The 103,188-nt window shown below is 50.4% G+C and overlaps 1 pseudogene; it reads right to left on the minus strand.

The window, feature by feature from the left end:
* Positions 1–27,968: 27,968 nt before the first annotated feature.
* Positions 27,969–90,377, minus strand: LOC139255146 (uncharacterized; annotated as a pseudogene).
* Between the last annotated feature and the right edge of the window lie 12,811 nt (positions 90,378–103,188).

The raw sequence follows: 103,188 nt of genomic DNA on the forward strand, positions 1-103,188 counted from the left end.
CCTCCATCTTTCCTCCATCCCTATCCCTCCCCATCGCTCCTTCTCTTTTCCCCATTCCCTCCCTCTTTTCCTCCTTCCCTCCCACTCTTCCCCCCTTCCCTCCATCCCTTGCCCCCTCCCCTCCCTCTCTCCCACCCTCGCCTCCATCTCCCCCTTCCTCACTTCCCTCCCTGCTTTTCCCTTTCCCTCCCTCCCCTCTTTCCTCAATCCCCCACTTCCCACCCTCCCACATTTCCTCCATTCCCCTTTTCCCTCCCTCTCTCCCCCTCTCCTCCCTCTCTCCTCCTCCGCTCTGTCTCTCCCCCTTCGGTACCTCCCTTTCCCCCTTCCCTCCCTCTAATGCCACCTTCCCTCCCTCACTTTCCTCCCTTCCCTCCCTCTTTCCCCAGGCTTCCTCTCTCTCCCCCCACATTTCCTCCTCTCTTCTCCCTTCCCTCCCTATCTTCCCCCATTTCCATCTTTCTCTTTCCCAGCCCCACTTCCCTCCTTCACTTTCACCCCTTTCCTTACCTCTCTTTCCCTTCCCTCCCTCTCTTTTCCCCTTTCCTTCCTCTTTTCCCTTTCCCTGCCTCTCTTTCCCGCACTTCTCTCCCGGTCTTCCCCCTTATCTCCCTCCCTTCCCCCTTCCCGCCCACATTTCCCCTTCCTCCCTGAACCTCTTTCCCTCCTTCCCACCTTCCCTCCATTCCCCCTTCCCTCCCTTCCCCATTTCCCTCCCTCTCTCCCCCCCTTTCCCTCCCTCCCACATTTCCATCCCTCTCCCCCTTCCCTCCCTCACTCCCCCGCTTACCTCCCTCGCTCTACCCTTCCATCCATCCCTCTCCCACCCCTTCCCTCTCTGCCCCTTCCCTCCCTCTCTCTCCCCGCTTCCTACCTCTCTCTCTCCCCCTCCCTTCCCTCCCTCTCCTGCCCTTCACTCCCTCACTTACCCCCTTCCCACCCTCTCTTCCCCCTCCCTCCCTCTCTTTCTCCCCTTCTCATCCTCTCTTCCTCTACTTCCCACCCTCTCTCCCCCTTCCCTCCCTCCTTCCTCCCTTACTTCCCTTCCTCTACCTTTACCTTGCTCCCTCTCTCAACTCCTTCCCACTCTCCCCACTTCCCTTCACTCCCTCTATTCCCCCCCACATTCCCTCCCTCTCTCCCCACAACTTCTGCGCCTCTCCCCCCAAAATTCTTCCCTCTCTTCCCCCCCTTCTGCCCTCTCGTTCTCCCTTTCCCTCCCTCTCTTTTTCCCTTCCCTCCCTCTCTTCCCCCCTTCCCTCCAGCTCTTCCCCTTCCCTCCCTCCCTTGCCACCTCCCTTCCCAATCTCCCCCTTACCTCCCTCTCTCCCCCATCTTCCCTCCCTCTCAAACCGCACCTTCGCTCACTCTCCCCAGTTCCTCCCTTCCCCTTCCCTCCGTCCCTCCCTCTCTCACTACCTTTTCTCTCTCCACACCGTTCCCTCCCCATTCCTCATTTCCTTCCTTGCTCCCCCTTCCCCTCCCTCTTTTCCCCCCTCTTCCCTCCCTCTCTTCCCCCCCTCCTCTCTCTTCCCCCTTCCTGCCTTTATGTTACTCCCCTTCCCTCCCTCTCTTTCCCCATTCTCTCTTGTCCCCTTCCCACCATCTCTTCCCCCCTTCCCTCCCTCTCTCCCCACACCTCCCCTCCCTCCCTCACCTTCCCTCACTTTCCCTCCCCCTTCTCTGCCTCCCTCTCTCACCCTTTTTTCTCTCTCCCTGCCCTTCCCTCCCTCTCTCCCCCCAACTTCCCTGCCTCTCTCCCCAGAATCCCTCCCTCTCTTCCCCCCCTTTCATCCCTCTCTTCTCCACTTCCCTCCCGCTCTTCCCCCTTCCCTCCCTCCCTTGCCTCCTCCCCTCCCTCTCTTCCCCCTCTCCTCCATCTCTCCCCTTCCCTCCTTTCCTTTCCCCACTTCTTCAATCTCACTCCCCATTCCTTCACTCTCTCACCTCCTCTCTCCCCCTTCCCTCCCTCCCTCCCCCCCTTCTCTCCGTCTCTCTCTCAGACCTTTTCTCTCTCCCTGCCCTTCCCTCTCTCTATTCCTCATTTCCTTCCTTGCTCCCCCTTCCCACCATCTCTTCACCCTTCCCTCAATCTCTCCCCCACCTTCCCTCCCTCTCTCCCCCCACCTCCCTCCTTCCCTCACCTTCCCTCACTCTCCCTCCCTTTCTTACCCCTTTTTCTCTTTCCCCCCTTCCCTCCTCTCTCTCCCCCGTTTCCTCCCTCTCTCTCCCACCCTCTCTTCCCTCCCTCTCTCTCCCACCCATCGCTCCCTCTCTTCCCCCCTCCCTCCCTCTCTTCCCCCTTCACTCCCTCTCTTCCCCTACGTCCAACCCTCTCTCTCCCCTTCCCTCCCTCTCTCCCCCCAAAATCCCTCCCGCTCTTCCCCCTTCCATCCCTCTCTTTCTCACTTTCCCTCCCTCTCTTTTCCTCTTCCCTCCCTCTCTCCCCTTCCCTTCTGCCCTTCCCCCCTTCCTTCCCTCCCTTGCCCCCTCCCATCCCTCGCTCTCCCTCCCCTCCATCTCTCCCCTTCCCTACCTCACTTTCCTCCTTCCCTACCTCCTTTTCCCCACTTCCCTCGCTCTCACTCCCCCTTCCCACACTCTCTTCCCACCCAGTTCCCTCCCTCTCTCACCACCTTTTCTCTCTCACCACCCTTCCCTCCCTCTATTCCTCATTTCCTTCCTCGCTCCTCCTTCCGTCCCTCTCTTTCCACCTCTTCCCTTCCCTTTCTTTCCCCCTCCTTCTCTCTCTTCCCCCTTCCCGCCCTCACGTTACCCCAATTCCCTCCCTCTCTTCCACATGCTCTCTTCCCCCCTTCCCACAATCTCTTCCCCCTTCCCTCAATCTCTCCCCCACATTCCCTCCACTCCCCCCTCACTTTCCCTCCCTCCCCCACATTCTCTCCCTCCCTCCCTCCCCCCTTCCTCTCTTCCTCTCTCACCACCTTTTCTCTCTGCCTCCCTTCCCTCCCTCTCTCTCCCCCCTTCCCTCCCTCCCTCCCCCCTCCTTTCCCTCCATCTCTTTACCCCTCCCCTCCCTCTCTCCCCCCTTAGCTCACTCATTCCCCCTTACCTCCCTCCCTCCCCCTTCCCTTCCTCCCCCTCTCGCACCCTTCCCTGTCTCCCCTTCCTTTCACTCCCTCTATCCACCACATTCCCTCCCTCTCCCCCCACAACTTCCCTGCCTCACCCCCCAAATCTCTCTTCTTCCCCCCATTCCAGCCCTCTCTTTCTCCGTTTCCCTCCCTCTCTTTTCCCCTCCCTCCCCTCCCTCTTTTCACCCTCTGTCCCCCTCTTCACCCCTTTCCTCCCTCCCTTTCCCCCTCCCCTCCATCTCTCTCCCTCCCCTCCATCTCTCCCCAATCCCTACCTCCCTTTCCCTCTTTCCTCCCTCCCTTTCCTCCCTCCCTCCATTTCCCCCTTCCCTCCCTCCCCTCTTCTATCAATCCTCCCCTTCCCATCCTCCAACGTTCCCTCCCTCCCGCATTTTCCTCCAGCTCTCCCCCCTCCCCTCCCTCTCTCCCCCTCCCCTCCGTCTCCCCCCTTCTGTACCTCCCTTACCCCCCTTCCCTCCCGCTCTTCCCTTCCCTCCCTCCCCCCACCCTGCATCTCTCCCCCTTCCCACCCTCTCTCACCCCACCTTCCTCCCTCTCTTGCCCTTCCCTCCCTCCATTGCCCCATCCCCTCCCCCTCTCCCCTTGCCTCCACTCTTCCCCTTCCCTCTCTCTCTCCCCCCATCTTCCCTCCCTCTCTCCCCCCACTTCCCTCCCTCCCCAGGTTCCCTCCCTCCCTCCCTTCCTCTCTCACCACCTTTTCTCTCTGCCCCCCTTCCATCCCTCTCTCTCCCCCTTCTCTGCCTCTCTCTCCCCCTCCCTTCCCTCCATCTCTCTCCCCCCTTCCCTCCGACACTTCCCCCTTCCCACCCTCTCATCCCCACCCTTCTCACAATCTCTTCCCCCTTCCCTCCATCTCTTTCCCCTTCCCTCCCTCTCTTCCCCCTTCCTCTCACTCTCTTACCCCTCCCCTCCCTCTCTCCCCCCTTACCTCTCTTCCTCCCCCCGTCCCTTCCTCCCTCTCTCACATTCTTCCTCTCTCCCCTTCCGTTCTCGCCCTCTATCCCCCACATTCCCTCCCTCTCTCCCCCCAACTTCCCTGCCTCACCCCTCAAAATCCCTTCCTCTCTTTTCCCCTTTGATCCCTCTTTTCCCCCTTCCCTCCAACTCTTCCCCCTTCCATCCCTCCCTTGCCCCCTCCCCTCCCTCTCACCCCCTCCCCTCCATCTCAATCCCTTCCCTACCTCCCTTTCCCCCTTCCTTCCATCCCTTTCCCCCTTCCCTACATCCCTTTCCTCCCTCACTCCCTTTCCCACTTCCCTCCCTCCCCTCTTCCCTCAATCCCACCCTTTCCACCCTCCAATGTTCCCTCCCTCCCCATTTCCCTCCCTCTCCCCCTCCCTCTCTCCCCCTCCCATCCATCTCTTCCCCTTTCATACCTCCCTTTCCCCCTTTCCTCCCTCCATTTCCCCCTTCCCTCCCTCCCTTTCCTCCCTTCCCTCCCTCCCCCTCTTCCATCCCTCTCTCCCCCCTCCTTCTGTCCCTCTCTTCTCCCGTCCCCTCCCTCTCCCCCCCCCACCCATCCCTCTCTCCACCACTTCCCTCCCTCCCTTTCCCCCTTCCCACCCTCCCCCCATTTCCCTTCCTCTCTCACCCCGTCCCTCCCTCCTTCCCCCCGTCCCTCCCTCCTTCCCCCTTCCTCCCTCCCTCTCTCATCCCTTCCCTCTCTCCACCATTCCCTTCAGTCCCTCTATCCCCCCCACGCTCCCTCCCTCTTTCCCCCCTTCCCTCCCTCTCTTTCTCCCACTTCCCTCCCTCTCTTCCCCTCCCTCCCTCCATCCCTTTCCCCCCTTTCTGCCCTCATTGGCCCCTTCCCTCCCTTTACCTCTTTCCCTCCCTCCCACCTTCCCTCCATCCCCCCTTCACTTCCTCCCCGATTTCCCTCCCTCTCTCCCCCTTTCCCTCCCTTCCATCTTTCCATCCCTCTGCCCCATTCCCTCTCTCACTCCCCCCTTACCTCCCTCCCGCCCCTTCCCTCCATCTCTCTCTCACCCCCTTCCCTCTCTGCCCCCTTCCCTCCCTCTCTCTCCCCCTTCCCTCTCTCTCTCTCCCCCTCCCTTCTCTCCCTCTCTCTCCTGCCCTTCCCTCCCTCTCTCCCCGTTCCCTCCATCGCTCACCATTCCCTACCTCCCTTTCCCCCTTTTCTCCCTCCTTTCCCCCTTCCTTCCCTCACTTTCCTCCCTCCCTTCCCCCTTCCCTCCCTCTCATCTTCCCTCAATCCCACCCTCCCACTTTCCCTCTCTCCCCCATTTCCCTCACTTTCTCACCCCCTCTCCTCCCTCTCTCCCCACTCTCCCCCATCTCTGCACCTTCCTTACCTCCCTTTCCTCCCTTCCCTCTTCCCTCCCTCTCTCCCCCCCACATTCCCTCCCTCTCTCCCCCCACATTCCATCCCTCCTCCACCTTCCTTCCCTCCTTTCCCTCCCCCCTTCCCTCCCTCTCTCATCCCCTTTTCTCTCTCTGCGCCTTTCCCTCTCTCTCTTCCATCCTTCCCTCCCTCGCTTGCCCCCTTCCCTCCCTCTCTTTCCTCCATCCTTTCCTCCCTTCCCCCTTCCTCCCCATCTCTTCTCCCACTTCCCTCCCTCTCTCTCCCCCACCTTCCCTCATTCTCTCTCCCCCCTGTTATGTATGTAACTATGTAATACTTGCCACCAGAGGGTGTGACTGTTGGATTCCTAATGGTCACCTGCACACATGTGCAGGCCCAGTATAAAAGGTTGGCTGCCATGTTGTTTAGGCACTCTGGAGTTGTAATAAAGAAGACTAAGGTTACACTAAGTTTAGCTCACAGTACTCAACCTCGTGGAGTTCTTCTATATGTAACAATTGGCGACGAGTAACAGAATACGAACCTTCACGCAACCATGGCTGCCGTTGGAATATTAGAGAGATTCATAGAGGGTGATGATTGAGAAGCCTTCATTGAGCATCTCGACCAGTACTTCATGGCCAATGAACTGGAAGGAGACACTAAAGCGGCCCAGCGCAGGGCAGTTCTCCTCAACGTCTGTGGGCCTAAAATATACGGCTTCATCAAGAATCTGCTCGCACCGACAAAACCAACGGAGAAGGAATATACAGAGTTGTGCACGCTGGTTCGGGACCACCTCAAGCCGAAGGAGAGTATTGTCATGGCCAGATATCATTTTTACACGCTCCATCGCTCCGGGGGCCAAGGCGTGGCTGATTATGTCGCCGACCTGAGACACTTCGTGGGACCTTACGATTTTGGAGCTGCATTGGGGCAGATGCTGCGAGACTTTTTCGTGCTGGGCATCAGCCATGAGATCATTCTTCGAAAGCTGCTGGCTGCCGAAACCCTAGACCTGAGCAGGGCCATCACGATCGCCCAGGCATGCATGGCCACGGATGATAACACCAAACAGATATCTTCTCAACATCAAAGCTCACCAGCAAGTACTGTGCATAAAATAATGTCGCTTGCAGGCCAAACTGCATATGGCAGGGCCTATACGTCTGCAGTTGCAAGACCTGTGATGACTCAGAGACCGCCATCGGGGATGAGTGTGAATCCATTAGCATTGTGTTGGCACTGCGGGGGTAATCAATGGGCCCATTAATATCGATTCAAGCTCTATATGTGCAAAGGCTGTGCAACGATGGGGCACCTCCAGCGAATGTGCAAACGTGCTGCGACATACCACATGGAAGAGGATGATCGAGCCGGTGTGGAACATGCAGCACAGGCAACTCAACCCAAGGAAGAAGTGTATGGAGTACATACCTTCACCACCAAGAGCCCTCCTATAATGCTGAAAGTCAAATTAAATGGAGTTCCAGTATCCATGGAGTTGGACACGGGTGTGAGTCAGTCAATAATGAGCCAGAAGGCTTTCGAGAAACTGTGGGGCAATAAAGCACAAAGGCCCAAACTGAGCCCGATTAATGCAAAGCTGCGTACCTACACTAAAGAGTTCATAACAGTCATTGGAAGTGCGGTAGTAAAGGTATCGTATGATGGAGCTGTGCATGACTATCGTTGTGGATTGTTCCAGGCAATGACCCAACACTGTTCGGCAGAAGCCGGCTAGAAAAGATTAGATGGAATTGGAACGACACCAAAGCACTATCTTCAGTGGATGACGCCTCGTGTGCTCAAGTGCTGAGCAAGTTTCCCTAGCTATCCGAACCAGGCATCGGCAACTTCACAGGCGCCAAGGTACAGATCCATCTAGGCCCCGATGCACGGTCCTCCATCACAAGGCTCGGGCGGTTCCGTACATGATGAAGGAGAAAGTCGAGATCGAACTGGACAGACTCCAATGCGAAGGAATCATATCGCCGGTCGAGTTCAACGAGTGGGCCAGTCCAATTATTCCGGTGAAAAGCGATGGCACGGTCAGAATCTGTGGAGACTACAGGTTAACGATTAACCGAGTATCACTGCAGGACCAGTACCCACTGCCCAAGGCGAATGACCTGTTTGCAACGTTAGCCGAGGGGAAGTCGTTCACCAAGTTGGACCTAACCTCCGCCTACATGACACAGGAGCTGGCTGAATCTTCGAAAAGACTGACGTGCATCAACACACACAAAGGGCTGTTTATATACCACAGGTGCCCTTTCGGGATTCGCTCGGCTGCAGCCATTTTCCAGAGAAACATGGAGAGTTTTCTGAAATCTGTTCTGCACACCTGTTTCAAGATGACATCCTGATCACTGGTCGTGACACCATCGAACATCTACACAACATCGAAGAGGTTCTAAGTTGCCTAGACAGAGTGGGACTCAGGCTGAAATGCTCTAAGTATGTTTTCCTGGTGCCAGAAGTCGAATTTTTGGGAAGAAAGATTGCAGCAAACATCATCAGGCCCACAGACTCAAAGACAGAGGCCATCAAGAATGCAACCAGACCACAGAATGTGACGGAGCTGCATTCGTTCCTGGGACTCAACTATTTCGGTAACTTTCTACCTGGGTTGAGCACGTTGTTAGAGCCTTTACACATGTTGCTACATAAGGGTGACGACTGAGTTTGGAGCAAATCTCAAGACACAGCCTTTGAGAAGGCCAGGAATCTGCTATGTTCAAATAAGTTACTTGTACACTATGACCCATGTAAATGTTTAGTGCTAGCTTGTGACGCCTCATCATATGGGGTCGGCTGTGTGTTACCAATGTATCGGGCAACCTCCAACCGGTTGCATAAGCATCTAGAAGTCTGTCTAAGATTGAGAGAGCCTGTAGTATGGTCGAGAAAGAGGCGTTAGCATGTGTATATGGGGTGAAGAAAATGCACCAATACCTATTTGGACTTCGGTTTGAGCTTGAAACTGACCTCAAGCCGCTCATTCCGCTGTCTTCAGAGAGCAAAGGTATAAATACCAATGCTTTGTCCTGCATCCAAAGATGGGCACTAACATTATCCACTTATAACTATGTTATCTGCCACAAACCAGGCACTGAAAACTGTGCCGATGCTCTGAGCCAACTACCATTACCCACCACTGGGGTTGAAATGGTGCAGCCCGCAGACTTGCTACCAGTCATGGATGCTTTTGAGAGCGAGGGGTCACCCGTCACGGCTCGCCAGATCAGGACCTGGACCATTCAGGATCCTGTGCTATCATTAGTAAAAAGTTGCGTCCTAAATGGGAACTGGTCGGTAATTCTCAGGGAACTGCAAGATTAAATTAAGCCGTTTCACTGAAGCAAAGATGAAATGTCCATCCAGTCAGATTGTCTCTTATGGGGTAATCACGTGGTTTTGCCAAAAGAAGGCAGTACCCACCCAGGCATTGTCATCATGAAAGCAATTGCCAGGTCGCATGTTTGGTGGCCCGGCATTGACTCGGACTTGAAGTCATGAGTGCATCAGTGCATCACTTGCTCGCAACTGAGAATTGAACCAAGTGAGGCTCCACTGAGTCTGTGGTCATGGCCCTCCAAACCATGGTCCAGGATCCACATAGATTTTGCCAGCCTCTTTCTAGCAAAGATGTTTTTAGTAGTTGTGGACGCTTACTCCAAATGGATTGAATGCATAATCATGTCATCCAGCACATCCACAGCCATCATTGAAAGCCTCCGGGCTATGATCGCCATCCATGGCTTGCCCGACGTCCTTGTCAGCGACAATGGACCGTGTTTCACCAACTTGGAATTCAACGAGTTTATGACCCGCAATGGTATCAAGCATATCAGGTCTGCTCCGTTTAAGCCCGTGTCTAATGTTCAAGTGGAGCGGAGAGTCCAAACAATCAAGCAGAGCTTGAAACGTGTGACGGACGGCTTCCTGCAGACCTGCTTGTCTCGCATTTTGCTCAGGTACCGGACGCAACCCCAGTCGCTCACCGGGGTTCCCCCGGCAGAATTGTTAATGAAGAGAGCCCTCAAAACCAGGCTCTCCCTAGTCCACCCGGATCTTAATGATCACGTGGAAACCCGGCAACACCAGAACATGCACCACGATCACGCAGCTATTTCACGTGACATTAATGTTAACGACCCTGTGTTTGTCCTGAATTACGGTCATGATCCCAAGTTTATTGCTGGCACTGTTTTGGCCAAGGAAGGGAATAGGATGTTTATAATCAAACTGTTAAATGGCCAAACGTGCAAAAAGCATTTAGATCAGACCAAATTGCGATTTACTGACAACCAGGAACAACTTGAAGAGGACATCACCATCGACGATCCACCAACACACACCCAACTAGCAATCGACCTCGCTGTCAATCATGAGGATGAACCCACCGTTCCTGACAGTCCGGTCAGACCAGCCGCGGTGCAGTGCAGCAAAGGTCTGGTAAACTCACACACACCAGGGTTTGAACTTAGAAGATCAACCAGGGAGCGAAGGGCTCCGGATCTCCTCAATTTGTAAATAACTTGTACCGAAGACTTTGGGGGGGAGTGATGTTATGTATGTAACTATGTAATACTTGCCACCAGAAGGCGTGACTGTTGGAGTCCTAAGGGTCACCTGCACACACGTGCATGGCCAATAGAAAAGGTTGGCTGCCATGTTGCTTAGGCACTCTGGAGTTGTAATAAAGAAGACGAAGGTCACAATAAGTTTAGCTCACAGGACTCAGCCTTGTGGAGTTCTTCTGTACATAATACTACCCTTCGCTCCCTCTCTATGTCCTTCCCTCCCTCTCTCCCTGCTTCCCTCCCTCTCTCCCCCCACCTTCCCTCCCTCTCTCCCCCCCACCTTCCCTCCCTCCCCCACATTCCCTCCCTCCGTGCCCCCTTCCCTCTCTCCTTCTCTCACCACCTTTTCTCTCTCCCTGCCCTTCTCTCCCTCTATTCCCCCTTCCCTCCCTCACTCCCCCTTCCCTCCCTCTCTTTCCCCCTCTTCCCACCCTCTCTTCCCCCCTCCTTCTCTCTCTTCCCCCTTCCCACCCTCACATTTCCCCCGTCCCTCCCTCTCTCCACCCTATCCTTCCCTCCCTTTCCCCTTCCCACCCTCTCCCATTTCCCTTCCTCTCACCCCGTTCCTCCCTCCTTCCCCCTTACCGCCCTCCCTCCACCCTTCCCTCTCTCCGTCTCTCACCCTCTTCCCTCTCTCCACCCTTCCCTTCACCCGCTCTCTCCTCCCCTTTTCATCCCTCTTTTTCCCCCTTCCCTCCCTCTCTGTCCCCCCTTTCCCTCCTTCTCTTTCCCCTCTTACCCCCTCCCTTTCCCATTCCCTCCCTCCCTTCCCCCCTCCGCTCCCTCTTTTTCCCCTCTCCTACCTCTCTTCCCCTTTCCCTCCCTCTCTTCCACTACTTCCCACCCTCTCTTCCCACCCCTCCTCCCACTATCTCTTCCCCTTCCCTCCATCTCTTCCCCCTTCCCTCCCTCTCTTCTCCCCTTCCTCTCACTCTCCACTCACCTCCACCCCCCTGCCCCCCTTCCCTCCCTCCTTCCCCCTTCCTTCTTCCTTCTATCCTCCCACATTCCCTCCCTCTCTCCCCCCAACTTCCCTCCCTCTCTTCCCTCCCTTCCATCCCTCTCTTTCCCCCGCTTCCCTTTTGCCCGCTTCCCTCCTGCTCTTACCCCCTTCCCTGTCTCCCTTGTCCCCTCCCATCCCACTCTTCCCCCGTCTGCTTCCCTCCGTCTCTCCCCTTCCCTAACTCTCTTTCCCCCTTCCCTCCCTTTCCTCTCTTCCTTTCCCCCTTCCCTCCCTCCCCTTCCCTCAATTCCCCCTTTACACCCTCCCCGTTCCCTTCCAACCCCATTTCCCTCCCTCCCTCACCTATTTCCCTCCCTCTCTGCCCCTCCCCTCCCTCTCTCCCCCTCCCCTCTGTCTCTCCCCCCTTCTCTACCTCCCTTCCCCCCTTCCCTCCCTCCCTTTCCCCTTCCCTCCCTCCCTCTATTCCCCCCTTCCATCCCTCTCTTTCCCCCTTTAGAAACATAGAAACATAGAAACATAGAAACATAGAAACATAGAAAAAAGGTGCAGGAGTAGGCCATTCGCCCTCTCGAGCCTGCACCGCAATTCAATAAGATCATGGCTGATCATTCAACCTCAGTACCCCTTTCCTGCTTTCTCTCCATACCCCTTGATCCCTTTGGCTGTAAGGGCCATATCTAACTCCCTCTTGAATATATCCAATGAACTGGCCTCAACAACTTTCCCTCATGCTCTTTCCCCCTGCCCTCCCTCTCGTCCCCCCCTTCCTTCCCTCCCTTCCCTCCCCCTTCCCTCAATATGCCCCTTCCCACCCTCTCCTGTTCCCTCCATCCACATTTCCCTCCCTCCACTCCTCCTCTCCTCCCTTCCCTCCCTCTCTTCCATTCTTCCCTTCCTCCTGCCCCCTCTTCTCTCCCTCTCTTTCCACCCCTTCAACCCCTCTATTTCCCCCTTCCCTTTCCCTCCTCTTCCCCCCCTCTCTTCCCCCTTCCTTCTCTCCTGTCCCCCTCTCCTCCCTCTCTTCCCTCCTCTGCTCCCTTTCTCCCCCTCCCCTCCATCTCTCACCCAGCCCTCCATCCCTTTCCCCAATCCTTCCCTCCCTTTCCTTCCATCCCCCACTTCTCTCCCTCTCTCCGCTTTCCCCCCTCCTTTCCTTCCCTCCCTCTCACCCCCCTTTCCCACTCTCCCTACCTCCCACCATTCCTTCCCTCTCCTTCCACTCCCTCCCTCTCTCCCCCCTTACCTCCGTCCCTCTTTCTCCCCACCTTCCCTCCCTCTCTCACCCCACTTCCCTCCCCCAACTTCCCTCCCTCTCTCCCTCCACATTCCCTCCCTCTCTCTCCGACCTCCCCGCCCTCCCCCACATTCCCTCCGTCCCCACCTTCCCTCCCTGTCTCAACTCCTTCCCTCTCTCCCTGCTCTTCCCTCCCTCTCTTCCTCGCTTCCCTTCCCTCCCTCTCTTTCCCCCCCTTCCTTCACTCCACCATTTCCTCGTCTCTCCCCCTTCCCTTCCTCCCCCATTTTCCTTCCTTTCTCCCCCTTCCCTCCTTCCTTCCCCCCTTCCCTCCCTCTTCCACCCTTACCTCTTACCTCTTAACTCGCTCTCTTCCCTCTCCCCTCCCCTCCCCTCCATCTCTCTACCCCTTCCCTCTCTCTCCAGCCCTTCCCTATCTCTCCCACCCCACACTTCCTCCCCCTCTCCCCATACCTTCCCTCCCTTTCTCCATCCCTTCCCTCCTTCTCCCCTTCCCTCTGTTCCCCCCTCCCTCCCTCTCTCCCCCCATCTTCCCTCCCTCTCTCCTCCAACATTCCCTCCCTCTCTCCACCCACCTTCCCTACCTCTCTCATCAGCACCTTCCCTCCCTCTCTCACCAGCACCTTCCCTCCCCCTTCCCTCCCTCTCTCACCCCTTTCCCACTCTCACCGCCCTCTCGCCTTCTCTGACCGCTCTACCCTCCCTCTCCCCCCTCCTTTCTTCTCTTCTCCCCTTCCCACAGTCTCTTTCCCCCTTCCCTTCCTTTATTCCCCCTTCCCTCCCTCTCTTCCCCCAGCCTACCATCTCTTCCCCTCTTCCCTCCATCTCTTCCCCCCTTCTCCCACTCTTTACCCCCTTCCACTCACTCTCTTCCCCCCTCACCTCCCTCAACCCTCCCTATCTCCCCCTCCCTCCCTGTCATCCCCTTCCCTTCTTCCCCACCTCCCCCATTTCCCTCCTGTTATATGAGTGGACTTGTATTTACTCTGTACAGCCACCAGAGGGCTCATTCCCTGGAGTCTCAAGGGATCCCATAATCCCTTAGGAGCACAGATATTGAAGAAGGCTTCACAGGTTGGAGAGGCACTCTGGAGACCTGCAATAAAAGACTACGGTCACACTTTACTTTGAGCTCACAGTGTTCAGTCTGACTCTTTCTCGATACACGACAACTGGAGATGAGAGACAGATAGCCAACCCAAAGATGCAGAGAACAGTGGGCATCCTGGAGAAATTCTCGGAGGGAGATGATTGGGAAACTTTTGTGGATCGACGCGACCAATACTTCGTGGCCAACGAGCTAGATGGGGAAGAGAGCGCTGCAAAACGAAGGGCAATCCTCCTCACCGTCTGTGGGGCACCAACGTATGGCCTCATGAAGAATCTGCTCACTCCAGCAAAATCCACGGAGAAATCGTACGACGATTTGTGCATACTGGTCCAAGAGCATTTGAACCCGAAGAAAAGCATTCTGATGGCGAGGTACCGGTTCTACACCTACAAAAGATCTGAAGGCCAGGAAGTGGCGAGTTATGTCGCCGAGCTAAGATGTCTTGCAGGACATTGCGAATTTGAAGGACATTTGGAGCACATGATCAGAGACTTTTTCATACTTAGCATTGGCCACGAAACCATATTTCGCAAACTTTTGACTGTAGAGACCCCAATTTTGAGTAAGGCCACAGCGATAGCCCAGGCGTTCATTGCCACCAGTGACAATACTAAGCAAATCTCTCAGCACACAAGTGCTGCTACAAGTACTGTGAACAAAGTGAGGTTGTTTTCGAATTGTAACGTACAGGGCAGGTCACACATACCTGCAGCTACGCGTTCGCAGATGTCTCAGAGTCCACCATCAAGGGTGGTGAATGCAAGGCCATTAACACCTTGTTGGCGCTGCGGGGGTGATCATTGTTTCCATTCATGCCGATTCAAAGGATACGTTTGCAAGGGCTGTGGAACAATGGGACACCTCAAACAGGCTTAGCAGGCGAGCTGCTAAGCCTGTTAAACCTGCAAACCACCAGGTTGCAGAGGAGGACCACGACGAAACAGAGCCTCAGATAGAGGAGGCAGAAGTACATGGGGTACACACATTCACCACGAACTGTCCCCCGATAAAGCTGAATGTTGAACTAAATGGACTCCCGGTGTCAATGGAGCTGGACACGGGCGCAAGCCAGTCCATCATGGGCAAAAATACTTTTGAAAGGTTGTGGTGCAACAAGGCCTCAAGGCCAGTCTTAACTCCAGTTCACACGAAACTAAGAACTTACACGAAAGAACTGATTCCTGTAATCGGCAGGAAAGGTCTCCTACGATGGAGTGGTGCACAAGCTACCACTCTGGGTGGTACCGGGCGATGGTCCCACGCTGCTCAACAGGAGCTGGCTGGGAAAGATACGCTGGAACTGGGACGACATCCAAGCGCTATCACCCGCTGATGACTCTTCTTGTGCCCAGGTCTTAAAGAAATTTCCTTCGCTGTTCGAACCAAGCATCGGGAAATTCCAAGGAGCAAAAGTGCAGATCCACCTAATTCCGGGGGCGCGACCCATCCATCACAAGGCGAGAGCAGTACCGTACATGATGAGAGAAAGGATAGAGATCGAGCTGCACCGGCTACAAAGAGAGGGCATCATGTCACCGATCGAGTTCAACGAGTGGGCCAGTCCTATTGTCCCAGTACTCAAGGGAGACGGCACCGTCAGAATCTGTGGCGATTACAAAGTAACTATCAATTGTTTCTCCCTGCAGGACCAATACCCACTACGAAAAGCCGACGACCTCTTCGCAACGCTGGCGGGAGAAAAGACGTTCACGAAGCTGGATCTGACTTCAGTCTACATGATGCAGGAACTGGAGGAATCATCGAAGGGCCTCACCTGCATCAACACGCACAAAGGTCTTTTTGTTTATAACAGATGTCCTTTTGGAATCCGATCAGTGGCGGCGATATTCCAGAGAAACATGAAAAATTTACTGAAGTCGGTCCCACACCACCATGGTCACAGGTCGGAACACAGTCGAGAAACTGCAGAACCGGGAGGAGATTCTTAGTCAACTCAACCGCGTGGGACTCAGGTTAAAACGCTCGAAGTGCATTTTCCTGGTGCCTGAACTGGAGTTCCTGGGAAGGAGGATAGCGGTGGACGGCATCAGGCCCACCAACGTGAAGATGGAGGCAATCGAGAATGCACCGAGGCCAGAGTGACAGAGTGCGGTCGTTTCTGGGACTCTTGAACTACTTTAGTAACTTCTTACCGGGTCTCAGCACACTGTTAGAACCACTACATGTCTTACTATGAAAAGGGGGCGAATGGGTTTGGGGCAAAAGCCAAAAAAATGCCTTTGTAAAAGCGAGAAAATTGTTATGCTCAAACAAATTGCTTGTGTTCTATGATCCATGTAAGCGTTTGGTACTAGCATGTGATGCATCGTCATATGGCGTCGGGTGTGTATTGCAACAAGCTAATGATTTCGGGAAACTGCAACCGGTTGCTTATGCATCCAGGAGTCAGTCTAAGGCCGAGAGAGCCGAAAGCATGATTGAAAAAGAAACGTTAGCGTGTGTCTAAGGGGCAAAGAAAATACATCAATACCTGTTTGGGCTAAAATTCGAATTGGAAACTGACCATAAGCCACTTATCTCCCTGTTTTCCGAGAGTAAAGGGATAAATACCAACGCATCAGCCCGCATCCAGAGATGGGCGCTCACGTTGTCCACATACAACTACACCATCCGCCACAGGCCAGGCACAGAAAACTATGCCGATGCTCTCAGTAGGCTGCCATTGCCCACCACGGGGATGGATATGGCACAGCCCGCAGATCTAGCCATGGTTATGGAAGCATTTGAAAGTGAGCAATCACACGTCACTGCCCGGCAGATCATAGAAACATACAAACATAGAAACATATAAACATAGAATATAGATGCAGGAGTAGGCCATTCGGCCCTTCGAGCCTGAACCACCATTCAATAAGATCATGGCTGATCATTCCCTCAGTACCCCATTCCCGCTTTCTCTCCATACTCCTTGATCCCTTTCGCCATAAGGGCCATATCGAACACTGCTCTTGAATATATCCAATGAACTGGCATCAACAACTCTCTGCGGTAAGGAATTCCACAGGTTAACAACTCTCTGAGTGAAGAAGTTTCTCCTCATCTCAGTCCTAAATTGCCTAACCTTTATCCTAAAACTGTGTCCCCTGATTCTGGACTTCCCCAACATCGGGAACATTCTTCCCACATCTAACCTGTCCAGTCTTATAAATTTCTATGAGATCCCCTCTCATCATTCTAAACTCCAGTGTATAAAGGCCCAGTTGATCCAGTCTCTCCTCATATATCATTCCCGCCATTCCGGGAATCAGTCTGGAGAACCTTCGCTGCACTCCCTCAATAGCAAGAACGTCCTTCCTCAGATTAGACCAAAACTGAACACAATATTCAAGGTGAGGTCTCACCAAGGCCCTGTACAACTGCAGTAAGACCTCCCTGCTCCTGTACTCAAATCCCCTAGCTATGAAGGCCAACATACCATTTGCCTTCTTCACCGCCTGCTATACCTGCATGCCAACTTTCAATGACTGATGAACCATGACACCCAGGTCTCGTTGCTCCTCCCGCTTTCCTAATCTGCCGCCAATCAGATAATATTCTGCCTTCGTGTTTTTGCCAGCAAAGTGGATAACCTCACATTTATCAACATTATACTGCATCTGCCATGCATTAGCCCACTCACCTAACCTGTCCAAGTCACCCTGCAGCCTTTTAACGTCCTCCTCACAACTCACACCGCCATCCAGGTTAGTGTCAACTGCAAACTTGGAGATATTACATTCAATTCCTTCATCTAAATCATTAATGCATATTGTAAATAGCTGGGGTCCCAGCACTGAGCCCACTAGTCACTGCCCGCGATTCTAAAAAGGACCCGTTTATCCCGACTCTCTACTTCCTGTCTGCCAACCAGTTCTCTATCCACGTCAGTACATTACCCCAATACCATGTGCTTTGATTTTGCACACCAATCTCTTGTGTGGGACCTTGTCAAAAGCCTTTTGAAAGTCCAAATACACCACATCCACTGGTTCTCCCTTGTCCACGCTACTAGTTACATCCTCAAAAAATTCCAGAAGATTTGTCAAGCATGATTTCCTTTTCATAAATCCATGCTGACTTGGACCGATCCTGTCACTGCTTTCCAAATGCGCTGCTATTTCATCTTTAATAATTGATTCCAACATTTTCCCCACTACTGATGTCAGGCTAACCGGCCTATAATTACCCGTTTTCTCTCTCCCTCCTTTTTTAAACTGTGGTGTTACATTTGCTACTCTCCAGTCCATAGGAACTGATCCAGAGTCGATAGACTGTTGAAAAATGATCACCAATGCATCCACTATTTCTATGGCCACTTCCTTAAATACTCTAGGATGCAGACTATCAGGTCCCAGGGATTTATTGGGCTTCAATCCCGTCAATTTCCCTAACACAATTTCCCGCTTCATTCGGATATCCTTCAGTTCCTCCTTCTCACTCGACCCTCGGTCCGCTAATATTTCCGCAAGGTTATTTGTGTCTTCCTTCATGAAAACAGAACCAAAGTAGTTGTTTAACTCGTCTGCCATTTCTTTGTTCCCATTATAAATTCACCTGAATCTAACTGCAAGGGACCTACATTTGTTTTCACTAATCTTTTTCTCTTCACATATCTATCGAAGCTTTTGAGGTCATTTTTTATGTTCCCAGCAAGCTTCCCCTCATAATCTATTTTCCCCCTCATAATTAAACCCTTTGTCCTCCTCTGCTGTATTACAAATTCTCCCAGTCCTCAGGCTTGCTGCTTTTTCTGGCCAATTTATATGCCTCTTCCTTGGATTTAACACTATCCTTATTTTCCCTTGTTAGCCACGGTTGAGCCACCTTCCCCATTTTATTTTTACTCCAGACAGGGATGTACAATTGTTGAAGTTCATCCATGTGATCTTTAAATGTTTGCCATTGCCCATCCACCGTCAACCCTTTAAGTGTCACTCGCCAGTCTATTCTAGCCAATTCACGTCTCATACCATCGAAGTTACCTTTCCCCAAGTTCTGAAACCTAGTCTCTGAATTAACTGTGTCACTCTATTTCTTAATAAAGAATTTTACCATATTACGGTCACTCTTCCCCAAGGGGCCTCGCACAACAAGATTATTAATTGGTTCTTTCTCATTACACATCACCCAGTCTAGGATGGCCAGCCCGCTAGTTGGTTCCTCGACATATTGGTCAGTAAACCATCCCTCATACACTCCAGGAAATCCTCCTCCACCACATTGCTACCAGTTTGATTAGCCCAGTCAATATGTAGATTGAAGTCGCCCATGATAACTGCTGTACCTTGATTGCACGCATCCCTAATTTCTTGTTTGATGCTGTCCCCAACCTCACTACTACTGTTTGGTGGTCTGTACACAACTCCCACTGGACAAGCCAGGACCCCTTATTATCACTAGTCAAAAGCTGTGTGCTTCACAGGAGCTGGTCCAGTGTGCCAGTGGAAATGCAGGAAAAGATAAAGCCGTTCCAGCGGTGCAAAGATCAAATGTCTATACAGGCAGACTGCCTGGGGCAATCGAGTAGTGGTCCACAAGAAGGACAGAGATACCTTCATCAATGACTTCCACAGTACCCACCCAGGCATCGTAATGATGAAAGCGATAGCCAGATCCCACGTGTGGTGGCCCGGTATCGATGCAGACTTCGAGTCCTGCGTTCACAGATGTAATGCATGCTCACAGTTAAGCAATGTACCCAGGGAGGCGCCGCTAAGTTTATGGTCTTGGCCCTCCAAACCATGGTCTAGGGTACACGTCAACTATGCAGGCCCGTTCTTGGGTAAAATGTTCCTTGTGGTTGTAGACGCATACTCCAAGTGGATTGAATGTGAGATAATGTCGGCTAGCACGTCTGCTGCCACTACTGAAAGCCTGCGGGCCATGTTTGCCACTCACGGCTTACCCGATGTTCTGGTGAGCGACAATGGGCCTTGTTTTATCAGTGCTGAGTTCAAAGAATTTATTGTGTTCCTACACACAGGGAGGTTAAAGTAACAGTGACCTCAGCCTTTATTAAGACACTCCAGAGTGAGGAACAGGCCTTTGGGGCCTGCTAATATACAGTGCTCCCAAGGGATGCTGGGATCCCTTGGGAGTTCAGGGGATGCGCTCCCTGGTGGTGGAACATGGGAGTGCATGCTTTACAGATACACAACATCACTCCCCCGCAAAGTCAAAGTGAAAACTATTTACAAGGTGAGGCGGTCGGAAGCCTTTCTTTCCCTGGTGGACCGCCTCGGTACAAATGTCTGTTCTAGTGTGTTGGCTGTGCCCTTGCTGGGCTGACATGTTGTTGGCTCTGCAGGGCTGCTGGGTGAGCCTGGCCTTGCTGGGCTGTTGGACGTGATGGGTACGATTTCCTGGTCCGGGGTGGTGTCGTTGATCTTTTGGGTGTGTGTTGTGGGCTCGAAAAAGGTGGTGTCTGCTGTGAGTTGTTCAGGGCAGTCTGTGAACCGCAGTCTCATTTGGTCCAGGTGCTTTCTGCAAATTTGTCCATTGTCTAGTTTGACTACAAATACCCTACTCCCTTCTTTAGCTATCACCGTGCCCGCGATCCACTTGGGACTGTGTCCATAGTTTAGCACATACACAGGGTCATTCAGATCAATTTCCCGTGACACAGTGGCGCGACCATCGTTTACATTTTGTTGCGGCCGCTTGCTCTCTACCTGATCATGCAGGTTGGGGTGAACCAGCGAGAGTTTGGTTTTTAAGTGTCCTTTTCATGAGTAGCTCAGCCGGGGGCACTCCTGTGAGTGAGTGGGGTCTCGTGCGGTAGCTGAGCAGTACTCGGGACAGGCAGATTTGGAGTGAGCCTTCTGTGACTCGATTAAGGCTCTGTTTGATTGTTTGTACTGCCCGCTCTGCCTGCCCATCAGAGGCTGGTTTAAACGGGGCCAAGGTGACATCTTTGATCCCATTACGGGTCATGAATTCTTTAAATTCGGCACTGGTGAAACATGGTCCGTTGTCACTGACCAGTATGTCAGGCAGGCCGTGGGTGGCAAACATGGGCCTCAGGCTTTCAATGGTGGCAGTGGCGGTGCTTCCCGACATCATTTCACATTCAATCCATTTTGAAAAAGCATCCACCACCACCAGGAACATTTTACCGAGAAACGGGCCCGCACAGTCGACATGGATCCTCAACCAAGGTCTGGAGGGCCAGGACCACAAACTTAGTGGTGCCTCTCTGGGTATGTTGCTCAACTGAGCACACACGCTGCATTGCCATACACAGTCAGAGTAGATGCCGGGCCACCACACGTGGGACCTGGCTATCGCTTTCACCATTACTATACCCGGGTGTGTGCTGTGGAGATCTGAGATGAACGTCTCCCTGCCCTTTTTGGGTAGCACTACGCGGTTGCCCCACAATAGGCAGTCTGCCTGATTAGACAGCTCGTCCTTTCGCCGCTGGAACGTGCATTTCAACGGGGATGCTGACCCAGCTCCCATGTTGTACACAGTTTTTTACTAGGGACAGCAGAGGATCTTGGCTGGTCCAAGTCCTAATCTGGCAGGCCGTGACAGGTGATTTATCATTTTCAAACTCTTCCATGACCATCAACAAGTCTGTGGGCTGTGCCACCATCAACAGGTTTGCAGCCTCGCCATTTCCAACCCCGTGGTGGGCAATGGTAGCCGACTGAGAGCATCCGCACAGTTCTCGGTGCCTGGCCTGTGGAGTATGGTATAGTTATACGCTGATAGCGCGAGTGCCCACCTTTGTTTGCGGGCTGAGGCATTAGTATTTATCCCCTTGGTTTCAGCGAACAGGGATATGATGGGCTTGTGATTGGTTTCCAGCTCAAATTTGAGACCAAACAGGTACTGATACATTTTCTTTACCCCGAACACACACACTAATGCCTCTTTCCCAATCATGCTGTAGGCCCTCTCGGCCTTAAACAAGCTCCTGGAGGCATAGGCGACAGGTTGCAACTTCCCCGCAACGTTAGCTTGTTGTAATACACACCCGACTCACGTACGACGACGCATCACATGCTAGCACAAGTCTTTTACATGGGTTATACAATACAAACAGCTTGTTGGAGCATAAAATGTTTCTGGCTTTCTCAAAACCAATTACTTGGTTTTTTCCCCATACCCAGTTCTCACCTTTACGCAATAACACATGTCGGGACTCTAAGAGGGTGCTTAACCCCGGTAGGAAGTTACCAAAATGGTTGAGGAGTCCCAGGAACGACCGCAGCTCCGTGACGTTCTGTGGCCTGGGCGCATTCCTGACAGCCTCTGTCTTGGCATCTGTGGGCCGAATGCCGTCTCCCCAAAAACTCCACTTCTGTTGCCATGAAGACGCATTTCGACCTCTTCAGCCGCAGCTCTACGCGATTCGTCGCTGGAGGACCTCCTCCATGTTTTGTAGGTGCTCGGCGGTGTCCCGAACCATGCCCAATATGTTGTCCTGAAAAACCACCGTGCGTCGTGCCGACTTGAGTAGGCTCTCCATGTTTCTCTGGAAGATCACTGCAGCCGACCGAATTCCAAACCGGCATCTGTTGTAGATGAACAGTCCCTTGTGCGTGTTGATGCAGGTGAGGCCCTTCGAAGGCTCCTCCAGCTCCTGCGTCATGTAGGCTGAAGTCAGGTTGAGCTTGGTGAACGTCTTGCCTCCTGCCAGCGACGCAAATAGGTCTATGCCTTAGGTCGCGGGTATTGGTCCTGTAGCGAGAAACGATTAATAGTTACTTTATAATTGCCGCAAATCCTGACCGTGCCATCACTTTTGAGTACTGGAACAATTGGTCTGGCCCACTCGCTGAATTCCACTGGGGAGATGATGCCCTTGCATTGCAGCCTGTCCAGCTCGATTTCCATTCTCTCCCTCATCATGTGAGGTACCGCTCGCGCCTTGTGGTGAATGGGTCGCACCTCTGGGACCAAGTGGATCCGCACCTTTGCCCCAGAAAAGTTTCCAATGCCTGGCTCAAAAAGGGAAGGAAATTTGTTGAAAACCTGGGTACATGAGGCCTCATCGACATGTGATAGTGCATGGATGTCATCCGAGTTCCAGCGAATTTTGCCAAGCCAGCTCCTTCCAAGCAGTGTGGGGCCATCGCTCAGGACAATCCAGAGTGGCAGTTCGTGCACCGTGCCCTTGTAGGTGACCTTGACCATGGCGCTGCCCAGGACAGTGATGAGCTCTTTGGTGTACGTTCTCAGTTTCGTTTGGATAGGGCTCAGGGCTGGTCTGAGTGCCTTGTTGCACCACAGTCTCTCAAATATCTTTTTACTCATGATGGATTGGCTAGCGCCAGTGTCCAGTTCCATGGCTACGGGTAAGCCATTCAATTTTACGTTTAGCATTATAGGTGGACATTTTGTCGAATATGTGTGCATCCCGTGTACTTCAGCATCTGCCTCCTCTCTCTGAGGCTCGAAATTGCTTTGATCCACCATGGACCAATCTTCCTCTGCCATGTGCTGGTTAGCAGGTTTTGCAGAGCTTGCAGCTCGTCTGCAAGCTCGTTGGAGGTGCCCCAATGTTCCACAGCTCTTGCAAACATACCCTTTGAAACAGCATGAATAGGCTGAATGGAAGCCTCCACAACGCCAACAATGTTTGAATTGCCTTGTATTCATCCTTTGTTGCAGACTCTCAGTCATCTGGGTCACCTGAGGCCTGCTGGCAGTTGCAGACTCGTGGGTTCTGCCCTGTACATTTCAGCTCGTAAACACAGTTCCAGTTAATTTATGAACATTGCTAGCACTTGTGTGCTGAGAGTTTTGTTTGGTGTTATCACTGGTAGACATAAACGCCTTTGCAATCGCAATGGCCTAACTGAGGGTCGGTGACTCAACAGTCAAAAGTTTTCGTAGGATGGTCTCGTGGCCAATGCCCAGTACAAAAAAGTCTCTGAGCATCTGCTTCAGGTAGTCATCAAACTCACATTGTCCTGCAAGTCGCCTTAGCTCGGCGATGTAGCTCGCCACATCCTGACCTTCAGATCGCTGGCATGTCTAGAACCGATGCCTCGCCATCAGCACGTTCTCCCTCAGGTTAAGATGCTCCCGAACCAGTGTACACAACTCCTCATACGACTTATCTGTGGGTTTCACTGGAGCCAGAAGATTTTTCATGAGTCTTTAGGTCGGTGCCCCGCAGACCGTGAGGAGGACCGCTCTCCTTTTTGCAGCGCTTCCTTCTCCGTCCAGCTCGTTGGCTACAAAGTACTGGTCTAGCCATTCGACATAGGCTTCCCAGTCCTCACCCTCCGAGAACTTCTCCAGGATGCCCACAGTTTGCTGCATCTTTGCGTTGGATTCGTATACTCGTCGCCAGTTATTGTGTTCCTAACACAGATGAGACTGCACACAGGGAGGTTAAAGTAACAGAACTGGCTTAATTTCATCTTGCATTTCCCTGGGAACGGCCGACCAGTTCCCATTTAGGACACACCTCTTTACTAATGATAGCACAGGATCCTGGCTGGTCCAGGTCCTGATCTGGCAAGCCAGAATCCTGGCTCGCCAGATCAGGAGCATCCATGACCAGTAGCAGGTTTGCGGGCTGCGCCATTTCAAACCCAGTGGTGGGTAATGGTAGCCGGTTGAGAGCATTGGCACAGTTTTCAGTGCCTGGTCTGTGGCGGATAACATAGCCATCAGCGGATAATGTTAGTGTCCATCTTTGGATGTGGGACAAAGCATTGGTATTTTACCTTTGCTCTCTGAAAACAGCAAAATGAGCGACTTGTGGTCAGTTTCAAGCTCAAACCGAAGTCCAAATAGGTATCGGTGCATTTTATTAACCCCATATACACATGCTAACGCCTCTTTCTCGACCATACTATAGGCTCTCTCAGCCTTAGACAGACTTCTAGACACGTATGCAACCAGTTGGAGGTTGCTCAATACATTGGTTTGCTGTAACACACAGCCGACCCCGTGCGATGAGGCATCACAAGCTAGCTCTAAACGTTTACATGGGTCATAGTGTACAAGTAACTTATTTGAACATAGTAGATTCCTGACCTTTTCAAAGGCTGTTTCTTGAGATTTGCCCCAAACCCAGTCGTCACCCTTACGTAGCAACATGTGCAAAGGCTCTAACAACGTGCTCAATCCAGGTAGAAAGTTACTGAAATAGTTGAGGAGTTCCAGGAACAAACGCAGCTCCGTCACATCCTGTGGTCTGGGTGCATTCTTGATGTCCTCTGTCTCTGAGTCTGTGGGCCTGATGCCGTCTGCTGCAATCTTTCTCCCCAAAAATTCGACTTCTGTAGCCAGGAAAACACACTTGGAGCATTTCAACCTGAGTCCCACTCTGTCTAGGCGACTTAGAACCTCTTACAGGTTGTGTAAGTGTTCAATGGTGTCGCGACCGGTGATCAAGATGTTGAAACACAACAGTGCGTGGAACAGATTTCAGCAAACTCTCCATGTTTCTCTGGAAAATGGCTGCAACCGAGCGAATCCCGAAAGGGCACCTGTGGTATATAAACAGCCCTTTGTATGTGTTGATGCACGTCAGTCTTTTCGAAGATTCAACAAGCTCCTGTGTCATGTAGGTAAAGGTTAGGACCAACTTGGTGAACGACTTCTCCCCCACTAACGTTGCGAACAGGTCATCCACCTTGGGCAATGGGTACTGGTCCTGTAGTGAGACTCGGTCAATCATTACCTTGTAGTCTCCGCAGATTCTGACCGTGCCATCGATTTTCAACTGGACTGGTCCACTTGTTGAACTCGACTGGCGATATGATTCCTTCGCATTGGAGTCTGTCCAATCTCGACTTTCTCCCTCATAATGTACGGAACTGCCCGAGCCTTCTGATGGACGGGCTATGCATCGGGGCCTAGATGGATCTGTACCTTGGCGGCTGTGAAGTTGCGATGTCTGGCTCGAATAGCGAGGGAAACTTGCTCAGCACTTGAGCACACGAGGCATTATCCACTGAAGATAGTGCTTTGATATCATTCCTGTTATGTATGTAAACACTTCAACTGTGTAAGATTTGCCACCAGAGGGTTCAACTGTTGGTGGCCCAAGCATCACCTGCACACCTCATGCAAGGGAGTATAAAATGTTGTCTGCCATGCTGCTTAGGCATCCTGGAGTTGTATTAAAAAGACTAAGGTCACATCAGGTTTAGCTCACAGTACTCAGTCTTGTGGAGTTCTTACATACTTAACAATTGGCGACGAGTAATAGATTACGAACTTTCACACTGTCATGGCTGCCGTTGGTATTTTAGAGAGATTTGTAGAGGGTGATGATTGGGAAGCCTTCGTTGAGCGTCTCGACCAGTACTTCATGGCCAATGAAGGCTGGATGGGGACGATAAAGCGATCAAGCGCAGGGTGATTCTCCTCAGCGTGTGGGTCCACAAAATACAGCCTCATCAAGAATCTGCTAGCACCAGAGAAACCAGTGGAAAAGACATATACAGAGTTGTGTACATTGGTTCGGAACCACCTCAAGCCGAAGGAGAGCGTCATAATGGCCAGGTATCGCTTCTACATGCACCACCGCTCCGAGGGCCAGGACATGGCGAGTTATGAGGTGCCTTGCGGGAACTTGCAAATTTGCTGGATTTTTGAGGGAAATGCTGACGGACTTTTTTGAGCTTAGCATCGGCCACGCGGTCATTCCTCGCAAGCTGATACATATTCCTACATACCTTCACCACCAAAGCCCTCTGATAATGTTCAAAGTTAAATTTAACGGCACCCCAGTCTCCATGGAATGGGACATGGGGGCGAGTCAATCAATTATGAACCAGAAGGCATTTGAGAGGCTGTGGGGCACAACGACTCATCTGATCCCAATTCAGGCAAAGCTGCGCACCTACACCAAGGAACTGATACCAGTTATTGGTAGTGCGGACATAAGAGTACCCCATGAGGGAGCAGTGCACGATTTACCACTGTGGATTGTGTTGTGTCCATAGATGCTGTAACAATGATTCCACGAGGCAGTGGTGTATTTGAACTGCAGTGACCTTAGTCCTTTATTAGTTAACTCCAGAGTGAGGATCACACCTGGTGACCTGCCTTTTATACTAGGCCAGGAACACATGTACAGGTAACCTACGAGTCTCCCGCTGCTGTGCCCTCTGGTGGCACACCTTGATACAGTACTAACAGTGGCCATGTAAGAAACATGACATCACTCCCCCCTGAACCCTCAGTGCAAATCGCCTCTGCATTAACTATGCTCTGGGCTTAGCTCTATATGGGTTCTGTCTGATAGACCTCAAGTGGGCCGGCTCAACCTTGGGAAGGTTGTTGGTGCCGTAGCGAGCTGGTGGTTGCTGTTTGTGTGTGTGTGTTTCTGACCACTCCATTCTCCGCCCTTCCCACAGTGGTGTGGTGGAGGCTCCTGGCATTCATGTACATTCAAGTTCAGGTAAGTGGGTTTTGCATTTCTTTTTTTTTGTGTGGTTCCGTGGTGCGACAAGAGCGTTAGATGCCTTGTCGATGCGGTGACCGGTGCATAAGGACAGCTAGTTCCAGAGCTGCTGGGTGGTGTCCCTGCATTCTGGTGGTAGTTCAGTGCCCGGTGCTGGCAGTGGAAGCCGGTTGGCTCACATAGCCTACTCTCGGGACTTTTGCCATGGTCCCTAGCGGCAGGCAGGTTCACGGATGTCTGTGACCATGCCCCCCCCCCGTCATTTCTTTACGCCATGGGTCCCAGCTGCTACCTGAGGAGCTGCACAGAGAACTGCTGACTCATTGGCCTGAGCGTCACTTGGTTCGTAATCCTGGCTGGTGCTTGTTTCCTCTGGGGAAATATTGGCTCCTTCAGGCTCGTGGCTCTTGGTGCCATCGGTTGCCTGAGACCTGGAGCCGACCCAGGGCATGGTATCACTACCGGTGCCTTTGCCCTGCTGAGGTCACTTGCCTCGCAGCTCGTGTGTGTTGGCTGCTTGTGGCCACACTTCGTGGTGCCTGACTTTGGTCCCTGGGACGCAGGCTACAGCATTGGTAGCCTGCTGGACCTGTGTGCACCTGATGGGTATCTGCCCGCTGCATTGGCTGCATGCAGTGGAAATCCTGCATCGCACAGCTTTTCCTTGTTTATGATGGACACTTTAGGGGTCCGAACATGATCGCGCGACTTTTCCTCGCTGGTTACATATGCACAGTTCAAATCATCAATTACACACTGTACATAATCGCGCGACTTTTCCTCGCTGGTTACATGTATACAATTCCGATTATCAGTGACACATTTTTCATGGTCAGTTACACACTTTACATAATCTGTTGCACCTTTAGTCTCTAACTTACAATTCTTGTTACATTGCTTAATTGTGTGGCACTGTCCCTTTAATTGAAGTGGGTTGCAGGCCTCCTTTAAGAGAGCCTTGTTTGCTTTACCTCAATCCGCTTCTCCGTTTGTTGCTCCATCAGCGCTGCACCTCGTGGTCTGGTCGCGGCCATCTTTGTCTGCAGCGCATTGCCTCGTGGTTCAGGCGCCATCTTTTCTTCGTCCACGATGTCGACTGCAGTGATCCTCTTCTCCCCGGGTTCTGCCTCCGCAGTTGGGAAGTTGCTGCTGGATCCGTTTTTATCCCTCCTGAGTCCTGCCTGGAAGTTGCGTTCGGGTCGTCTCAGCTGGATCATCTCCACGCAGTCGTGCTGAGCGGTTTGTGTCTAGGGTGCTGTGCTGGTCATCTCATCGGTGCCAGGTCCACCCTCAGATGAGGGCTTGCTTTGTCTCTGAGTGCAGAGGACTTCGATCGCTGGAGGGATGAAATTTTCCCACTTCCACTGGATCTTCTCCATCCACCTTCTGCCAAGCAGCATTGGCCCATCACCTGCAACAATCCACAGAGGTAACTTGTGCACTGCGCCATCATGGATTACCTTTATGTTCATACTACCAATGACTGGGATGATTTAATTGGTATAGGTGCGCAGTTTTGCCTGAACCAGGGCCAACTCTGGTCGTTCAGCCGGATTGCCCCATAGCCTCTCAAAGGCATCTTGATTCATCACTGACTGGCTCGCCCCTGTGTCCATTCCATGAAGACTGGACGTCCCTCTATCACGACTTCCATCTTCAGCGAGGAGCACTTGGTGGTGCAGGTAAACATGCCATGTACCCCCCCCCACCCCCCATCCCTGTGGGACTGGGCTGCCTCTCTGACTAACGATTCGTAATCCACGCTGGATTCATGGCCATCTGCAGATTTCTCATCGACACAGTGAGTCCTATTTCTCTTACACATTTGCTGGAGGTGGACCTTTGTGCCGCAGCCTTTGCAATCATAGTCTTTAAAATGGCACTGGTGAGCCCTGTGATTCCCTCCGCAACGCCAGCATGGTGCTACTCGATTAGCCCCCCTCGGCGGACTCTGAGTTAAGGGACTCAGGGACCTGTTCTCTCTCCCCTGAGAGGATGCGTGCTCGATAGTCCAGCTCCTGGATGGCGCCACTCTGTGCACAGTACTGCTGGGTTTGAGTCCTGAGGGTGAGCCGCAGGTCGAGGTCATGAATGCCTGGCTCACGGAGATGGCCTTCTGTAGTGTGACTGTGGTATCCGCCGTGAAGAAGGCCCTCATGGCCAATTCCAATGACAAAAATGTCCTGCAGCGCTTCGTTGAGGTGGGTACCAAACTTACACGATGCCACCAGACTCCTGAGGTCTGCGGCTTACTTCGCAACTTCCTGGCCTTCGGGCCGTCGGTGGGTAGAGAACCGGTTTCTGGCTGTAAGGATGCTCTCCTTGGGCTTGAGTTGCTCCTGGATCAGGGTTACGAGCTCCTTGTACAACTTGGTCATTGTCTTCGCTGGTGCCAGCAAGTCCCTGACGAGGCCATATACATTGGGCCCGCAACTGGTCAGTAGGATAACTTATCAGCCAGCGCGGCCAGGTCGTCTCCTGCCAGGTCGTTTACTGTAAAAAAGTGTTCTGGCCTCTCCACAAAGGCGCCCCAATCATCACCATCGGCGAATTGCTGTAACGTATCAAGGGTAGCCATTTTCGCATGAAAGTTCATATTCTCGTCGCCAGTTGTTGTGTCCTTAGATGCTCTAACAATGACTCCACGAGGCAGTGTGTTGTACTTGAACTGTAGTGATCTTAGTCCTTTATTAGTTAACTCCAGACTGAGGATCACACCTGGTGGCCTGCCTTTTATACTAGGCCAGGCACACCTGTACAGGTAACCTACGAGTTTTCCATTGCTGTGCCCTCTGGTGGCACACCTTGAGATAGTACCAACAGTGGCCATGTAAGATACATGACAGATTGTTTCAGGTGATGGGCCAATGCTGCTTGGTAGAAGGTGGATGGGGAAGATTCGGTGGAACTGGGAAGACCTCTGTGTACCTTCTGTTTTGGATCGATAATAATAGACCCAGGTTCGGGATCTGGATGAATGTTAAATAAGAGACAAGACAAATAAAGTAAAGAATAAAACACTGTTTACTGAGAGAAAAGAAACATAATAATACAGTTTACGAAGAAAAGAGAAGTATGATAAGATGCAACAAAGCTCACGGCCTTCAGCCCATCGGGAACTCCACAACAACGGCTGGTCTGGAGCCTTGGGGGTCCCGGCACCACTCGCAAATCACGGTCCAAGGTGAAGTTCAAAGAACTACGGGACAGTGCCACTCCTTTATACTTAAACAAACATACTATTGAACAAAACATGGGTGCATGTGGCTTGTGGCCAACTCCTAATCTGTAAGTCCCCCAAGCATGAGATCTTGAGGCGCCGGCCATCTCATAACAAGCTGGTGTGCATCCCAAGGTGGCTTCCCTCTCTCTCTATCGCAACAACATTCTTCGGGGAATGGGACAGAGACACACTGTAAATGTCTAAATATCATAATTAACAGTATGTGATTAACCCCATACAATACAATCCACTCTTGATATTTAGACATTCTAAGTAATATAATCAAGTTAAAGGCATAATGCATCAGTTGAGTATGTGCAAGCGACACCCGCAATCTACACCTAAGAATACATTCAAGCAGTAATAACGCGATGAGTAAAACAGCAATAGGATGTATTAACAGCTTCAAAGCGGCTGATGTTTTTGGGGACCATCCGTAAAAGATGTCCCACCAATACAATCCACCCTTGATTGTCTTGCGTACGATCAGTGTTAGCTAACCACCATCCTGTATGGCCATCCCATGCTGAGTTTGAGGATGGAAGTAGCACAGTCACAGATAACGAGACACAGAGACTTGCCAGCACGAGTTGGTAAGTCGCCATTTTGGCATAATTCCTGTGGGAGGAAGCATAAGTATATTAATTTCAGCCTCGTTTAGTCAATTTACCCTTGTCAACACAGAGAGGAATATCTTGACCAGTCAGGAGCACCCAATAAGTGTTTACTTTTCCTTTCACTAAGATTTCCCCTGCTTGTAAGGGTTTCTGGGGGTACTGCACCCACACTTTTTCTCCTTTACAAACTGTGTCCTGAGTCTGATTTTCTTTTTCAATAGTAGGGACACTAACTTTGCCTAACATGTGGCTTATAGGAGTTCCCCCCCACAATGGTCGGTGATTCAGATTGCGCACTGCTTGTGGTAAGACCTTTAACCACCCTTGTTAGTGTTAGTGGGAGTTAATATTTTAATCTGTTGCTTAAGTAGTCCATTCATGCGTTCTATTAACCCTGCAGCTTGCGGATAGTAAGGTATGTGAAACATCCAATAGATCCCGTTGTCTACCGCCCACTGTTGCACTGTTTGACCTGTGAAGTGCGACCCATTATCCGACTGTACTTCTGCTGGTTCACCGTAGTATGTGATTAAATTCTCCAGTCCTTTAATTGTACTTTGTTGATTCGCTTTAGTCACTGGATAAGCTATCAAAAGTCCAGAATAGGTATCAACAGCAGTGAGCAAATATTGGAACTGTTGTTGCAATGGTAAAGGTCCTACATAATCAACTTGCCATATTTGTGCTGGTTGAGTCCCTCTCTTAATATGGGCACCGGGTTGTCGTTGTAGGGGAAAATGCTTCACCTTTTGACAAATTTCACAGGTGCTTATGATCTGTTTAACACCGTCCAATGTAACCCCCTATTTCGTGCCCATTGTATCGTACCCTGAATGCCCAAATGTCCAGATTTGTGGTGGGCCCACTTGCCTATGCCATATTCTTCATCTTCCGCATCTTTGACAGCCCATACCCGGGCTATATTATCAATGGTGTTATTATATTCAGAGATCTTTGAAGTGTTTTTCATGTGAGCATCCACATGATATACAGTTATTTTCATCTTCTGGGCTTTGGATCATATTTGTTCCCATAGGTGCTTTCCCCACAAGTCTTTCCCAGTTATTTGTTAGTTATGTTCATGCCAGTTTCACATCCAGCTCGCTATGCCATTGGCTACTGCCCATGAGTCAGTATATATGTGTACTTGTTGCTGTTCCTCTTCTAACGCAAGGACTACAGCTGCTAGTTCTACTAGCTGGCTGGAGCCTCCCACGCCCTCATCATGCACAATTGTCTGGGTTTTTGGATTGAAGGCAGCAGCTCGCCATTGCCGAAGGCCGTTTCGCCAGACCACTGAGCCATCTGTGAACCAGGCATGGCTACGTTCTTCAGCTGTTAACTGTTCAAAAGACACGCCCCAGGAGATCGGTGACTCTTGGGTTAAACTGACAGACGACTGCGTAAGTTCACTCTCAGCTGTTTGTGGGTATTCAGCCACATGTTCATGTAGTCAGGTGATTCCTTCTTTTCCTTTACTTGCTCTGTCTGCGATACCATTTCCAGTGCAATATGGAGCTTTGCTGCGCTCGCCCGACCTTGTGAGTCTCATTTTCTGAGAGAAACCAGGATAATATGGGTAGGTCTGGTCTTAAACTGACTTTGTCGTCCCCTGACTGTTCTTTTGTTTCTGTTAGGGCCCAATAACATGCTAATAATTGTTTCTCAACTGGAGTGTAACGAGTAGCAACATCTGTCAATTTTCTTGACCAGAACCCTAACGGTATACGAGTGCCATGTTGAACCTGCCACAAACTCCATACTGCAGTATCATTGGTAATGGATACCTGTAGCTCAAAAGGCTGTCCAGGCACTCGCAGGGCTAGGGGTAAAGCTTGAGCTACGGCTTCTTTGGCTGCATCAAAAGCCACCTGCTGGTCCTTTCCCCACTCGAAGTGGGCCTTTTTTCGTGTTACGGCATACAGCGGTTTTAATAACATCGTGAGGTGAGGTATGTGTCTCCTCCAGTAACCCAATAGTCCCACAAACCGTTGTGTCTCAGTTTTATTCGTGGGGGTGGCCATTTCTTGCATTCTATTCTTCACAGGCTCGGGTATGATGCACTCACCCCGAGACCATTGGATCCCCAGAAACTGGACAGTCTGGCTAGGGCCCTGCACCTTCTTCGGCTTTATCTCCCAGCCCCTGTCTCGCATGTGTTGGACTATAGTAGCTAGGGCTTCTGACACCACTGCCTCGGTGGGACCCCTTATTAGTACATCATCGATGTAGTGTGCCAGTGAGACGTTAGGAGCTAACGTGCACATGTCCAGGTCCCGGGCCACCAATCCGTGGCATAGGGTAGGGCTATGTAGGTAACCTTGAGGGAGGCGTTTAAACGTGTATTGCCTCCCTTCCCAAGTGAATGCAAACTGGTCCTGGGATTCTTCCGCTATTGGAATGGAGAAAAAGGCATTGGCCAGGACGATTACCGTATACCACTCCGCACCTTCTTCAGACAGCCGCTCTGTTATAGTTACTACATCTGGGACAGCGGTTGCCAGGGGAGGGGCAAATTTGTTCAGTTGTCGGTAGTCCACAGTCATCCTCCAACTTTTGTCGGATTTCTGCATAGGCCAAACAGGGCTATTATAGGTGGACACTGCATGTCTAATGATACCCGCCTCCAAGAGCCCTTGTATGGTTTTCCCTATTTCTTTGTGTCCCCCAGGTATTCGGTACTGTTTCATAGTAACTATATGCGATGGCCGTGGTATTACCACTGGTTCCCACTTTGTTTCCCCTGCAATCTCTGATCGCCCATATCCCAAATGAAAATCGCCCGAACGAGGTGTTGTGTGTGGTTCCCTTTAAAAGGTCCATCCCAATAATATGTTCCTTTACTGCCGATATTCAGACCGTTACCCAGTGCGGAGGCCCATTTCCCAACGCCATTCTGATAGTTATTCGGACAGCGGGCGTTTCTGCCCCTCCGAACCCATTAATCATCATACGGGTCCCTGTGTGTTTCCTAGGATTTCCATGGATAATAGTAACTTCTGCCCCTGTGTCTAGTAAAGCAACATCTCTTTGTATGTTCCCCCACCCCGCCAATGTGTATCGTAATCAGAATGTGTGGCCTCAGATCCCCGGGAGCTTGGGTTGATGTGGTTCTAATGGGGGGTACTCCTGGATCCCAGCCACACCCCTAGTCGAGGGGATTACTAGCCTTCCACAGCTCTTCTACGTTGGAGTATAGGCTAGCGGCAGGTGGTTTCTCCGCATCCGCAGACTTATCGCTATCCGACTTAGTCTCCCTTACCTCCCTCCTTTCACCCTTCCCTGTTCCCGGGACGCAGTGTTTCTTCCACATAAAATACATCGCTTCTGTTGGGATTCCATCAATTTTTCTCTTGGGGACCCCTGCCTTCAGTAAAGTCGCGAACATGTCCCTCTGCGTAATTCTTTTTTTTGTCTTTCCTGACCCTGTACCTTTCCCAAGGTCGAACCTTGTCGCTGGTCCGATCCCCCTCTACGTTAGCCATTCTCGACTCTCGCACACTATCTTCTACATCCTCTAACTGTCCTAACAATAGGCAAGCGTGCCCCACCCGGTGCCCTTGGGCTGATCCCAATAATGCGAGTAGCGCACCCCTCATCATAGGAGGGCCACTCTTCATCAGCCTGCTTCGCATTCCTGCCGTAAAGAGCTCCTGATTTGGCCCCCCATATGGTTGGTGATATAATCCTTCCTGTGTTGCCATGTTGCGCAACTGTATCGCACCCTCCGCCATAGTATTCCAAGGTTTTACCTCCCCTTCCCAATCAACGGCAGAGGGATATTTTTGCCGGACCCCTATAGTAACCATGTCCCATAGCGAACTTGTGCCCTGGACATTCCATAGCACTGCTGTGATATGGTGGTCCGTAGTCATAGTCCTCATTTTTGTTAACTCTTCGGGGTTAAGTATTACGCCTGATGCTCCCTGGTCCCAAATCGAGGTTAGCCATTCTGACAATGATTCCCCGGGTTTTTGTCGAAATCGAGACCCTATTTCTTGTAACTCACTAGTGGTGAAGTCACGCACCCCTCTAGTGGTTACCGGCTGTTCCCCATCTTGCTGTTTCGTCTTATTTGTCATAAGGGGTCTAGCTTCCGTGCTCGGAGCGTATGGGGGAGCGTCTTTAGTTTCCTCCCGTTCCCCCCTCGCTCTCCATCTGTCCACTCATATTCTGAGTCAGAGGAGTACCAGATATTTTTCCCAACTTGTATACATTCCCCACATGATTTTGCATTGGCTTTTAAACACTCACTGAGATCTGATTGAGCATGTACAAACCACATGCAGCAGCAAATCAGTGCAGTACAAATGATATATTTCAAATCCATCTGTAATTTCCGTGGTCTGGCTTTCTTTTTATTTCGTACTGTCGCCAGACAGCATATTAAAGTTTCTGATTGTTCATTGACCTTGTCCGCCCGCTCTTGTGCAGTCAGGGTCGAGTTTTAACTTTCCAAAACCTTAACAGCTGATTTTAATTGTAGGTTTTCTGCCTCACTTTCCTTAAGTTATTTACACATCGCCCTTAAGGCTATCAACAAAATCCATCCCATTTGTGGGGGACTATTTTTCTCCAGGAGAGACAGTATCGCGTGGGGTACGGTTCTATCTTTGCTCTGTTCCAATAACTGCGTATCCCAATGTTGCAGGGGTCCAAACCGGGCTAGCACATTGGTAAGAGAGCCAAAACCCTCATCCCTCGTGCCCCACCCTGGTATTCTATACTTCTCTCCCGCAGGAGGAGACTGTTTCTTGTCTTTTCTCTTCAACATTTTACCAGATCCTGTTCATGACACCAAAATATTTTGGATCGATAATAATAGACCCAGGTTCGGGATCTGGATGAATGTTAAATAAGAGACAAGACAAATGAAGTAAAGAATAAAACACCATTTACTGAGAGAAAAGAAACATAATAATACAGTTTACGAAGAAAAGAGAAGTATGATAAGATGCAACAAAGCTCACAGCCTTCAGCCCGTCGGGAACTCCACAACTACGGCTGGTCTGGAGCCTTGGGGGTCCTGGCCCCGCTCGCGAATCGCGGTCCAAGGTGAAGTTCAAAGAATTACGGGACAGTGCCGCTCCTTTATACTATTAAACAAACATACTATTGAACAAACATGGGTGCATATGGCTTATGACCAACTCCTAATCTGTAAGGCCCCAGCTGCTTGCCCACCAAGCATGAGATCTTGAGGCGCCGACCGTCTCATAACAAGCTGGTGTGCATCCCAAGGTGGCTTCCCTTTCTCTCAATCGCAACAACATTCTACGGGGCATGGGACAGAGACACTCTGTAAATGTCTAAATAGCATAATTAACAGTATGTGATTAACCCCATACAATACACCTTCTCCGGCGAACAACGTCTCCCTTGCTCAAAGGCTGAGCAAGTCCCCATCTTCAGCTGAACCAGGCAATGAAGTGCAGGTCTATTTGCAGATCCCTGAGGCACAGGCCGCTCATCACAACCACGAGGAGGTAAAGTTCAACCAAGCAGCGGTACAGGCGCGGTACCCACCATCCAAAGCCGATGACTTCTTCGCAACAATGGAAGAGGCTCCCGGTTGACCAAGCAGAGTGGGACTCCGGCCGAAATGAATGCGTCTTCCCGACGCCAGAGGCAAAATCCCTGGGGAGGAAGATCGCGGCAGTCGGCATCATGGACACGGATGAGCGTGCATCCAGGCCACGGAATGAAAGTGCATCTAGACCACGGGACGAAAGTACGTCCAGACCACGGGACGAGAGTACGTCCAGACCACGGGACGAAAGTGCGTCCAGACCACGGGACGAGAGTGCGTCCAGACCACGGGACGAAAATACGTCCAGACCACGGGACGAGAGTACGTCCAGACCACGGGACGAAAGTGCATCCAGACCACGGGACGAAAGTGCGTCCAGACCACGGGACGAGAGTGCGTCCAGACCACGGGATGTCACCGCAACGAAACAGAGTCATGTGTTGCCCAGCAAGGAAGACGACTGGGCTTGGGGCAAAGTTAAAGGGGCGGCCGCTGAGAAGGCCAGGAACCCACTAAGTTCCAATAAGTTGTTTGCACTATGTAACCCATGTGAGCGCCCATTCGTGGCAAATGATGTATTATCATATGGGGTCAGGGGTACCTTACAACCACCCAAAGTAGCGGGTGAACGCCAACCAGCCGTATATGTATCTAACAAAGTACTTGCAGCAAGTGATGTGTTATCACACGAAGTCGGGTGTGTTGTACAGCAAAGCAAAGTAGCGGGCGAGCCCCAACAGATTGTGCATGCATCCAATAAGTTACCCAAGGCTGTAGCCTGCGTTCACGTTACGAAAGAGATGTACCAGAGAGTGTTCACATTACGAAAGAGATGTACCAGAGAGTGTCCCAATATTTGCTCAAGTCAAACAAGCTGCCAATCTCACAGTTTTTGGAGAGCAGAGGCACTATTATTAATGCTTTGTCTCGAATAGGTCTAACACCGTCTGTGCACTGTAACATGATCCGCCACGGGCCAGGCACTGAGAACAGCGCTGATGCCCTCAGTTGGTTACCGTTGCTCACCACAGGGGTGGAAACGACACAGCCCACAGACCTGCTCGTTGTTATAATGGGGAACAAAGAAATGACAAACCAATTGAACAAATACTTTGGTTCTGTCTTCACGAAGGAAGACACAAATAACCATCGGGAAATATTAGGGGACCGAGAGTCCAGTGAGAAGGAGGAACTGAAAGAAATCCTTATTAGTCAAGAAATTGTGTTAGGGAAATTGATGGGATTGAAGGCCAATAAATCCCTAGGGCCTGATAGTCTGCATCCCAGAGTACTTAAGGAATTGGCCCTAGAAATAGTGGATGTATTGGTGGTCATTTTCCAACCGTCTATGGACTCTGGATCAGTTCCTATGGACTGGAGGGTAGCTAATGTAACACCACTTTTTAAAAAAGGAGAGAGAGAGAAAACAAAGAATTATAGACTGGTTAGCCTGACATCGGTGGTGGGGAAAATGTTGGAATCAATTATTAAAGATGAAATATGAGCGCATTTGGAAAGCAGTGACAGGATCGGTCCAAGTCAGCATGGATTTATGAAAAGGAAATCATGCTTGACAAATCTTCTAGAATTTTTTGATGTAACTAGTAGAGTGGACAAGGGAGAATCAGTGGATGTGATGTATTTGGACTTTCAAAAGGCTTTTGACAAGGTCGCACACAAGAGATTGGTTTGCAAAATTAAAGCACATGGTATTGGGGATAATGTACTGATGTGGATAGAGAACTGGTTGGCAGACAGAGGGTCGGGATAAACGGGTCCTTTTCAGAATGGCACGCAGTGACTTGTGGGGTGCCGCAGGGCTCAGTGCTGGAACCCCAGCTATTTACAATACACATTAATGATTTTGATGAAGGAATTGAGTGTAATATCTCCAAGTTTGCAGATGACACTTAAGCTGGGTGGCGGTGTGAGCTATGAGGAGGATGCTAAAAGGCTGCAGGGTGACTTGGACAGATTAGGTGAGTGGGCAAATGCGTGGCAGATGCAGTATAATGTGGATAAATGTGAGGTTATCCACTTTGATGGCAAAAACACGAAGGCAGCATATTACCTGAATGGTGGCAGATTAGGAAAAGTGGAGGTACAACAAGACCTGGGTGTCATGGTACATCAGGCATTGAAGGTTGGCATGCAGGTACAGCAGGCGGTGAAGAAGGCAAATGGCATGTTAGCCTTCATAACAAGGGGATTTGAGTATCGAAGCAGGGAGGTATTGCTGCAGCTGTACAGGGCCTTGGTGAGGCCTCACCTGGAATATTGTGTTCAATTTTGGTCTCCTAATCTGAGGAAGGATGTTCTTGCTATTGAGGGAGTGCAGCGAAGGTTCACCAGGTTGATTCCCAGGATGGCAGGATGAGGAGAGATTAGATCGACTGGTCCTGTATTCACTGGAGTTTAGAAGAATGAGAGGGGATCTCATAGAAACATATAAAATTCTGATGGGACTGGACAGGTTAGATGCAGGAAGAATGTTCCCAATGTTGTGGGAGTCCAGAACCAGGGGTCGCAGTCTAAGGATAAGGGGTAAGCCATTTAGGACCGAGATGAGGAGAAACTTCTTCACTCAGAGAGTTGTTAACCTGTGGAATTCCCTACCGCAGAGAGTTGTTGATGCCAGTTCATTGGATATATTCAAGAGGGAGTTGGATATGACCCTTATGGCTAAAGGGATCAAGGTGTATGGAGAGAAAGCAGGAAAGGGGTACTGAGGTGAATGATCAGCCACGATCTTATTGAATGATGGTGCAGGCTCAAAGGGCCGAATGGCCTACTCCTGCAGCTAATTTTCTATGTTTCTATGTTTCTATGGAAGTGCTAGAAAGCGAGGAGCCAACTGTAACGGCTCCCCAGACTAGGACCTGGACCAGCCAGCATCCCACGTTATCGCCTGCCAACAGCGAACCGCTGACGGGATGTTGCAGCTTATCCATCGCAAAGACCAAATGCTCATCCCATCAGATTGGCCCCTATGGGGCAACCCTGCAATGTTGCAAAGAAAGGTAGGGAGGCTACACACAGTTGGTGGTCCTGGGCCCCCATACCATGGCCCAGGATCCACGGGGATCACACGGCCTCCCGCCACTACTGAAAGTCTCAAGGCCATAACTGTCATCCTTGGCTTGCCAGACCTTAGGGTCAGCGATAATAGTCTGGAGCGGGCAGCCCAAATCATAAAGCTGAGCACCACACGTGTCACGGTAGACTCCCCACAGACCCGACTATCCGGGGTGCTACACAGTCACTGGGCTGAATCACTCAGAACCGGGCCTTCCGTAAGCTATCAGCAGAGAATGTACCATGATCACTCGGCTCCTCCACGTGACATCAGAATAAATGATGTAGACCATGTTCATAGCCCCAGATGGGCTGCTAGCACTGTATTAGCCAAAGAGGGGAATGGAGTGTTTGTGAGGAAAATTGAGTTTTTGTTGTGAAACCATGTAATGGGCAAATGCAGAAAGCATTTGGACCAGACCAAACTGTGAACTACAGATAACCAGGAACTACTGGAAAGGACCTGACCCCCAGTGACCCACTAACAGAATCGACCTCGCTGTCAACCACGAGGATGAACCCACCATACCCGACAGTCCGATCAGACCAGCCACACTGCAGTGCAGCAATGATCCGACCAACTCACCCATGCCAGGACTTCAACTCAGGCGATCAACCCGGGAACGCAGAGCCCCGGATCGCCTCAACCTGTAAATAACTTGTAGTTAAGACTTTGTGGGTGGAATGATGTTATGTATGTAATCACTACCAATGTTTAAGACTTGCCATCAGGGTGCGCACCTCTGGGAGACCCAAGTGTCACCTGCACAATCTGCGCAAGCAGGTATAAAAGGTAGACTACCATGCTCCCTCCTCACTCTGGAGTTACAATAAAGAGACCAAGGTCACAACAGTTTGAGCTTAAGATGTACAGTCTTGTGGAGTTATTCTAAATGTAACAGATTGAATGCGTAATCATGTCATCCAGCACATCCACTGCCACGATTGAAAGCCTCCGGGCTATGTTCACCACCCATGGCTTGACCGACGTCCTTGTCAGTGACAATGGACCGTGTTTCACCAGCTCGGAATTCAACAAGTTTATGACCCGCAATGGCATCAAGCATGTCAGGTCTGCCCCGGTTAAGGCGGCATCCAACGGTCAAGCAGAACGGGCAGTCCAAACTATCAAGCAGAGCTTGAAACGCGTGACGGAAGACTCCTTGCAGACCCACTTATCTCGGGTTCTGCTCAGCTATCTGATGCAACCCCACTCGCTCACCGGGGCTCCCCCTGCAGAATTGTTGATGAAGAGAGCACTCAAAACCAGGCTTTCCCTAGTCCACCCGAATCTAAATGACCATGTGGAAACCCGGCGTCACCAGCAAAACATGTACCACGATCGCGTGGCTGGATCGCGTGACATTGATGTTAACAACCCTTTATTTGTCCTGAATTACGGTCATGGTCCTAAATGGGTTGCTGGTACTGTCTTGGCCAAGGAGGGGAATAGAGTGTTTCTAGTCAAACTATTAAATGGACAAACGTGCAGAAAGCATTTGGATCAGACCAAACTGCGATTCACTGACAACCAGGAACAACCTGAAGAGGACATCACCATCATCGATCCACCAACACACACCCAACCAGCAATCGACATCGCTGTCAATCAAGAGGATGAACCCACCATTCCCAACAGTCCTGTTAGACCAGCCGCGTCACAGTGCAGCAATGGTCCGACCAACTCACCCATACCAGAGTTTGAACTCAGACGATCAACCAGAGAGCGTGGGGCCCCGATCGTCTCAACTTCTAAATAATTTGTATCAAAGATTTTGAGGGGAGTGATGTTATGTATGTGAACATTATAACTGTATAAGATTTGCCACCAGAGGGCAAAGGGAGTATAAAAGGTTGTCTGCCATGCTGCTTAGGCATTCTGGAGTTGTATTAAAAAAGAGACTAAGGCAACATCAGTTTTAGCTCACAGTACTCAGTCTTGTGGAGTTTTTCCATATTTAACAGTTCCAATCCATCTAATCTTTTTGAGCCAGCTTCTGCCAAACAGCATTGGTCCATTGCCTGGAACAATCCACAATGATAGGTCATGCACAGCTCCATCATACAATACCTTCACTGCTGCACTTCCAATGACTGGTATGAGCTCTTTGGTGAAGGTACACAGCTTTGAATTAATGGGGCTCAGTTTGGGCCTTTGTGCCTTATTGCCCCACAGTTTCTCAAAAGCCTTCTGGCTCATATTGACTGACTCGCACCCGTGTCCAACTCCATGGATACTGGAACTCCATTTAATTTGACTTTCAGCATTATAGGTGGGCTCTTGGTGGTGAAGGTATATACCCCATACACTTCTTCCTCAAGTTGAGTTGCCTGTGCTGTGTGATCCACGCTGGATCGATCATCTTCTGCCACGTGGTATGTCGCAGCACGTTTGCACATTCGCTGGAGGTGCCCCATTGTTGCGCAGCCTTTGCACATGTAGTGCTTGAATCGACATTGATGGGCCCGATGATTACCCCCGCAGCGTCAAGGTGCTAATGGATTCACATTCACCCCCGATGGCAGACTCTGAGTCATCACAGGTCTTGCAGCCGCAGACATATAGGCCCTGCCATATGCAGTTTGGCCTGCAAGCGACATTATTTTATGTACAGTACTTGCTGGTGAGCTTCGATGTTGAGAAGATATCTGTTTGGTGTTATCGTCCATGGCCATGCATGCCTGGGCGATCGCGATGGCACTGCTCAGGTCTAGGGTTTCGGTAGCCAGCAGCTTTCAAAGAATGACCTCGTGAATGATGCCAAGCACGAAAAGTCCCGCAGCATTTCCCCCAATGCAGCTTCAAAATCGTAAGGTCCCGTGAGGTGTCTCAGGTCAGTGACATAATCCACCACGGCCTGGCCCCCGAAGCGATGGTGCGTGTAAAATTGATACCTGGCCATGAGGATACTCTCCTTTGGCTTGAGGTGGTCCCGAACCAGCGTGCACAACTCTGTATATTCCTTGTCCATTGGTTTTGTCGGTGCGAACAGATTCTTGATGAGGCTGTATATTTTAGGCCCAAAGACGGTGAGGAGAACCGCCCTGTGCTTGACTGCATTGGTGTCTCCTTCCAGCTCGTTGGCCACGAAGTACTGGTCGAGACGCTCGACGAAGACTTCCCAATCATCACCCTCTACGAATCTCCCTAATATTCCAACGGCAGCCATTGTTGCGTGAAGGTTTGTATTCTGTTACTCGGCGCCAATTATTATGTATACAAGAACTCCACGAGGCTGAGTACTGTGAGCTAAACTTAGTATGACATTAGTCTTCTCTATTACATCTGCAGAGTGCCTAAACAACATGGCAGTCAACCTTTTATACTGGCCCTGCACGTGTGTGCAGGTGACCATAAGGACTCCAACAATTGCACCCTCTGGTGGCAAGTATTACATAGTTACATACTTAAAAGGCCCAGGAGTTCGAGGAGGCAGCGGGACTTCAAGCGGGGAGTCGAGAGGCGGCCTATAAAAGGCCCAGGAGTTCGAGGAGGCAGCGGGACTTCAAGCTGAGAGTCAGGAGGCCAGTCAGTGCAGCTGCAGGGGCAGAAAGTAAACAAAGAAGTAGAAGGCAATCGAAAATGACGTCACAGCCAAGGGGGTAATTGGTGATTGGTGAGTAGTTTTTCATTTTCTTTCCCTTTATCAGTAAGTAACCTTTGTTATTGTTGTTGCAATTAAGTTAATTTAAGGGTTAAGTCATGACAGGAGAGCTCGGACACGTGTTATGCTCCTGCTGTACTATGTGGGAAGTCAGGGACGCTTCCAGTATCCCTGACGACTACATGCGCGCGAAGTGTATTCGGCTGCAGCTCCTGATAGACCGCGCTGCGGCACTGGAGCTGCGGGTGGATTCACTCTGGAGCATCCACGATGCTGAGAATGCCGTGAATAGCAAGTTTAGTGAGTTGGCCACAGGGAAAGGTTACACAGGTAGATAGCAAATGGGTGACCAACAGGAAGAGCAGTGGAGCTGCGGAATACCAAGAGGCAGAAAACGCTGATGGAAGTTGTGTACAGACCACCAAACAGTAGTAGTGAGGTTGGGGACAGCATCAAACAAGAAATTAGGGAGGCATGCAATAACGGTGCAGCAGTTATCATGGGCGATCTTAAATCTATATATAGATTGGGTTAACCAAACTGCTGGCAATACGGTGGAGGAGGATTTCCTGGAGTGTATTAGGGATGGTTTTCTAGACCAATATGGCGAGGAACCAACTAGAGGGCTGGTCATCCTAGACTGGGTGATGTGTAATGAGAAAGGACTAATTAGCAATCTTGTTGTGCGAGGCCCCTTGGGGAAGAGTGACCATAACGTGGTAGAATTCTTTATTAAGATGGAGAGTGACACAGTAAATTCAGAGACTAGGGTCCTGAACTTAAGGAAAGGTAACTTCGATGGTATGAGTCGTGAATTGGCTAGGATAGACTGGCGAATGATACTTAAAGGGTTGACGGTGGATAGGCAATGACAGACATTTAAATATCACATGGATGAGCTTCAACAATTGTACATGCCTGTTTGGATAAAAATAAAACGGGGAAGGTGCCTCAACCGAGGCTAACAAGGGAAATTAAGAATCGTGTTAAATCCAAGGAAGAGGCATATAAATTGCCCACAAAAATCAGCAAGCCTGAGGACTGGAAAAAATTTAGAATTCAGCAGAGGAGGACAAAAGGTTTAATTAGGAGGGGGGAAAAAGTGTATGAGAGGAAGCTTGTCGGGAACATAAAAACTGACTGCAAAAACTTCTGTAGATATGTGAAGAGAAAAAGATTAGTGAAGAGAAATGTAGGTCCCTTGCAGTCAGATTCAGGTGAATTTATAATAGGGAACAAAGAAATGGCAGACCAGTTGAACAAATACTTTGGTTCTGTCTTCACGAAGGAAGACACAAATAGCCTAGGGCACCGAGGATCTAGTGAGAAGGAGGAACTGAAGGATATCCTTATTAGGTGGGAAATTGTGTTATGGAATTTGTTGGGATTGAAGGCCGATAAATCCCCGGGGCCTGATAGTCTGCATCCCAGTGTAATTAAGGAAGTAGCCCTAGAAATAGTGGATGCATTGGTGATCATTTTACAACAGTCGATCGACTCTGGATCAGTTCCTATGGACTGGAGGGTAGCTAATGTAACACCACTTTTTAAATAAGGAGGGAGAGAGAAAACAGGTAATTATAGACCAGTTAGCCTGACATCAGTTGCGGGGAAAATGTTGGAATCAATTTATTAAAGATTGCTATTGAGGGAGTGCAGCGAAGGTTCACCAGACTGATTCCCGGGATGGCGGGACTGACCTATCAAGAAAGACTGGATCAACTGGGCTTGTATTCACTGGAGTTCAGAAGAATGAGAGGGGACCTCATAGAAACATTTAAAATTTTGACGGGGTTAGACAGGTTAGATGCAGGAAGAATGTTCCCAATGTTGAGGAAGTCCAGAACCAGAGGTCACAGTCTAAGGATAAGGGGTAAGCCATTTAGGACCGAGATGCGGAGGAACTTCTTCACCCAGAGAGTGGTGAACCTGTGGAATTCTCTACCACAGAAAGTTGTTGAGGCCAATTCACTAAATATATTCAAAAAGGAGTTAGATGAGGTCCTTACTACTAGGGGGATCAAGGGGTATGGCGAGAAAGCAGGAATGGGGTACTGAAGTTGAATGTTCAGCCATGAACTCATTGAATGGCGGTGCAGGCTAGAAGGGCCGAATGGCCTACTCCTGCACCTATTTTCTATGTTTCTATGTTTCTATGAAACAGCAGCACATTTGGAAAGCAGTGACAGGATCGGTCCAAGTCAGCATGGATTTATGAAAGGGAAATCATGCTTGAGAAATCTTATGTAATTTTTTGAGGATGTAACTAGTAAAGTGAACAAGGGAGAACCAGTGGATGTGGTGTATTTGGACTTTCAAAAGGCTTTTGACAAGGTCCCACACAAGAGATTGGTTTGAAAAATCAAAGCACATGGTATTGGGGGTAATGTACTGGCGTGGATAGAGAACTGGTTGGCAGAGAGGAAGCAGAGAGTCAGGAAGCAACAGGTCCTTTTGAGAATGGCAGGCAGTGACTAGTGGGGTGCCGCAGGGCTCAGTGCTGGGACCCCAGCTATTTACAATATACATTAATGATTTAGAGGAAGGAATTGAGTGTAATATCTCCAAGTTTGCAGATGACACTAAACTGGGTGGCGGTGTGAGCTGTGAGGAGGATGCTAAGAGGCTGCAGGGTGACTTGGTCAGGTTAGGTCAGTGGGAAAATACATGGCAGATGCAGTATAATGTGGATAAATGTGCGGTTATCCACTTTGGGGGCAAAAACACAAAGGCAGAATATTATCTGAATGGCGGCAGATTAGGGAAGGGGGAGGTGCAATGAGACCTGGGTAGCATGGTACATCAGTCATTGAAAGTTGGCATGCAGGTGCAGCAGGTGGTGAAGAAGGCAACTGGTAGGTTGGCTTCATCGCGAGGGGATTTGAGTATAGGAGCAGGGCGGTCTTACTGCAGTTGTACAGGGCCTTGGTGAGGCCTCACCTGGAATATTGTGTTCAGTTTTGGTCTCCTAATCTGAGGAAGGACGTTCTTGCTATTGAGGGAATGCAGCGAAGGTTCACCAGACTGATACCCGGGATGACTGGACTGACATATGAGGAGAGATTGGATCGACTGGGCCTGTATTCACTGGAGTTTAGAAGGTTGAGAGATGATCTCATCGAAACATATCAAATTCTGACAGGACTCGACAGATTAGATGCAGAGAGAATGTTCCCGATGTTGGAGAAGTCCAGAACCAGGGGCACAGTCTAAGGATAAAGGGTAAGCCAGTTAGAACTGAGATAAGGAGAAACTTCTTCACTCAGAGAGTTGTTAACCTATGGAATTCGCTGCCGCAGAGAGTTGTTGATGCCAGTTGATTTGATATATTCAAGAGGGAGTTAGATAAGGCCCTTACGGCTAAAAGGATCAAGGGGTATGGAGAGAAAGCAGGAAAGGGGAACTGAGGATATGATCAACCATGATCTTATTGAATGGTGGTGCAGGCTCGAAGGGCCGAATGGTCTATGCCTGCACCTATTTTCTATGTTTCTATAACAAGACTGTGGGGGAGAGAGAGACTGGGGGCAGGGTGGAGAGAGAGAGAGAGAGACTGATGGCGGAGGGGGGGGGAGAGAGAGATACTGGGGGGGGCGGAGAGAGAGAGAGAGATTGGGTGGGGAGAGAGAGTGAGAGAGACTGGGGGAGAAGAGAGAGAAAGAGAGACTGGGGGCAGGGGAGAGAGAGAGAGAGAGACTTGGGGGGAGGGAGAGAGAGAGAGCGAGTGAGACTGGGGGTTGAGAAAGAGAGACTAGGGAAGCGGCTGGTTGGGAGAGAGAGACTGGGGGGTGCTGGAGAGAGACTGTGCAGTGGGTGGAAAGAGACAGAGACTAGGGGGGATGGTGGAAAGAGAAAGACCGTGCGACTGGAGAGAGAGAGACTGGAGAGGGGGGGGGTCGCTGGAGAGAGAGAGAGAGACTAGGGGGGAGAGAGTGACGAGGAGGGAGAGAGAGAGAGAGAAAGACTTGGGGTGGGGGTATCGAGAGAGACTGGGGGATGGGGGAGAGAGAGACTGCGGAGGGGAGAGAGAGGTGCAGGTTGGAGAGAGAGAGGTGGGTGGGGGGAAGAGAGAGAGATGCAGAGGGGAGAGAGATGGGGGTAAAGAGAGAGAGAGAGAGAGAGACTGGGGGTGGGGGAGAGAGATGGGGGGGAGATCGAGAGATGGAGGGGGAGAGAGATATGTGGGATGGAGAGAGAGATGTGGGGGTGGAGAGAGAGAGAGAGATGGGGTGGACAGAGCGAGAGATGAGGACGGGAGAGAGAGATGGGGAGGGGAGAGGGAGAGATGGGGAGGGGAGAGAGAGATGGGGAGGGGAGAGAGAGAGAGATGGTGGTGTGGAAAGAGATATAGAGAGAGAGACTGGGGGTGGGGAAGAGAGAGAGAGCGAGCTGGTGAGGGGAGAGAGAGAGAGTCTGGGGGGGGGAGAGAGGGACTGGGGGTGGAGAGTGAGACTGGGGAGTGGGGGTGGGGAGAGAGATTGGGGTGTAGGAGGGAGTGAGAAATTGGGGAGGTGGGTGGGTGAGAGACTGGACGGGGGGTGAAGAGAGAGATGGGGGGTGTTGTGTCTTGGATAAATTCAGACTAAATACTGCAAGCTCAAAGTAAGTGTGACCGTAGTCCTTTATTACAGATCTCAGAGTGCCTCTCCAGTCTGTTAGGCCTCCTGATATACAAGTGCTACCAAGGGATTGTTGGATCCCGTGGGACTCCAGGGGATAAGCCCTCTGATGGTTAGACATGGGAATTACAGATTTACATACATAACAACACTCCCCCCTGCAAAGTCAATAGTGTAACTATTTACAATGTGAATCAATCTGGGGCCTTCCTTTCCCTGGTTGATCATCTCGGTGCAAATGTTGGTGTTGGTGAGTCATTTGTTAGACCTTTGCTGTGCTGCTGCGCAGCTGGCCTTGCTGGGCTGCTGCGGGTGATGGGTTCTGCTTCGTGGTCAACTGCTGGGTCGGTTGCCACTTGTGTGTGTGTTGGAGGGTCGAAAAAGGTAGAGTCTATTGTGGGTTGTTCTGGATAGTCCATAAATCTGAGTTTGGTTTGGTCCAAGTGTTTTCTGCAGGTGAGTCCATTCGAGAGTTTGACCACAAACCCTACTCCCCTCTTTGGCCAAAACAGTGCCAGGAAGCTACTTGGGACCTTGTCCAGAGTTCAACACAAATACAGAATCATTTACTTCAATTTCGCATGACACATTTGCGCGATTTGTTGAAGCTGCCTGCTCTCTATCTGTTCGTGTAGATCATGGTGGACTAACAAGAGCCTTGTCTTAAGTGCCCTTTTCATGAGCAGTTCAGCGGGCAGGACCTCGGTAAGCGAGTGGAGCCTTGTGCGGTAACTAAGCAGGACTCGGGATAAGCGAGTCTGCAGTGAGCCTTCAGTTACCCTTTTCAAGCTCTGCTTGAGTTTTGAACTGCTCGTTCTGCCTGGCCGTTGGACGCTGGCTTAAACGCAGCAGACGTGACATGTTTGACCTTGTTGCGAGTCATGAATTCCTTGAATTCGGCACTGGTAAAGCACGGCCCATTGTCACTTATAAGGACATCAGGCAGGCCATGCGTGGCAAACATGGCCCGTAGGCTTTCAATGGTGGCAGTGGACATGCTTGACGACATTATCACACATTCAATCCATTTGGAGTACGCATCTACAACCACTAAAAACATTGTTCCCACGGTTTGGAGGGCCAAGACCATAAACTTAGTGGCACCTCCTTGGATGCATTGCTTAACTGGGAACATGTATTACATTTGTGCACACAGGACTCTATGTCTGCATCAATACCGAGCCACCACACATGGGATCTGGCTATCGTTTTCATCATTACAATGCCTGGGTGGGTACTGTGGAGATCACTAATAAAAGTGTCCCTGCCCTTTCTTGGCACAACTACCCAATTTCCCCATAGGAGGCAGTCTGCCTGTATAGACATTTCAGCTTTGCGCCACTGGTACGGCTTTATTTCTTCCTGCATCTCTAACGGGACACTAGACCAACACCCGTGGAGCATACAGTTTTTTACGAAGGACAGTAAAGGGTCCTGGCTTGTCCAGGTTCTAATCTGTCGGGCGGTAACAGGTGATTGCTCACTCTCAAATGCTTCCATTATCATAACTAAATCTGCAGACTATGCCATCTCCACCCTGGTGGTGGGCAATGGCAGCCTACTGAGAGCATCGGCACAGTTTTCTGTGCCTGGCCTATGGCTGATGGCGTAGTTGTTTGCGGACAATGTGAGCGTCCATCTCTGGATGCGGGCCGATGCATTCGTATTTATCCCCTTATTTTTAGAAAAGAGGGATATAAGCGGCTTATGGTCGGTTTCCAATTCAAATTTGAGCCCAAACAGATATTGATGCATTTTCTTTACCCTGTAAACACACACTAACGCTTCTTTTTCGATCATACTGTAGGCCCTCTCGGCATTGGACAGACTTCTGGATGCATAAGTAACCGATTGCAATTTCCCAAATTCATTAGCTTGTTGCAATACACACCCGACCCCATACGACGACGCATCACATGCTAGTACCAAACGTTTACATGGATCGTACAACACAAGCAATTTGTTTGAACATAACAGCTTCCTAGCTTTCTCAAAAGCATTTTCTTGGCTTTTACCCCATACCCATTAATCTCCTTTACGCAGTAAAGAGTGCAAGGGTTCTAACAGTGTGCTAAAACCCGGTAAGAAGTTAACAATATAGTTCAGGAGTCCTAGAAACGACCGCAGCTCCGTCACGTTCTGTGGTCTCAGTGCATTTTTGATTGCCTCCGTCTTCGAATTGGTGGGCCTGATGCCGACCGCCGCAATTCTTCTCCCCAGGAACTCCACTTCAGGTGCCAGGAAAACGCACTTCGAGTGTTTTAACCTGAGCCCCACACGATTAAGCTGACTAAGAACCTCCTCCAGATTCTGCAGGTGCTCGACGCTGTCCCGACCTGTAACTAAGATGTCGTCCTGGAAGATCACGGTGCGCTCATCTCTGGATGCGGGCTGATGCATTCGTATTTATCCCCTTATTTTTAGAAAAGAGGGATATAAGCGGTTTATGATTGGTTTCCAATTCAAATTTGAGCCCGAACAGATATTGATGCATTTTCTTTACCCCGTAAACAGATGCTAGCACTTCTTTTTCGATCATACTGTCGATCGACTTCAGCAAGCTTTTCATGTTCCTCTGGAATATCGCTTCGGCCGATCGAATTCCAATTGGGCATCCGTTGTAAACGAAAAGACCTTTGTGTGTGTGGATGCAGGTGAGGCCTTTCGAAGATTCCTCCAGCTCCTGCATCATGTAGGCCGAGGTCAAGTCCAGCTTCGTGAACGTTTTCCCTCCCGCCAGCGTTGCAAATAGATCATCTTCCTTGGTAGCGGGTATTGATCCTGCAGCGAGAAGCGATTGATAGTTACTTTGTAATCACCACAAATTCTGACGGTGCCATCTTCCTTGAGGACTGGAACAATCGGACGGCCCACTCATTGACTTTGAACGGCGAAATGATGCCCTCTCATTGCAGCCTGTCCAGCTTGATCTCCACCCTCCCTCTCATCATGTACGGTACTGCTCTCGCCTTGTGATGGATCGTGCCTGCGGAAACAAATGGATCAGCACTTTTGCTCCATGGAACTTCCCAATGCCTGATTTGAACAGCGAGGGGAACTTGCTTAGGACCTGGGCACATGAGGTGTCGTCGACGGACGAAAGCGCTCAGATGTCGTCCCAGTTCCAGCGTATCTTTCCCAGCCAGCTCCTGCCGAAGTGTGGGGTCATCGCCCAGTGTGCAGCTCCATCACAGGAGACCTTTACGGTAGCACTGCCAATTACAGGAATCAGTTTCTTTGTGTACGTTCTAAGTTTGGTACGAATGGGAGTCAGGACTGGCCATGAAGCCTTGTTGCACCACAACTTATCGAAAGTCTTTTTACTCATTATGGACTGGCTTGCACCCATGTCCAGCTGCATGGACACCGGGAGTTCATTTAATTCAACATTCAGCATTATTGGGGGACACCTTGTGGTAAATGTGTGCACCCCATATACCTCTGCCTCCTCAGTCTGAGGCTCTGGTTCGTCATGATCCACCGTGGATCTGTCCTCTTCTGCAACATGGTGGTTTGCAGGATTAGCAGGGTTTGCAGTTCGTCTGCACATATGTTGGAAGTATCCCATTGTTCCACAGCCCTTGCAAACGTACCCTTTGAAGCGGCATGAATGGAATCGATGATCATCCCCGCAGCATTAACAAGGTGTTAATGGCCTTGTATTCACCACCTTTGATGGCAGACTCTGAGTCATCTGCGGACGTGCAGCTGCAGGCATGTAAGTCCTGCCCTGTACATTTCGATTCAAAAACAATGTTACTTTGTTCACAGTACTTGTGGCAGCACTCATGTGCTGGGAAATTTGTTTGGTATTGTCACTGATGGTGATAAATGCCTGGGCTATCGCTATGGCTTTACTCAAGGTTGGGGTCTCTACAGTCAAAAGTTTGCGAAGTATTACTTCATGGCCAATGCCAAGCACAAAGAAGTCCCTGAGCATGTGCTCCAAGTGTCCTTCAAATTCGCAATGTCCTGCAAGGCGCCTTAGCTCGGCGATGTAGATCGCCACTTCCTGGCCTTCAAACCTCTTGTATATGTAGAATTGATACCTCGCCATCAGAACGCTTTCCTTCGGGTTTAGATGTTCCCGAACCAGTGTGCACAACTCATCGTACGACTTGTCTGTGGATTTTGCTGGAGCGAGCAGGTTTTTCATGAGGCCATACGTTGATGCCCTGCAAACGGTGAGGAGGATCGCCCTTCGTTTGGCAGCGTTCGCTTCTCCTTCCAGCTAGTTGGCCACGAAGTATTGGTCAAGTCGCTCCACAATGGTTTTCCAATCATCTCCCTCCAAAAATTTCTCCAGGATGCCCACAGTTCACTGCATTGTTGCATTGGGGTTCGTTATCTGTATCTCGTTGCCAGTTGTTATGTCTTGAATAAAGAGTCAGAGTAGTACTGCAAGCTCAAAGTAAGTGTGACCATAGTCCTTTATTACAGATCTCAGAATGCCTCTCCAGCCTATGAGGTCTCCTTATATACAGGTGCTCCCAAGAGATTGTGGGATCCCTTGGGACTCCAGGGATAAGCCCTCTGGTGGTTAGACATGGGAATTACAGGTTTACATACATAATAGGGGGGAGAAAGAGATGCGGGGTGGAGAGAGAGGGTTGTGGGGGAGAGAAAGAGACAGAGAGATGGGGAGTGGAGAGAGAGATGAGGCGGGGAGAGAGACGGGGGGGAGATTGAGAAATGGAGGGGGGAGAGAACAAGAGAGAGAAAGACTGTGGGGTGGGGCGGTGAGAGAGAGAGATACTGGGAGGGGGGGAGAGAGGGAGAGAGAGAGACTGGGGCCAGTGGAGGGGGGACGGGGAGAGAGAGAGTGAGAGAGACTGGAGGGTGGGGAGAGAGAGAGAGACTGCGGGGGGAGGGTGGAGAGAGAGAGACTGCGGGGGGGGGGTGAGAGAGAGAGAGAGACTGGTGGGGGAGAGACTGAATCGGGGGGGAGAGAGAGACTCGGGGGGGGTGGGGAGAGAGAAACTGGGGATGGAGAGAGAGAGAGGGAGATTGGAAGGGGTTGGAGAGAGAGACTGGGGGGGTTGGAGAGAGAGAGAGACTGGGGGGTGGGGAGAGAAAGAGAGAGAGACTGGGAGGTTGGAGGAGAGTGAGAGAGAGACAGACTGGGGGGTTGGGGGAGAGAGAGAGAGAGAGAATGGGGGCTGGGGTATAGAGAGAGACTGGGGGGTGGGAGGGAGAGTGAGACTGGAGGGATTGGGGAGGAGAGAGACTGTGGGGGGAATTGAGAAATGGGGGAGGGAGAGATGCGGGTTGGAGAGAGAGAGGTGGGTGGGGGAGGGAGAGAGAGAGGTGGGGGGAGAGAGAGATGGGGGGAGAGAGAGAGTGAGATGGGGAGAGAGAGAGAGATGGAGGGGGGAAGAGAGAGAGAGATGGGGAGTGGAGAGAGAGATGGGGTGTGGGGAAAGAGTGATGGGGAGAGAGAGATGGGAGGATGGAGAGAGAGAGAGGGAGACACTGGGGGTGTGGGAGAGAGAGAGAGAGACTGGGGCAGAAAGAGAGAAACACTGGGTGGAGAGAGAGACTGGGGGAGTGTGGGGGAGAGAGACTTGGGGGGAAGAGAGAGATGGGGGGAGGGAGCGATGCAGGGTGGGGGGGAGAGAGAGAAATGCGCACTGGAGAGAGGGGGTGTTGAGAGAGAGATGGGGGGAAAAGAGTAAGATGGGGGTGGAGAGAGAGAGTTGGGGGGGAGAGAGAGAGAGATGGGGAATGGAGAGAGAGAGAGAGATGGGAAGTGGAGAGAGAGAGCGAGATGGTGAGTGGAGAGAGAGATGTGGGGAGAGAGAGAGCGATGGGGTAGGGGGAGAGAGAGAGATGGAGGGGGGAGAGAGAGAGAGACTGCGGGGGGGAACGCTGGAGAGAGAGAGAGGCTGGGGGTTTGGAGAGAGAGAGAGAGAGAGACAGGAGGAGGGAGAGAGCGGGATACTGGGGAGGAGGAAGAGAGATAGAGAGACTGGGGGGTGCTGGTGAGAGAGGGAGAGAGACTGGGGGGAGAGAGAGACTGGGAGTGAGGGAGAGAGAGAGAGATGGGGGAGGGAGAGATGCGGGGGTGAGAGAGAAATGCGGGGTCGAGAGAGAGATGGGGGAGAGACAGAGACTGAGGAAAGAGAGAGAGGGAGAGAGACTGAAGGGGAATGGGGAGAGAGAGAGACTGAGGAGGGGTGTGGAGAGAGAGAGAGAGAGAGAGATTGGAGGGGTGCGGAGAGAAAGACTGGGGGATGCTGGAGAGAGAAGGAGAGAGACTGGGGGAGAGAGAGACTGGGAGTGGGGGAGAGAGAGAGATGGGGGAGGGAGAGATGCGGGGGTGAGAGAGAAATGCGGGGTCGAGAGAGAGATGGGGAGGGAGAGATGCGAGGGTGAGAGAGAAATGCGGGGTCGAGAGAGAGATGGGGGAGAGACAGAGACTGAGGGGAGAGAGAGAGAGAGAGACAGAGACTGAAGGAGGATGGGGAGAGAGAGAGACTGAGGGGGGGACGGGGGTGGAGAGAGAGAGAGAGAGAGAGAAAGAGATTGGAGGGGTGTGGAGAGAGAGACTGGGGGATGCTGGAGAGAGAGGGAGAGAGACTGGGGGATGCTGGAGAGAGAGGGAGAGAGACTGGGGGAGAGAGACTGGACGGTTGGTGCAGAGAGAGACAGAGACTGGGGGTTGGGGGTGGAGAGAGAGACTAGGAGGGATGGGGAGAGAGAGAGACGGGTAAGGCTGGAGAGAGAGATATAGAGAGAGAGACTGGGAGCGGAGAGTGAGAGAGAGAGAGACTGGGGGGTGGGGGAGAGAGAGAGAGAATTGGAGCTGGGGGTATAGAGAGAGACTAGGGGGGTGGGAGTGAGAGTGAGACTGGAGGGGGTGGGGGGGAAAGAGATTGGGGGGTGTGAATTGAGAGATGGGGAGAGGGAGAGATGTGGTGGGGGGAGAGAGAGATGCGGGTTGGAGAGAGACAAGTGGTTGGGGGGGAGACAGAGATGGGGTGAGAAAGAGAGATGGGGAGGGGACAGAGAGATGGGGGGAAGAGAGAGAGATGGGGAGTGGAGAGAGAGAGACACTGGGGGTGTGGGAGAGAGAGAGAGAGAGAGAGAGAGAGAGAGAGAGAGACTGGGGGGGAGAGAGAGAGAAACTGGGGCAGAGCGAGAGAGACTGGGGGTGGAGAGAGAGACTGGTTGGTGGGGGTAGAGAAAGAGACTGGGGGGTGGGAGGGAGAGAGAGACTGGGGGAGTGGGGGGAGAGAGACTTGGGGGGGGAAGAGAGAGATGGGGGGAGGGAGTGATGTTGGGTGCGGGGGAGAGAGAGAAATGTGCGGTGGGGAGAGAGAGAGATGGGGGGGTGGAGAGAGAGAGAGAGAGAGACACTGGGGGTGTGGGAAAGAGAGAGAGTGAGACTAGGGGAGAAAGAGAGAGAGACTGGGCAGAGAGAAAGAGACTAGGGGTGGAGAGAGAGACTGGGGGTGGGGTTAGAGAGAGAGACTGGATGGGGGAGAGAGAGACTGGGGGGGGGCGCTGGAGACAGAGAGAGGCTCGGTGGGGTGGAGAGAGAGAGAGAGAGAGTGACTGGAGGGGGAGAGAGCGTGATACTGGGGAGGAGGGAGACAGATAGAGAGACTGGGGGGGATGGGGGAGAGAGAGGGAGAGAGACTGGGGGGGAGAAAGAGATGATGGGGAGAGAGAGATGCGGGGGTGAGAGAGAAATGCGGGGTCGAGAGAGTGATTGGGAGAGAGAGAGAGAGAGAGATGGGGAGAGAGAGCGAGATGGGGGGAGAAAGAGAGAGAGATGTGGGCTGGAGAGAAAGATGGGGGAGAGACAGAGACTGAGGGGAGAGAGAGAGAGACTGAGTGGGTATCTGCCGGCGAGGGAGAGTGAGAGACAGGGGTGGGAGAGAGAGAGACTGGGGGGTGGGAGTTAGAGAGACCAGGCAGGGTGGGGGAGAGAGAGAGACTGGGGGGGCTGGAGAGAGAGGCTGGGAGTTTGGGGAGAGAGCGAGACTGTGGAGGGGAGAGAGAGAGAGAGACTGGGGGGGAGAGAGAGTGAGGGAGACTCGGGGGGAGAAGAGAAAGAGAGACTGGGGGTGGGGAGAGAGAGAGAGAGAGCGACTGGGGTGGGGAGAGAGAGAGAGAGACTGCGGGGGCTAGAGAGAGAGACTGGGAGGGGGGAATGAAAAGAGAGTGAGAGAGACTGGGGGGCTGGAGAGAGAGAGAGACTAGGGGTGCGCGTATAGAGAGGGACTGGGGGTGGGAGGGAGAGATAGACTGGGAGGTTGGGGGGCAGAGAGATGCGGGGGGAGAGAGACTGGGAGGGGGAAGAGAGAGATGAGGGGAGGGAGAGATACGGGGGGTGATAGAGAAATGCAGGGTCGAGAGAGAGAGATGCTGGTGGAAAGAGATGGGTCTGGAGATAAAGAGAGATGGGGTGGACAGATAGAGAGATGGGTGGGAGAGAGAGAGATGGGGGAGAGAGAGATGGCGGGGAGAGAGAGAGAGATGGGGGGGAAGAGAGACATGGGGTAAGAGAGAGAAACAGAGGGGGAGAGAGATAGAGACTGAGGGTAGGGGAGACTGGGGGTGAGGGAGAGAGAGAGAGAGAGACTGGGGGGGAGGTCATAGAGAGACTAGGCAGGGTGAGAGAGTCTGGGGGGTCTGGAGAGAGAGAGGCGGGAGTTGGAGAGAGAGAGAGAGAGAGACTTGAGGGGGGAAGAGAGAGATACTGAGGAGGGGGTGAGAGAGATGGGGGGAGGGAGCGACGCGGGGGGGGAGAGATGCGCGGTGGAGAGAGAGGGGGTAGAGAGAGAGATGGGGTGGAGTGAGAGAGAGTTAGAGTGTGTTATATGTGTATACTTGTATTTACTCTGTACAGCCACCAGAGGGCTCATCCCCTGGAGTCCCAAGGGATCCCATTAGGAGCACAGGTATTTAAGGAGGCTTCACAGGTTGGAGAGGCACTCTGGAGACCTGCAATAAAAGACTAAGGTCACACTTTACTTTGGGCTCACAGTGTTCTGACTCTTTCTCTATACACAACACGCGCCGAGATACAGATAGCGAATCCAAAGATGCAGAGAACAGTGGGCATCCTGGAGAAATTCTCGGAGGGAGATGATTGGGAAACTTTTGTGGAGCGACTCGACCAATACTTCGTGGCCAACGAGCTAGATGGGGAAGAGAGCGCTGCAAAATGAAGGGCAATCCTCCTCACCGTCTGTGGGGCACCAACGTATGGCCTCATGAAGAATCTGCTCACTCCAGCAAAATCCACGGAGAAATCGTACGACGATTTGTGCACACTGGTCCGAGAGCATTTGAACCTGAAGGAAAGCGTTCTGATGGCGAGGTACCGGTTTTACACCTACAAAATATCTGAAGGCCAGGAAGTGGCGAGTTATATTCACTAGCTAAGATGCCTTGCAGGACATTGTGAATTTGAAGGACATTTGGAGCACATGCTCAGAGACTTTTTCGTTCTTGGCATTGGCCACGAAACCATACTTCACAAACTTTTGACTGTAGAGACCCCAACCTTGAGTAAGACCATAGCGATAGCCCAGGCGTTCATTGCCACCAGTGAAAATACTAAGCAAATCTCTCAGCACACAAGTGCTGTTACAAGTACTGTGAACAAAGTGATGTTGTTTTCGAATCGTAATGTACAGGGCAGGTCACACATACCAGCAACTACACGTCCGCAGATGTCTCAGAGTCCACCATCAAGGGTGATGAATGCAAGGCCATTAACACCTTGTTGGCACTGCAGGGGTGATCATCGATTCCATTCATGCCGATTCAAAGAGTACGTTTGCAAGGACTGTGCAACAATGGACACCTCCAATGAGTGTGCAGGCGAGCTGCAAAGCCTGTTAAACCTGCAAACCACCATGTTGCAGAGGAGGACAGATTCACAGAAGATCACGATGAACCAGAGCCTCAGATCGAGGAGGCAGAGGTACATGGGGTGCACACATTCACCACGAATTGTCCCCCGATAATGCTGAATGTTGAACTAAATGAACTCCCAGTGTCAATGGAGCTGGACATGGGCACGAGCCAGTCCATCATGGGCAAAAAGACTTTTGAACGGTTGTGGTGCAAAAAGGCCTCAAGGCCAGCCTTAACTCCAGTTCGCACGAAACTAAGAACTTACACAAAAGAACTGATTTCTGTAATTGGCAGTGTTACCGTAAAGGTCTCCTACGATGGAGTGGTGCACAAGCTATCACTCTGGGTGGTACCGGGCGATGGTCCTACACTGCTCGGCATGAGCTGGCTGGGAAAAATACGTTGGAACTGGGACGACATCCAAGCGCTATCGCCCGCTGACGACACTTCGTGTGCCCAGGTCTTAAACAAAATTCCTTCGCTGTTTGAACCAGGCATCAGGAAATTTCAAGGAGCAAAAGTGCAGATCCACTTAATTCCGGGGGCGCGACCCATCCATCACAAGGTGAGAGCAGTACCGTACATGATGAGAGAAAGGGTAGAGATTGAGCTAGACCAGCTGCAAAGAGAGGGCATAATTTCCCCGATCGAGTTCAACGAGTGGGCCAGTCCTAACGTCCCAGTCCTTAAGGGAGACGGCATCGTCAGAATCTGTGGCGATTACAAAGTAACTATCAATCGTTTCTCCCTGCAGGACCAATGCCCACTACCAAAGGCCGACGGCCTCTTTGCAACGCTGTCGGGAGGGAAGACGTTCACGAAGCTGGATCTGATTTCAGCCTTCATGACGCAGGAACTGGCGGAATCATCAAAGGCCCTCACCTGCATCAACACGGACAAAGGTCTTTTTGGTTATAACAGATGCCTGGTAGAATCCGATCAGCGACGGCGATATTCCAGAGAAACATGGAAAGTTTACTGAAGTCGGTCCCCCACACCGTGGTCTTGCAGGACGACATCTTGGTCATAGATCGAAACACAGTCGAGCATCTGCAGAACCTGGAGGAGGTTCTTAGTCGACTCAACCGCGTGAGGCTCAGATTAAAACGCTCGAAGTGCGTTTTCCTGGTGCCTGAAGTGGAGTTCCTGGGAAGGAGAATTGCAGCAAATGACATCAGGCCCACCAACGCGAAGACGGAGGCAATCGAGATTGCCCCGAGGCCACAGAACGTGACGGAGTTGCGGTAGTTTCTGGGACTCCTGAACTACTTTGGTAACTTCTTACCGGGTTTCAGCACACTGTTAGAACCACTGCATGTCTTACTACGAAAAGGGGACGAATGAGTTTGAGGCAAAAGCCAAGAAAATGCCTTTGTAAAAGCGAGAAAATTGTTATGCTCAAACAAATTTCTTGTGATGTATGATCCATGTAAGCGTTTGGTACTAGCATGTGATGTGTCGTCATATGGCATCGGGTGTGTATTGCAACAAGCTAATGATTTCAGGAAACTGCAACCGGTTGCTTATGCATCTAGGTGTCTGTCTAATGCAAAATTCAAAGAACCCCCCGTTTGGCTCATTCAAAAGGAAATTTAATTTGGGACTATCTACCGGAAAGTTTGAAATCCGAAAGTGCTTGTGGAAGAAACTGCGAACTTTAATTGAATTTTGGACATTAAAAGACAAATTCGAGCCTGTGGGCGGGCCTAAAGAACTAAGGAAGCCCACTTGATTATTGGAACTGTCTAGGTGTTGAGACTAAGTTAACTTGTCTGGAGGAATGGACATTTGAAAACCCTTCTCCACAAGAGACATTTACATTACAACAATAATTCAGAGATGGCCAGCCATCAAATCAAACTGAGCAAAGCCATCTTCGACATGAATAAGAACAAAGGGCCCACTGCAGCCTGCAACGAAAACCCAAGCACAAAAGAACATTGCGATTAGCAAGCTAATATTTCCATCAGGACATAGATTTAGAAGTGCAACCCACCCAAGACATATTAACTTTTAACGAGCCCGCCAAAATATTACAAAGAGAAGTCAAGCCCACCAAATTTAAACAAAGAATTCTGAACTGATTTGGCGCGAAGATTACAACTGCTCAAACAGTATAACTGGACCCCTGTTTCAACAGAGGGTATGCCATAATGCTCGTGCTATACTACGACTATGCCATCAAGAAGGGAGAGAAACCAACGTGACAGTTGTAAACTAACTTCTCCAGCCTCGAAGTCCTGAAGGCCTGAAGGAAGGAAGAACATCATCATCGCGGCAGCAACCGACCACAGCCAACGTGGTCCGAATGAAAAACCACCGCGATCGACCAAACTCAAAACAAAACTCCAACAGGAAGAAACCGATGAATCGAAAAGTTTCCACTCTACACTCTAGGCCTGACTACCAACGGGTGAAAATATTACCAAAAGAGACTTTGAACCTATTTCTAACAAAGAAAACCGCGTACATAGATCCAAAACGCGCCTTACCGCATCAGCGGACTCAACCCAACTGAAGATTGCACAGTAAGAAGTCTTCTCTGACATTCGGTGTACAGCAACCAGTACCTACAGATTTCAACGAACCCTGAAATCGCAAACTACCGCTAACTGACCAGAAAGGATTGGTAAGCATAGTCCCTGCCTGCCCTGGAGTCTAATTTAGCTAGAATTAGGTATTGGGAGGTGGGAGGTGTAATTTTTATTGTAACCCCCTTTGAATGTGTAATGTATTGTTCTTTATTCGAGTGATTAGAAGTTTGACATTGTATTTTCTTGTCTTTAATAAAATCAAAGTTCTTCTGTACCAAACCAGTTGTCCTTTGCACTTTATCATAGCCCCCAAATAAATCCAGAGTCTAGAACCCAAGGGAGTGGGAGCGATTCGAACCGCTCAAGTAGGTCAGAGGTGAACCTGAGCCCCGGGACCACTCCTTACAAAATGGCGACCGCGGCAGGACTCTGGTATAAGGAATGTGATGTAGAGAGTGCTGGTTTGGCGCAAAGAACTAAGATGGAAGAGAGGATTTTCTCTTATGTGTATAAGAAAGTCAATGTCACTAAAGAATGGGTGCTTGGTCTATTGCACGCTGAGCATCCAGCGGACGCTGCAGTCCAGTGGACAGCAAGCAAGAATCACAAAGAAGCAGTAGAGAAGGCAATTTGGCTTGTCTGTCTACAGCGACAGGTCCAACTCCTAGAGAAAACCAATGAGACACGACAGGCAGAGTTATGAGAATGCGCAGAGAACTACCAAGAAAGGGTTATGTCAGAAGAAAGGTGATGGGGAGAACTCGGTAAGCTAAAACAGGAAAGGACCCAGATAATGGAAAAATTTAAAAACAGTCAGGACTATTTTCAATGTCAGGTTACCGAGGCCAAAAAGTAATGAAAAGTAACAGAGAGGAAAGCACTCGCCTCACCCGACAAGTAAAAGAGCTCCAGTAAAAGATGTGCAGGCAGCGTATAAAGTAGCTAGCACTAATGGGTTTGAATCGGGAGACCACGGTCCCTGCCAGCAACAAATTAAAAGTTTAAACCTTGCTCTATCCAAGGCAAAAGGCATGGTATACCTAATAAGCCCGGGTACGCCCCAGATAAAACTGGAAAAGAAGGAGGAATCTACCCGGCCACCACCTGTGGCACCGGTGACTACACTGGTGCAGCAGCAGGAGGGGCAAATCAGTTACGAGGCGGACAGATATAGTGAACCACCACCATCTGTGGCACCAAGTTTCGGCTCAGCTTGGCAGCAAGGAGGAGGGGTAGGCGAGCCAGAACAGGGAGAGCCAGAAACAGGGCCAATGTGCCCGATCCGGCAACAGAAGTTTTGCCCGCCCCTGGAAAGTTAGTTTGTGGTCCCCCACACTCCCCACCAGCTTAGGGCTATGATAAGCCACCTGGGAAAACTAACTCCAAAAGGAGACCCCCTCAGTTCACTTTATGGAGGTGGAACAGGGAGGGGATATTAATGGATGCGACGATGCAGAAATGGCAAAGTTGCTCCTCCTATCTCTAGACAGCAAGCTGTACCAGTCCCTCTCTACTGGGAGCAAAAGGGAACGGAGAACACTTGCTGTCATGCAGAAAGATATTTTAGAAGCCATGGGCTGCAATGACGGAAGTCTCTTCTACAGAATGGAGAAAACGGTGCAGCTCGTAGGGGAAACCCCACAGGCTTTCGCAGACCGACTGTGGCCTGTTTACCGTACTGCCTGTAGTGGGGACATAGACAGAGACCACTTAAACCCGGACGAGTTAGTACACTGGCTCCAAAGCCTAGTAGCTAACAGTTTACCCCGAATAAGAACCAAGGCTGAGACCTGGTTCGACCCCAGAGATCCCTAAGCCACCGAAGAGGGAGTGCATAGGCAACTGACCCTAGCTTACCGAAACGGCAGAGGGACGGAAGAGTTCCCACAAAAGGGAAGGGTTCATGAAATCCGACCTAGCCAAGATAAGAGGGAATGGCGCCACAAGGGGGGTAACCCCTCCGATACAAAACGTACCTGCTTCGGGTGCGGAAAAAGTGGGCACTGGAGAAAGGATTGTAGAAATCCCTGGAAGAATAGCACAGGAAAGAGTTCTCCAGCTTCAAGGGCCGAGACAGATAAGCCAGTCCGTCCCCACTCATTCGATACCTTCCCAACCGCAGTCTGAACCATATTAGATGGCCCTGGGAAGGTAGCCACCGCCACCGATACCGAAATTCCATCTGCCCCCTCCCAACCAAAACAGTGACTAGGACAGGCACAGCCTGTCCAGCTGTGCTCCCTCGAGTATGATGAATAGGGGAGACCGACCGTTCAAATGGAGGTGGAAAAGGTGAAAGGGACTTACCTACTGGACACCGGTGCCTCAAGCACCCTTGTCTATGCAGCTAACCCCGCCGCCTCACCTCTGTCTATCACGGTCCCCTACAGCTTGGTGGGTTTCACAGGCACTGAACAGTCTGGCTCATTCTCCATTCCACTCTCCACTCATTTAGGTACAGTCCACACTAAGTGGACTTCTGTCCTGATGAAATGGGAGCAGGAAGGGAGAGGGATCCTGGGGGCTGACTTCATCCTAGGCCACGGGATCCTAGTGGATTTAAGAAACCACTGCCTTTGGGGGTCAGTCTGTACAGGACAGGAGAGTGAGATGATGGTTATCCCGGGAAAACAAGGAAAAGGGACAGTGTGCACCATGAAACCAAAGGAGGGTTACGACCTTGAATCACTGGTCAGTAACACTCCGATAGAATATCAAGAATATGTGAGGAAAAACCTTGCTACTTTTGCCACTCACAAAAACGATTGTGGGAGAATAAACAGGGTCGAGGTTAGCATAGATGGGAACCCCATGACCCGACCACAGAAATAGTACAACTTCCCCAGGGAGGCGGAAGCAGACATGGAAACAGCCTTGGGTTCTCTGGTTACACAGTGGGTATTGAGACCAATAGAAACCGGACAACTCCTGGAGAGCTACGGTGGACTATCGAGTACTCAACCATAACATCCCCGCCTGTGCACCCACGGTTGCTGCTGTCACCGACCTCATTGGAAGTATCCCAGCCTCCATGACCATCTTCATGGTGCTGGATATTTCCAACGGGTCTGGTCCATACCTTTAAGAAGGGAAGTTCAGTACAGGTTTTACCTTTAAAGGGCATCAATACACTTGGAACTGTCTCCCTCAGGGCTTCCACAACAGCCCCAGTATTTTCCATCAGTGTATGGCCAACTGTTTAAAGAGTTTCAGCAGATCCCAGCAATTAGTACAGTATGTAGATGACCTGCTCCTGTTCACCGATGAGGGGGAGGAGCATGTCTCACTGCTGGCTGAACTGCTGGAGCTGCTGAAAGAAGAAGGGTTTAAAGTAAACCCCAAGAAGGCACAGATCGGCCTGAAGGAAGTAAATTTACTGGGACTGGCTGTGCGCGCTGAGGAAAGGGCCATTGACAAAGCTAGAAGGGAAGCAGTGCAGAAGTTACCCGCCCCCAACACAGTCACAGGAATAAGATCTTTTCCAGGGCTAACCGGGTACTGCAGAGATTTCATTGAAGATTATGCAGCCACCGCACACCCTCTGCTCCGACTCCTGCACAAGGGAGTGGAGTGGGAATGGGACAAAGGTTGCGAGGCAGCATTTATCCAACTCAAGAAAGACCTGCAGACTGCGCCAGCTCTAGGGGCTATCGATGGGGGTAAAGAGTTTTTCCTGGAGGTAGCAGCCAGTGGGGACAGCCTGAGCGCAGTACTGCTCCAAGAGTGGCACGGCCAGCTGAAACCAATGGTCTACTCCTCCAGGATACTCAGTGATGTGGAAAAGGGATGCTCCAACTGTGAGCGGCACCTCCTAGCCACTCATTGGGCTGTGAAAAGATCACTGATCTTCACAGGGGGTTCTCCTATCACACTCCTTACCCACCATACACCCACCCAAATGCTCCTCGACGGGAGAATCAAGGACGGGACCGTGAGCATTGCCCGCATTGCTCGCTGGACCCTGCTCCTCTCTCAAATGGAGCTAAGGGTGAAGGGTCTCTGTGAGCCGAGGCTTGCAGCCAACATGATTTATCCAGGGACAGCCCACCGGTGTTCTGTAGAATGGGTATGGGTAATTGACATAGGCTTTCTGGCTGGGTTACACCCCACAGGCTGAGAGATCTATGTGGACGGTTCAAGCACGGTATCTGAAGGTGAACGACTCACAGGCTGCGGAGTTTATAACCCCGAGGCAGGCATTTCCCTGACGATTAAACTCCCCAGCACTATGAGCGCCCAGCACGCTGAACTGTCTGCAGTGGTGTACGTAGTCACACACCCCGAAGAATTCCCTACCCCATACACGCTTTGTTCGGACAGTATGTTCACATGCAATTCGTGTATGGAGTACCTAACTATCTGGTACCGCCACTCATACACATCCGCAGACGGGAGACCCCTGGCAATAAAGCCCTACTGGAAAAAATCATGAAAGCCGTAGGGGAGGAAGGGAATATCTATATATATAAAGTGAAGGCACATTCCACCACTGAACCCCGTAGCGAGGGAAACCAGCAGTCTGACATGTTGGCCAAGCAGGGGGCCTGCACAGGCAACTCTGGGATCCGTACAACCCAGGACCCATCGCAGCAGTCAGGGGCAGGATGGGGACGGCAGGGAAGGCAGGGATAGCTTTGCCCCCGGACCTAAAAATGGTTCAGACCCAAGACCCCGTCCTCAAAACTGTCCTGAAAGGGGAAAGGATAGACGGCCCGTACGGCACCGCAGCAATTGCCATTAAAGGAGGCATGCTGTTCAGGGGGGAGCAATGGGTAGTACTGCAACAACACCGGAGAGAATTCCTCCAGCTGGCCCATGAGGGTCCAGGAGCAGGACACCCTGGACCTGAGACCACTTGGCAACGAGTGGAACAGACAGGGTGGTGGCCAGGACTCAGGGAAGATGTCCGCGAGTTCTGTGCTAGCTGTCTGGTGTACGCGGCCAACAAACCCGACCCCCAGAAAAGAAAGGTGTTTATGGGACAAATCTGGACAGTAGAGGGACCCTGGCAGTCGATCCAAATCGACTACATCAGGCGCCTACCCACTGCCCAGGGAGGTTACAAGTACTGCCTAGTATTGGTGGATGTATTCACCAAATGGGTGGAAGCCTTCCCATGCCGAACAACCACTGCCCTGGGAACAGCCAGGATCCTGGTCAGAGAAGTGTTCACCTGATGGGGACCACCATAATACGTGGAGTCGGACCAAGGGAGTCACTTCACCGGGCAGGTGATGCATGGGATCCTTAAGGTACTCGGCATCAAAGGAAAATGGCATGTCGTCCACAACGCGCAGTTATCCGGGCCTGTGGAGCATTTAAATCGCACCATCAAAGAAAGGCTGCGCAAAGAGACAGGGAACTCACCCAAAGGGTGGGTAGAGGTCCTACCACTGGTCCACATGGGGATCCGGGCTAGCCAGTCAAAGAGCACGGGGTATTCCCCATACAAGCTAATGACCAGCAGAGCCATGCGAACCCCCACCCATGTGTTAGCCCCGGTACTCACGGAAGGTAAGCTTAGGGAAGTGAGCCGGGACAGCTTTGTCAGGAATCTGTTTGAACACCTTAAACAGATTCACTGGCAGGCTGCTAACAACATGGGAAAACAGCATCGGAGCAACCGACTGCTGCTAGAACCCCGCAAGCACCACGAGTGGAAGATAGGGGACCAGGTTATGGTGAGAAACTACGCTTGAGTTGGGGTCTTTGAGGCACTGTACATGGGACCGTACCACATTGTCGACAAGGCAAGCCCCATGGTCTATGCCATAAAATTGCCCCACCGTACAAAATGGTTCCACATAAATCAGTGCAAACTTTTCAACCCGGGGCAGCAGCTAAACACAAGGGACAGCCAAAACCTGTAAACCGTGCTAAGGACAGAGGCCCCAAGCCAACAGCCCCCGACTGTGGAATTCCCACAGGGGACGTGGTAGACCCACAGGCTGCACCTACAGGAGCAGTGGACTGTGTTACTGGAGGAGCTGTCCCCCCCAATCATTTGGGACTCGGACGCGCCCCCAGCAGCCGAAGCCTTAAGAAGGATTCTCCGCACACCACAGCCAAAGACACCGTGGTCACCAGCGCTCCAATTTGAATGGTTCAGCCCCGGGAAAGGGACCTTCCGCAAAAGGGTACCTAAGGTCAGAGACCAGCCCGCGAGCAGGGACACCCAGCCGGTAGCCTCGGGAAACGAGGGACCCTCAGAAGAGATAGCGGTGGACCAGCCACCAAGTGGGAGTCCCCAGACCGTAGCCCTCGACCAGGCAGAACCCCCAGGGGAAGAAACAAACCAGGCAGCCACCCCCACCGGAGGGGATGTTCCCCCGATAGTGTGGGACTCAAACCCACCTCCGGTCAGGACACTCTGGGTCCGGTGGTGCAAGCCGACCTATTACCGACCTCGCTGGATAACCAGTAGAAGAAGAAGAAAGAAAGAAGGCAGGAATTAACCTGGCCATCCGGAGACGGGTGGCAGATGTACATATATAGTACAATGTGAATTTAAGAATGTTTAGTGAGTAATTTAGAGTAGTGTAAGATTGTGTGTAATGATAAGTGATATATGTATTAGTGACTGGGGTAAGGAAAAGAATCTACCTGTGCAGCTATTAAAAGAGGCACAGGCTGGGTAATACCCGGGAGTAAGAAGAATCTACCAATATAGCTATTAAGGAAACACCGGTAAGATAAGAGCAAAACGGCTGTGAGATAAAAGTTAGAAGCAGACATCAGTCCACAGGGAACTGAATAAGACAGCCAGTCAATTAAAGACTATGAGCCCAAATTGGAACTTGGTCACCTTTGTCAAGTCAGAGAGCTTTCTCAGGGCTAGACAATCTGTTTTATGTGCCCCTACAGGAAAGAGAACAGTACGAGAAGGATCCTGTTCCTGCTCGCCCTGATGAGGATGAGCAGCAGCGACCGAGGAGACGTGGAAGAATCCCTCATTTACGGATGTTCAGGAGGAAGAACACCGATCGTAACCGCCGGGGGTGGCAGCCCAGCCGTGGAAGAACTCGCCGTTTACTCCCACGAGAGAAGATGGTCAGGGTGGCTGGGATCTAACTCTACCCGCTACTCCAGCCAGGAAGGTTTTACCTACGGGGAGGCCTCAGTTCCATGCTCCCAGATACGGATCATCGCTGCCCGAGTCAGTGTTACAGAGGGAAAACGTGTATGTTTGACTTGCAAAGGAAACATTCCCCTGGGAAGATGGTGGTGGCTCAGAAAACTCAGCAAGGAGGCATGGGATCAGGAATCGGACTGGGAAAGACGCGGTAATGATATGTACCGCACCATCACGGGGACACGGGGAGGAGTAAAAGTGTGTTGGGACAAATGGTGGGAATTTGAACAAGGAATTTACGTTTGCATGTGGGGTTCAGAGAATATTTGTCCCGCAGGCATATCGATCGCTTTCGCCAGACAATGACAAGATGAAGGGGAAGGGATGGGGTGGGATTCTAGCCTACACGGGTGCGCAGTCTCACACTCCCCACTCCCAATTAATATCGCTGAACTAAGAGCACACATCCTGCCCACAACCCCACCAATACGCACAGTAATAGAAACGTGTCCGACCACCACCAAGGGACCTGGGAATGGATTAGTATTGGTACCGACCGAAAAGATGTTATACCAGGGGGTACATTATGCAGTAGCTTCAGTAATATTAAACCTTACCGAAGTACACCTACCTGCATGGTGCCCAAAGGAAACAGCTGCTATACCAGGCCCTACTCAGAGACATGTTCAAGAAATTTTATGAGTTAGACTTTGAAAATGTAGACAAAGCAGACCTATACACCGTAAAGGCTAGGAACACCATGGGTTCGGGGAGATTTAGAAGGGGAATCATAAATGATGTTTTTACCGCCTACAATACAGGATGCTCTGCAATAAATAGCCTAGATGACATAGAACTACAAACACAGATAAACGGTTTAAAGAACCAATTGAGGAAAATCCTGAAACAAGAGAACACAGTAGTAGGTTCAGAACTACACGAGGACCAGGCTATGACTGTCCATTTAAAAGAAATAGTGGCTGAGCTGGAAATACATGCACAGACAGTGAATGCACTCATACGGGAGGATAGAAACGATTCTGACCAGGCTGCACAGAACAAGGTGTGCGTATTGTATGGGGTATGGTTGTTGGGCGAGAGCGCAACAATCTGGAGGATTTAAAATAAGGTGTAGTCCCCTCTTGGATCAGGAACAAGCACCTCGCAGCCCTCCACCCGTACAGTAATTCACTAAGCCCGTGCCAGCTCCGCCTAGCCTCTGAAGCCTACCCTGTCCCAGTAGACTGTGGGAAATCTAACCACACTATTATGGGGATAGTATTAAGGATGCCGGTCATGGGTGGGACAGCCTGACCCGCACCAGTATACCGGGTGGAGAACATTGGAGTTATTCAGGGAGGTGCACACATTCGTTTCGCAGTGGTCCCACCCTATGTCATAAAGTGGGAGCACGCTGTAACGGGTACTGACCTCTCCGGGTGCCGGAGCCGAGGTGCACACGTAATACTGTGTCCCCAGTACTTGAGTGCCCATTCTAAGTCACAGTGTGGGTTTAAAGCTGCTGGCGCACAGCCTATTAACTGCACCATGGAAGTAATGGCACAAGATCATGTCCCTCCACAAGTGGCATACATAAGGGGTAGGACATATTGTGTCACCACCAGTGCACCCCACTACCAGCATGGGCACTTCTCGTGTCCGGTAAGTGACAGCAGTTTTTGCTTCAGACCTGAAGCATCAGTTCAAGTGGCCCAGGAACGGATTGTCCCCATTCCTGAACCCTCCACTGTCCACCTCACTGTGAAGGAAAACATTACAAATCTGCAGGGTTATGTTGTACATTTTGGCTATGCAATTCCCCCTCTACCCGAACATCTTACCGCTCTGCTAAAAGCTGTAATTATCTCACAAAAACACTTCAATACTCTAGAACAGAAAACAATTGAAATAGGGAAAAAGATTCTCGAAATCACAATTCCGCTTTGGTGGGACCTTTTCAGAAATATAGAAGTCCCAGTCTGGATCCGAATCGCTATCCACACTTTAGTTATTTGTCAACTCGCGATTATTCTTTACTTATGGTGTCTCACTTGATGAGTGAAATGCAGAGGCCGTCAGGTCAGGCACCAAAGGGTGCTATACGCTCCTTGGCCGAACTTGGGAATCGTGCAGGGAGGGGTGACACCATACTACCATGTTTAATTTGTGTTTGATTTTACCTGCCGTAAACCGCAAAATCTCGAGTGTTGTAAGAGTGTCACTTAAAATGTGTTTAACTATGTACCTTTATTTTACTAAACTTAAAATGTGTTTGACTATGGAACTTTATGTTACTTGAGAATGTGTCTTGACTATGTGCTTTTATTTTACTGAGCTTAAAGTTGTATTTGATTGAATACCGTTATTTTACTGTGAAAACCAAGTAAAGGAGGGGCATCATTCCCCCTCTATGCTGTAACCGAATTATAGTGATTGTATTCGCCTGTAAATTGCATTGCATTTCAACGGGGGATGCACGTTAATGTCTAGCTAGTATAAATGCAGGGAAGGTTGACTCTTGGGATCAGGAATTTTGCTTACCTTGTTTGACACTCAAGAGTGTGGAGTGTCAACAGGGAGGACTGATGGGTGCAAAATTCACCAAGAACCCCCCCAGTGTTTGGGCTCATTCAAAAGGAAATTTAATTTGGGACTATCTACTGGAAAGTTTGAAATCCTAAAGTGCTTGTGGAAGAAACTACGAACTTTAATCGAATTTTGGACTTTAAAAGACAAATTCGAGCCTGTGGACGGGCCTAACGAACTAAGGAAGCCCACTTGATTATTGGAACTGTCTAGGTGTTGAGACTAAGTTAACTTGTCTGGAGGAATGGACATTCGAAAACCCTTCTCCACAAGAGACATTTACATTACAACAATAACTCATAGATGGCTAACCAGCAAACCAAACTGAGAAAAACCATCTTCGACATGAATAAGAACAAAGGGCCCACTGCAGCCTGTATGCAAAAACCCAAGCACAAAAGAACATTGCGATTAGCAAGCTAATATTTCCATCAGGACATAGATTTAGAAGTGCAACCCACCCAAGACATATTAACTTTTAACGAGCCCGCCAAAATATTACAAAGAGAAGTCAAGCCCACCAAATTTAAACAAAGAATTCTGAACTGATTTGGCGCGAAGATTACAACTGCTCAAACCGTATAACTGACCCCCTGTTTCAACTGAGGGTATGCCATAATGCTCGTGCTATACTACAACTATGCCATCAAGACTAGGAGAGAAACCAACGTGACAGTTGTAAACTAACTTCTCCAGCCTCGAAGTCCTGAAGTCCTGAAGGAAGGAAGAACTTCATCATCACGGCAGCAACCGACCACAGCCAACGTGGTCCCAACGAAAAACCACCGCGATCGACCAAACTCGAAACAAAACTCCAACAGGAAGAAACCGAAGAATCGAAAGTTTCCCCTCTACAATCTAAGGCCTGACTACCAACAGGAGAAAACATTACCTCAAGAGACTTTGAACCTATTTCTAACGAAGAAAACCAGGTACTTACCCCATAGATCCAAAACGCGCTTTACCGCATCAGCGGACTCAACCCAACTAAAGATTGCGCAGTAAGAAGTCTTCTCCAACATTTGGGATAGGGCAAGCAGAACCTACAGATTTCAACGAACCCCAAAATCACGAACTACCGCTAATTGACCAGAAAGGATTGGTAAGCATAGTCCCTGCCTGCCCTGGAGTCTAACCTAGCTACAATTAGGTATTGGGAGGTGGGAGGTGTAATTTTTATTGTAACCCCCATTTGAATGTGTAATGTATTGTTTTTTATTAGAGTGATTATAAATTTGACATTGTATTTTCTTGTCTTTAATAAAATCAAAGTTCTTCTGTGCCAAACCAGTTGTTCTTTGCACTTTATCACAGCCCCAAATAAATCCAGAGTCAAGAACCCAAGGGAGTGGGAGCGATTCGAACTGCTCAAGTAGGTCAGAGGTGAACCTGACCCCTGGGACCACACCTTACAAGGCTGAGAGAGCTTACAGCATGATTGAAAAAGAAGCGTAACTGTGTGTCTATGGAGTGAAGAAAATGGATCAATGCCTGTTTGGGCTAAAATTCGAATTGGAAACTGACCATAAGCCACTTATATCCCTGTTCTCCGAAAGTAAAGGGATAAATACCAACGCATCGGCCCGCATCCAGAGATGGGTGCTCATGTTGTCCGCATACAGCTACGCCATCTGCCACAGGCCAGGCACAGATAACTGCGCCGATGCTCTTAGTAGGCTGCCATTGCCACCACGGAGGTGGAAATGGCGCAGCCCGCAGATCTAGCCATGGTTATGAAAGCATTTGAGAGTGAGCAATCACCCGTCACTGCCCAGCAGATCAAAACCTGGACAAGCCAGGTCCCCTTATTATCTGTAGTCAAAAACTGTGTGCATCACGGGAGCTGGTTCAGTGTCCCAGTTGAAATGCAGGAAGAGATAAAGCTGTTCCAGCAGCATAAAGATGAAATGTCTATACAGGCAGACTGCCTTCTGTGGGGCAATCGAGTAGTGGTCCCCAAGACGGGCAGAGACACCTTCATCAATGACCTCCACAGTACCCACCCAGGCATCGTAATGATGAAAGTGACAGCCAGATCCCACGTGTAGTGGCCCGGAATCGATGCGGATTTAGAGTCCTGCGTTCACAGATGTAATACATGCTCGCAGTTAAGCAATGTACCCAGGGAGGCGTCGCTAAGTTTATGGTCTTGGCCCTCCAAACCTTGGTCTCGGGTACACGTCGACTATGCAGGCCCGTTCTTAGGTAAAATGTTCCTTCTGGTTGTAAATGCGTACTCCAAGTGGATTGAATGTGACATAATGTCGGTTAGCACATCCACTGCCACTACTGAAAGCCTGTGGGCCATGATTGCCGCACACGGCCTACCCGATGTCCTGGTGAGCGACAACGGGCCATGTTTTACCAGTGCTGAGTTCAAAGAATTCAAGACCCGTAACTGGATCAAACATGTCACATCCGCCCCGTTTAAACCAGCGTTCAATGGTCAGGCAGAGAGAGCAGTGCAAACCATCAAGCACGGCTTGAAGAGGGTAACTGAAGGCTCACTGCAGACTCACCTATCCCAAGTCCGGCTTAGCTACCGCACGAATCCCCACTCACTCACTGGGATCCCACCTGCTGAACTGCTCATGAAAAGAGCACCCAAGACAAGGCTCTCGTTAGTTCACCCTGATCTACATGAACAGGTAGAGAGCAGGCGGCTTCAACAAAGTGCATATCATGATAGCGCAAATGTGTCACGCGAGATTGAAATCAATGATCCTGTATTTGTATTGAATTATGGACAAGGTCCCAAGTGGCTTCCCGGCACTGTCGTGGCCAAAGAGGGAAGCAGGGTGTTTCGGGTCAAACTTTCAAACGGACTCATTCACCGGAAACACTTGGACCAAATCAAACTCAGATTCACGGACTATCCTGAGCAACCCACCTTGAACCCTACCTTTTTTGATCCCCCAACATACACACCAGTGGCAACCGGCACCACAGTTGACCACAAAGCAGAACCCATCATCCACAGCAGCCCAGCAGGGCCCAACACACCAGGCAGCCCAGCAAGTCCAGCTGCACAGCAGCCCAGCGAGGGTCCAATAAATTATTCAACAACACCAGCTTTCACACCAAGACAATCAACCAGGCAAGAAGGGCCTCAGATCGACTCACATTGTAAATAGTTACACTATTGACTTTGGCGGGGGGGGGGGGGGAGTGTTGTTATATATGTATACATGTATTTACTCTGTACAGCCACCAGAGGGCTCATCCCCTGGAGTCCCAAGGGATCCCATAATCCCTTAGGAGCACAGGTATTTAAGGAGGCTTCACAGGTTGGAGAGGCACTCTGGAGACCTGCAATAAAAGACTGTCACACTTTACTTTGAGCTCACAGTGTTCACTCTGACTCTTTCTCCATACACAACAGGGGGGAGAGAAAGATGGAGGAGAGAGAGAGAGATGGCGGAGGGAGAGAGAGACAGACTGGGGGGGAAGAGAGTGAGAAAGACTCGGGGGAGTGGAAAGATAGAGCGACTGGGGGGTGGAGGGGTGGAGAGAGAGAGACTGGGAGGGGAGAGAGAGAGAGACTGGGGGCGGGGGAGAGAGAGAGCGAGAATGGGGGGGGAGAGAGAGTCTGGGGAGGGCTGGAGAGAGAGAGATAAACTGCGGGGGGTGGAGAGAGTGAGAGTCAGAGACTGGGGGTGGGGGAGAGAGAGAGAAACTGGGCGGTGGGGGTAGACAGAGAGACTGGGGTATGGGAGGAAGAGAGACTGGAGGGGTGGGGGGAGAGAGACTGGGGGGAAGAGAGAGATGGGGGAAGGGAGAGATGCGGGTGGGGAGAGAGAGATGTGGGGTGGAGAGAGAGAGGTTGAAGGGAGAGAGAGAGATGGGGGTGGACAGAGAAAGAGATGTTAGTGGACACAGAGAAAGATTGGGGTGGGGTGAGAGAGAGAGAGATGGGGGAGAGAGAGAGAGAGAATTGGGGGGAGAGAGATGGAGGGGGAGAGAGAGAGAGACTGGAGGGGACTGGAGAGATAGAGAGACTGGGGGTGGAGGGAGAGAGATACTGCAGGGGTTAGAGAGAGACACTAGGGGGGGAAGAGGGAAACTGGGGGTGGGGGGAGAGGGTGAGAGAGAGACTGGGGGGGTGAAGAGAGAGAGATAGAGAGACTGGGGGTGCGATGGAGAGAGAGAGACTGGGGGCAGGGGAGAGAGAGATGGGGGGAGAGCGAGAGAGAGAATCTAGGGTGGGTGGGTGAGAGAGAAACTGGGAGGGGCTGGTGAGAGAGAGAGACTTGGGTGGGGGTGGTGGAGAGAGAGAACTCGGGGGCAGAGAGAGAGAGACTGAAGGGGGTGCGGGGGAGAGAAAGAGACTAGGGGAGGTGGGGAAGAGAGAGAGATGGGATGGGGGAGAGAGAGAGAGACTGGAGGATTGGGAGAGAGAAAGAGAGAGAGAGAGACTGCGGGTGTGTGGGGAAGAGAGAGACTGCGGGGTTGGGAGAGAGAGAAAGAGATGGGGTGGGTACAGAGATGAGGGTGGAGAGAGAGAGAGATGGAGGAGGGAGAGAGAGAGAGACTGAGGGGGGAGAGAGAGACTGAGGGGGGTAGAGAATGGGGAGCAGGGAGAGAGAGAGACTGGGTGGGGGGGTAGAGAGAGAGAGAGACTAGGGAGGTTGGGGAAGAGAGAGAGACAGGGGGGCAGGAGAGAGAGAGACTGTAGGGGAGGGGGGGAGAGAGAGACTGGGGGTGGAGTGAGAGCTGGGGAGGGGAGAGAGAGATGAGGAGGGGAGAGAGAGAGATGGGGGAGAGAGAGACTGGGATGGGGAGAGAGTGAGAGAGAGACTGGGGGGGAAAGAGAGGGAGAGATGAGGGAGGGTGGGGGAGAGAGAGAGACTGGGGGGGTGGGGCTGGAGAGAGAGAGAGATTGGGGGTGGGGGAGAGAGAGAGAGAGAGAGAGTGAGAGAGAGAGAGACTAGGGGCGGGGGAGAGAGAGAGTGAGAGACTAGGGGTGGGGGAGAGAGAGAGAGAGTGAGAGAGAGAGATTGGGGGTGGGAGAGAGGGAGAGAGAGATTTGGGGGAGAGAGAGAATGGGGGGTGGGGGTGCAGAGAGAGTCTGGGTGGTGAGAGGAAGAGGTAGACTGGGAGGTGGGAGGGAGAGAGACTGAGTGGGGAACAGAGTGATGGGAAGAGAGCGATGCGGGGGTGGAGAGAGAGATGCGCAGTGGAGAGCGTGAGGTGCAGGGGGAGAGAGAGATGGGGGGAGAGAGAGATGGGAGGAGAGAGAGAGAGAGATGGGGAATGAAGAGATGGGGGTGGGGAGAGAGAGGTGTGCAATGTCTGCAAGCTTGTAATGTTTGTAGCTCCACACTGTGGATGTGGACGTATTGTGTACTGCAAGTGCATAGTTAATCATTAAACAGAATCAGGCAGATTTCCAGAGACTTCCGAGAGAGCTGCCTCCATGTTAGGAGCTGCGTGTGCTTGTGCTCTGTGAATATATCACAGTTGGCGACAGAAATGGGATTTTTCGGATGAGTTAAGAACATAAGAACATAAGAATTAGGAACAGGAGGAGGCCATCTAGCCCCTCGAGCCTGCTCCACCATTCAATAAGATCATCGCTGATCTGGTCGTGGGCTCAGCTCCACTTACCCGCCCTCTCCCCGTAACACTTAATTCCCTTATTGCTTAAAAATCTATCTATCTTTGACTTGAAAACATTCAATGAGTTAGCCTCAACTGCTTCCTTGGACAGAGAATTCCACAGATTCACAACCCTCTTTCTCAACTCGGTTTTAAATTGGCTCCTCCATATTTTGAGGCTGTGCCCCCTAGTTCTAGTCTCCCCCACCAATGGAAACAACCTCTCTGCCTCTATCTTGTCGATCCCTTTAATGATTTTAAATGTTTCTATAAGATCACCCCTCATCCTTCTGAACTCCAAGGAGTAAAGACCCAGTCTACTCAATCTATCATCATAAGGTAACCCCCTCATTTCTCGAATCAGCCTAGTGAATCGTCTCTGTACCCCTTCCAAAGCTAGTATATCCTTCCTTAAGTAAGGTGACCAAAACTGCACGCAGTACTCCAGGTGCGGCCTTACCAATACCTTATACAGTTGCAGCAACACCTCCCTGCTTTTGTACTCCATCCCTTTCGCAATGAAGGCCAACATTCCATTTGCCTTCCTGATTACCTGCTGCACCTGCAAACTAACCTTTTGGGATTTAAGAGTTTCATGCACAAGGACCCCCAGGTCCCTCTGCACCACAGCATGTTGTAATTTCTCCCCATTCAAATAATATTCCCTTTTACTGTTATTTTTCCCAAGGTGAATGACCTCACACTTTCCGACATTGTATTCCATCTGCCAAACCTTAGCCCATTCGCTTAACCTATCCAAATCTCCTTGTAGCCTCTCTGAGTCCTCTACACAACCCGCTTTCCCACAAATCTTAGTGCCATCTGCAAATTTTGTTGCACTACACTCTGTCCCCTCCTCTAGGTCATCTATGTATATTGTAAACAGTTGTGGTCCCAGCACTGATCCCTGTGGCACACCACTAACCACGGATTTCCAACCGGAAAAGGACCCATTTATCCCGACTCTCTGCTTTCTGTTCGCCAGCCAATTCTCTCTCCATGCTAATACATTTCCTCTGACTCCGCGTATCTTTATCTTCTGCAGTAACCTTTTGTGTGGCACCTTATCGAATGCCTTTTGGAAATCTAAATACACCACATCCATCGGTACACCTCTATCCACCATGCTCGTTATATCCTCAAAGAATTCCAGTAAGTTAGTTAAATATGATTTCCCTTTCATGAATCCATGCTGCGTCTGCTTGATTACACTATTCCTATCCAGATGTCCCGCTATTTCTTCCTTAATGATAGTTTCAAGCATTTTCCCCACTACAGATGTTAAACTAACCAGCCTATAGTTATCTGCCTTTTGCCTGCCCCCTTTTTTAAATAGAGGCGTTACATTAGCTGATCTCCAATCCGCTGGTACCTCCCCAGAGTCCAGAGAATTTTGGTAGATTATAACAAATGCATCTGCTATAACTTCCGCCATCTCTTTTAATACCCTGGGATGCATTTCATCAGGACCAGGGGACTTGTCTACCTTCAATCCCATTAGTCTGTCCAGCACTACCTCCCTAGTGATAGTGACCATCTCAAGGTCCTCCCTTCCCACATTCCTATGACCAGCAATTTTTGGCATGGGTTTTGTGTCTTCCACTGTGAAGACAGAAGCAAAATAATTGTTTAAGGTCTCAGCCATTTCCACATTTCCCATTATTAAATCCCCCTTTTCATCTTCTAAAGGACCAACATTTACTTTAGTCACTCTTTTCCGTTTTATATATCTGTAAAAGCTTTTCCTATCTGTTTTTATGTTTTGCGCAAGTTTACCTTCGTAATCTACCTTCCCTTTCTTTTTTGCTTTTTTAGTCGTTCTTTGCTGTTGCTTAAAATCTTCCCAATCCTCTAGTTTCCCACTAACCTTGGCCACCTTATATGCATTGGTCTTTGATTTGATACTTTCCTTTATTTCCTTGGTATCCACGGCTGGTTATCTCTTCTCTTGCCGCCCTTCTTTTTCACTGGAATATATTTTTGTTGCGCATTATGAAAGAGCTCCTTAAAAGTCCTCCACTGTTCCTCAATTGTGCCACCGTTTAGTCTTTGTTTCCAGTCTACTTTAGCCAACTCTGCCCTCATCCCACTGTAGTCCCCTTTGTTTAAGCATAGTACGCTCGTTTCTGACACAACTTCCTCATCCTCAATCTGTATTACAAATTCAACCATATTGTGATCACTCATTCCGAGAGGATCTTTTACGAGGAGATCGTTTATTTTTCCTGTCTCGTTACACAGGACCAGATCCAAAATGGCTTGCTCCCTTGTAGGCTCTGTTACATACTGTTCTAAGAAACAATCCCGTATGCATTCTATGAATTCCTCCTCCAGGCTACCCCCTGAGATTTGATTTGACCAATCGATATGTAGGTTAAAATCCCCCATCACTACTGCCGTTCCTTTTTCACATGCCTCCATTATTCCCTTGATTATTGCCCGCCCCACCATGAAGTTATTATTTGGGGGCCTATAAACTACGCCCACCAGTGATTTTTTCCCCTTACTATCTCTAATCTCCACCCACAATGATTCAACATTTTGTTCATTGGAGCCAATATCATCCCTCACAACTGCCCTGATATCATCCCTTATTAACAGAGCTACCCCACCTCCCTTCCCTTCCTGCCTATCTTTCCGAATCATCAGATACCCCTGTACGTTTAATTCCCAGTCCTGGCCACCTTGCAACCATGTCTCTGAAATGGCCACCAAATCATACCCATTTGTAATGATTTGTGCCGTCAACTCATTTACTTTATTTCTAATGCTGCGTGCATTTAGGTAGAGTGTTTTCATCCGAGTTTTTAAACCATGATTTTTAGTTTTTACCCCTCCTGCAGCCCTTTTATATTCAGTGGCCCTTTTTGTTTCTTGCTTTTGGTTTCTTTGCCCTCCACTTTTACTCATCCCTTTTCTGTCTTTTGTTTTTGTCTCCTTTTTGTTTCCCTCTGTCTCCCTGTATTGGTTCCCATCCCCCTGCCATATTAGTTTAACTCCTCACCAACAGCACTAGCAAACACTCCCCCTAGGACATTGGTTCCGTTCCTGCCCAAGTGCAGACCGTCCGGTTTGTACTGGTCCCACCTCCCCCAGAACCTGTTCCAATGCCCCACGAATTTGAATCCCTCCCTGTTGCACCACTGCTCAAGCCACGTATTCATCTGTGCTATCCTGCGATTCCTACTCTGACTAGCACGTGGCACTGGTAGCAATCCCGAGATTATTACTTTTGAGGTCCTACTTTTTAATTTAACTCTTAGCTCCTTAAATTCATCTCGTTGGACCTTATCCCTTTTTTTACCTATGTCGTTGGTACCAATGTGCACCATGACAACTGGCTGTTCTCCCTCCCTTTTCAGAATGTCCTGCACTCGCTTGGAGACATCCTTGACCCTTGCACCAGGGAGGCAACATACCATCCTGGACTCTCGATTGCGGCCGCAGAAACACCTATCTATTCCCCTTATGATTGAATTCCCTCTCACTATCGCTCTCCCACTCTTTTTTATGCCCTCCTGTACAACAGAGCCAGCCACGGTGCCATGAACTTGGCTGCTGTTGCTCTCCCCTAATGAGTCATCTCCCTCAACAGCACTCAAAACAGTGTATCTGTTTTGCAGGGGGATGACCACAGGGGACCCCTGCACTACCTTCTTTGTACTACTCTTCCTGCTGGTCTTCCATTCCCTAGCTGGCTGTGGATCCTTCTCATGCGGTAAGACCAACTCACTACACGTGCCACTTATGTCATTCGCAGCATTGTGGATGCTCCAGAGTGAATCCACCCTCAGCTCCAATTCCGCAACGCGGTCCATCAGGAGATGGAGGCGGATACACTTCTTACACACGTAGACGTAAGGAACACCGGAAGCGTCCCTGAGTTCCCACATGGCACAGGAGGAGCATATCACGTGACCGATCTCTCCTGCCATGCCTTAGCCCTTAGATACCCTTAAATTGGTTATAACAATGTTACAGTTTACTTACTGATATAAAAATAAAAAGAGGAAAAGCTACTCACCAATCACCAGCCAATCACTTACCCCATTGGCTGTGACGTCACCTTTTGATTACTTTCTACTTCTTTTTTGCTTTCACTCCCGCTGTAGCTGCACAAGTACGCCTTCATAGGCCGCTCCGACGCTGCTCCCACCTCTCGCCAACTGCCGCTGACTTCTCGAGCTCCCGCTGGGCCTTTATAGGCCGCTCCGACGCTGCTCCCATCTCTCGCCAACTGCCGCTGGCTCTCGAGCTCCCACTGGGCCTTTATAGGCCGCTCCGACGCTGCTCCCACCTCTCGCCAAGTGCCGCTGGCTATCGAGCTCCCGCTGGGCCTTTATAGGTCGCTCCGACGCTGCTCCCACCTCTCGCCAAGTGCCGCTGGCTCTCGAGCTCCCACTGGGCCTTTATAGGCCGCTCCGACGCTGCTCCCACCTCTCGCCAACTGCCGCTGGCTCTTGAGCTCCCGCTGGGCTTTTATAGGCCACTCCGACATTGCTCCCACCTCTCGCCAACTGCCGCTGACCCTCGAGCTCCCACTGGGCCTTTATAGGCCGCTCCGACGCTGCTCCCACCTCTCGCCAACTGCCGCTGACTCTCGAGCTCCCACTGGGCCTTTATAGGCCGCTCCGACGCTGCTCCCACCTCTCGCCAACTGCCGCTGGCTCTTGAGCTCCCGCTGGGCCTTTATAGGCCACTCCGACATTGCTCCCACCTCTCGCCAACTGCCGCTGACTCTCGAGCTCCCACTGGGCCTTTATAGGCCGCTCCGATGCTGCTCCCACCTCTCGCCAACTGCCGCTGACCCTCGAGCTCCCACTGGGCCTTTATAGGCCGCTCCGACGCTACTCCCACCTCTCGCCAACTGCCGCTGGCTCAAATTAAAGCTAAAATTTTGTTGGTGAAGGATTCAGCCAGCCGACAGAGAGACTTTGGAAGTTTCTGTCTTTGGAAAAAAGCTATAAAATCTGAGGTAAAATACAGCACATGGTGTGAACAGTTGGAAATTAAAATGACAGGTTTATTGGGACATTTGAGTGAATATAGACACGACCGGGATGTTTTAAAGTGTATGTGGATCGGCTAGAAATGTATTTCACTGCAAATAACATAATCGAAGTTCCAGACAATGCTGTCCAGAACCAGGCTGTGTTGGAACGTAAGAGAGTGATCTTCTTAACAGAGGCAGGTCCGGCATTATACGAAACCCTTATAAACCCAAACCATTAGAAATTGCTGAAAGCTATCGTTTCAGGATTCGGAATCAAAAGGCTGATGAAAGTATCGGTGATTACATCATAGCATTAAAAAAGCTATCGATGCACTGCAATTTTAGAAACTTTCAAAACTGAGCATTACAGGATCATTTTGATTGTGGGGTGAAAAATGATGCGACCAGAAGGAAGTTGTTGATGACAGATGAGTTGACTTTTGAGATTGCTTGTCAGACAGCGAGGTCGATGAGCATGGCCGAACAATATTTCCGAGAATTAAATAATGATTACAGTTGTCAGTCAACCGAGGTAAACGACGGGCATGGCCGAAAGTCTCGGAAACTGCAAATTCTACCAGAGCGTCAAAGTCATGCTATAGGTGCCTGGGACAACACATTGCTCAAAGTTGTCCATACGTGAAGGCAGAGTGTTTATTCTGCAGAAAGACTGGGCATCTGGCAAAGGCATGCGGACTGAAGGGTAAACCAGTTTTTAAAGCTATGAGTCAGCGTTCAAAGCTATGAGTAGAAATCCCAAGAGACTACATAGCATGGAAGAACAACAACAGGACGAGGAGATCTTGGAGTTACACGTCATCAGGAGCACAAGGTTAACGGACAGCAATTAGGAAAGCATCAAAATCCACATAAATGTTGCAGGATTCAAGATACCAATGGAAATTGACACGGGTGCATCCGTGAGTGTAGTGCCGGAGTCGCTGTACCTCGACAAATTGCGTGATTTCCAACTGGAGAAATCCAAGATAGAGCTGCGAGGCTACTCGGGAGAGAAAATTCCTGTGGTAGGTCGTATCACCGTACCGGTGAAATATAAAGATCAATTTCAGAACTTGCCTCCAATAGTAGTGAAAGGCGACAAGTCTGCCTTACTAGGAAGAAATTGGTTGAGCTCATTGAAGCTGGATTGGAGTAAGATTTTCTGTGTGGAAGCGAGATTTTCATCAACGGATGAGGTTATCAAGCAGTATCCGAAAGTGTTCTGCGAAACGGGGCAGTTCAAGGCTAGTGTCAGGGTACAGAAGGACGCTAGATCGGTTTACTACAAGCCACGTTCCGTACCATATGCACTCAAGGAGGAAGTTGAGTAAGAACTCAAAAGACTAAAGACTGAGAACATTATTTGTAAGATAGATCGATGTAATTGGGCTACACCCATTTTGTTGTACCTAAGTCCGATGGTAAGGTAAGATTGTGTGGTGATTATAAAGTAACCCTAAACCAGGTTCCAGAGGGTAATGTCCCCAATACATTGCCAAATATAGAAGATTTGTTCACAACACTGACAGGTGGTCAGATCTTCTCAAAACTGGATCTTATGAATGCCTACTTACAGCTTGAACTAGATGAGGAGTCCAAGTCATGTTTGACTATAAATACTCATCTAGGCCTATATCAATTTAATAGGCAACCGTTTGGAGTGTCTTCTGCCCCTGCCATATTCCAAGGGGTGATGAAGCAGATTTTGCAAGGTATGAAGGGGTAGAATGTTATTTGGATGACATACTAATTTCAGCACCAAATAGGCAAATTCATAATAACATTTTGAATGAAGTCCTCAAACGGCTAGAGAAGCACAGAATACGAGCGTCTGCTCGTAAGTGTTTAAAAACTCAGTGGAGTACTTAGGGTACAGAGTAGACAAAGACGGTTTACATCCAACCATGGGAAAATTGGATGCAATTAGAAATGCACCCACTCCAAGGAATGTCACTGAACTTCGTTCATTCTTAGGTCTTTTGAACTATTATGGGAAGTTCGTACCAAATTTGGCTACAGTATTTCATCCACTGAATGAACTTTTGAAAAAACAGGCCCATTGGAAGTGGTCAAAAGAATGCGATACAGCATTCAAGGAGTTTAAAAGCAAATTGGTAGAGAGCATCATTTTAGTTCACTATGACATATCTAAGGAGATTAAGCTAGCATGTGATGCCTCTCCATATGGAGTTGGGGCATTGATCTCTCATGTATCACGTAGTGGGAGGAGAGACCAATTGCTTTTGCTTCATGCACTCTCAGTGCCAGTGAGAGTAATTATGTGCAAATTGAAAGGGAAGCTTTGGCATTAATTTTTGGGGTCAAGAAGTTTCACAAATACTTGTATGGTCGTAAATTTACTGTTGTTACAGACCATAAGCCCCTAACAGCAATCCTCCATCCAAAGTCCCCAGTTCCAACCTTAGCTGCAGCCCGAATGCAGAGATGGGCTTTGATTTTGTCAGCATATACATATGATATTGAATACAGACGATCAGCTGATCACAGTAATGCTGATGCAATGTCTAGATTGCCTTCCCCATCACAAGTTACACCCGATAGGGAAGAAGTATTTTATTTTTCATACATTGATTAACTGTCAGTCACAGCTGAAGAGATTGGTAGAGCAACCAAACATGACCCAGTGATGTCAAAGGTGTATGAGTATATTGCAAATGGATGGCCAAACCAGGTAACAGACAAAGATACTCATCCATTCTTCATTCGTAGGAATCAATTATCAGTCGATAAAGATTGTATCATGTGAGATGCAAGAGTGGTTATACCAAATAAATTCAGGTCCAAATTATTAGGAGACCTCCATGACCAGCACCTGGAAATGTGCTTGACCAAGAGTTTTGCACACAGTTATTTATGGTGGCCGGGTCTTGATAAAGATATAGAGTACATCGTGAGGCAGTGTACGACATGTCAATCGGTAAGCAAGCAACCACCACCAGTACCATTACAGTCATGGAAATGGCCTCCCAAGGTGTGGCAAAGGCTACATATTGTTTTTGCTGAGTTAGAAGGACAACAATTTTTCATTGTGATTGATAGCCATTTGAAGTGGGTTGAGGTGTTTCCAATGTGGAAAATAACAACAAGTAAAACATTGGACATTTTTCAAAAATTATTTTCTTCATTTGGCCTCCCTGAAGAGATTGTTTCAGATAATGGACCACAATTTTGTTCAGACGAATTTGCACAATTCACGAGCAAAAATGGTGTGAAACTTAACAAGGTTCCACCATACCATCCTGCTTTGAATGGTGCAGCAGAGCGCACTGTACAAATTATAAAACTTGCCCTCATAAAACAAATGTTAGATCCAAATCCAAGGAAACGACAGTTGTCATTGGCTAATTTTTTGATTACATATCAAAATACTCCTCATACAACTACTGGTAGAACACCAGCAGAGTTATTTCTCAAACGACAGCCACGAACCAGATTCTCGTTGTTAAAGCCAAATTTGGCACAGTCCGTAGAAGAGAGACAATTAAGACAGAAAGAGAATCATGATAAAGATAGAGTAAAAGAGAGAAGTGTGAAATTAAACCAGAAGGTGAGAGTGAAGAACCATCACCATAAATGGTTAAAGTGGTTACCAGGAAGAAGTGGTGAAGATAAGTGGTCCTCGCACATATTTGGTAAAGATGTTTGATAATGGACAGGTTAGGTTTGTTCATATTGATCATATTTTACCTACAGACATGGAAGGAGTTGAAGGTGGGAATGATTCAATTATTTCTGACTCATCAGATAGTTTTGATACACCAGTAGCAAATCCTAAATCCAATGTACTGGAAACAAATCCAGGAGAGAATCAGAATGAAAGTCTGAGTCCGAGTCAGGAAAACAAAGAGCCTGAAGTTAGAGTGAGTTCAAATGAAAATCAAGGAAATTCTGTGGAGGAAAATGTTACTCAGGATGATCCTCGAATGAGTTTAGATTCAACACCATGTTTGGAAGGTTCTGTTCGAGAGCGAAGGTATCCTCTTCGAAACAGAAAACAAGTGGTGAAGTTAAATTTCTAAATATGGAAAAAAAAAGTTTATATCCTGTGTTTATGTATAAACATGAAAGTTATGTATGATGTTTGTTATGATGGCTTCTTCATTAAGGAGGAAGAAGTGTAATGTCTGTAAGCTTGTAATGTTTGTAGCTCCACACTGTGGATGTGGACATATTGTGCACTGCAAGTGCATAGATAATCATTAAACAGAACTAGGCAGTTTCCGGAGACTTCCGAGAGAGCTGCCTCCATGTTAGGAGCTGTGTGTGATGGTGCTCTGTGAATATATAACAAGATGGAGGGGGGGAGAGAGAGAGAATGAGGGGGAAGAGAGACTGATGGGGGGAAAGACTTGGAGGGGAGGGAGAGAGAGAGACTGGGTGGGGGCGGAGAGAGAGAGAGAGAGCGAGAGAGAGAGACTAAGGGTGGGAAAGAGAGAGAGAGAGACGAGGGAGGGTGGGGGGGAGAGAGAGACTGGGGGGGCTGGAGAGAGAGAAAGACTGAGGGGGAGGGGGGACAGAGAGAGATAGAGAGAGATACTGGGTGGGAGAGAGAGAGACTGGGGGGGTGGGGTAGAGCGAGAGAGAGAGAGACTAGGGAAGAAAGAGAGACTGGGATCAGGGGAGAGAGAGAGAGAGACTGGGGGTGGGGGAGAGAGAGAGACACTGGAGGGGGGAAGAGAGAGAGAGAAACTGGGGGAGGGGTGGAGAGGGTGAGGGAGGCTGGCTGGGGAGGGTGGAGGGAGAGAGAGAGACTGGAGGGGTGGAGAGAGAGAGAGAACGAGAGAATGAGAGACTGGGGACAGGGGAGAGAAAGAGAGAGGCTGGGGGTGGGGAAGAGAGAGAGAGAGAGACTGGGAGTGGGGAAGAGAGAGAGAGATTGGGTGGGGAGAGAGAGAGAGAGAAACTGGGGTGGAGAGAGACTAGGGCGGTTGATGGAGAGAAAGAGACTTGGGGGGAGAGATAGACTAGGGGAGGGGGAGAGAGAGGGACTGGTGTCGGGGGGCTGGGGAGAGAGAGAGAGAGGGAGAGAGGGACTGGTGTCGGGGGGGTGGGGAGAGAGAGAGAGACTACAGGGTGGGGTGGGGAGAGAGAGAGAGAGAGACTGGGGGGGGGGAGAGAAAGAGACTGGGGGGTGGGGTAGAGAGAGAGACTAGGGGGTGTGATGGAGAGAGAGACGGGGGGTTGGGGGGAGGGACTGGGGGGAGGAAGAGAGAGATGCGGGGGGAGGGAGAGATGCGGGGGGGGGAGAGAGAGAGATGGGGGGCTGAGAGAGATGGGGGGGATAGAGAGTTAGGGTGGAGAAAGAGAGATAGGAAGAAAGAGAGAGATGGAGGGGGAGAGAGACTGAGGGGGGAGAGAGAGATAGACTGGGGGAAGAAGAAAGAGAAAGATAGACAAGGGGGCGGGGTGGGGGATAGAGAAAGAGACTGGGGGGAGAGAGAGACTGGGGGCGGGGGAGAGAGAGAGAGAGGGAGACTGGAGGGAGAGAGAAGAGAGAGACTGAATGAGGGGGAGAGAGAGAGAGAGACTGGCGGCGGGGGAGAGAGAGAGAGAGAGAAAGACTTGGGGGGGAGAGAGAAACTAGGGGGGTGGGGCAGAGACAGAGAGCACGAGAGACTGGGGGGGAGAGAGACTGGGGGTGAGGGGGAGAGAGAGAGACTGGGGGCAAGGGGGAGAGAGAGACTGGGAGGGGGGAGCGAGAGAGAGAGAGAGAGAGACTGGGGCAGGGAGAGAGTGAGATAAACTGGGGGGAGTGGTGGAGAGAGAGAGAGATAGAGACTGGGGGGTGGAGAGAGAGAGCCTGAGTGGGGAGAGTGAGAGAGAGAAACTGGGGGGGCTGGAGAGAGAGAGATTGGGGGGTGGAGCGAGAGAGAGAGAGACTGCAGGGGAGGGGTGAAGAGAGAGACTGGGGGGGGGGGAAGAGAGAGAGACTGTGGGGTGGAGAGAGAGAGAGAGAGAGAGAGAGAGACTGGGGGAGAATTGTGGTGTATACAAGAACTCCACGAAGCTGAGAACTGAGCTAAACTTAGTGTGACCTTGGTCCTCTTTATTACAACTCCAGAGTGCCTCAACAACATGGCACCAAACGTTTTATACTGGCCCTACACGTGTGTGCAGGTGACCATTAAGACTCCAACAGTTGCGCCCTCTGGTGGCAAGTATTACATGGTTACATACATAACATCACTCCCCCGCTCAAAGTCTTCAGTACAAGTTATTTACAGGTTGAGGCGATCCGGAGCCCTTCGCTCCCTGATTGATAGTCTAAGTTTAAACCCTGGCATGTGTGAGTTGGTCGGACCATTGCTGCATTGCACCGCGGCTGGTCTGACCGGACTGTCAGGAACGGTGGGTTCATCCTCGTGATTGACAGCGAGGTCGATTGCTGGTTGGGTGTGTGTTGTGGATCGTCAATGACGATGTCCTCTTCAAGTCGTTCCTGGTTGTCAGTAAATCGCAATTTGGTCTGATCTAAATGCTTTCTGCACGTTTGGCCATTTAACAGTTTGATTATAAACACCCTATTCCCTTCCTTGGCCAAAACAGTGCCAGCAATCCACTTGGGACCATGACCATAATTCAGGACAAACACAGGGTCGTTAACATCAATGTCACATGAAACAACCGTGCAATCGTGGTGCATGTTCTGCTGGTGTTGCCGGGTTTCCACGTGATCATTAAGATCCAGGCGGACTAGGGAGAGCCTGGTTTTGAGGGCTCTCTTCATTAACGACTCTGCAGGGGAACCCTGGTGAGCGACTGGGGTTGCGTCCGGTAACTGAGCAGAATGCAAGACAAGCAGGTCTGCAGGAAGCCGTCCGTCACGCATTTCATGCTCTGCTTGATTGTTTGGACTGCCCGCTCTGGTTGACCGTTAGACGCGGGCTTAAACGGAGCAGACCTGACATGCTTGATGCCATTGCGGGTCATAACCTCGTTGAATTCCGAGCTGGTGAAACACGGTCCATTGTCGCTGACAAGGACGTCAGGCAAGCCATGGATGGCGATCATGGCCCGGAGGCTTTCAATGGTGGCTGTGGACGTGCTGGATGACATGATTACGCATTCAATCCATGTGGAGTAAGCATCCACAACTATTAAAAACATCTTTCCTTGAAAGGGGCTGGCAAAATCTATGTGGATCCTGGACCATGGTTTGGAGGGCCATGACCACAGACTCAGTGGAGCCTCCCTTGGTGCATTGCTCAGTTGCGAGCAAGTGTTGCAGTGATGCACACATGACTCCAAGTCCGAGTCAATGCCGGGCCACCAAACATGCGACGTGGCAATTGCCTTCAACATGACAATGCCTGGGTGGGTACTGTGTAGTTTGCGTATAAACATTTCCCTGCCTTTTTTTGGCAAAACCACGTGATTATCCCATAAGAGACAATCCGACTGGATAGACATTTCATCTTTGCGTTGGTGAAATGGCTTAATTTCATCTTGCATTTCCTCGGGAATGGCTGACCAGTTCCCATTTAGGACACAATTCTTTACGAATGATAGCACAGGATCCTGGCTGGTCCAGGTCCTGATCTGGCTAGCAGTGATGGATGACCGCTCACTCTCAAAAGCATCCTTGACCAGTAGCAAGTCTGCGGGCTGCGCCATTTCAACCCCGGTGGTGGGTAATGGTAGCCGGCTGAGAGCATCGGCACAGTTTTCAGCGTGACGGATAACATAGTCATAAGTGGATAATGTTAGTGCCCAGCTTTGGATGTGGGACGAATTATTGGTATTTGTACATTTGCCCTCTGAAAACATCGAAATGAGCGGCTTGAGCTCAGTTTCAAGCTCAAACCGAAGTCCAGATAGGTATTGGTTCATTTTCTTAACCCCAGATACACATGCTAATGCCTCTTTCTCGACCATACTATAGGCTCTCTCAGCTTTAGACAGACTTCGAGATGTGTATGCAACCGATAGGAGGTTGCCCGATACATTGGCTTGTTGTAACACACAGCCAACCCCGTACGATGAGGCATCACAAGTTAGCACTAAACGTTTACATGGGTCATGGTGTACAAGTAACTTATTTGAACATAGCAGGTTCCTGGCCTTCTCAAAGGCTGTGTCTTGAGATTGGCCCCAAACTCAGTCGTCACCCTTATGTAGCAACATGTGCAAAGGCTCTAACAACGTGCTCAACCCAGGTAGAAAGTTACCGAAATAGTTGAGGAGTCCCAGGAATGAACGCAGCTTCATCACATTCTGTGGTTTGGGTGCAGTCTTGATGTCCTCTTATTATATACGTAGGCACTCTCTTAATGACTCCATGAGGCAGGGGCATGGTACTTAAACTGTGAAGACTGTAGGCCTTTATTGCAGCTCGTAGAATGAGGACACCAAGAGGTGAGCTCCCTTTTATACTGGGTTACCTGCAGTGTGCAGATAACCCTTAGGTCTCCAGCATCAGCACCCTCTGGTGCACAGGTAAGGTGTATACAGGGTTTAGGTATATTCAGTGTTTCAGTGCATCATAACAACACTCCCCCCTAAGCATTTTTCAAACCCTTATTACCATGACCTGGGGGAGGGTGATCAGTAATGGGCTATGGGAGGTTGTGGTGAGGGTTGTATGGGTACCAGGTGTGATCCCTCTGCTTGAGGCTGGCCTCATTCATTCCCCCCCACCCCCCCTCACACACAGACCATGTGGGTGTCACTGCTGTGGGATCCCTCAGTGGGGGAGCCACTGCGATAGGTAGGGTACATACTCTGTAGAGTGGTTAAGTGGTGGTATGTGGTGGTGGACAGGGCCACAGGACTGTGTGGGCTCCTTGCCCTCCATTGGTGATGAAAGTCTGGTCACCCCAGAGTTCACCAGGAAAGCTGGAGGGTACTGGCCTCTCGCTCCCGGTGCTGTCCCTGGTGGCCAGGGGGTGTAGGACCAATCTGGGGCAGGTGGTCAGTGGTGGTGGCTGTGCTGTCCATTGACCACTGTCCCTGCAGTGGGTCTGCTCCCACTGGGTGTGTGTGAGCCCTTCCCGAGGCATCACATTGGTCCCAAAAGTCCAGGCTACATGGTCAGGTAACCCGCTGGACCTGGGGGTCTCCCACGGGGGGTTTCCTTTGGCATTTACATTGTACCTGTAGAACCCTGTGTCCTTTAACAGTCTACTTCCTGCATACATGACACATTGGTTCCAATCATACATAGTCGAATTTACATTGTTAGCTCTCTTTACATTGTTACTTACAGCATTTACATCACTTTCTTGAATCTCGGTCTCTCCATACATGGTTACATTTGTCATTTTAAAATTTTTATCATCATCATTAAACATTACAAACTTGTTCTTAACATCACTTACACAAGTATTCATTACATTTTCCTCATCAGTTACTCCGGCATCACAATTCAACGTTACATTAGCATACCTGCATTCGCTAACTGCACTTTTAACTTTAAAATCCTTGTCATCTTTAGAGTGAAACTGTCCCTTTAATTTCTTTGAGTTACTGGTCTCCTTTAAGGTGGTCTTCCAATCCGGTTCACTGCTCGGTCCCACGTGTCGCTCCTCCAATGCCGCCCCTCGTGGTCTGGTTGCGGCTATTTTGATTTTAGGTTCTTTGCCTCGTGGTGTGGCCGCCATCCTCTCGCTCTCCTCCAGGTAGGCTGTGCCGATCTTTTCCTTCTCAGGTTCAGCCACAGACATTGGGAATCCACTTTTTTTGCCTATCTTCTGCCCTTGGAGTCCTGCCACAACCCGGAAGGTGAGGTCTGGATGTTTGGTTTTGGTGACCTTGCCACGGTGTTGTGGAGTCATCGCCACGCAGTTGAGCTGGATGGTGGGATCTCTAGGTGCAGCGATGGATCCAAGTTCGGGACTGCATGGGATGTCGATTACTGAAGCCCGGAGGTTGTTGTCACTTCGAACGACTTGGACCTGCTTCATCCAACTTCTTCCCAGCAGCGTTGGACCATTGCCGGCAACGATCCACAAGGGGAGCTTGTTCATCACGCCACCCTGGGAGACCTGGACGTCCACGCTGCCAACGACTGGGATTTTGCCTTTTGTGTAGATGAGCAGCTTCGCCTGGACAGGAGACAGTTTTGATCGTTTGACGGGATTGATCCGAAGTTTTTCAAAGGTTGTCTGGCTCATCAAAGACTGGCTCGCCCCTGTGTCGATCTCCATCGAAACTGGAACTCCGTTGATGTCCACTTCCATCTTCCATGGAGAACTCTCAGTGGAGCAGGTATAAATTCCAGCTCTTCTTCCAGTTTCGTCTTCATCTGTGTTGGAGCCCAGGTGATCAGCCAACTCTTCAGCGACGCAGTGAGTAAAGCTTTTTCTGCACATTCTCTGAAGGTGACCTTTCGCGTTGCAGCCTTTGCAGGTATAGTCTTTGTAGCGGCACTGGTGGGCCCTGTGGTTTCCTCCACAGCGCCAGCACGGGGCTAGCCAGTTGGCCCCATGTGGCGTACTCAGGGTTGCGGGACTCAGGCCAGCATTTCTGCCTTTAAAAGTCGCCATTCGGATCACTGCGCTCGTCAGTTTAGAGTCCTGGGTCATCATTCGCTTGGAGTCGCCGACAGAAATCATGCAGGCCTGGCTCACTTTAATTGTCTTCTGCAGGGTGACTGTGATGTCCGCAGAGCGCAGTTTGTGGAGGAGGGCCTCGTGGCCGATTCCGATAACAAATATGTCCCTTAGTGCTTCGGTAAAGTGGTCGCCAAAATCACATGGTGCAGCCAACCTTCTTAAATCTGCAGCATTTTTAGGAATTTCTTGGCCTTCGGGTCGCCGGTGAGTGTAGAACCGGTGTTTGGCTGTGAGGATGCTTTCTTTGGATTTTAGTTGCTCTTGTATTAAGGTTACAAGTTCCCCATAGCACTTGGTTGTTGTCTTCGCTGGGGCTAGCAAGGCCCTGACGAGGCCATGGATAATGGGCTCACAACTACTAAGCAGGATGGCCCTGCGCTTGTTCGCCAGTGTGGCCGGTGTGTCCCCATCTAGGTCGTTGGCTATGAAGAAGTGTTTTAACCTTTCCACGAAGGCGTCCTAATCTTCCCCATCGATGAATTGTTGGAAGTTGATGAGATTCGACATGATGTGCGAGTAGTTCGTGACCTCGTCGCCAGTTATTGTAATTGTAGGCACTCTGTTAATGACTCCACGAGGCAGCGGTATGGTACTTAAACTGTGAAAACTGTAGTCCTTTATTGTAGCTCATAGAGTGAGGACATAGAGCGGGGGGAGAGAGAGAGAATGGGGGGAGAAAGAGAGACTGAGGAGGAGGGGGAAGAGACAGAGAAAGAGACTAGGGAGGGTGGGGAGAGAGAGAAAGACTGGGGATGGAGAGAGAGAGACTGGGGAGGGCAGAGAGAGAGAGAAAAACTGGGGGAGGAGAAAGAGTGAGAGAGAGATACTCCATGGGGGGGATGGATAGAGAGAGACTGGGGGAGCTGGAGAGAGAGAGACTGGGAGGGGAGCGAGAGTGATACAAGGGGGGATGGTGTTATGTATTTATGCTTGCATCAGATACCAGGGGCACCACTGTCGAAGGTCATCGGGCTGTACTCGTGTGTGTGCAGTCACTGGTATATAAGCGCGGGTAACATGTCATGCGGTTACTTTAGGCGCGAATAAAGTTGGATCAGGTTTGCACCTGAGGCAGTTTACAGTAACTAGTCTTTTGAGTCATTACATTCATTACATTTGGCGACGAGGTAACTTAAGAACCTTCGCATGTACAATGGGCACTATTGGAATTCTGGAGAGATTCGCGGATGGCGAGGATTGGGCGGATTTTATGGACTGCCTGGATTAGTATTTTGTGGTGAACAAAATGGAGGGAGAGGCTGGCGTAGTTCGGCACAGTGCGGTTTTCCTCACTGTTTGTGGTCCAAAAATTTATGGCCTCGTGGAAAGTCTTCTCTCGCCTTTACGTCAAACGGACAAAGAATATGGGGATTTGTATGCTTTGGTACGTGACCATTTGAAGCCAAAAGAGGGGATCATCATCTCACGCTATCGCTTCTACACATATGTTTGTGCTCAGAGCCAGGATGTGTCAGGATTCGTCGCCAACGTGCGATGTCTTGCTGAGCCATGTAAGTTTGGGAACGCGTTGGAAGACATGCTGCGAGATTTCTTCATGATAGGCATCAACCATGATGTGATTCTCCAGAAGTTATTGGCCGAAGAGAAGCTGGATTTCAGCAAGGCCATCGCGACTGCCCAGGCCTGCATGATGACTGATGATAATTTGAGGCAGATATCATCGAAGAGTCGGAGCTCCACGGCAAGTATTGTAAACAAGATTGTGTCGTCGTCTGGCAGAGCTGCTTATGGCTCCTCGACTGCTTACGTGAAACCTGTAGCTGCTCAAAGTCCGCCAACTGGTACGAATCCAATTTCACCCTGTTGGCTTTGTGGGGGTAATTATCGGCCTCATCAGTGTCGGTTTAAACAGTACTCCTGTAATGGCTGTTCAAAAGTGGGGCATCTTCAGAGAACGTGCCCACAACTGAGCAAGCGTGCTGCCACTCATCACATTGCTGATGATGACCAGTCCAGTGCTGGCCCAGATACACAACCCGAGGAGGAAGTGTATGGTCTGTATTCATTCAGTGTCCAAAGACACCGAAGATAGAAGAAACAAACCACCAGACTGCAGAAGGCGCAGTAGTGAGTATAACCTCTGGTCCCCAGAACTCCCAACTCAGTTAGGCCAGGAAAGGTGGGAGGTTGGGCATTGTACTGCTAAACTTGTGTAAAGATTTTCGTTGTGTCCGTTAGTGGGATTTAGGGGGATTGTTTTGTTGGTGTATTGCTGTTTGTTGAGATATACCTTGTCAAATAAATTGGAAGCCTAAGTTCCTCTTGGAATCACCTTGTCTCAGTTCTATTGTATTACATCTCCTGATCGTGAGTCTTATGTTAGAACAGTGTAAGGGAAGCTAGGAGCGCCTCGAAAATGCTGAACTGTGTGTCACAGGCTCGGGAAGAAGGGGTTCGGAGTGTTTGACACTCACAGGTGCCTCACAGGCTAGGCATAAGCTGTGGGGACGCATGAGTCTCAAAACCCCCTTCATAGGCTGTGGACACAGTCTCTCCAGGGGTGCTCTTGCAGCACTCAGGGTACCTCACAGGCCAGGCATAAGCTGTGAGGGCAGAAGCCCAGAGAGAGACACCCAAGGCACAACAACACTCCCTGAGAACCCCTCACAGAACATGGTGACCGTGGCAGGACATAAGCAAACAGGAGATGTTAATATAACAGATGAGGTGATTAGAGAGGAAACTAAAATGGAGGAGAGAATTTCCTCATACATTTTTGACAAGGTGAACCTCACCAAACCTTGGGTGCAAGCCCTCACTCGGGCAGAGAGCCCAGTGGATGCTGCTCTCAGTGGACAACAGGGAAGGACCACAACCGCAGGGTGGAAAAGGCCATCTGGCTTATCTGCTTCACCCGTCATGGTTATTGATAAGAAACAGGGAAAAGGCACTCTGTGTACAATGAAGCCAAAAGGGGGTTACGACCTGGAGGTTCTGGTCGGTAACACCCCGGCCGAGTACCGGGCCTATGTGCAAGCAAATCTTGCAGCATTTGCCACCCATAAACACGATTGTGGGAGAGTCACAGGAGTGGAGGTTAGAATAGATGGGGATCCCATGTCCTGCTCGCAAAAGCAGTATGGCTTTCCCCGAGAGGCAGAAGCAGACTTGGAGACAGCTTTAAGCTCGCTTGTCGAGCAGGGTGTTTTGAGACCCATAACCACCCATGTCAACTCCCCGCTTTGGCCGGTTAGGAAACCAGACAATTCTTGGAGGGCTACGGTGGATTATAGGGTGCTCAATAAAAACATCCCAGCTTGTGCCCCCACAGTAGCGGCAGTTGCGGATCTTCCTGGAGGTGGCAGCCAGTGGCGACAGCTTAAGTGCAGTGTTGCTCCAGGAGCGAAACGGTCAGCTGAGACCAGTGGTGTACTCCTCCAGGGTCGTGACGGAGGTAGAAAAGGGATACTCCAATTGTGAGAGGCACTTGCTGGCCACCCACTGGGCAGTAAAGAGAGCTCAGATCTTTACCGGAATATCCCCCATTACACTCCTCACCCATCATACCCCGACGCAGATGCTGTTGGATGGGAGGATTAAGGACGGGACAGTGAGCAGTGCTGGAATCACTCGCTGGACCCTCCTCCTCTCCCAAATGACTTTAAAGGTCAAGGGCCTCTGTGAGCCCAGGCTCGCAGCAAATTTAATCTATCCAGGGCAGCCGCATAGATGCTCTGTGGAGGGTGTATGGGACATCAACTTTGGATTTCGGGCAGGGCCGCACAGGCCGCGAGATCTACGTGATGGCTCCAGTTCAGTGTCCGCGGGTACAAGACTCACGGGCTGCGGAGTTTTGGATCCCAAGGCAGGGATTGCCTTGGCTCTTAAACTCCCATGCACCCTGAGCGCCCAGCAGGCGGAACTCTCGGCGGTGATGTATGTGGTCACACACCCCGAGGAATTCCCTACCCCGTACACGATTTGCTCGGACAGCATGTTCATTTGCAATTCGTGTACAGAGTATCTTGCGATTTGGTCACGCTGGGGGTACACCTCTACGGATGGGAAGCCTCTTTTGACCAAACCCCTGCTAGAAAAGAGCGTGGCTGCAGTGGGAGAAACCGGGGATGTATATATTCATAAGGTAAAAGCCCACTCCAAAACTGAGCCACGGGGGGGAGGTAACCAGCAGGCAGACCTGCTGGCAAGGAAAGGTGCTCGTAGAGGTCACCCATGGGACCCATACGAGGCAGGCAGGATAGCAGCAGCAAGAAGCAAGCCAGGGACACAAGGGAGCGTAGGGGCGGCTGCGGCCCCAGACCTTAAAGTAGTCCAGATGCAGGATCCGGTCCTGAAGGCTGCCTTGGCTGCTATCAAAAAGGGGGAAAAGGCGGAGGGCCCATACAGTGCTGCAGATATTGCTGTGCGGGAAGGCATGTTGTTTAAAGGGGACAAATGGGTAGTGCTGCCACAACATCGGAGGGAATTCCTTCAGCTGGCCCATGAGGGTCCAGGTGCGGGACACCCTGGGCCGGAATCTACCTGGCAACGGGTAGAAAAGGCAGGGTGGTGGCCAGGCCTCCGGGAAGATGTCCGCAACTTCTGTGCAGGTTGTCTGGTTTGTGCTGCAAACAACCCAGACCCTCAGAAAAGGAAGGTGTCTATGGGACATGTCAGGCGGGTAGAGGGACCATGGCAGTCGATTCAGATCGACTACATCAGACCCCTATCGTCTGCCCAGGGAGGTTATAAATACTGCCTTGTCCTGGTGGATGTGTTTTCCAAGTGGGTGGAAGCCTTCCCTTGCCGAACAGCTCCCGCAGTGGGGACTGCAAAAATCCTGGTGAGGGAGGTGTTCTCTCGGTGGGATCTACCTCAAATTGTGGAGTCCGACCGGGGAATCCAGGTGATGCAGGCCACCCTAAAGGTGCTGGGGATAAGAGCCAAATGGCATGTCGCCTACAACCCTCAGTCCTCAGGCCCCGTAGAACGCCTGAACCGGACCCTAAAGGAAAGGCTGCGCAAGGAGACGGGAGACTCACCGAACAAGTGGGTGGAGGTCTTACCGTTGGTCCTCATGGGAATCCGGGCCAGTCAGTCAAAGAGCACAGGGTACTCACCCCATGAGCTGATGACGGGCAGGATCATGAGAACCCCAGTGCATGTGTTGCTTCGAGAGGTGAACCGGGACCGCTTTGTCAGGAATCTGTTTGAACAGCTTCAACAGATTCACTGGCAGGCGGCCAACAACATGGGTAAACAGCACCGTGCCAATCGGCTCCTGCTGGAAGCCCGCAGTCACCATGATTGGGAGGTGGGCGACCAGGTGATGGTGAGAAGCTTCGCCCGGGTCGGGGTATTTGAACTACTGTATATGGGACCATACAGCATAGTCGACAAGGCTAGCCCTATGGTCTATGCGGTTCAATTGCCTCGCCGGGTGAAGTGGTATCACATTAATCAGTGTAAATTGTTTGACCCCAAAAGAGGTAAAAAACAGAGGGGACGAGCAAGGGAAGGGAATCAGGCACTGGGGGAAGAACAGGCCCCGGTGGATTTGGAGGCTCCCATGGTGGATCAGCTGGGGCTAGCCCAAGAGGTGGAGGAGATAGCATTGCAGCCCATAACGTGGGACTCTGCACCGACAGTAAGGAGGAGTGACAGAGTGCCACAGCCCAGGGCGCCGTGGTCCCCTGTTTACTTAGCTCCCCGCCCCAGACCGAGAAGGCGAAAGACAACAGGGAGGGTGCTCTGTTGCGCTAGCAAGGGTCTCCCAGCGATTATCCGGGGCTTGGGAGGGCCTTGGAGGGCAGCACAAGACTCATTAAGGGAGACTATACGAGCCCCTCAGCGGAGGGCATCCTGGTCCCCAGGGTACGGTCAGCCGAGTGGTCGACGACGCCTGTACAGTGACAGGATGTAGCCTGGCCACCCGGGGATGGGTGGCGGTGTATATATTTTCCCTTCCTGTTTTGTTACTTTGTGTTGTGAGCATATGTGTTTAGGTAAGGCAGTGACGGTTGGGTACAGCATTTTTGTGTTTGGAACATGTTACGCGGGCCGAGCCTGGAGAGGTCTCTCAAGGCAAGGCCATGTTCTTCTTGCCTTTCAGATGTCAACACCTCCCTACTGGACGTTAGTGATGCTGGTATCGCTAAGGATCTGCACCGGGCACTGAGGGGACACCGAGGACTCCCTGGTTTTCAGATGCTCCGGGGGCAGAGCGCCGACAGTGACCACAGGAGAAGGGACTCCAGCGGCGGATGGCCGGGTCACCTACTCCCATGAGGGGAGATGGCCTGGGTGATTGGGATCGAACTCCACCAAGTACTCCAACCATAATGACTTTACCTACGGAGAGGCCTCCATCTCCTGCCCGGAGATCACTGTGGCCACTTCCAGACTTCCAGAGTGAGAGTGACAGAAGGCAGGAAGGTATGCCTAACTTGCCAAGGGGACATACCTCTGGGACGGTGGTGGTGGCTCAGAAAGCTCAAGAGGGACGTGGGAGACCGATACTCGGACTGGGAACGTCTGGAAAATGATACCTACCGAACCATCATGGGGTCATTTGGTGGGGTCACGGTGTGCTGGGAGAAATGGTGGGCATACGACCAAGGAATTTATTTGTGTATGTGGGGATCCACTCGCGTGTGTTCAGAGGGGGTCTCCATTGCTTTCTATAGGTGGTGGCAGGATGTCGGTGATGAGGTGGTATGGGATCGCAGCGGGGAGGCGTGTGTGACCCCCAATTCCCGGGTACCAGTAAACGCCACCGAACTTGTAGTTCGGGAAAGAAAACCCCCACCCACGGCCAAGCCCACCGTCCCACACGGGTGCCCGACAACAACCAGGGGGCCGGGGAATGGTTTAGTGTTGGTCCCTACCGAGAAACTATTTTATCAGGGGGTACACTACGCAGTGGCATCAGTGGTGCTAAATCTGACAGAAGTCCGCCTACCTACGTGGTGTCCCCGGGAAACCGAGCTGTTATACCAGGCTCTGCTGCGGGAGATGTTCCGGAAGTTCTATGAACTGGACTTCGGGGATGTCAAAGTGACAGACTTGTATAAACAGTGGGGTAGGGCCGAACCGGGCAGGCAGAGGCGTGGCACTTTAAATGACATTTTCACGGGGTTTAACACCGGGGCGTCCGCCATAAACAGTTTGGATAACATGCAGCTGGTCCTCCAGATAAATGGGTTAAAGAATCAGCTGCGCAAATCCTGGGGGACGAGAATACCGTAGTGGGATCCGCGCTCCACGAAGAGGTGGCAATGACAGTTCACTTAAAGGAGATTATCTCTCAATTGGAGGCACAGGCCAGGGCTGTAAACGCTTTGATTCGGGAGGATAGAAATGCCTCCGATCAAGCCGCCCAAAATGAGGTGCAGATGCTCCATGGGGGCTGGTTGCTGGGAGAGGGACGGAGTAACCTCGAGGATCTGAGACAGGGACAGGTCCCCTCTTGGATCAGCAACCAACACTTAGCAGCATTGCACCCTTACGATAATGTTTTGAGTCCTTGCCAACTTCGTGTAGCATCGGAAGCCTACCCGGTACCGGTGGACTGGAAAGTCAAACCATACCATCATGGGTGTGATGGTCAGGATGCCCGTGATGGGGGCGTCCCCACGACCAGCACCCCTGTACCGAGTGGAGAAAGTGGGAGTCATTCGTGGAGGGGCGCATGTTCGATTCCAAGAGATCCCACCTTATGTCACAATATGGGAGCACACTGTGACAGGTACAGACCTCTCGGGTTGTCGGAGCAGGGGAGCACAGGTAATCCTGTGTCCCCAGTACTTGAATGCTTTTGCAAGGCCACAATACGGGTTCAGCACTGCAGGGGCAGAGCCCATCAATTGCACAATGGAGTTAATGGCCCCTAACCACATGCCTCCACAGGTAGCATATGTAGGCAGTGGGACATATTGTGTCACCACAAGTGCCCAACGGTATGAACACGGACCGGGAAGGTGGTGTCCAATACCGTACAGCAGCTTTTGCTTTAAACCCAGGGCAGAGGTTCAAGTGGCACACACCAGAATCACACCCATCCCTGAACCTTCCATGATTCACCTCACGATACAAAACAACCTCAGCCACCTACAACAATATGTTGCCCATTTTGGCTATCCCATTGCCCCACTTCCTGAGAAACTTACAGCCCTCCTCCAGGCAGTGGATTTGTCTCAAAAACATTTTTACACCATGGAACAGAAAACTGAAATTCTAGCAGGGGAGATTGCCCAGATTAAACCCCCAGCATGGTGGGATTTGGGGATACGGGCAGACATACCCGCATGGATCTGGGTGGGATCGCATGCCTTAGTAATCGGCCAACTCCTGATTGTAGCATATCTGCTAGTTACAAACTGTAAGCTCAGGAGAAAAAGATAAAGAAAGCAGTTCCTCAAGCTACTACACAGAGAGGAGAGCCATTGCTAAACACTCAAGGCGTGTAAACAAAGCTTGACCACGACACTTAGTAGGTTTTGTTATTCCCAGGGATGACTGCGTTTTCATACATGGCCCCTGGGGAGTTTGCAGGGCAGGTTGTTTTGTTTTACGGTTAAGACTGAAAGGAGACTCAATGTACAATTACTGCTGTAACCTTAAGTACATATATGTATATTGCTGTCGTATATTGTAACCTGTTGGATTCTGTGTTTTGTACCGCATTAAAAGGAATTACGATATATATCAACGAGATCAGTTTAGAGTTAAACTGGGGAAAGTTGGGCAATTTGGGAGACCTAGGGTTTTCTCACCACCCTGAACTTTGACACACTCGAGTGGTGTCTGACTGTGTCAGATGGGGGATTATGTAGGGGAGGACGAAAACCCCCTCATTTTACCCAGAAGGAAAAGGGCTGTGGGATCTGTCTGTGCTGCGATGTGAATTGAAACCAAGACGGTTTGACCTTGGCAGAGCAGTGATTGGATGGGGAGGGCCAATGGTGGGACAGAGTCAGCCCGAAACATGAGGCTTTCAAGCCAATGGGAGAGCACTTGCTCGAAAACTGTGGGACTGACTCATCGCCATTATCGGGCTATTGTCTTGCCCATGTTTACACTATGGAGGGAAATTATGCAGACCTTCAGAAAACTAGGGAACCCAAAACAAACCAAGGGCCTAAACAATGGCTACAGGAGGCTAACCCAATCAACCCCGACTCAAACCTTGAGTAGGTTAGAAAAAACTGAATTGGAGGGAAATTATGAAGACCTTCAGAAAACTAGGGAACCCAAAACAACCCAAGGGCCTACACAATGGCTACAGGAGGCCAACGCAATCAACACCGACTCAAACCTTGAGTAGGTTAACATCAGTGGAAAAAATCCACAATAATCTAAAACTGCTGCATTTTTCAAAATCACAAAGCCCATCAATGGGAAGGATCGATTTCAGCACGAGAGGCGGACTGGATAATCTGGCTATAAAAAGGGGTTTCTGACGCAGTGTGTGTGGTTCTCTGCTCTCGTGATCCAACAACCAGCAAGCCTCTTGACACTGAAGGAAAACCAGTGTCCAAAGACACCAAAGATAGAAGAAACAAACCACCAGACTGCACAAGGCGCAGTAGTGAGTATAACCTCTGGTCCCCGGAACTCCCAACTCAGTTAGGCCAGGAAAGGTGGGAGGTTGAGCATTGTACTGCTAAACTGGTGTAAAGATTTTCGTTATGTCCGTTTAGTGGGATTTAGGGGGATTGTTTTGTTGGTGTATTGCTGTTTGTTGAGATACACCTTGTCAAATAAATTGGAAACCTAAGTTCCTCTTGGAATCACCTTGTCTCAGTTCTATTGTATTACATCTCCTGATCGTGAGTCTTATGTTAGAACAGTGTAAGGGAAGCTAGGAGCACCTCGAAAACGCTCAACTGTGTGTCACAGGCTCGGGAAAAAGGGGTTAGGAGTGTTTGACACTCACAGGTGCCTCACAGGCTAGGCATAAGCTGTGGGGATGCACGAGTCTCAAAACCCACTTCATAAGCTGTGGACACAGTCTCTCCAGGGGTGCTCTTGCAGCACTCAGGGTACCTCACAGGCCAGGCATAAGCTGTGAGGGCAGAAGCCCAGAGAGAGACACCCAAGGCACAACAACCCTCCCCGGAGAACCCCTTACAGTACTTACAGTAAGGAACTCATACCGGTGATTGGAGTGCAGTAGTCAAGGTGTCATTAGATGAGGTGGTTCTTGATCTACCATTATGGATCGTCCAAGGTAATGGTCCAACGCTGTTTGGCAGGAATTGGCTCGAGAAAATCAAGTGGAATTGGAATGATATCAAAGCGTTGTCATCGGTGGATGACACTTCGTGTGTTAAAGTGTTCAAGAAGTTTCCTTCTTTGTTTGAACCGGGCATTGGTAATTTTATAGGAGCCAAGGTGCAGATTCACCTGGATTCTGATGCAAAGCCTGTCTATCATAAAGCTCAGTCCCCTACATGATGAGGGAGAAGGTTGAAATTGAGCTTGACCTACTCCAACGTGGAGGGGTCATATCACCGGTTGAGTTTAACAAGTGGGCCAGTCCTATTGTTCCTGTGTTGAAGATTGACGGCACTGTCAGTATTTGTGAAGACTACAAGGTTACAATTAAACGATTTTCGTAACAAGATCAGTACTCATTACCAAAGGCTGATGACCTGTTCTCCATGCTAGCTGGTGGAAAGTCGTTCACTAAACTGGATCTGACATCGGCCTACATGACACAGGAGCTTGTCGACACTTCGAAGAAACTCACCTGCATCAACACCCATAAAGGACTGTTTATCAACAACAGGTGTCCTTTTGGAATTAATTCGGCTGCAGCCATATTTCAAAAGAATATGGAGAGCCTACTGAAGTCTGTTCCTAGAACTGTTGTGTTTCAAGATGACATTCTGGTCACAGGTCACGACACTACTGAACACCTGAACAATCTTGAAGAAGTCCTACAGCGTCTGGACAAAGTGGGGCTCAGGCTGAAACGTTCGAAGTGTGTCTTCATGGCACCTGAAGTTGAATTCCTGGGGAGGAAGATTGTCGCTGATGGCATCAGGCCTACTGATTCAAAAACCAAGGCCATCAAAAATGCACCCAGGCGTCAGAATGTGATGGAGCTGCATTGGCTACTCAATTACTTTGGTCATTTCTTACCCAGATTGAGCACTTTGTTAGAGCCACTGCACCTGCTACTCACAAAAGGCGACAACTGGATCTGGTGTGTGTCTCAAGATAGAGCCTTTGAGAAAGCTAAGAATCTGCTCTGTTCAAACAAGTTGCTTGTTCATTATGATCCGTGTAAGCATCTTGTATTGGCCTGTGATGCTTCATCATATGGGGTTGGCTGTGTACTCCAACAAGTAAATGAGTCGGGTAAGCTACAACCTGTTCCGTATGCTTCGAGAAGTTTGTCAAAGGCGGAAAGAGCTTACAGCATGGTAGAAAAAGAAGCTTTGGCCTGTGTGTATGGGGTCAAAAAGATGTATGAGTACCTGTTTCTGAGACCAGAACTCATACGCTTACTGGGGTCTCCACTGCTGAACTACTGATGAAGAGAAATTACAAGACCAAGCTCTCTCTTGTTCATCCAGATTTGAATGATCGTGTTGAAAACAGACATCAAAGTCAGCAAGTGTATCACGATCATGCTGCTGTGTCACATGACATCTCTGTCAACGATCCAGTTTATGTACTGAACTATGGTCAAGGTCCAAAGTGGATCGCCGGTACTGTTAAGCCAAGGAGGGTAACAGAGTATTTATTGTCGTGCTCAAGAATGGGCAAACATGCAGGAAACATGCTGATCAGATAAAACTGCGGCACACGGATGAACTGGAACCGCTTGAGGAAAATGCAGTCAGTGACCAACCAACCGATGTTCATTCATCAGAGGACTTTGCTGTCATTATTGAAACTGGACCTCCAGTCTCTGATTGGTCATTACCACTCCCATCAGATCGGTTATTCAGTCTTCAGTCACAACTTACTCAGAACACTCGCCTAGAACTGAAGTTGAACTGAGACGATCAACTCGAGAGTAGAAAGTCCCAAACCATCTTAATTTGTAAAAAGACTGATATTAAAATCTTGAAAAGGGAAGTTGTTATGTATTTATGCTTGGGGGTCACCATACACCAGGGGCGCCACTGTCAGAGGTCATCAGGTTGTACTAGGGGACAGTGGGTCTAGTGAGAAGGATGGACTGAAGGATATCCTTATTAGGCGGGAAATTGTGTTATTGAGGGGATGGAATTGAAGGCCGATAAATCCACGGGGCCTGATAGTCTGCATCCCAGAGTACTTAAGGAAGTGGCCATACAAATAGTGGATGCATTGGTGATCATTTTCCAACAGTCTATCGACTTTAGATCAGTTCCTATGGACTGGAGGGAAGCTAATGTAACACCACTTTTTAAAAAAGGAGGGAGAGAGAAAATGGGTAATTATAGATCGGTTAACCTGACATCAGGAGTGGGGAAAATGTTGGAAGCAATCATTAAGGATGAAATAGCAATGCATTTGGAAAGTAGTGACAGGATCGGATCAAGTCAGCATGGATTTATGAAAGGCTTGACAAATCTTCTGGAATTTTTTGAGGATGTAACTAGCAGAG

The sequence above is a fragment of the Pristiophorus japonicus genome, chromosome 3 (genome assembly GCF_044704955.1).
Source record: "Pristiophorus japonicus isolate sPriJap1 chromosome 3, sPriJap1.hap1, whole genome shotgun sequence".
Taxonomy (NCBI): domain Eukaryota; kingdom Metazoa; phylum Chordata; class Chondrichthyes; family Pristiophoridae; genus Pristiophorus; species Pristiophorus japonicus.